Consider the following 144179-nt stretch of genomic DNA (forward strand, 5'->3'; position numbering starts at 1 on the left):
GATCTGCCCCCTTTTGGAGCTCAAGCCCTACAAGGTTCCTTTAAAATAGATGGGCAATGGGGAGATTAAAAAAAAAAAAGATTACATCACGTGGGCCACTGAGCCGATGCAAGGACAGCCAGACTCTAGCCAGCTCCTGGCTAGAGCAGTACCCAATCTGCGTCTTATGAAATTCTAGGGGAAGTGGATTAATGTGTCCGACCCCCGGTCAGATCTGGCTAATGTCCTACTAGATTTGTGGGAGGTTTACTGCGCTGTATCTGTTTATCTTGGCACTGTACATCCCTTCTCTCAGACCGTGACAACATATAGTCCCAAAAATGAGGTAGATCCAATGCTCAAGTAAATCACACCAGATATTAAAATAATAATAATAATAATAATAATAATAATAATAAAATCACACCAGATAGTAAATGCAAGTTGCACTAAATGTAAGAGTCATGTCTGGCATAATCTACTTGTACGGTGGATGTTTTTCGTCTTTGGGCCCATATCTTAATATTATATGAGAAAAGGGCTGGGCCGCATGGATAAACAGATACATCAACGTGAGAGCCGCCACACAGATCTGGTCAGACCTTGCTTGGTACGACAAGGGTCGGACTCAATCCGTTACGAGCACCACCTTCACTGTGCATAGGAAGGCAAGTGAGGTAACACTTACAAAAGTTAATGTGATAACGGGGTTACGAAAAGGGGCGGATTATGTGTTACCATGTGTTACCGGATAACCGCGTAATGGATGTTACCCTTTTTTTCCTTTTTTTTTTTTTTTTAAAAAAAAAAAAAATTTGCCCAAGCAAGCTATTCCCCAGAACAATAGTTACTGTGACTGTAACCGCCAAAGCGCTCTCTCTCTCTTTTTATTATTGTTATTATTTATTTATTTTTCGTAGAGGATTCAATTATATTCCAGATGAAAAAGATTTTACGGGAATTACATTTCGAGCAGGCCCTCAACAATAAAAAGGAGAGGAGAAGCCTGCCTGTCGTATAATTAGAACCTACCGGAAGCAACAGATGGGTGTTGTTGCTGGTATCTGATATGTCCCAGACCAGCTCGGTCCAGCACGAATTCCCTCTTATCTGAAACGAAGCTTTGAAATTTGCACGAAGATTTTATCTTCTCGGTTGATGCTTTCCAGCTGTGCTAGGCCGTTCGCCACCCTATTCGCCTCCCGAGGAATGTGCAGGATATAGACCGATATCTGAATGTCCACGACTGATTGAGAGTCACTCTCCACTTCAATCCGATTGAGACCACGAGCCAGACATAAGTTCGGCCCATCTACCACCTCCTTAGTTTCTGCCTGAAAATTGGATCCTTCCCCATAACCTTTGCAGAAAGCGAATATAAGATCACTTTTATCATTGCAACAGACACCTCCACTTCCGGAAGGCCCCGAATCCCCACAGGAGGATCCATCAATATTCAGCATTAAAATAAAAAAATAAAAATAAAAATAAAAATAAAAAAAAAAACTCTATCATATATAAGAGATACTTTACATCACCTTGTACACTTCGGGCAACCACTCGAACCGAGAGGAGGCCTATCATAAGGAGATATGAAACAAAACTAACTACCGATGACAATCTGGATAGCCGGAACCTACCTCCCATAAGGGGACTGCCTAATAGAGCCCAGCCCCACTCTATCCAGTAGAGTCAGCCCTCGAATCTGGGGAGGGAGCTTTGAAGCCTTCCGGAGAAGGGAATAGGCTTGCATCAATGTTCAGCTTCACCCACCCTACGGACGACCTTCTCCATTTTATAATTCCCATGTGCAGTCTACCGACTTGGGGCTGTGGAATGCCCAGGTCCCGCAACACCTTAATAGTGCAAACAGTGTATTCGGAGGGAGGGGGAAGGCAAAGATAATGTGGGAAAACCATTTACAAACTCTAGCAATGGATTGGTCTAGTCCAATTGGGGACCCGTCGAAGCGGTTTGCATTTCTGGAAAGCTAGATTTCCCAGAAAATTAGCGTTGGAGCCAGCCCACGGAGAATTCCAATGCTGGATTTATCATTAGCCATGTTCCACCATTAAAGCGCTCGGGCCAGCACGGATTGGCCATGAAGAACTGAGACGGAGAGAATGATTGAGAAGTGGTTCCATATCCTGCTAGCCAGCTCTCCACTGACGAAGAGGTGGTCAATCGATTCCTCTTTGCAGGAGACATCTTCCGAACAATAGTTGCAGCACGAGACAATGGTGACTCCTTTAGCTTTGATGTTGACGTCGATTGGGACAACTATATTTATCAGTTTCCAAGCGAAGATAGAAATTTTAGGAGATAGCTGGGCGTGCCATACTCACTTGGCCCATCTGCTTCTTGTCCATGTTCTATGGACCGTCTCCCAAGCAGATTTGATTGTGAAATCCCCGGAGGATTCTCTGGTCCATATGCTGGTATTTACTCCAGAATGAGTGGCTATTCCTTCTCCGAGGACGTGCTCAAGGACGCTAGGCGGGAGGAAAGGGGATACTGTGGTTGGATGTAGGAGGCCAGTGATCAAGGACGTCTTTCACTCTCAACTGTTGTATCTGAGGAGGATAATGCGTAGGTAGCTAGATTCGGAGGGGACCGAGACCAGACCAGTTTGTGGACCAGAAGTTGCATGATCCTTCTCCAAGCATCACTCGAGTGTTGTCTTCGATAATGTCTGCTAGTTTGCAGATCTGTTTCCAAAGCAGGGACGCTGATGTGAGAACTTGGGTAGGGAACTGGTGGGTGCACTTTTGTAACCTGTATTTGCTGTCATGAATGTGGCCCATAGGCTAGATTTGTAGCAAATAATGGTGGCAGTCCAGGCCATTTTTAGTGTGAGTGCTTTCATTACATCCTTGAGAGACTTGATCAAGCCCACCTTTGACTTTTGGGGCTATTATTTTATTCCAGGTAACTATAACACCCCATACTCTTCAGTACTCAGGGTGATACCATTGAGATCTAAATTAGTCTCCACACACATAATTTACCTTACAGAGCATCATAAAGTGATTCTCAATCTATCCATCTCAACCGTCTAGTACATCCTTGATTCATATATTGGGTCATCTGGCCATTGAGTCCCAAGGACAAAAATCATCTCATAACAAAATTGACTTTTATCTTCAAGAACATTGTGTTGCTAGGATCTCAAGGGCGATGAAGGCCTAAACCCTACCCTATTAGACAAATTGAACCATAAATTATCAATATTAGGTCTCGGATCATCAAGATCCACCATTTAACCAATTCATGTTCATTCTAGCCTAAATCCAACTGTTGAAAACAATCCCCATTCGTATGTGAAGCTATCCATCTGTCGATTTCCAAGATGGATCATCATACGACCAGAGAGTCTTATTTTTAAGTTCTAAATTTCATTGATGGACAAATCTAACCGACCATCTTAGATTTAGAACCTCGAATTACGTTATCCATCGTTCATCGTATCCATCACACCCTATTTATCGAATTATCACCTGATCATGCAACTTGACCACCTGATTATGAGAATAACCCCTAAGAATCCATTTAGATTATACTAGAAGCCCTAATAACCATTGATGGACAGATTTGAATGCAATCTGGTCATTTGATCGACGAGAATCCACGATCAAATACCTAGATAAAAAAAGTATGGCCCATCTGAACCTTTTGATTGGCCACACATCCGATCCCCTGCCCTAACTAACCTTTCTAAACAAGTGGGGGATTGGATTTACTGAAATGCCTCTATGAGTCCCACAAACCACTTATCGAACAAGAAATCAGCAAGTTGTAGAGCCCACCTAAATGTTAGATCAGCCTCGTTCTTGGAATCATGGCCTTACAGGGTCCAATGGATCGAATATTTGGTGTGGATCAGATTTGAAACCCATCAAACCACCAGATTGCATGAAAATGTCAACTAGATGCACGAATCCCAAAGTATGGCCCATCTAGACTTTGGATATATCTCATCTCTGGTAAAAGGCCCTAAGTGGACTTCTAGAAATGAATGGATGGAGTAGATCTGGCAAAGAGCCGGTGGACCCCACCTCTAGACCGTGAGTGTGCACAATAGGGCGTGCACTCATGGTGCACTGGACCGCACGACCCTGGTCAGGCGGGTTTGACCCGATGTTTCCTTCTTCCCTTTTCGGTTTCCCGCTGCAACAGTTCGAACGGGTGACGTTCATTTGCAACGTGTGTGGCCCATCATGATCACCCAACCAGGGGATCCAAACCGTCCATCTGGTGCGGACGTGAAGTCCCGAGTAAAACCCACCTAATCTTCAGCATAGTATCAATGTTTTTCTAGAAAAAATAAAAATGAAAAGAAAAGAAAAGTCAACTTGGAGAAACTTGAAAAGCGAAAAGTCAACTTGGAGAAACTTGAAAAGCAAAAATTCTATGAAAAATAAGAAGGACTCACTGGGATTGGACAATATTTACACAATATTACATTTTAAACATTATTATTATTATTATTAAAATTAATTTGAAAAAAAAAATGGTCCTCTTAATTTTGTCCAGGGTTTTAAGACTTGGACGAGTCTTGTGCGGATACTCATCCAAATCAACTCAGACTCCATCTAGCCTCATTGTGAATTGCCACCAGCTGCCCCCCACCTCAGATCAGTGCATCGTCGAGGTCGTCAGAGATTTAGGCCTATCCAAAAGATGCGGCCCTATATCGTCTCTATCCATCGTCAAATGGAACAGGAATAAGGTGGGTTGGGTTTAACTTACCATGAATGGATCTTCTAAGGGTAACCCGGGCCCATCGGGCAGTGGGGGTGTCGTTAGAGACGATAAAGGCGAGCTGATTTTCATCTTCTCTAAAGCTTATGGAATAGGATCCAACTTCCTTGCAAAAACCAAAGCAGTGATTGACGACCTTAAACTTTACTCGGAGAAAGGCTTCAATAGGGTTGAAGTGGAAAGCAACTCACGCACGGTGGTGGAGTTACTCTCCTCGGAGGGGCGAGTCCCTTGGAAAATCCATTACTAGAAGTTAAGGTTTGATCGGATCAGGACAAATGTCATCACCACATTGCAGCATATCTCAAGAGAGGCAAATAAAGTGGCGGATGATCTAGCTCGTATAGACAATGTCACTCAATCGAAAAGGATCTTCACAACTGCCTCAGATCTTCCAGAGGGGAGTTGGTTATGGATCGGGCGGGCCTTGGCTCAGTTAGGGAATCCTAAGCGACCCTTCCTTTTCCTCGTTTGTCCTTTCTTGTTTTCTATCGTAAGGAGGTCGTTACAATAGGCTGACCCCTCCCCTTTTTGTTAAGGTGGTCCAGCCTGAATGTGTAATATGTTGTTCAATTTTTCCCCATTGAAGAAATACAATACCACTTTTACTATATATATATATATATCTATATATATATATATATATATATATATATATATATATATATATATATATAGCAAAGGTACTATGCGCCGACCTCACGAGTCCATCCCATGAGGTTGAGCCGTGTGGGCCCCACCGTGTTGCGTTTTGAACACCTACCCCATTAGTCGATGCACCATTCCATCGTGGGCCTAGGTCTCAAAAATCAAGTGAATCGTGACTTGTGTGGGCCACACCACATACGAAGTTGAGAGGGTCCATGCACCATTAAAATATTCATAATCATTTTTTGGGACCACCGAGATGTGGTTTGCAAATCAAGCCCATCCATTATGTGTGTCCCACTTGGATGAGGGTTCAAACCAAGTTTCAGCAGCATTAAAAACTCATGTGGGCCCCACCAAGTGCTTTTATATGTTTTTGGCATGTCCTGACATGATTTTAGATGGTATGGCCCACCTAAGTTCCTTATACGGCTGATTTTTGGGATGTCCCATAATTTAAAGGGGACCCATCAAATGCACGGTGTTGATGGTCGACATGCATCACGATGGGGCTCACATAGCTCGACCTCATGGGACGTTATCACGAGCTCGAGCGCACAGTACCTTTTCCCCATATATATATATATATATATATATATATATATATATATATATATATATATATATATATATATATATATATATAAAAAAAAAAAAAAACTCAGACTCCATCTGGCTCAAAGCCCTAAGTCACTCCTGCTTGTGCAAGTCACCTTGATTCACCCTCAATTTGTGAGTCTAAATGTGGTTAACACCATCTAATTTAGATGCTTTGGCGATTCCAAAACTCGGGTGGGCTACACCACACGAAATCACGCCAAAAAAGGTATGGCCCACCTGACTTTTTGTCCAATAGATTCACATGATCATTATTATCATAATCTTTATATATATATATATATATATATATATATATATATATATATATATATATATATATATATATATATATATATATATATATATATATATATATATAGCCCTGAGTCACCCTGCTTGTGCAAGTTACCTTGATTCACCCTCAATTTGTGAGCCTAAATGTGGTCAACACCATCTAATTTAGATGCTTTGGCGATTCCAAAACTCGACTGGGCTACACCACACGAAATCACGCCAAAAAAGGTATGACCCACCTGACTTTTTGATCAACTTAATTATACCCAATTGGCAAACATATTTCAATACTACTCTTTTATTGCGCCATTCTATAACAATTCTTTCATGATTTTGATACACACTCTTTCATCCCAGTCAAGGCTCTATCAAATCGGACGGGAATTGAGTACTACCCCATGAGGGTCCTAATAGGGGTTCAGTGGGGCCCTCCATGATGTATGTGTTTTATTTGTACCATCTATCTATTTTGAGATATCATTTTAGGGCTTTAGCCTGGAAAAGGAGGCAGATCGAAGGCTCAAGTGGACCACTGTCATGCCCCAAACTCGGAAAACGGGCTCACAAAATTTTCGATCGCTGAATCCAGCGCCAACAGCTTCCATAGTGCCCTATTCTCGGATCCCGGTACTCATATGCCAGATTCGGATCCTGGGATCCTACAAGGAGGATTTTCAGTATGAATTTTTTTTTTTGTAATGAAGCATAACTACAAGCATAATCAAGTCACAAAACAACATCACCAAATATCCACTATATCAAAAACTTTAAGTACAATGCGGGAAGGAAAAATACGAGGTGATCAAAAAGCTCCAAAATAATCCGATATGTACTCCTACCTCAGTGCTGTTGCGATCCAACGACACCTGCACGCAACGGTCGTGCATAAGCTTACAAAAGCTTAGAGGCTGGTGTAAGTGTGTGCGCAAGGCAAGTGTTAAGTATACAATATCAGAGTATTGTGAAAATATGCGGTAAGTCCATGAATACAATCAGCCATACCAAGGCTATGTGATGCAAGGCATGAATGCTATCGGCCATAACAAGACCATGCGATGCAAAGCCTATGTAGCCAAATGTCATATGCGAGATGCAAAACAAGCATGTCAGTCCTCATCAAGTACATATATCAGTACAGTTCCTCTGTAAGATATCACCAAGGTCTAGTACACTCCACACTGATTACCGCACAGCCCAGCAAGTAGAATAGACATCACTATCCGCCTAACCAGTAGTCTGTCAATACCTACTCGGCTCGTCGATAGCGGACTCATTTGCGAGCTGGTCAAACTCAGCTTAGCTTACAGCCCCCTCACTTGGGCGGATAAAGCCACACCCCCTTCCAACCGACCACGACACAGTGAGAGACGCAGCCTACTGGTATTCGGCACTCGGGTGCTCGTGTATCTATTCGATCTAGACGTTGGAACATCTCCTGGTACCAAAAAGGTTCTAGGACTTTCACCCAGGGACATCCTAAGTGTCCACAGTGCTAGAACCAAATATTTTCGGTATCCAATACGACCATCCACGATGTGCCTGTGGAGCCATGGCCCTGATGTCACTAGGGCGTATAATGATCATGACACATAAATGCGATATGCATGAATCACACTGTCCAGTCATGCAACAATCCTGCGCATACCACACGCTCATGTGGGTAACTCTTATCAGTGAGCCCCATAAATAATCTATCCAATGACATATGCTATAATTAGTCACTACCCATATCAAGCATACATATGATGCGTATGGCATGAGTCATGGAATTATACTAAGCATGTTATAAAATGATGAATTATCCTTACAACGAAGATGGGCCTAGATGGCCTATACACAACAAGTATGGGCCTATCAATGGGCCTTAAGGAGAGTTACAATGCGGACATTTAACCAATATTGTACTTACAATGTGGACGTCAAACCATCATTGCTCCCAAGGCATAGCCCGCTATAAAGGTCAACACATAAACCACGGTGGAATCACATTACAATGGGCCTTGTGTACATCCCATTAGGCCTCGACCCATGGGCCTCCAATGCATCAAATGGGCCGTATCACATGGGCCTTATATTCATCAAGTGGGCCGCATCAATGGGCCTCATACATATACCAAGGTGGGTTTCAATGGACGGCCACAAATAAATCAAGATGGGCCGCATACATATACCAAGGTGGGCTTCAATGGACGGCCACAAATAAATCAAGATGGGCCTCATACATATACCAAGGTGGGGTCCACTTGAACTGTAGATCTGTCTTATTTTTAGTCTCAAGCCTTAAGACGAGCTTTCAAAATGGTTGGACGGCTTGGATGCAACACATGCATCATGGTGGGTCCCATAGATGGAGGGCGTGGATGATATAGGGGGGACCCACAGAACTTGGTGACGCAACTCCAGCAGCTATAGCTAGAGTGAGGTACACCAGCCGTCCCACTCCCAGTGGTGGAGATGGTGTGGTTGAAACACATCATCAGTGGGTCCCACGTGGGGCCACCATAATGTTTATTTATCATCCAACTGTTGATAAGGTCACATGGACCTGGATGAAAAGGAAAAACAAATTTCATATCTGATCCAAAACTTTTAGAATCCAAAAAGGATTTCAATAGCAGCCGTTCAATCCCACTATTTCCTGCCGTGTGGGCCATCTGAGCTCCTTATATGGCTGATTTTTGGAGGGGCCAACCAAATGCACAGTGTGGATGTTTCCACTCATCACGGTGGGGCCCACGGTTGGGACCCCCTGCCCGTCCAGCGTCAGACACAGTAGCGCAGGACGCTGTTGCAACGTCCTCAGCAGCAGCGCCTGCTGCTGCATGTGTCATGTATATTTTTTTTGTTTCTAGGGGTTTTTCATAGGTGGGGCCCGCATCAGAAGAATCCACCCCGCCCACTGGTTCCCATAGCTCAAGATAAGCCAAACAAGCCCAATATTCAGCAGGTTGCAGCGTGTAGAAAATTTAAAGTGAATTTAAACGGTGAAAATCACTGTTTTCAAGGTATGGCCCTCTCGATAATCGGATTGGCTTCATTTTTTGGCTCAATGCTTAAAATGAGCTGGGGAATGGGATGGATGGCGTAGATTAAATCCATACATTAAGGTGAGGCATGCATGAGCGGCCCACCCAAAAAGTTTAAAGTCAAACTGATATTTGTTTTTTTTTGTCAGAACACCTCACTGTCTGTTCACGCTTCAGTGAATACGTTGTCATAGTGGACGGACGACGTGGATATTTTCATCAAAGTGGGTCCCACGTGGATGTGGCCTACTTGATTTGGATCAGTCTGATGCTTATGTTTTCCATCACCAAAGGGGTAGGGCCCACATGGCTTAGACGGTTTGGATAAGCCATACATCAAGGTGGGGTCCATCTGAGTGGGCCACACATCACACAAAATGAAAAAGAGAGAGAGAGAGAGACATGTGATGGAGGGACCCTGACACTATGGGCCCTCCCTTCCATGCATTCAATCATACATCAAGTGGATCCCAATACATGTGGGCCCACCGATCAAAATCAACGGTGAAGATCCTTTCTCCACCAAAGTGCAATGGTCTAGATGACCCTATTCATGTAAGGAAAATAAACATCATGATAGGGTCCATGGAGAATGGCCCCATTATGGAATGATTGTGAGGATCAAGGTGGGCCATCGGCCACATCCAGGGTCCAAAATGAGATCCATACCATCAATCGGTAGGCCTCACTTGGCCCATCATAAAAATATAAAAATCTACCCTATAAAACACCCATCTTTCGATCTTCTTGGTCCGAAGGAACGCCGAGATCCTTGTGCTTCTCTTTGATGGAAGATGATAAGAAAGGAATGGCTAGGATGGTAGATCTTGGGGTGGGAAGTGAGCCACACACATGCACTATTCTCTCACATGGAAGAGCTTGGACGTCCACTCTTTTGCTTGAGATTTTTGTTGCTTGGAATTTGTGTTGAGAAAAAGAGAGAGAATGGTGGTTTTAAGCGAGAGGTGATGGATGTGAGGTGATAGTGTACTTGACATGTATGGGTGTGTAAGAGAGAAGATGAGAGAGAGTTGACTTAGTGGTTGCTTGACTTAGGGAGAAAGAAAGCATTGATTGATTGATTGATTGATTGATGGGATGGGTTGTAGAGATTCTCTTGGGATTGCAAACGCGCGATATTTTTTCTCGAACTGAACGCGGGCCTACATCTCCTGACCAGGGTATCGGATCGGTATGCAAGACGCGGCGTCGAAACTGCGACGACGGTGCGGATGCAATGGTACAAGTCTCAAATTAAACCGACTCAAATCTACAAGATACGACTTAGAGTCGCGCACAAACGTCGATTATAAGTCGCAGGTTGCAGAAATTCGTCGAGAAGGATCGCGGGAGTTGATGGAACAATACGGACTAGGATACGGGTCTTACAACCATACCACGGAAAGCAGTTGTGACATTGATGCCCATGGTGAAAACCTTCCTAAGGCTCACTTTGATATTTATTTGTCAACCAACATGTTAATAAGATCACATAGACCTGAATGAATGGAAGACATATAGTTGGATCCAAAACTTTTGTGGCCCCTAAAAAAATTTCACCCTTCAATCTCCACTGCTTCTTATAGTATGGTCCACTTAAGCCTTTGATCCGCCTCTTTCCTAGGCTCAAGCCCTAAAATGTTCTTTCAAAATAGATGGGGGGTAGGTGTAGATAAAAGAGTACATCACATGAAGCATCATAGATATGCAAGGACCGTCTCCACCCAGCTCTTGGTCGGGGTAGAACTCAATCCGAATCTTATATGAAATTCCAGCGGAAGTGGATTGTGTCCAACCCCCTCAGACCTAGTAATGACTGACTAGATTTGTGTGGGACACACTGTAATGTATCTGTTTATCTAGCTCATCCATTCATTTTCTTAGATCATGTTAACGTTGGAACAAAAAAATAAGACAGATTCAATATGCAAGTGGACCACCCAAAATATTAACCTTGGATTGTATTAAATGCACAAAATATTAAAGGAAGTTGCATTAAATGTAAAAGTCATCTCTACCATAGTTCACTTGAGCCCGTATCTTAATATGATACGAGGAAAGGGTTGGACAGGATAGATATATAGACGTGGGCCCACTTAAACTTTGCAGGAGATTGCTGGGTATAACCCTCCCTGGTCACGTGTATCTGGAAAGGAGGCAAGTGGGTAACATTAATAAAAGTATACATGGTAAGCCTGTCAGGGGCGGCTCAACAGTTTTTGGAGGCCTTAGGCAAGTTATAAAAATGAGGTTTTTTAATTCTGAAAATAAATTCAAACTGTTATAAATATGAAATTAGAATTTCATTTAGAAAAATGACGTTAGAATTTAATTTTTTAAGAACTTAATTAGCAATAAAGTAGGTAGTTGTGGTCTTGGGTTATAGGAGAAGAATTTATTGGGAATGATGCTATTATTTTGAAAAGTAACAATAGAGTTGGACCTTATTATTAAATTAATAGTGCTAGTTTTTAGGATTTATTTTTTATTTCCAATTTCAAATTTGTAAACTAATTTTTAAATGTTCCTATTTTGTTGGCCTTTCAATAAATTTTATTTTAAAATTTTTATGATTTTTTTCTTTTTCTTAATTTTAATTTTACTATAATATAGGACATTCGGTAATTAAAAAATTTTATTTTTGCTATAATATAAGGCCTTCATAATTAGGGGCTTAGGCAATTGCCTCACCTGCAAACCCGTTTGACCCCTGAAGCCTGCTACAGTCTTACAGACAAAGGGAGCGGATCAGGTGTTACCGGAATAACCGCATAACGGGTTTTACCCTTATTGTAGGGACGACATTGATATTTTATACAATCCAAACCGTTGATAATGTGAAAAAGGTACGGATGAAGGGTAAGTTCAAAGATTAGCTTTATCCAAAACTTTCTTGGCCAACAAAAAGATTTTAATGGTCATTCATCATATTTTCTAGTGGCATAGTCAAACTGAGATTTTTTATTATATTAAGATTTGGGATCATGTCCTTAAAATGAGATGGAAAAATAAATGAACGGTATGGATATATATAAATAAATAAAATATGAACGTAGGCCCCATACAGTTAGGGTAACACCCACTAAGCCGTTCTAGGTAACAGCCGTTCTAGGTAACTCCTTACTAGGAACGCCCCACGTATTAACATTTCTCATTACCCGTCACCTTTTATTGCGAACGCTGGCATCATCGAGCGTAAGACAGTCTTTCCATCTGGGCCGTCAGTCTCAAAATGAGTTTTTTTAATCCCTTTTCATCACGCGGCTTAGGTGTAATCCTTATCCAAAAAGGAGGTGGATTGCGTCATCCCCATCCAGCCGCGTTCAGCAGATGTGTAGGAGACCCCACCATGATGTATTTGTTCATCCTCACCGTCCATCCCTTTTCTTACATCATTCCAAAGTAGTATCCCAAAAATGAAGCAAATCAAACACTCAAGTGAGCAACATAGTAAGCATAGGTCCCATTAAATACAAGATTCATCTGTGGTGTGGTCCACTTGAAAGTTGGGTCCATCTCATTTTTGGGAACTTACGTTAAAATGATATGAGAAAAATGATGGAAGGCGTGGATAAATAGATACATCACGGTGGGTCCCTCACAGATCTGCCAGTCCGTAGCTAGAGAAGCAATCCGCGTAGATGGTGTCAATGGTTCCTCTCAGAATAAAGGCCGCGTTTACATTATCTCTATTCCATTCCCTCCTTTCCCGCGTCTTGGAGGAAGAAGATGGTTCTCAACCTCAACGTTATAAAGTTCGGCGATGCCGCCGGAGTATTGGAGGTGATTAATTACGACAATCGCAGTGGAGATTTCATGGCTGTGGTCGATGGGAGGAATTATTCAACGAATAAGGGGAACTGGCTAGGCAAAAACTCTGCTCCTCTTCAAGTTAGGTTTACCGGAAGATTGACTGCAGATGGGAAGTTACACAACCATGTTGTCTTGGTTACTGCCTGGGATTCAGGAAATTACCAGTTGAGGTTGCAGGTAGGAAGCAGTGGAGATTTCATGGATATCAGTGTTGGTGGAAGTAGAGATGTTCATCTGTTATTCCATTCGGATGGAAAACTTACCATCAGTAGTCCTGGAGGATTCACCGAAGAAGGAGATGATGTTGTCGTCAGAAACGCATCAAGACTTATATGAGATTGGTAATCTTTCAGTTTGGGGTTCAAGGATGTCGAATAAAGTATATTTGTGTTGGATTCAAAGTCGAATATTATTAGGATTATGGGGTTTTCCCCTTTAGCTTTAGCTTTAATTGTTCTTGATTTTTGTTATTTTTATTTTGCTACAGTTGTGTTGCTATATTTCTACTCCCTACTATATAACTGATCATCCAATTGAGTTTTATGAAATAAAGCCTTGTTTCCAATTCACTTCACACCGGGTTGTCTGTGTTTGTGGCCTTTGAGAGAGAGAGGGGGAGAGCCGTGAGGCTATTCTAGGATTACCTGGAAAAGGATTGGCCACTGACCCTCCACTTCCATCCATGCTGTCCATCCATTTTTTATCATAAAATCATTTTATGGTCGAGCCCAAAAAATGAAGTACATCAAAATACTACCAGAAAACGGGGCAACGGCTACGGATGAACCACATCTAAATAATTATAGCTACGGTTGTAACCGTAGCCTAATCGCAGCTATAGTACGTTAACTTAATTCGTAGCTAAAGATAAGTAGCTACGAATTAAATCCGTAGCTATACTTTGTATTGCCCAAAAGCACATCCAGCTACGGATTATATTTGTAGCTAAAACCAGCACGAGAGCCGCAGCAATAGCCTGAAAGTTAGTTACAGCTACGGATTTCAAAAAAGGGCTACGGCTAATGGCCGTACCTATTACCTAAAAAAACCAAATTTATTACAATGGTGTCTTTTACCATTGGTGAGTCAAAAGTTTACCATACTTAAGTGAGTATAATCATTATGTCTATTACAAGACATTGAGTAATAGGAAGTTTATTATCTCAGTATTGCATATTAATAGCATGCTAGCTTATTATCAGTCACAGTATGTTTATGATCGACATACTAAAGACGAAGTTATCAAGGACATTCGAGATGAAAGATCTAGGGTTGTAAAGAGGGTTCTCGGCATTGACATACACATAAATAAGAAAAGGGCATGTCATGGTTATCTCAGGTGGAATACCTTGAAAAGGTATTAATAAAGTATGGGATGGATAAGACAAAGTGGGTCAGCGTTTCCTACACGATTCATTTTAAGCTATCTTCTGAACAGTGTCTTCAAAACAAATGAAAAAAAGTAAGATATGTGATCTCGTGTGTCTTATTTGAGCATAATTGATAGCTTGATGTATGTCATGTTCTGTACAAGACAGTATATTTCACATGCATGCGGTAGGTGTTGTTAACAAATACATGTCTAACCCTAGCAAACAACACTGGGAGGAAATGAAATAGCTAATTCGATATATGCGAGGTACGTACGCGGGACTACATCTTATCATTTGAAAATCAGGAGACAAGTTAGTATACTATGTGGATTCAAATTATGTAAGCAGTGTAGATAATAAAAGGTTGACTTCCGATTACTCGTTTGTGCTAGCAGGTGTAGCGATCAGTTGGATGTCGAAGCCTCAGTATATGATGGTTCTTTCCACGATTGAAGTTGAGTATATGGCAATGACATAATGATGCATGGATGAACATGTTGAGGTCGATCATTGTCTTCCTCAAGGACAACTATTCTAAATCCACGGAGCTTCTCTGGACTCCTCACAAAGATTCCTCGAATTCACGAGAAAAAAAATGAAAAAGAATAGAAATAAATTCTTTAAAAAAATCATAATTTGATTGCTCAATAAAATAAACTAGTTTACAACCCTTTAAATGGGGATACTAAACCTTGGAAGAAGTTTCAGAATTAAACTACAACTAAAACTCCTAGATATCATGACTTACAATAAATACTAAACTTACTATTTATAGACTAAAATGATTCCTACTAGACATCACGGTTTTTTGCTAAAAATAGTGTCCTATTTGGCTCAACCATTCTATTCTCCTAATTATCCTAAGCACTTTTCATGTTGGACGCAACTCCTAAAGCCCAACAAATGAAGCGTTATAATCAAACTAAAACTTACTATAATTAGTAAAAATGAAAATAAAATGGGAATTCGACCGTCGACCTGATGGTATTTCACAAATTTGGCATGTGCAACCCAACGTATCGGGTTGGGTGACTAAAGTAGCTCATCCAACCCCAAAATTATTTATGGCACATCGGATAACTCATTCCAGTTTACGAGATACGCTCATTTTAAGGTCCTGACGATCCGAATCACTTCCGCCTCCAATTAGGCCTTTTCTGGTCCATATTTGCCATAAAACTGTCCACGACCTACTCTACATTATATAAGTATTCAAAGAAAGTGTTTGGTTGAGAGGAATGATAAACCAGTTAGGGCTTCAGTAAGAGATCGTGCAAGTCAATTGTGACAACGAAAGCGCGATCACTTTGGCTAAGAATTTTGTTTGTCCCTTGCATATTAAACATATTGATATGAGTCATCATTTTATCCGACAAGTGCTCAAGGAATGAGGCGTGAATCTAGAGAAAATTTACACAATTGTGAATCCGGCCGACGTGCCTACGAAAGTGGTTCGCACAAAGAAATTTAAGTTTTGTGCAACTTTTTTGAGCTTGACGATAGCGTAAATAGAAGACGGAGTATGCACAAGAAGCGATGGTGGAACTACGATGGAAGGCAGAATTAGATATAGTAATTGATGAAAAGCTATGAAGATTGAAGATTGAAGACATTATGGAGATTGTTATTGATGTCTTAAATCTCTTAATAACAGAGTCTGTCAATGTCATTGACAAACCACTTGAAACCATTGAGCAGATGTCGATGCCATCAACAGATGCTCGATCCCATTGAAAAAATCTAAAAAATTCATGTTGGTTGTTGGAACGTTTTGGTGTTGTTATTCGATTATATCGAAGTAAGTTCGATGCCATCAACAGATTCTCAATGAGTTGTCGATGCCATCGAAGATACCATCAAAGATGTGCGCGAAAGAACGTAATTATAGAATTTGTTTCCTATTCCGATTGTGATGATAATATCGGGTATAATCGGGATTAAGGAATGAAAGAGGTGTATTAGGGTTTTTTAAATCCGTTCCTAACGGTTTAAGGGCATAGTTAAGGCTTGTGAAGTAGATTTAAGGCTTGTTTAAATCGGTAAGACTATCTCTTGTAATTCGTGCTTTCATAGTGCATTACTCGTCGCTTTGTAGTGTGATTTTTTCTAGTAAGGGTTTTTTCACATAAAATTCATATTGTTCTTGTTTGGACTTGGTTGTGCGATTGTGTGTACTTTACTTGATTCGTCTATAAGTGCTTCCACAGTTCCCTGACAAATTTGTGCAGCTCGAAGAGAATGGATATGAGTTTACTATATTTTAATCAGAATAAAATATATTTTTCTCATTTTTATTAGTGATTTTAGTTGCAAGACTAGACTAATTTTTAGAAGAAAAATTGAAGGATTTTAAGTATTCAAGGCCATCGTTGAAAAGCAACGTGGGAGGCAAATGAAAATCTTTGGAATAGATGGAGGGGGATTCGTATTTAATGAGCTTGGATATCATCCACACATCATGTGGGGCCACAACTGCCAAATTTGACTATTGCCCTATAATGATATGGGTGCTGCTGGAGGATTCCCATTGCTACCCGACCCGATCACCCAATTCTCAATCGGGTCCAAATTCGTACACTCAAACAAACCCATTATTAATCAGACCCTAAATCCAAATCCGGATCTGATTAATTCGGTTCGGATGTTTATCCGGGTACCCGTTGACTGCACCACATCCCCGGTTTATGCATTTATTTCTCAAGAGTGGATAGATTTTGATACTTTTTCGGTCCACTTACATCGACTCATTGGATAAATGGCCCATCCACGTTGGCCCAACAATCAACGGTCTGAATTGAAATGATTTGTAGAGATGTGGCCCTGTTTTATGTCAGATATATATGGTTATTAGGAGAATGGATTACCACCTCCCCTTTCTGTTTTTTGTCTTTTTATAGGCAGATTTTAGGTGGGCCAGCCAGAAAGTTGACACGTGGCAATCTGCAGACGCCTTCTGACAAGTGGGGCCCTTGCATTGCACCCGTGGATAGACCACACCTTCTTCATCTCCCAAATTGGATGATCTCAGCCACCCATATTAGAAACTTTTTCAGTTAAACGTGAGGCAACGCTGTACTTCTACTTCAACCGTTCATCAACAGCCGAGATCGCCCTATTGAGCAGAATTTTGAGGCATGGTCCACCCACGGTGGGACACAACCCCATATATCAGAACTGAAAAAACCGTGTACAATGCACATATGCCAGCCACGTGTCATATATTTCATCAAGTTGGAATTGTCTATATGAACAGGGAATTTGGAAAAGTGGGGCCCTGTAATCCAGACCATTAATTTGTTGGGACTGATGTAGAGCGGGTCGCGGACAGTTTCATGGCCAAGATGGATCAGAAAAGGCCCAGTCGACAACAGAAGTGATCCGGACCATCAGACCTTAGATCGAGCGTATCTCGCAATCTGAAATGAGTTATCTGACGTAAAATATATGATTTTGGGATAGAACGAGCTACTTTAGCCAACAACCCAGCTATGCCGGGTTGCGCAGCCCAGAACTGCGAAAAACCCCGTGATTGACGGTCGTTTTCCACTTACTATTTTTGGCTGAAAACCTTGCGCACTAGTAGACATCTCACGGCCGTCTATAAATAGTAAGTTTACTATTTATAGTAAGTCGCGGATTCTAGGAGTTTGAGTTATAGTTTGATTATGATTTCTTTCTCATTGCTTGGTACCCCTATTTAAAGGGTTGTGAACTCGTTTTTATCCATCAATAAATCAATTTCAAATTTATTAGAATTTATTTCTATTTTCTGCTTTCTTTCCTCGTGGATTTGAGAAGTCTCTGTGACGAGTCCAGATAAGCTCCGTGATTTCGGAGTAGTTATCCTCATCACGTTCATCCCTGTGTCAGGGACCCACAATGACAGTCCATCTTCTCAGTCAGACGAGATCTCCCTCTCCTTCTCGAATCATCCATGAGATAAATGCACGACAGCCATCCCACTCTTTAAGTGGGCCCAACACAAAAGGGTGTGTAGGGGAGCGGATTAGGTGAGACCCGGGATCCAGAAAGGTGGGTGAGACCGCTGACTGTGGGGCTCACTGTGATGTATGAGCCTTAAATCCACACCGTCCAACCTTTTTGAAAGCTCACTTTAGGGCATGGCCCCAAAAATGAAGTAGATCCAAATCTTACGTGGGCCATACCACAGAAACAGTAGTGATTGAATCCCCACCATTAAAAACTTCAGGGGGCCACCGGAATGTTTATTTTCCATCCAACCTGTTGATATAAGGTTACAAAGATCTGGATGAAGAGACCACACAAATATCAGCTTGATCCAAAACTTGTGTGGCCCATGAGAAGTTTTTAACGGTGGATTACCACTGTTTCCTGTATTATGGTCCACCTGATATTTGGATCTGCTTCATTTTTTGGATCATGCCCTAAAATGAGCTTTCAATATGAATGGATGGCGTGGATGGGCCCCACTCTAAAAGTTATGTTAGTCCTAGTGGTCTGGGCAATCAAAGGTGGGACCCACATTATTATGCATTGTCAAGATCAATAACGGTCTGTCCATTCCCTAGCATTTTAAGAGGGATGGGCAACCAAAGGTGGGACCCACATTGTGGATGGTCTAGATCAATGACCTAAACCATTTGTTGCAAACCCAGTAGGAGCGACCCATTTCCCTAACCATTGATAGGATGGTTGGGTCATCCTACCACATGTAACTTTTGAAGAGAGATGGAAAATCAAAGGTGGGACCACATGATGAATGGTTCACAGCATCGATGATCAGACCACTTTCAGTGTAATCATATGGACCATCCATTTCTCCAGCCATTGATCAGATGGTTAGGATCATATGATCGACTTGATTGTTGGGAGATTAGAACCATCCGATTTACATGTGGCCAAAACTAGCATGTGTGTGGATGGTATGGCTACACATGCATGTGAGCTACCATCGTTCACAAATTATAATTTTGCGAGCTTGTGATGATGAGGCCAGTTCCTCTACTAATCCTTGCAGAATAAGCTTACTCTACAAGTGCTACCCGTGGGACCCACCTGGGTGTGTGCATGGCATCCAACTTATCCTGAGGGTAGCCCCACCAATCCGACCTTTGGGTGAGCTAGCACGTGAATTTGGAGGCTTTTCAGATGCTCGTGCATTGGTTTTCTACAATATACCCACCGATGTTTTGTACATGTGATCTAATCAATGCCTTCATCAAGTTCCACTATGATAATGGAATGCCCCAAAAAGTGAGCATATATAATCCTTGTTTGGAAAATCACGCCTATACAATCATTATTTGGGCTGAACTATATCATCTGAAGACAACCAAATAACGGGTGTCAACGAGCCCGTTAGCCCGATGGGCATCCGGAGCTGACCCATGTGATGGGTATCAGCCGGGCACGGTGACATAAGGGTTAACTAAATGGGTGTGGTTGTGGGTTTGGGTACTACTCTATTAATAATTGGGCTGGGTGTGGTTACTCCTACAGCTATCAATGGGCCAGGCTCGGGCAGGGCAAAAAAGAAATTTTAAAAACTGGCCTCGCCTGTCCAGCCCAGTTCGAACAGCTCAAAATCTAGGCCGGGTCAACCCCAGGCACAGCCCTTGACAGCCGTAGGCACATCGCTACCCATACCCGTGGCCCACCATGGAATGGTGCATCTGACTGATGGGGTAGATGTTCAACACACATCACGGTGGGGTCCACACAGCTCGACCTCATGGGAAGTTCTCATGAGGTCGACCTCATAGTACCCAATATTTCAATTAATTTTTAATCAATAATTAATCATTAGTAATAAAATTTGAACTTTTTTAATCACAAATTATAATAAAAAGGAAAAAAGAGAGAAAAAGATGATGGAGTTCCTCTATAAAGTGTAAGATAAGCTTATCCTACAATACTTTGCATGTGGGGCCACTATGGTGTGGTATGTGTATCATTCAACCTATCCAATAGGGTACCCCTCCCCCCATATTCCCCCAAAGTTCAGACCAATCCAACCATCATGTGGGCCACATAATGAATTTGGAGTTTTTGGGGTGGTTGTCCATTGTTTTTTTATTGTGTGGTCCACTTGATGATTGTATTGTCCTCATTTTATAGGACATCCTATCATCATGGTGGGGCTCACTTAAGACATTGGGCTGGATGATATGCAGCATTATGGTGGGTCTCATGGATAAAGTGCCTAACAAAGAAAACTTTAGAGGGGAAGAGAAAATGTGATACTCTAACAAAGTGTGACGGACTATCAGTTTATGCTTAGCACTAGTCCATAGAGGCAGTACATGTATGAGAGAGCAGTAACAGATGTGAGGACTACTAGTAGAGAGACGAGTTCAAATTACTATCTTGCATCGGGGTCGGCATTGAGCTTGTACATTTTTTGCATCAGTTATGAATGAGTAAACAAGGCATTTGCAGGAAGAGATTTCGTGGTGTATGTTGTTCGCAGATGACTAGTTTTGATTGACCGGAGAAGGGAGGGCGGTAGACACAAAACAAGATTTATGAAGGGGTATTTTAGAATGTAAAGGATTTAAAATAGTCAGACTATAATAGAGTATATGGAGTGTGATTTTAGTAACAATAGGAATGCGAATAAGGAATTAGTTATGATTGTTGATCAAGAAGTTTCCCAAAATGACCACTTTTGATATCTTGGGTCAATGATTCAGAAGAGTGGAAGGATTGAGAAGGATGTTGCCTATAGAATTTAAGTGGAGTGGAAGAAATGGAGAAGTGTCTTTGGAGTTTTATGTGATAGTCGTGTACCACTCGAACCGAAAGGAAAATTTGATAGGAAAACTATAAGACGAGCTATGCTTTATAAGACTGAATATTGGACAATTAAGGAACAACATGTTCATTGGATAAGTGTGGCTGAAATAAGGATGTTGAGATGGATGAGTGGTAAGACAAGAAAGAGTAAAATTAGAATAAATGCATTCGAGGGAATATAGGAGTAGCTAATAGGTAATAAGATGAGGGAAAGTAGACTTAAGATGGTTTGGTCATGTGCAATAGAGACCAAGAACTACGCCAGTTACAAGGAATGGTAGAAGTTTAAGGCTCTAAAAGAGTAAGAGGAAGGTCCAAAGGACATGGTTGATATAGTAAGAAAAGACTTGATGACCTTTGGGATAACTAAAGTTATGGCCGTTGATGGAGTGGAACGGCAGAAAAGGATTCATGTAACCGACCCTAATTAGTTGGGATTAAGGTTTAGATGATGGTGATGATTTTTTTTTTCTTTAAAAAATTGTGGGGCCCACGTGGTATGTGCATGACATGTAACACATCCAACATATGCAACCCGCCATGATGATCACACAAACCAAAAATCCAGCCTATCAAATCATCAAGTGAGCTAAATGTGAGATTGGATTCTTTTTTGGGCAGGCATAAATTGTTTTTTATGGTGTAGCCCACCTTATAATTGAATTGAAAAAAAAAAAAATTTGTTCAGCTAATTATGATGGTGGGTTGCATTTGTTGGATAGGTTGGATGTCAAATACATACCATGTGGGGCCCACAATTCCCAAACCTCACCACTTTTTAAAGAGAAAAAAAAAAAAAAAAAAAGGGCATTTTTGGTCATTTTATCTATCGGAAACCACCACCCAGAATTTTGATTAGTCGACTAGTCGAGGCACCATTTCATAAAATAGGAATGACTGCCCTAACCCCAAAAATAAAAACAAAAACAAAAACAAACAAAAAAAAAAAAAAAGATTCATCAAAAAACCATGTAATGGATAACCAGATAAAACCAACAAAGATCTGCCATGTGCTCACACGATTCCATGTCTTAAAACAACATGAAGTAGCAGTCATATATATGAAGAAGTTTCAAGACTGACTTATATGCTGAGGCTTTGCTAGCGCCTTTGAGTATATATAAAGGAAGTTAAGAGTAACAGAACCCATGGGATTAGATGCACACACAACATTGAATATTTCTCCGCTCCTAAAAAAGATAACCAAGATATGCTGGTGCTTACCTGACTTGGGTGACCTTCTAGACAGTTGAAAACCAAATCAGAATCTGAAAGAGGGATGAACATCCATCGCCCAAGCGAACTTTGCAAGAAGGGACTTGTTGAATATCTGATAAGGACAGAAAAGATTCAGCAAAGAGAAATAACATCAGACCCCCTTTTTTTAAGTATTGAACCGCATTTTCTACCTTCAATGATTGAACAGTACTAAAAAGTTCTAAATATTCTACCATTAGGAGTAGAAAAGGGGGAGTATTCATTAAAGCGATTTGCTTCAACAAGGGCAGTGAGAACTGCAAGGATTGGAGCACAGCTTATGAGGGAGAAAATGCTCACCTTCTCAATGGGAACTTCATGGCGCTTGCACCATGCAACAGATATCCTAGGGTCGAGATAGTTGATTTTCGACGTGCCCAATGCTACCGTCTTCATATCTTCTTTGATCTTCATATCAAGTTCCATCTTCTCTATTTTTGCATTGGTCTGAGCGATCTTCTTCTCAATCCTGAATAGATGAATGAATTAATAAAGCTGGCACTGCACTAAAAGAACAAGAGAAATGCTAAGGCTACTCCTTTTAAGTATGATTTCACGTCCTCTCCCCAGCACGTCTGCCACCTATCTGCCATTGCCCAAAATCAGGACAGCTGCTTGTGCTGGTGGGTTCATGTGGACCAAAGGAATGGAAGTTTAAGAATGATCGAACAGTCCACGTTCAATATGCACAGGTCATAATCTGACGGCTGCATAGTTCAAAAACTCAAAAACATTATTTGACTCCAGTCAGGTTGGGTCGACTGGAAGACTTGATTTGAGTCAACTCGATATTTAATAATTACATTATAAGTAAGATTTTACTAATAATAGGTGTTAGAATAGTAAGAACATAAAATTAGGCAAATCTGATAAACAACCTAGTGTTGGCCTGCTGGTAGACATTGTTGCCCATATGTTCGGGGTTGTGAGTTTGAACCAAACCAACAGCGAAATATATATATCTTTATTTAAAGATACATCAACTCGGTGAGTGAGTCAGTTAGAGTCATGCCGAGTTGTGTCGAGTTGACCAAGTAGGCGAACCGAGTTGAGATCGCCAATGAGTTTCATAGAGGCTCGGCTCAATTTCTGGCTGAGTCAACAGGTTTCGAGTCAAGTCACCAAGTTTTAGAACCATGGATAACTGCACCAGGTCATTTCAGGCCATGGAAAATACAGTGATGTCAACCTGGTGAACGGCACAGATCTTGTGAGCCCTTGCAATATTAACACGTGGTGGGAAGTAGGACCCGGAATCCTACTCCAGGGAGTTAGCAGGGCTCAAGCAACATCTCAAAAGTTCCGGGAGGCATGAGTTCTATTACACTTCAGGTGACAGCTTCTTTTTCTTCTTCTCATCTGCATCTTTCAATAGGGGCATCCCATTCTCAGCCTGAATCAAATCCACTTTCAGTCCATCCAGCACACTCTACACACCATGAAAATGAGCCTTTAGTACATTCTGCAAAAATCTAATAAATACAGACATTTGTTGAACCCGATAAAGATGTACTGTGATCAGGGAATGTTTGGATGTTTCAGGTTCTCAAGGTTGACACACAATACACTGAGACGAAATCATGGCTGAGAGAAAATGGAACTGTCCTGTCTTTATTTCATCTGTGGTTAGGGGTGGAAAGCAGGAAGACTAGCCAGCTTCATGCGGGTTCCATCTACCATCCCACCCCAAAACCAAATGTACAAAGTACACTACAGAAACCCTGTAGATCCAGATTCAGCAATACGTCCAAACTCTACTTTATAGAATAGAGAAAAACTTCAATACTCTGGTAGTGTGATGGATTATTCATAGGCACTTAGAAATTACTATGTGGCAAACAAGTAATTTAAATTAAACAGTCCAAATTGTGTCCCAGTTAGGATGTGTATTGAACTATAAATTACGCTTATTTGATTAAATGATTATCAGATTGGTGGACATTTATTGGATATTGAAAAGTATCTGATGGTCCTATTTCAACAAACAAGGGTCCAAAAGTCAGAGGTGAGGATTGTTCAATCAATCTGATTTTCTGACAGTAATTTAAAGATAGTAGTTTCCACAATTTTGTATGCATGTAACGTGCATGTTTTCCGAGTGCTTGGGAATTAGGCGCATACGCTATCAGAGTATCAAATAACTCTCCTATAATATTAAGATTTTTTTTTTCCTCTTCTTTCTTTCATTTTTTTCCCTTTTTTTTTCTTTTCCTTTTTTTTTTTAAAAGAAATATAACATCTTGAGTTTTTAATATATATGCCACAATCCATTCTGCCATACACCAAATAACCCACTCCTTTTCCAGCATTGCCAAATAAACCCTCCTTTTTCATATATGGCCATAGAACACCATATGTTTAACTTCTATTTGAATTGACCATTAAAGGAATGGTTGACTATCGAATTTAACCATTAATCACATGAAATGACGCTTTTGCCTTTGACTTTGTAGGCATGAAAGAAACCCCAATTTCAGCCCTATGTAAGTACAAAAAGGTTACCCATGGTGTTTGGATGGTTTTGATCCACCATTTGGATGGTTTAGATCAAATTCCATGGAATGGTCCACCATTTTACAGTCTAGATCATGTGCTCATGTTGTGGTCCACAAAACAGGTGGTTTGGATCTTGCCCAAAATTGCAATTTCTCTCATCTCTACAAAGTCAATCGCAAAAGCATCATTCATGCGGTCAATGGTAAAATTTAACGGTCAATTGTCCTCTTTAACGATCACTTCGACCGAAGTTTGCTACGAGGTGATTTATGACAGTACAAGAAAAAGGAGAGGGTTCATTTAACAATTCTGAAAAGGAATGGGTTTTTTAGCATATAGTAGAAAGGGAGGGTGGTATATGTCCAAAACTCTAACATTAATGAAGTAATAAGGGATGGAAATGGCCGCTACCTTCAGTTCCGCAATCTTCTCACTCAATCTTGACATCTGCGCCCCGTGGGACTTGGAGACACTACGTTGATGATTGCATATGATTGCAACCTGTGATTAAAAACGAACCCAACACCAGAGAACATATATCCCATGACCGGAAAGAGCAGCATTTAACGGCTTAGAAAGCACCCATCATTTACCTTTTTGTTTGCCTGCTGATAAACAGCTATCTTCTCTGCAACACTACCATCCTTTGTCTCTTCGTTCAACTGTCAAATGCCATGATTAAATATAGGGTGCAGAAAACATATAAAAGAAATGCTCCAGTGCTCTCAGATCACTAAGGTATAGTGTTCCTAGTTGTATTGGACACTCGGACAGTCTAAAACAATTGATCCCGACCGAACATTAAGTCCGACACATTTCATGCGTTAACATGTAAATATCACACTGACTTGACAATGGTGACCAGCTGATTACTGGCCTATAGTATGGACGGTCAAGATCCATTACACAAAAATAGGTACAACCAACAATTGGAAACATCTATTCATTGGGGACTATCATGGATTGCTTATGATTATGAGGAACCACTTTTTGGTTAGGCAACCTTAACCATCCATCTATGGCTTGAAAAAAGAATGTCTACAAAAAGTAAGACCGAATCAAGGATGGAAAAGATCATTCAATTAGTGTGATTTTAGCATGATATAGCATAAAATGCATCCTGGGCTTAATGGACAGTTCAGATAGATCAATTGGTCTGCAAGTTAACTGATGCAACTACGAGCATTATTACTTATAGTGCTCTAAGAGCACTGTAGCATTTCTCAACATCTAAAACTCCAACACTCATGATGTTATTAGCAAATCACACGACACGAAAAAGGAAGGAATCCTAGCAATTATGGGTTTATTTAGAACTGAAGATTTCTTTCTTCTTTTCTTTTTTTTATCAGTAATTTAAAACTTTTATTGGTAATTTAAAACCAAACACTTATTACTTCCACATCGAAGGAATTGAAAGGCCTTCCCGAAAAAACTAATTTAAGATATTCTCCTTCAAGGCATATTCCCACAGAATTTTACCATGCAATCCAAGGTGATAGATGCATTGTATGTACGGAAGACTTTGGCTGTGAGGCCAGGCATCAGTTCCTTGAGATGAGCATTGAGTTTGCTTGAATCCAGCTTATCAAAAAGACAGGCCCCCTCCTTTTTTCCTGATGAATTTAAATTTTAAAAATAATAATAATAATTAATTAAAAAAAAAAAGAAGAAGAAGAAGAAGAAGAAGAAGATACTCATCAGTCCATCATTTTTTACAAGATAACAGACAAAACACACAAAGTAGGCCATGCAATCACCTATTTGAAATTGTGCAATAGCATTGTACACAGGGCGTTCCACTTCAACTGTGTTGAAATATCTGATGGAATCTTTACCAAGGAAGTCGAACTGGATGACAGGAAGACAAAAAAAAAAAAAAACAATGCGTGACATGATTGTTGATGGATGGAAACAAACAGCCTGCACCCAGCCACAGAGAAGAATTGTCTGAAAGAACCAAATTACCTGTAACTTATTTGGTGGAAGTAATGTAACATTTTCGACTTTCATAGTGCAGCAACCAACTGTATCGGCCTCATCATCATCCTGCAAAAGAATGATTAATCGCAAGATACACATGGATGAACTCATCCAACACATGATGTGCATATGAGCACCCTTTGTTTCTATCAAATGGGAATGATACAGTGCTTAAAAACAACAACGACTGTCAGGCTTGAGGCATATAGAAAGCAACAACACTGATATGCCCGAACTTGACATGTATTTAAATTAAAAGGATTATAAATAGAGAAAGCATCAATGAGGCCCTATATTTGGACACACTACTGATTTGGATTGCGATAATTACTAAAAATACACTGAAATGACTAGATTCTAATAATCTTCCTTAATATTCACTCCAAAGCGCAATCTGAGTTGGACATGAAAAGGCTGTGACTTCAATTTGAGGGATGTTATTGTGAACACTAGGAAACAACCTTACAATTTGTTCATGTCCTCTTGAACGATATGAAGACATTTTATTAAAAGGAAGAAGGAAATTACAACAAAGGCATAATATTTCCTACTAAGAACTGTCTAAACATGCCCTCTCAAGGTAATAGATACACCTCTTAGTTCCCCCTCACGATGGAAGAGAACTCCCAAGGATAGTTGTGTGCAAAGCCTCTGGATATCCTCCACACGATTAGCAAGCCTCCAAGGGAAAGACCCCTCAGAGTCCACACACCGCACCACATTTGCCAAGTCACCTTCGATAACCACACAAAGAAACTCTTTAAGCCCAGTCCAAAGGGATCTAAGTCTGCCTCATTCACATCTCAGCACTGAATTTGGGCCAGAGAGCGCCCTCATGACGGTTCCAAAATCATCGCAGATAACTGCACCAACTCACGATGAGCCTCAATTGCTTAAGCAACCACCGTCACTCTTCTCCCCACATTGTCAATCCAGCCAGCTCCTTTTAATGCCAGCATGCCCCTTTTTTAACCACCTTTGATATGCCTTCCCTGTTGTTCCTGTACACCATATTATTCCATTCCTTCCATAAAGACCAAAGGACAGCACCTAAGCATAAAGAATCCACAGGATATTCAAGGAAACAAAACCTAAGCTTCCAAGAGGCCCATTACGGAGCCACACATACAACACTTGACCAAAAACAGAGCTAGGAATCCATGTGACAAACTGCAGAAGCAAACAGGCAATGAACGAAGAGATGACCCACCACCTCCAAATCCCCACAAGCACAAAAAGCAGCAGTTAGGAAATTATCATTTGTCTGATTCCGAGGGGCCAATAGTGAGCACATTTTCAAGGCCCAACACCTGAGAAAAGGTCAACGCCTGGTTTAAAGGATGAGGTGCAACAGTCAACAGAAGGACTCCTAGAGAGATTATACTCACCCAAGCACCTTTAACTACAGAGTTTTGATAAGATCCACTGCACTAGCCATGGTATGACCGCAACCTTGCATTTCTCCCTCTCTTTTTTAAAGGTGATGATTTTATTAGGCAAACACCAAAAGAGACTGCAACGAAAAGTGCAAAAAAGAACAAACGAAAAGAAAGATCATAGAAACAGAACCAAAAAAACAGGGAAAATAGAAATACAACGACAACAGCCCCATGGCTATAAGAAACCCAATGAACCACCCTAGGCATCAAGGAGCTCAAGGGGTGAGTCCCTAAAGAGGACTCTATTGAAGACTCCTGCTGCCGTAATGCTCTTGTTACGAAAACAGCAATTATTCCTCTCACCCCAAATAGCCCAAAGAGCTGCTAGCAGGATCAGTCTCCATATCTTCCTGAACAGACTTCCACCTTCCACTGCATGCCAAGCAACTAGAAGACCACCAAAATGATAATATAAGGTGAAGACTAGCAAAAGCACTAAAGCTTTTGTGCTTCTGATAAAGTAAGGGGATGGCATCTCAAAAGTTATGGTGGCAAATGTCTTGTTGAATATGCTGTCATAACAAGTTCTCAGTATCATGACCCTCCCAAGCCCCAAAAAGATCATCTAAAACCACATAACGAGCAGAGGATAAAGGTCCAAATATCCCTCCAACAATATAAACGAATCACATGCAGGAGCATTTGGCTTTTGGGGGAAAAGGTGGGATATGCTTGGAGAGCTAAGAATGGAAAACATTGGAGATATGGGGGTACACAGTAAGAAAATTCCACAATCAACATATAAGTTCCATATTTTGGCCATGGTTAACTGACTAAACCAACAAGTTGGACACAGATAGAAAATTTTCAATCATCACAAACTCTCTTCCACAGTGATGCTTGCTCATAGGGCTGCAACTTGGTTTGGATCAACCTCTACCGATTGACCTAGCCAGGTGTGGGTCGGGTTGTCAACATATCCTAGGGTCACGTAGGGTTTCAAAATGCCAATCTGATTTGAAATGCGGTTGGGTTCGGGTTGAGAATATTCTAGTCGGGTTGGGTCAGGTTGAGTCGGGTTGTACTGGGTCAAGTAAAGAGGAATTTGAGTTGGGTTCAGGTTGCAATTTGGGTTGAGTCGGGTTGCGGGTTTGGTCCTCTTGAGGTCAGGTTGGGCTCAATTTGACCCTCAACAAACCTGCCCAAGTTGCACCCTACTTGCTCACTTGCTCATGAACATTTTCATGGCTGGTTAGTGAAGTTCACCACAGGCAGTGGTGTTGTGATTTTGAGAGAGAGATTTAAGGCAGATCTTGGATTTCTTGGTGCCTTTCTGCAATGTGCCAGCATTTAAGGTTTTAGACATTCCAGTAGTTCGTTTACTTGGAATAATGATGAACCAACAACAACTCAATTTCACCATGCAAACTTCCTGCGCCAGCAGCATTCTAATTCAAGAAACTTCACCATTGGTGCACCTTCAACAGGCAAACAATTTACGAAAATCTTGGAAAGTGAATATTGGCCACCAAAAAACCTATTGTTATACTTTGTTTTCAAAAGAGGCTCCACGGATCTAAAATGCATTATAAATTCAAAGGTAATTAATACTGTGGAATGAAAGGGGAAAAAAAAAGAAAGAAAGAAAGAAAGAAAGAGGAAATGATGGCATGCATGTACGTGGACATTAAGGAAATAAAGTGGAAACATAAGTACATTTAACAAATACATAATCAAAACCGTGGAAGCATGTTCCTCGATTGTAGAATGAGCTTATTCCGCAACATGGCCTGTGGGGCCCACCTGTGATATGTGCATGACACCCAATCTGCCAATCATATGGACCTCCTCAAGTTCTCCTTGGAGAATGAAGCAGATTCATAACACAGGTGGGCCAGACCATGTAAAATCATGCCTAAAACCTCAAAATCGAATGATGTAGCCCACCTGATCTTTGGAATGGACCGAATGGTCAGGTGTCATTTCATCCTGTTAGGCCTAACATTCTAAATGGATTTGAGGTTGGAAGGTCTTAATGGTGGGCATCACCTTATGTACAGATTGGATGTGGCCTTACATCGAGGTGGGTCCCGCACTGCATTGTAGAATAAGCGTATTCTACAGACATTCAAGAGGAATCGTCCTCTCAAACAATGAACAAATAAACTCCAATAGGTGATCTCTGAAATTTATTTATTAAAAATAAAAAAATAAAAAAAAAACAAGGCAGTAAAAAAAGAAGAAATAATTTATTAATTGGCATAAGAACAGTGATCAGGGGTTACCTTGTCATTGCCTGCCCTAAGAGCTAGCTTATCAATAAGGTAGGTAGCAACTGCTATTTGCCGCTTGGTAAGATCTCTACTCACGAAATCCCTTGTGTATGTTTCTCTAATGCCATGGATGTAATTCTGCACCCAAAGTTGTAGGATAAAGTTATTAATGCGAGGAAATTTTCCAATATGTGGCAGAAAATCACAGGCCAAGCACAAAATCATCACACAGATTTTTTTATTTATTTATTTTTTTTTAGAATTTCACCACACAGATGAATCATGGAATCACATAGGAAATTACCTTCAACAGCCTTGCCTTCTCATATTTCTCCTTGTCACTTTGCCCTTTAAGGGAACTGCACGCTGCCAGGAAAACGTACTTGCTTTCTTTTGGATTGATTGGATCATTCCAAAATGCCAACCATGTGACAGTATTGTCATGCTTTATTTCTTTCCACCTGCAAAAGGACCAAAAAGGTAATGCAAAGGTCAACAACCCCAAGCTATTACATATATGAGGAGGTATAGCACACACAAGGCACATAGAGAGTGGGGGGTTGCAACTAATGCCCACTTTTTCCAATCCTGTGACCCACTTAAGCTTTGCATCTGCCTCTTTTTTTTCGGGCCAACATCCTAACATGAGCCAAAAAAGGATAGGAAGGCATTGTGGAGGTTGACCTTGTTAGCTGGTTTTTGGGCCTTTTGGGGCGAGCATAGGGTCCTACAATGATTGAGAGGGTTAAGGCGGATGTACTTGATTGGGCATCTAACCTTGGCTTTGATGTAGACAAATTCTCTTAGCATCCTTTGGGATGCTCTATGTAGCCTTTTCACGCTTATGGCTCATTTATAATAAAATTCCCCTTATCTTTCAAAAAAGAGAAAGAAATAATGTCAAAAAAACAGGTGTCCGGTGTGGATGTTACATATTCGTTATAATGGGGACCACAAAGCATTTGTCTCACAGGCTCCCTAATGACTACGACTTCCGTGAGGGCTACATGCAAAGAAGAGAAGGGTGCAGGCTACTTCTCAAAAAGGAGTTGAAAGGACAAAACTGCCCTCGGGTTGGAGGCTACATGATGGAAAAAACAAAGGTTTCTTCTCTTCCTATGCCTAATTATAGAGGTAAGTGGCTAAACGTTGTTCACGTTATATATAGAATAGAATTGTTGGCAAATTTTTAAAGGAAATAGGAGTTACAGAACCTTTCACCAGGAATTGGACATTCTGGAATTGGAGCATCCTTTCCAATGTTTATTGTAATATCACTTGGCTGGATTCGCCTTTTCAATTTCCCCATCTGGCACCATGGACATCCATGCAAATCAATAAAAAAATCCAAAGACAATCAAAAAGAAAAGGCTAGAAGTTAATGGAAACCTAATCCTAGCAATGCAATTCATAATGTCACAGAATTCTAGACAACAAAGTCACAGAACCTTGGGATGCTCCCCACGGCCACGGAAGAGTCCAGGTGGTTCAACTCTAAAATTTCCAACCTGAGATGGAAATATCATAGCAAAAGATCTGAGAAAGATGAAGAAATATTATATACATAAACAAGAAATTAAGAGAAAACATAACATACACATCAGTTACAATAAGCTAGATATCATGGATGGCCCTCAATGATGACCTCAATAACAAGCACAATTGACATTACAGAGCAAAAAATCAGTATGTGGTTTCTGAATTATTTAAAATTGAAAGAATTGGAAAGTTTTAAGAAGACTATATTCCCAGGGGGGGCAGTCAATGAGGAAGTTTCTATAGTCTGCTTGTTCTACTGGTGTTTGTGTAGGCAAGTGGGACTAGAGCCTTGTGTAGAAGGGTATAAAGAGTCCCCCATATGGTGTAGGCTCCTCACTCTATGCATCCTCATGTACAATCATCATCAATATAAGAGGATTTCAGGTCCCAAATATCTACCTTATGTGCTAGTTGGCTATAAGGAACTGGAAGCAGGTACTTGCTTTATGAATGAGGGAGTGGTGAAGCTGCATACCACCTCATCCAAGTCTCCTTCATAAATGAGGAGATGCAGAAGTGACATGCAACATCATTCATGTCTCCTTTTTAGCTTTATTTATTGCTTCATTTTGCAAAAAATGCAATTCTTACTTCATGCATATGGAATGTCAATCACAATTTATTGATATTGATAGACACAATCACTTAGACCAATGATGATTTAAGAGCATTGTGAGTACCATAAAAGAGGGATGCTTACCACAAAATTCCTTAGGAATTTGCTTTTACCAAATAACGCTTGGACAATTAGAAATTTTGGAGAGATGCTTTTCAAGGGAGAAAATTACCAAATACCCTTCCCTATTTTTCCTTTAGAAGGTAGTGAAGTTGAGGATTGTAGGGTCCACAAGGTATGCGCATAGCATCCAACCCGTCCAACACATGCACCCCACCATGGTGATCAAACAAACCAAAAATATGGCAAATCCATCAATGGGCCACACTTGAATTTGGATTTTTTGAGTGGTGTATGTATTTTTTTAATAGTTTAGCCCAACTTATGACTGGATTAGACATAATTTTTGGTCTATCTAATAATCATGGTGGGGTCCATCTATTAGATGGGTTGGATGTCAGACACATATCACGTGGACCCCACAACTCTCGATTCTCCACTTTTAAAAGAAAAAAAATTAATTAGGGCATTTACATACTTTTCTTCCTCCAAAATCATTGCCCGGAAATTTCGGTTCCTCAAGCATTATTTGGAAAAATCCAAATCCCTAAGGCCATGTCTGGAAACCATGGATTCTATGCCAAACAATGGAAAGAGGAAAAGGGTTTTCCCTTGACATGACTATTTGTGTTGTTTGGATAGCCAAGAAAAGGGTGGATTCCACCAAGCAGTCATTACACTTTTCAATAATTTGGATTCTTGGCACAAGAAACTAGGTGAGTATCGTGAGGGGAATGTGAGATTTCCACTTACTACCCAAACACGAACTTAAAATTGAAATCCATGTTCCAATAGTTCTCATGGAAATCACCATTAGGTGATTAGTGTTTTTTCCTTTCTTTTGCCTTGGATCATTTATCCAAACATGCCCTGAGGAATTTTGTAGGAAAAAAAAAATCCCTAAAAGAATTGGTGTTTAAACATCCTTGTCAACTTTATACAACATGATAATCCAAAAACCACAATACAAGATAAATCATGACGAACCAGAAACCATCAATTTCATTAAGTTAGATAGTGAAATCCAAGTTAGATTTAACCTTCTCTTTGATGCCATCAACAATGGCACACATGTACTTCTCTTCTTGCTTCAATTTCTCTTCTTTCAAAGCCCTTTTCTCCTGCATAACCCATGATCATTGGGTCAAAATTCAATATCATCTACTAAAAACTTGTCTCCATCTCTCTGGTCATGAGAAGGGATGCGCGAATGACAAATCAATTTCAATTTAAACACATTCTGAATAAATTATTATATGAAAATTATCCTATCACAAAATTTAAACCAAGGTAAACAAAAGTGAACTATATTTTCTTGCAAGGTAAAATATGACAACCCAAAAGCCATCATGGAGTGGCAACTGTGAGTGAATCCAAACTTGATATGCTATTTGAAAGGTAAACAGAGATAGATAAGAGCATAAAGAAGAGGAAAAAACAAGCAACAGGTTTAAAATCCAATTTCCGATGACTGCATATATTTGTGTTGCTATAAAGAAGGACAAAGTAATCAAGATATGCACAAATGGACAATAAATCAGTAAAAGCAACCATTGAAGTTCATCCAGTGTTTTAAATATTGATGATATCAGCCGATATATCCCACGATATATCTTGTATCCCACATGTGCGATACGAAACACACAAGTAGTGCCAATAAATCCCACCTATTCGATCCAGTGAGCATTTTTTATTTCCGATCCATGTTTTTGTTGTATATCATATTAAACTAGTGTCAAATGGTTACAAAACTATGATTCTTCATATTTTCCATGAAAAATCATAGATTTGGAACTTCGATTTTGGAGATTTAAGGGAGATGGGTCAAGTGCAAAAAATTGAGAAAAATCAAAATCTCTCAATTTCTCGCAAATCAATTGCAATCTTTGTATCCAAACACAAAATTAAACGAGTATGTAACCTGATCTAGTGGTTCTTCTTTTGCCTTTGAATGTAGTGCTTGTGTTTCCATACATGTCTTCTTATATTTATAAATTATATGAATAGACTTTGAATATACTTGCATCAGTTCAATTGGAAAGCACATATATTAGGACCCCATATGGTGCAGAGACATGTGATGACCTAATCCTAGATGTATGTATAATCAAGTTAAAGAATGTTCAAATAAATCCACCAATTAACTAACCATTTCTGGTCAAAGGGATTAGGTAAATTTCAAAACAAAGATGAGGTCATTCCATCAGAATCATGCCCCTTAGCATAAAATCGTGTAAACAGTAAAAGAGGAGGACCTAGGGATATGAGGATATCCTAGATCTAGCATAAGTCAGTCCACAGTCAAGTTTAGATCTGATTCTACTGACTAACCATCCCTCTTTTCCATTCAAACTAAAAAAGGGATATCCGGAGAGGAGCGAAAGGGGTAAAGAATAAAGGGTTCGAGATGAAGAAAGTACAGGTCCTTTTGTCGTCAAAAGTAAGGGAGGATGATTCTTACCTTTTCCTGCACCTCGAAGATCTAGAAAGAAGGAAACCTGAATTTGAGGTGAAATCCTCAACACCCAAGGGTCAATCCTGAAACCCTAGTCTCTTGAATAAAGAGGAAGAAAAGAAACGAATTTCTATTCATTCAATAATAATCAAAATAAAGTTTCTCACAACGTATATATAAGTTATGGAAAAAGTAAAAGTGCACTAAAGTTCCTGAAAACAAGAAAAATAATAAAAAAGATGAACAATAAAAAGAGCGCAATAAAGCCCCTGAAATAAGAAAAAGAACAAAAACGCCTAAAACTAAACCACCTGTGTGGTAGGGTGTGAAATCCGACCCATGAATCTATAGTCAGGGTACGGTCATGCCGCTCCTGCACTCGTAGCACGTCAGAAAATGGGTCTGATGGACCCAACGTCCATCCACATCAACTCCTCCAGTCCGGTACTCTGTCGACGACGCCTCCTCCTCTGGTATACTCTAAAGGGTGCACCATTGATGTCCGCATCACCATACAAAAGAAACCCCTATTATGTGCACTTTTTTTGCAATGTTTTGATTTATAAGTATGTATTAATGTCTTTTGCAACAATCCCTAAAGTTTCATTGAAAATTTTGACCAATTTCCTAATGCTCCCATGTTTTCCAATAACAGCGATACATTACGCAATACAACCGATATATCCCATGCGATAACCGATATGTATTTATATACCAAAGGTGCAATACATTACGCAATAACGATATTTAAAACATTGAGTTCAGCTTCCTCTAAAATTATTATAATAAAAAAACATATTTCAAAAACCAATGCTAGTTAGAAAACATTGTTATGAGTAGGAGTGGAAATGGGCCAGGCTAAGCCAAGCTAGCCCTAGCCTGGCCTTGTTCCCATGAAACCTGGACCAATCATGCTGAAAATGTTTAGACATGGCCATGGTTGGCCATGTAAGGATAAGAGAAAATAAAGAAGTGGATATCATACGGATAGACGATCCTAGCCATCCCACAGGCAGGTCCATAGTGTAGATGCACTGTATGGAAAAAAAAAAATATCATGCCTAATTCACAAATTAGGTGGGCAGCATATTAAAAACAAATGGACAGCCAGGAAGAAATTGACCAAGTTTTTCTTAGTTGTCCATTTGTTTCTAACACTGTGACTCACCTTTTTGAGTGGAAAAACCTAACTTTTAGTCCAAAGAATTTACATGGCAGGACCCTTAAGATGGACAAGTTGGATCCACTATTTTAAATATCGACGATATCGGCCGATATATCCCACGATATATCTTATATCCCACCAATGCGATATGAAACACACAAGTAGTGCGACATATCCCACATGTTCGATCTAGTGAGCATTTTCGATTTTTTATGCTCTTATTTTCTGTAAATCATGTTAAATTAGTGTTAGATTGTTACAAATTCATGATTTTTCATGTTCTGTATGAAAAATCAAGGATTGGGAGCTTCGATTTCGAGATTTGGAGATGGGTTGAGTTGCGAAAAATTGAAAAAAAAAAATCAAAATTTCCCAATTTCTCGCAAATCATTTTCAATCTTGGTGTTCAAACATTACATCAAACATGTCTGCAACCTAATCTAGTAATTCTTCTTTTGCTTTTGAATGTATTGTTTGTGTTTCCACTCGTCTTCTTACATTTATAAATTATATGAATAGGCATTGAATATACTTGCATCAATTCAGTTAGACAACACATAGATTAGGATCCCATACAAAGAAAACCTATTATGTGTACTTGTTTTTTGCAATATTTTGATTTATAAGTGTGTATTGATGTCTTTTTTAATAATCACCGAAGTTTCATGGAAAAATTCAACCAATTTTCCAATGTTTCCAACAACAACGATACATTACACGATACAACCAATATATCCCATGCGATAACCGATACGTATCCGTATCCCAAGAATGTGATAGGTAACTCTATACCGATATTTCGAACACTGGTTGGATCTCACACTTGAGTGCACCACTAACTAGACCTCAAGCTTGTATGCAATATGGTGCGAATCTCGGTGGGCCTAGACCAAGCAATGGGCCTATATTTCAAGTCTGGGCCCAGTTGTGGGGCCAAGTTAGAGGCCCTAGCCCTACAGGCTTACTACCCAATCCATTGCCACCCTTGGTTATGAGTGACATAAATTTTTTGCGCTCGCTAGCGTCTAGGTTCTGCAAACGATATTTAACACTCACAAACATCTATTTATTCAAGACTCGGTGTTGTTATCATACATGTCAACCAGACTCCAAATCAACATAAAATCATGTGATTATTGTAGCCCCAATCTGATATATGCCACCTGGACTAAACATGAAAAAATCCCATCTCTCTCTCTCTCTCTCTCTCTCTCTCTCTCTCTCTCTCTCTCTCTCTCTCCCCTTTTTTGATGAAGTTCCTAGTTCTCCCAAATTCTTTATAGGATTTGTACGATATCTAAAATAGAATTTTAGCAATCAATATTTTCAAGTCTTAAAAATCATAAAACAAGTCTTAGAAAACCATAAAGCTCTTGAAAATTGCAGAAAATTCAATATCCAAGCATTGTCCTTGGAATACAGTTGATGCAGGACAATTAACCACTTGTTCTAAAAGCTCAAATTGTTAGAGCATGGCGAATCAATCTCTTTATCTCATAGCCCAGGCCCCACATCTCATGGGTTAGGACCTCAGTCGAACCCCCCTCGTGGGCCCCAAATCACATGGGTACCGCCTCACACGGGCCGCCCACCCCAAGTGTGCCCCTGCATCCCAGAAGCAACCCCACTCGAGCCCGGTGTGAAATCACCCCCGCATTAATTACCCCCGGTGAGGAGTCTTGAACCCGAGACCTCCCGCTCTTATACCAATTTGATGCAGGACAATTAACCACTTGCACTAAAAGCTCGAATTGTTAAAGCATGGTGAATCAATCCTTTTATCTCATAGCCCAGGCCCCACATCTCATGGGTTATGACCTCGGTTGAACCTCCCTCGTGGGCCCCAAATCACATGGGTACCGCCTCACACGAGGCGCCCGCCTCACACGGGCCGCCCACCCCGAGTGTGCCCCTGCATCCCACAGGCAACCCCACTCAAGCCCGGTGTGAAATTGCCCCCGCATTGACAGTTTAGCCGTTAATGGAGAAAAACTGAGTATGATGGAACCTGAGCGCATGTGGTCCAAAATCCTTATAGAGTGGTGCAACTTGAATAATAATGCACATTTACCATGTCTTATGCCCAGTCATGTGAGATGTGGCCCCAAAGTCAATGACCCAGGAGAGAGACGAATAGGACACATGGAGAGTAGTATCTAATTGAGCTAAGCTAGCACTGGAAATAGAACTCATGTCTTGATTATGACGTTGCATCAAAGTATCCTATGCCTCTCTAGATATAGTGATAGAATCGTATGAAGCAAACATACCATAAGATAATGTTGAAGGTACCGAACTAGTCTTCTCAAAATCAGATGACATTATACCGGTCATACAAGCACCTGCCCACAAAGGTCAGCCAACAATATCCCAACTTCAATTAATTGTATGATTAGTACCACCATAATGAGAACAAGAATGAGGAGACCCATCATGACCATGGCCACGTCCACCGAAAGCACGGTTACCATGACCGCCTCTACATCACCTTAACACCGACCTTAACCACCATAACCAAGAGGATGAATACTACTCAGGGAACTCCATCTAGAAGCCCTATAACTAGAACCAGGAGAAGGGTGATCTATAGATATGTGTGTGGATCTGTGGGTGGCCACAAGAATAGTAGAAGACAGGACATCAACTCTTTGAACGAGAGCATAGACCATCGGAAGTGAATGGGCTCCATAGCTATGATCTAATAATGTACACTCTGGTATTATGGATTTATTCAGAAGAGGAATTGCATATTTTGAGTCTCTTTACATTATTGCCAAATGAGATGATGGTGAGGGTGGTAGATATCTAGCTCATCCCACATACCACATAAAATAGTGAAATACTCCTTCAAGCTTCTATCATCTTGTTAAAGCTTACATATGTCTGAAATCAGCTTATACACTCTGGATATATTGCGATCTTCTAAATACATGTCCCAAATAGTATCCCATATATTTTTATCTGATGTAAAAAAAAAAACATAACAAGGTTACTAATGGTAGCCTCCATACTATTTAGAAGCCAAGCCATGACTTGGTAATTTTCTTTAGTCTAGGTTTTGAAACGCTCATCTGTAGAGTCGGGTGGGTCATCCAAGATATAAAAAGTCTCTCTCTTCCACCAAGAAATAGCTTGACCAATTGAAACCATTGTAGATAATTGTTCTCATTCAAGTTGACGGTAATGATCAACAAGGTGTGAGACTTGGAGGGCCCCATAACAACTCCAAAAGAGAGCTTATCTTTCGTACCAGAGTAATGGAGAAGGCTGATAATGACCAGATATATAAAAGAAAATCAATCAAGCAATCCACAACAGGATAGCTTTTACACCCAACTTTATGTGTATAGTCGATGGTGCAAACACTCTAAAATTTGAAACCCCCATATAATGACCCTAAATCTCAACAAAGATAGAACAAAACAAGGCCTGATGTATGCTAGACACCTGGAATCCCCCAAAACAATGGAACCCCCAACATTTTCCTGCAAAAAATGGCCCAAAACGGTGGAACCGCACATGAAAAACCCCAAAATCTTGCTAGAATTCCAATGATTGAGTAAAACTCATGTATGGACGGTCAATAACAATGAATCCAACCAACCATGTAGAGAAATTTCTCAAAGAAGTCCCTTCAATTGGGGAAATGATAGAAAAACTCGAAAAAGGGTCATTTCTGAAACATACATTGTAGGGCTTGAAACACACTTCAAACGATTTCAGTAAAACCCACAAAAATCACCATAAAACTTCTAAAATCAAGATCTATCAACACATACCTTTCTTGGATCACAAGTGACACAGGACAATTAACCACTTGCTTTAAAAGCTCGAACTGATAGAGCATGGCGAATTAATCCCTTTATCTCATAGCCCGGGCCCCACATCTCATGGGTTAGGACCTCTACCGAACCCCCCTAGTGGGCCCCAAATCACATGGGTACCGCCTCACATGGGTGGGGCCTGCCTCACTCGAGCCACCCGCCTCACACGGGCCGCCCACCTCGAGTGTACCCCTGCATCCCACAGGCAACCCCACTCAAGCCCGATGTGAAAATGCCCCTACATTAACAAGTCCATACGAATGGTATGGTTGATGGTGACACCCGTACGGACATTGTCATCAGCAGTCTCCAATAGCTCCGATCAAACCCTCAATCAAAAAGGAAGGCTCTGATATCAAGTAGGTGAAGATTGTAGAAGAATTGGATGAATGGAAGAAAATGTGAGGAAGAGGAGAAAAAGAGAGGAAAAGGCTAGGATTTTTGTGTTGCATGTTCTCTCTACAACACCCCTCTTAAAATATATTAATATAAAAATACACATTAGAGTAATATAAAAATATGGTACACATCAGAGTATACAAACTAGACACACACACACACACACACACTTCAATACCTTTTGCGGCTCTACCTAGAATGGTTCTTTCTTTTTCATTTTTTTTTTCAACGTTATAACATGTGGTGCCTACAATTCAACTATCAGATCAAACCCTGCATGTCTTTTAAAGACTTACACAACTTAAAGGAAAAGACCTGCAGCATGTAAGTGCTCCATTTATATTACCAAAAGCTTTCTCAAAATGGGTGAGCTCAAGTGTTACTGGTACCACCATAAGCTTATGGTGGTACTATGCAGATATGAGGCATGCGTTATGTATGAAGGCCATCCGCCCCGTCCATTAGGTGCGTCACCTCATACTACACCATGGTGCCAAAAATGAACGGGATCCAACCCTCAAGGGTGCCACAACGTAGGGAACAATGCAAGATGGGACTCCCACCCTTGATTTACAAAGGTGCCCATATGAATATCGAAACAGCCTAATTTTCATCTTGACCCTGCATCCAGACCAGATGAAGGATCTGAATGGCCTGGATTTCATATATACAACACGGTGAGCCCTCCACACAAATCAAGGGTGTACGTTCCCACCCAACTTGTTCCCTGTTGTGTGGCCCACCTGATTCACGTATCACCCTGATTCTATTGCACTTGGAGTAACATGCTCTGAAGCATATGATGAACGGGTTGGATTGTTCACATGCATCACGTCGGCCCCACATCTGCCTGGTACCACTCTAGTGCACCCCTTCTCAAAATTACAAAGATACAAATAAAGAAACAAATAAGCTCCTAAAAGAAGTGATGGCACATCACATTAAGAAACATTATAACTCGAAAGAAAGTTGTGAATCAATGTGCATTGTAAGTGAACTTCTGAGCATGTGCAAGCGCATAGCACTTTGCTTATTTGCATGGTTTATCATTGCCACAGGTTGAGATAAACTGACAGAAGTTTAACACTGACCTTTTAATCTAAATGATTTACTCAGGAACTAATACTTATTCTCCAAATAAAACAGTGGCATATTCAACTCATCACATAAAGCTGCATGGATCCCTTATTTAGTCTACTTTAAAAAGTGATTGAAGGCAGTTTTACTCACTGTTTTACTCATTTCTTTTTTCTTTTCCTTCTCCTTTTGATGCCACTCATAGATCGGGGTGAAATCACAGAACTCAAATTTCTTAATTACATGGTCTTGGCCAAGTATCATTCTCCAATCGTTCATGAAGTTATCAATGAATTTTTGCTTGGTTGCATATTCTGTGTCTTTCATCACTGCAAACATTGTTGCCACCTGCAAAACGAAAAGCTTCATGAGATGCAAAACAAATAAACAATCCTATTTGACAGGTAAACAATGCAAGGATCTCAGACAACGCGTGAGAGAGAGAGAGAGAGAGAGAGAGAGAGAGAGAGGTTCAGGTCCAACCAGTTGGATGATAAGTTACCACCCAACAAGTGGATAATTTCCAACGTATCATGTTTGGGCAGCACCCAACCAATAATACATTGACCCCACCATAAGGATCACCTTGTACAAAAATTAGCACAATTCACTCAATAAGGTGGGCGCCGTCATAGAAAAAAAATGGATACCCGCTAATTTAATAAAGAAATATATTTGCATGGCTCGTGCCCCACTTGATGAGTGGGATCAGACTGATTATTGCATAGGGTGATCCTCATGGTGGATCCAACCTCTTGGACCCATCAAATATCACAGACATGACATGATGGAATTATCCACTGATTGGATGATGAATTACCATTCCAATTGTTGAATGTGAGCTTGTCTGATATATATATACATACATACAAGATAGAACAAGCATGAATACACCTGCACCCCACCCACATGCATGTATACACGCAAATGTGTGCATCTATTGTATATAACATGAGCAATCATGGGCAGAAATTGCACACAATAGATTCCGAGATGGTAAAAACTTAACATTACTTAAGGATATGGGAAGGGGCTTTAGCCAAAGTAAATTTTTGTAATTTTAAAGTGAGTTCAGCTGTGTGTTTCACATGCGGTAGAGAATTTTCCCTCTCCCCCCTAAGATAAGGGGATGGTGGAGATTTTACCCGCTAACTTAAACCCTCAAAAGCAATTGGGATTTTGGCTGCTCCCCACAGATGAGATTTGCCAGAGATTTTACCAGCTCACTTAAACCCATGAAATGTGGGCCAAGTTCGTGCTCACCCTCATAAATACATCTCACTTCATTGCTATGTTTTTACTTGGGGGGTATTTGATACTCTGGTAGAGCATGATGATTTATCGCATGCACTCGTAAAATGTACACGTGCATGGATTAACTCAAATTAAACTTATTAAATTGTGGAACCTATTGCTGCCAAGTCACAGTCCCAAAATCAGACCGATTGAACAATCCTAGCCTCCAATTTGTGGACACTTCTTTGTTGGAGTAGGACAATTGGATATTTTTCATTTTGAACCATCCAATAAATGCACACAAATCCAATAGTCACATAATCAAATAAGCATAATTTCTGGTTCATGATACATCTAGACTGGGAACCATAGTTTGAACAATTTAATTTGACTTAATTGTATTCCATGCATGCCATCTCTAAGTAATTCTAAGTGCTTGCATATCATCCATCACACTCTACCGAAGTATCAACATGTTTCTCTTTTTACTTTGGTATTTTGGCCCTTGGATCTGGAGCAATTTTGTAATGATCCATACTGTTCAATGGTGGGCCACGCAGTGGATGGTTGATAACCAAAACAACCGTCATGATTGGGAGACCCGATGGATGGCTGACAAAGGAACATTTAAAGGAGGCAGTCCATATTCAAAGGAAAAGAGTTAACCAATGAATGGCTCACAAAAGAACATTTATAGTCAATATTCAAAGGAAAAGAGTTAAATAATCAAGGGCTAAAATATTCAATCTGAAATTTCTTTTCAGAAATACCCACCCACAATGATGCACATCATAGAAAAAGCTTGTCGTTGAAACATGATCTCAGATCAACTACAGTCCGGACATAAAAATAACGATAGAAAATGAGATGGACCAAAATCACACCAATCCAATCATGATGTGGGTCACAAGATAGAAAACAATGGACCACCCAAACTTCCACATTCACATGGTGGTCCACTTCACGGTTGGATCAGCATGATTTTTTGGGCCAACCTTATTAGACCAATTTGGTGCCATACATACAGCACGGTGGGCACCACACCACCAGTTGGATTTACAAAATATCACTCTCCCCTCTTAAGCCTTATCCCAACTAACTCAGGATACACATATATATACATGTGTGTGTGTATGCATGTGTGTGTAGAGAGAGAGGGAGGGAGGGAGGGAGGGAGATCAAGGATCTCATATGTTTGATGCAACAACTCCAACTCAATGTGAAAAGTTTATGGCGAGAAATTCAGGATGAGGAAATGTGAAGGGCCAGATCAGGCTACAGAGCATGAGTCTCACCTCCTCTTGTTCCGGAGTTAAATCAACTGGCTGTCCGTTGTAGAGCATCTTAACCCCATGAGGCTTGTATGGGGGAGGAAAAATGACGCCATTGTGCTCCAAGGTTGTCCACTTTTGACCACCACCAAAGCCAGGTGGCACCTTCATCAACTTGGAGTGTTTACAATTCTCCATCACTTTACTAGATGTTTTCTTGAATGAAGAAGAAACAATCTTCAGTTTCAAGGATGATCGATTATCCGACAGAATGGGCGTTCTCATTCGCTGTGCAATCGGGGTGTAGTCATCATCATCCAATTGTGCTTCTTTGTTCACTTCACATTCTTGCATAACTTCAGAAAATGAAGAGGCGCTATAAATTTTTAGCTTTTTGATGGAAGATGACTGGGGAGAGCTATTGACTTCACCCACCAGCCTCTTGTTCAACCCTATGGTGGATTCAAAAGACTGTTCGGTATCTGAATTCCCCTTGCCAGAACCATCTTGCTGAAACTCATCAGACAGAGTTTTCTCATCATCCGAGTTGTATGAGGTTCTAGCAAATGCACAAATACCAGACTTTGATAGCTTCGAAGATAAAGGTTTCTCATCTTCTGAATCATCCGCAGATTTCTCAATGCTGGTTTTTGTCTTTTCTGGACGGGATGAACTAGGAACAGATGAAATGCAATCCTCTGAAAGGTGGGAGAATTTTCTTTTCTGACCTGCCACAGAAGCTGTAGGTATTCGAGAGTACAATGGTATATTATCATCAGGACCAACAGCTGATTCAACAGGAGACTTGTATAAAAGCTTTTTTTCCTTATCATAAGCTGCGGAGTCTCGTTCTGATGAATGTTTTGACCGACAACTTATTGAAGTTTTTAAGTTAGTAACAGTAGACCTTCTTCTTGATACCTTCTCAGGTAAAGCCACATTATGGTTTGACAAATTTGAGTTTCGGCGATCAGAAGCTGATAGTCTATCATGCCTTTGGGATGGTAGTTTCTTTATTGTGGATTTCAATTGATTTTGCCAGGGTGCCGGACGACGCCTTTTAAAAACTAAAGGTAATTCATCATCTTCATCATCATCATCAAAATGATTTTGATTCATACAACCATGAACAGCCATTATTTCAATCAGCTGTATGTTACACCATCATCTGCAAATGGTAGAGCCCCAGAACAACAAGCATCAAAGCATTAATGAACCACAGAGTTGCACCAAATTTGACACAGCTAAAACACAATAAGTAATTATCACAATTTGTCCTGAACATGAAAGGTGTGTTTGGTTGCACCAAATTTCATGATTAATCAGTCTAATTCGGTGCAACTTTTCATGAAATTTGGTTCAACCAAACACACCCAAAAAAGAAGTTGTAGTATATGGAAGCATGAATTTAAGATAGAAAAGATGGGAAGTAATTCGCACATGATAAGTGCCCCAAAAAAAAAAAAAAAAGAAGAAGAAGGAAGCTGCGATAACAATGTCATCGCTGAATGGTTCTACAATAGTGAAGATGCAATAAAAATACTATCACTAAATGATTCTTCTACAATAATGGTCCAATTCGCATCCCTGCAGACAAAGCAACACAGACAAATTCAGAAAGAATACTGTACTGAAAAGTTAATCCAACATACACAACACCATGAAACATGAATACCTATAGAAAGTAAGAAGCGCTCAAAATTACATAAAGAAAATCACTTTTTTATTTTTTTTTTTACATTTTTTTCTTCTTATTGTTTTCACTTTTGCTTTTAAAACATGTGAAAGGCCCTGCCATATTAAAAATTCTTATTTTTTCTCTTTTGAGATAGAAGATATTTGGGGATTTTAATATTTAAAAACCCAAAATAAAGATATCAGAATATCTTTTTCTTCGGTTAACAGAATCCAATGCCTCTTTTTCCATGATTGTACAATCAAGAAAGGTAAATTTATTAAACGACTATTGTATGTTTTTTTAAGGTAAATTTCTTGAAAGACAAAACTTGAATGAAACACACAACTATTGTATGTAAATTTCTTGGTGCATGTTGACAGGAAATGGATGATTGATGAGTTTTAAATTGTTTCTAATTTATTTTTATTTTTTCAGATTTTTTTATATTTTAAGAAAATCATAACAATCTTAAGATTTACAATACGATTTGCAATTCAATACAATTCAAGTGTTTTGTGATTTGCAATATGATAACAATTTTGACAACATTGATCATCATCATCACCACCATAGCCTTATCCAATGTTTGCAATATCAATAATATCAGCCGATATACTGGCTGAAATTATCGATATCACACATTAGTGATACGAAACCCACGGGAAGTTGCAGAACTTTTGGATATTGACGATATTATTAAAATGTATTGCATTGTATCGCAATGTATCACAATATATCGATGATGTCTCAACGATATTATCAGCGATATTGATGAGCATTGTCGCTACATCGATACCAACAGCAATGCTTAGATTTTCCAAAAAAAAAAAAAAAATTTGCAAAATTCAAAGAAAATTTTACAAAGTCCCATTTTTTGTCAAATATTCCACTTCCAATCCATTTCTCAGATTTATATATGATATGAATTGATTTGAATATAGTTGCATCACTTTTGTCAGACAGTGCATAGTTTAGGACCTCATACAAAGGAAACTTATTACTTGAACTTGTTTTTTCTTTTTTTGCAATCTTCTGATTTCTGAGTGCATAATGATTTCTTTTTTAACATCCCCTGAAGTTTCATTGAAAACCTCGATCAATTTTCCAATATTTCCCAAAAACAGCAAAACATTACGCAATACATTTGATATTTCCATGTGATAACCGATATGTTACCATATCCCAAGGGTGCAATACATTCGTCGATACCAATATTGAAAACAATGGCTTTATCCTAGCTATTGGGGATCAATTTGAATTATTCTCCTCTTGTTTAGTTCAATTTCCCTCTCTATTCTTTATTTTCTTTTTGTGCATTCTTATTTTCTCTTGAGTTTATCAGAGAATTAGGTTTGATTGGCAAAATTAAAATCGAGTTTATACCAAAAAGCTGGGTAATCGAAGAGGAATGTAGTTGTGCCACTAAAATAGGCTAAAGGCATGGTTTCACAAGAAAAGTGGTGGGACCAGTCGTCTTTCATCACCCTAAACCAAGCTTCTTACAATGGATAGATATATCTAAAACCTTTTTGTCAATATACCTGAATATTGGCCAAAATATCATGGTAAAATGTGAGAATAAGTCCATACCCAATTACCAGATTTCCCAAATCCGAACCACACGGTCACCAATAACGTACAATAAAAGGGCCAATGAGCTTCTCTTTGTTGTAATGGTACATGGGGGTCGTCTCAAACTTTGGAGGCATTGTCAATAGCCTCTTTTGTTCCGTTCCATTTATTTTGATAAATTGTTAGATCATTACCAAGCAATACAATGGTATCCAAAAGAGCAAAAAACTAATAATAATAAATAAATAAAATCATTTGCATGGTAAAAATATAAAATCACATCATTCTAAACTGCTTGGAAATTAAAATTCTTTCCAGTGAATTCTGCTTTTGCTTGAAAATCACCCATCTAAACTAAGATTAAAATAAGCATTCTATAACCAAACACATTGAACAGAAAGACGAAATGACCAGCAATAGGAGAATAGAAAACTAATTCGAAAGAGTGTTGTGCATTAATCATGCAGAAGGGCCCATGGTTGGATGACTAGAATGTTTCACCCGGAAGGTAATAGCCACAATACAATAAGCAGGGATGTAGCCCAAAAATCACTCCTGAGGACAATCCTGACCCTTGATGGGATGCATGGCATTCACTGAATGACCAAAAGGAGAAGGTACAATGGTTGTCACAGAGTTGGTTTCGTGGACCTACAGGGTAGTGCATGCCAGATGGATAGTTCTCTCATCCAACCATGGATGCATGTAGGCCCCATCCAGTGATCATGTCAACTTAAACAAAACAAGCTCAATTCAAAAAACAATCAAGACCCAAAAAAATATATATAAAATAAAATAACATACAAACTAGATATGAAGTTCAGCTGATTCGAATGATGATATGAATAGCATGAGCATAGACAAGAACACATTACTTGGAAAATAAAAAATCAAAAAGGTGCCTCAATCAGAGGAAAATCTCAACAAAGAAGAAAAAATTGGAAAAACAAAACCAAAAAAACTCGAATTCAAATCACAATCTACACCAATAAAAAATCAAAAAATGACAAGAAAAAAAAAAAAAAAAAGCTTTTAAAAAAGTACCTAAAACCCCAAAATCAAAACCAAAACCTTAAACCAAGAGAAGCGGCACTCATTTGTGATTTCCAACAATAAAAATCTCCAAACAACACACACACACACACACACACACACACACAAAGAATCAAGTAGGGATCTTATCTCCTTCCATACTAGGGTTTTCAAATGAGAGAGATTAAAAAGGAGATTAGAAAAGCTCTAGTGAGAGATCTCCATGTGCATATGCTAATTACAGTTAGATTTGTAAGCTGTTTTGTGCAGAAATGAGAAATATGAAATGGAAAAGAAATAAATTAATTAATTAATGCAATGGGTAGATTCAGAAAAATACCAATTTTTTAATGTTCTCGTTCTCTCTCTTCCATTTTCTCCTGTTGTAGCTTGTCAGGGACCATACATTTTCAAGAGGCTATTCCAAGGACTAACCAACATCTTGTACACTAGAGACTGTACATAATGTGTAGAGTTGTGTAGAGAATTCTAAAGAATTATAGAAGAAAGCAGAGTAGTGAGGAGATCTCTGGATGTTATAGTGTTCTCTAGTGGGTTTTTGTAGAGTGAGGAGCGTAGAATGGTCTAAGTGGTTTCTAGAGTGCTCCTAGCCATTGGATGACCACTACATGGCCTCATTCTAGCCATCCATGTAAAATAGATAGAAGGTTCTTAGGTTTGTACAAGGAGTTCTCATTTTTAACTCACAACAAAAAGTTATAAGCTCTTGAATTCTAGTTCAATATAAGTTCTCTTGCCCCGAAGTCTCTCTTGTGTGTAATCCCTTCTCTTCCAAGTAGCTTAGCTACACTTGAGTGATTGACTTGTCCACAAAGGGGTTGTAAGTCAAGTGTCCCACGGTTTTTGCTTGGGGAAGCAATTAGGCCATGACAAGTGGTATCAGAATGTGGTTATGAAGGGGCTCGTAACGCTTGTGAGACGAGAGAGATACAATGTCATCTGAGGTGATCAAGGAGCAAGCATGTGGAAATGAGGTGGTTGGTCCAAGCAAACCTGGGGGAGAGAAATCCAAGGTGGTAGAGGCAAGGGTGGCATGACTTGCATTGTTGGATATCGCCGTGGTCAATGGCAGGATCGGTCTAAGTCTATATGGCCAGCAACATAGAGGAACTTGAAAGCAGACTCAAGGAACTCAAGAGGGGAGATGATGGGTTGCTCTAAACACATTAGCTGACACTCAATGTCAAGAGAGGAAAGCCTTCCAGGCTATGATGCTAGAGAACACCATGCTAAATGAGAAGGTTGATGAGATGAGAGGTTATTACGCCAATGGGAGTATGGCCCCTGGGGGAGCATCCAAGGTGTGAAATCAGACCCTTGGACCTTCAATGAATCAGGGATTGCTGGGAAGGTGGACAATTTCCTTTGGCAACTAGAGCAATCTTTGAGGCCATATCGCTAAAAGATGAGAAGGCCAGGGTTTAGAATGCGGTAATGTACCTCACCAATGTGGCGACCTTATGGTGGCGAAGGCATCATGCAGACATGGAGCGAGATACATGTATCATCAGCATTTGGGAGGACAGACTTCAAGAGGATGATCAAGAAGCAATTATATCCCGAGAATGTCGAACACTTGGCATGGTGGAATCTCAAGCAGTTGAAGCACAAGGGTTTGTGACCTACGAGCACATCAAAGAATTTTACTGTTTTTTTAAGGCAAGGAATTTTACCACTTATGCTGGAGATTCTTGACATGCCTAAGAAGGAACTCCTCTTGAACTTCATGGATGAGTTACAACACTGGGCCAGCAAAAACTACAATGAATAGTTGTGTAGGATCTTGCGACGATTATGGCATCAGTGGAATCTTTGATAGAGTTCATAATGGGCAACTCTTCTAGTCCAAGACTTTTGAGAAGAGATGGTTGAGGCAAAGGGGAGGGAGAAGGAGAGGAAGTAATGCAGGGGCATTTTCACACCGGGCTCAAGTGGGGTAGCCTGTGGGATGCGGGGACACACTCAGGGTGGGCGGCCTATGTGAAGCGGAACCCACATGAAGTGGGGCCCACGAGGAGGTTCAGCCAAGGTCCTAACCCATGCGATGTGGGGCCTGGGCTATGATATATAGGGATTGATTCGCCACTCTCTATCAATTCGAGCTTTTAGAGCAAGTGGTTAATTGTCCTGCATCAAAGTGGTATCAAAGCGGGAGGTCTCGTGTCCGAGACTCCTCACTAGGGGTGATTAATGCAGAGGCATTTTCACACCAGGCTCAAATGGGGTAGCCTGTGGGATGTGGGGACATACTCGGGGTGGGTCGCCCGTGTGAAGCGGAACCCATGTGAAGTGGGGCCCATGAGGAGGTTTGGCCGAGGTCCTAACCCATGCAATGTGGAGCCTGGGCTATGAGATTCCATTCTAGATTAAAAAGAAGATGAAGTTAACAAGCAATTACACATTGGATCGATGCAACTCCTCAATGTTATGGACGACAAGCCCAAGTGCTAGAGTTGGATACGGTGAGAATCAAGTTTTTGAATGTGTTGCAAAGTCGAGTGGCAAAGGAGTCAAGCACTTGGATGTGTTTATGTACTTAGATGGACACTTAAACATGAAATCCACTCGAGATATGATAGACAAAGGGCAACCAACAACTCCAACTTGGAGAGGAGGCGAAGTGACAAGTCTAACACTAGTGAAGGACACTGGCAGAATCAAGGCGGTTAACTCAAAACCTAAGCTTATTCAAGGCATGGCCAAGGATGTAGAGTCATGCATTGCCAACGAAGCTAAGCTACACACCTATATGAGTGCTGCTACCCTGGTCTCAAAGAACAAGATTGGAGAATGATTCTGAGGAAAGAAAAAATCCAGGTCTCAGGGTACTTTCGTCGAGCACATAACAGGCAAAAACGAGCACAGCAAAGCCTCGCCTGCTGCACTGATTTGCTCATCTCTTTTCAAATTCGATTCAAATGAGGATTGTTTCTTGGAAGTCTGATCCTTATGCAACTATTGTAAAACAAGCTTCTTCTCGAACCGTGATGTGGGGCCCACATCCAATCCATCAAAAAGGGTACTTGGATTCGGTAACCACTACCAAGGCCGGTACTGGTCGGGGCGCGGATTGCTTACGAGAGCGGATGAGCTGTTACCCGGGTAGTAACAGCTTAGTGGGTGTTACTCTAACCATGTAGGGCCCACCTTGATGTATTTTTTGTATATCCACGCCGTCCATCTGCTTTTAAATTTCATTTTAGGATGAGATCCAAATTCATAAGAAGACAAAAGTCTCACGTTGACCATACCAATACAAACAATGATAAATAACCACTAAAAACTTTTTATGGGCCAAAAAAGTTTTGGATCAATATGATATTTAGATTTTCCATTCATCCAGATAATATTGACATTATCAACGGTTTGGATTCTAAATAAACATTACAAAAAACCTTAATATGTTCCCTTTGTATTTTTTAACGGTGAAGCACTTAATCACCACTGTTTCTTATGGTGTGGTCCATCTGAGATTTATATATACATAATTTTTGTTAATACAACTTAAAATATTCTTTAAAAACGGATGGACAGAGTTGATATACAAAAAATCATCAAGGTGGGCCCTACATAGGGTTAACACCCAATAAGCTGTTACCTGTGTAAGAGCTAATGCACCAGCATTGCCTACTGACAATATCCGTAGCGGCTTCAACTGAATGTTGCTTTGTCACACCAGTCACACCTCCATGATGGAAATCGGACTGCGTACTGAGTAACTCAGTACGCTTTATCATACTGACTAAAGTCTGTTGGGCTCACAGTGACTACATCTGGTTTATCCAAGCCGTCTATCAATTTTTTGAGATCATTTTAGGGGTTAAATCCAAAATTGAAGCATATCCAAGGCTCAAGTGGGCCATACCACTGGAAACAGTAGGAATAATAATTTCAACCATTGAAACCTTCCTAGGACCCACTGATGCTTATTTGTCATCTACCCTGTTGATGATCTCTAACCCTTCATTTGGTGATCTCTAACCTTTTATTGTTGGCATGTAAGCAGAGGGACAGGAAGAAATGCATAGGCAGTATATATTCAAATGAAGAAAATACAAGAAATTTTACGGCTCGGATCTACCAAGAGCCGCATCTTACCCAATAGCATGATCGGGATAAGGTACTCAGTACATAAAGCTACACTGATAAGATATATAATTAGTACCATCCATCCTCAAGCTTTTGAACATAACCCATCAGATGGACGGTCTAGATCACCATGCATGCCATAGGATGAGTGGACTGTACCTGTAGCATGTATGCATGATATGATCTGAATCGTTCATTCATCGAAGATACAAAAGATTAGGCCACAAAATGCAAAATGTATTCGGTCTGTATACAGGTTTGTATCTGAATTGGGATCCACATAAAACTTCCCAATTTGGTACGTAATCTGTATGTGTGGGCCATGCATGGTTTATCCAATCTGTTGATATGATGGTCTCATCATGGATGAACCATGCCCAAAAATAAAAATAAAAAATTCTTCATTTGATAATCTCTAATATTTTATTGTTGGCAAGTAAATAGAGGGTTAGGAAGAAATGCATGGCCAGCATATCTTCAAATGAAGAAAATATAATAGATTTGACGGTTCGGATCTTCCAAGAGCCACATCTTACCTAATTGCATGATCTGGATTATCCCAGTTGGTATTCAGCACATAAAGTTACACTGATCCGATAATTAGTACCATCCATATGGGAAAAGCTTTTGGACATAACCCATCATATGGACGGTATGGAGAACTTCCCAATTTGATACCTAATCTGTATGTGTGGGCCATGCATGGTTTATCCAATCTGTTGATCTGATGGCCCCATCATGGATGAACGATGCCCAAAAAAAAAAAAAATAGAAAACTCTTCATTTGGTGATCTCTAATCTTTTAGTGTTGGCATGTAAATAGAGGGTCAGGAAGAAATGCATGGCCAGTCTATATTCAAATGAAAAAAACATAATAGATTTGACGGTTCAGATCTTCCAAGAGCTGCATCTTACCCAATCGCCTCATCGGGGTTATCCCAATTGGTATTTAGCATATAAAGCTACACTAATAGGATAATTAGTACCATCCAAATGGGGAAAGCTTTTGAGCATAACCCATTAGATGAACTGTCTAGACCACCATGCATGCCATAGGATGAGTGGACTGTACCTGTAGCATGTATGCACGATTATCTAAATGAAGGAATAGGCCACAAATAGCAAAATGTATTCGAGTCTGGATACAGGTCTGGATCTGGACTGGGATCCACGGAGAACTTTCTAATTTGATACCTGATTTGTATATGTGGGCCATGCATGGTTTATCCAATCCGTTGATTTGATGGTCCCATCATGGATGAATCATGCCCAAAAATAAAAAATAAAAAATAAAAAACTCTTCATTTGGGTAAATAGAGGGTTATGAAGAAATGCATAGCCAATCTATATTCAAATGAATAAAATATAATAGATTTGACGGTTCGGATCTTCCAAGAGCTGCATCTTACCCAATTGCATGATAGGGATTATCCCAGTTGGTATTCAGCATATAAAGCTGCGATGATAGGATAATTAGTACCATCCAGATGGGGAAAGCTTTTGAACATAACCCATCGTATGGATGGTCTAGATCACCATGCATGCAATAGGATGCCATCATATGGACGGTCTAGATGACCATGCAAGCGATAGGATGAGTGGACTGTACCTATAGCATGTATGCATGACTATCTAAACGAAGGAATAGGCCACAAATAGCAAAATGCATTCGGGTCCCAATACAGGTTTGGATTTGGACCGGGATCCGGGGAGAACTTCCCAATTTGAGACCTAATATGTATGTGTGGACCATGCATGGTTTATCCAATCTGTTGATTCGATGGTCCCATCATGGATGAATCATGCCCAAAAATAAAAAACTCTTCATTTGGGTAAATAGAGGGTAGTTAGTACCATCCAGATGGGGAAAGCTTTTGAACATAACCCATCATATGGATGGTCTAGATCACCATGCATGCAATAGGATGCCATCATATGGACAGTCTAGATCACCATGCATGCAATAGGATGAGTGGACTGTACCTGTAGCATGTATGCATGATTATCTAAATGAAGGAATAGGCCACAAATAGCAAAATGCATTCAAGTCTGGATACAGGTTTCGATTTGGATTGGGATCCGCAGAGAACTTCCCAATTTGAGACCTAATATGTATGTGTAGGCCGTGCATGGTTTATCAAAGTTGTTGATCTGATGGTCTCATCATGGATGAACCATGCCTAAAAATAAAAAATAAAAGACTCTTCATTTTGTGACCTCTAATCTTTTATTGTTGGCATGTAAATAGAAGGTTAGGAAGAAATGCATCGCAAATGACGAAAATACAATATATTTGACGGTTCGGATATTTCAAGAGCCACATCTTACCTAATTGCATGATTGGGATTATCCCAGTTGGTATTCAGCACATAAAGCTACACCGATCAGATAATTAGTACCATCTAGATGGGGCAAGCTTTTGAACATAACCCATCAGATGGATGGTCTAGATCACCATGCATGCCATAGGATGAGTAGCCCACCAGTAGCATGTACGCATGATGATCTGAATGAAGGAATAGGCCACAAAATGCAAAATATATTGGATCTGAATGCTGGTTTGGATTTGGACTGGGATCCACAAAGAACTTCCCAATTTGGTACCTAATCTGTATGTGTGGCCATGCATGGTTTATCCAATCTGTTGCTCTGATGGTCCCATCATGGATAAACCATGCCCAAAAATAAAAAATTAAAAACTCTTCATTTGGTGATCTCTAATCTTTTATGGTTGGCATGTAAATAGAGGGTTAAGAAGAAATGCATGGCCAGCCTATATTCAAACAAATAAAATATAATAGATTTGATGGTTTAGATCTTCCAAGAGCCGCATCTTACCCAATTGCATGATCGGAATTATCCCAGTTGGTATTCAGCACATAAAGCTACACTGATCAGATAATTAGTACCATTTAGATGGGGCGAACTTTTGAACATAACCCATCAGATGAATGGTCTAGATCACCATGCATGCCATGGGATGAGTGGACCGTCCCTATAGCATGTATGCTCGACGATCTGAACTGTTAAATTTAAAGAAAAAAAAAAACTACTCAGAAGGCAATTAGAATCTGGCCATTGATCTGTTTGGATTTTTCTTTTACATGGTTAGGATTGTCCGATTATTGTGATTTTGGGTTTAAGGTCCATCTATAGAATCTTAGGAGAAATGAACAGCTCCGATCGCCATTAACACATATATGTTATAAACTTTGGACAACAAAAATTCATCTCCTCGCGTAGAGTTGAATCTCATCTCAAGAGTAATGGCCATTTTTGGCTCTCCAAATAATTTAAAAAGAGGTGAAATGTAATGAAATCTGAAGAAAATACTAAATTTTTTTCATGCCATGAATGAATCCATACATGAGAGCTCATACCTTATTCGCCGTGGAATTGCAAAATTAGGCTAGTTTTCTCTTAAATTGCAATCAAAGTATAGCGAATCACGCAACAAATATAGCAGTGGAAGCGATAGCAAGATAACCATCGCCATAATGAGAAGCTATCTTTTTATCGTCGAAAGTTAGTGAATTTATTGAGAAAACCTGTTGAGATAGCTAAATTTAGAGAATTACAGAGATTTCCTGCCACGCGCTCTGAAAACGAATCTTTAAAGACATGCACACTAACTCATATACCACTCGTCCGCCTTTGCACATGCATAGAGCTTTCAAGGGATAGGAAACCGTTACAAATATAGTTCAAGAACTCAAAAAAAACTCGACTCAACTTGACCGAGTGAACTCAACTTCAATAAATTTCACCATCCCTCCGGTTTTGATAAAATTCAAAAAGAAACATGATGAAATGAGACTTGCCTCGCCATGACTTGATATGCTACTAATTTGGTTGGCGGCAATAAATTAATAGCTTATGTGATAAAAGTTAGTTTGGTAACATGTTATTCAAGAGGTAATTAACACCTTAAGTTGGCTTATACACTCAGGACTCATTTGATAAAACATATTTTCAACACTTATTATTGAAACTTGATATATTTAATGTTTTTCATTGATATATATTGTTTTAAAAAATTAACTTATTAAGTGCTTAAATTAATTTTTACTAAAAATATGGTTTTTTTTTTCAACTCCCTTCCCTTCACTCGATGCTAACAGTTCAAAGCTGAAAATGATGGTGCATTAATTTATTTTTTTTCACTTTTAATTACAATAGTTCTAAATTATTTCAAAATTATAATTTAGCATTTTAAGTTTTCAGCACTTGAATTAATTTGCAAAGCTTATTTTTTAGTTTTTCAAACAACACTTTAAGGAAACATTTTTAAAAAGGGAAAGAGAGAGAGACTATTTTTCAACTACAAAAGAAGACCTCCTCTGTTAGAAAACAAATGAATCTTGTACACAATGGAAGATAGAGGAAAAAGATAATGAGACGATCAAATCTATCAAGATCAAGGCTTGACTTGAATATTCAATATCTCAAGACAGATTTGTTGCCCCTTTTCTGGTAGTTCCAACAAGTACAAACGTAGGAAATCTACAAATTGTCTTCGGAATACAATCAAGAGATCAGATCGAGAGTACTTGCACAGAAGATGATATTATCTTAAAAATTAAGAATATTAACTTCTGGATTATAGTATCTAGAATTTATATCAATTGAATAGTTATGGAGTTATTCCTGAAGATATGCTAAAGTGTCTCTTCAAGAAATTCGTATCCATTCATAGCAAACAATTGTCTTTCAAGAGAGAATATGACTCTGTCCTATAGTGGTTATTTCTGTACCCTTTCAAACAGAAACAGTTATCCAATGGTAAAAACTGTAGCCACGTGTTTTAATCATCTTAATTGTTGTCACATAAGCAACACGTGGCATAGGTGCTAGGTGCGCCTAATAAAGCCCACAAGTAGCCCTATAACCCACATCGCGCGTGCAAGCACAAACCCTTGAGAAGATTTGAACTCTGCTTGCAGAAGCAAAAACTCCTTCTCTTACCATCTAACTTCACACTTTATTTATGGAAAGTTTTAATTATCAATATATTTATTTACTTATTAAAATAAACTTTTATTTTTAAAAATTTATGTTTTATTTTAAAAACACAACATCCTCCGCCATTATGATACATGTGCATCACTCAATAATGTCTCTCCTTTCACTTTCCTCCCTCTGCATCTTTCTCTTTTCTTTCTTTATTTGTTCAATACCTTTGGTCAAACAAATTTTGTAACGATTTGAGCATTTTTAATTGTGGAATAGGCAAAATGATGAGGTTGAATAAGAAACTTTTATTTATTCATTATAGGGTTAGGATTTTGCGTTCGATTTTTTTAACAGTTAATTGAATTTTTCCAAATGAATCTTTTCTACATTTTGGTTAGTATGTTGTTTATCAACTGCACTTACTGCTGAATCAATAGAAGTCAAGATTAACTACTAAAAGCACAAGTAGCTAAACAAAACTACTTACAAGCTAAATATAATCTTATAAAATATATGTAAACATCGAATCCCATTAAACTACAAAATGATATATTGTGAAAATTGTAACTTATTTATTACATTAGTAATAATATGAATATATTATAGAATATGTAAGAAATCTTAATAAATGCACATCTTAACAAAAAGAAAATATACTAATCTAAGAAGATTATCATAATCTATCTTAATAAGTCACATTGCACTTTTAACTCAATCAAATATGCATATTTATTTTTAAACTGGAACTTTTCTCCCTTCATTTCAACTCTAGCATGCGACTATTATATAGCCTCTTTTACAAAACCATGCCACTTGAATGCATGCTAACTTAGAATGCAACTGAAACGCATGCAAACTTAGGATTACTTACATTCATCTTCTCTCTCGATGTTGTCCAATTAATTTAGAATAATCCACAACGAATGCATGCTAACTTAGAATGAAGCCCTTTTATGTCCTACCAACATCAACATGTCACATATATAAAACATTTGACCTATGCTAAAGCGAGGGCCCACCACAGCTTGAAAATCAAGACTATATTCTCATTAAGTGGGCCAAACCTATAAGTTGAGCTTTATGGTGCCTGGTTTTTATTTTTTAATATACATTTTTAGGTTTCTTGTTTTTGTGGTGTTAGGTTTTTGTACTTTTTTATTGAAATTTCTTCCCATTAATAAAATTATAGGTGGTAGTCCCCTTACCTTTCATTAAAGGAATGTTTGGTTTTTTAATTACAATTATAAATGATCATAGATGGATAATGATTATTACTCATGTAATTGTGTAATAACATTACTTACATTTAAGTATAATAATGATTTTATTGTATTATTTGTCTCACCCTGAAATTCTTATAAAATTGATAAGTTTATAAGGTGGAAATGTAATTATTATCATTTGCTTACTTACTTTTGCATCTTAGGAAGGCTAACTCCTAATTGAAGAGAAATGATAATAATGACCCATTTACTATACATTTAATAGAAAGTTGTAAAACAAAAGAAGCTTTTAATTTTAAAGGGAGGTAAATCTATACCATCCATCTAATGCATCTTTGCATTGGATGTAGATTAGCTATTGAGCTCCCACCGTAGTGACATCACCAAGTTCTAATGGCCTCATTATAATGTATGTGTTGTATCCACAGTCTATTAATTTGGTGAGATCACTTTAGGGCATAAGCTAAAAAAATGATGCAATCCAATGTTTAAGTGGACCCTACCATGGAAACTAATGGGAATTAAATGTCTATGACAAAAGATTTTTTTGGGGTTACATAAGTTTTAAATCAAGTTGACATTTGTGCTCTCCCTTCATCCCCGTGAACTAATGAAGGTTTATGGTGAGCTTTAGGAAGGTTTCAACTATCCCCACTGTTTTCCATGATGGTCCACTTGGACTTTGGATCTGCTTATTTTTTAGCCCATTCCTTAAAATGATTTTACTAAATGGATGGACAGTGTGGATACAACACATACATCATGGTGGGGCCCACAAAACTTGTTGACGCTACTGAAGCCGTCAGTAGGTAATCGGCCAGCTACCTTATCACTTATCAGGACCGAAGAAGGTTTTAATAGTGGGTGATCGATTGTGTTTCTTGTGTCGTGGCTTACTTGAGTTTTGGGGTCTCCCTTGTGTTAAGACTACTGTTATAAAATGAGCTGGTGAAACAGATGAACGGACCGGATGTAACACAAACATCACGGTGGGCCCAGGTGAATGGGCCTGATATCTCACACGTGTGCCACTTATCCTCCCTTACCCCTCTCTCATCCCCAACCTCTGAAAACCCTAAACCCTTGCAACCGAAAAAACAAACAAAACCATTTTGGTGTTTTCGTATTCCTTCATTCAAACCAATTCCAAATTTTCATCCAAACACTCCAAATACCATTCCCATTTTCCTCTCTCAAAAACCCATCTCTCTCTCTCTCTCTCGATATAAACCCATTTGCAGAGAGGGTGAGAGAGAGGATGAATTCTCTTCACCTTACAAATCCTAACCATCTGATCCCTTCTCCATCAGCCTCAGTTGGATTCCAACGGAATCTCTCGCGACGCCATCCCGGCATCGGTCTCGGCCCCAAGAATCGAAAAAAGAGGAGTTCGAAGAGCTGTGCCGATGGCGGCATGGTCTGCTGCTCTTCTTCCTTCTCGTCTCCTTTTACGGCCATGGAATCGGCCAGGATCAAAGTGGTCGGAGTCGGAGGAGGCGGTAACAATGCCGTTAATCGGATGATTGGAAGCGGACTCCAGGTAGTATTTCTCAATTTCCTTTCTATTATGTTCTGTACTTTTTTCCGAATTCGAATTCGCGTGTTGGTCATTTCTTTAGTTCAGATTTAGAAAATGTAGGTTCGTTTTCTGTTTGAAACCCAAATCTCTCTCTCTCTCTCTCTCTCTCTCTCTCTCTCTCTCTCTCTCTCTCTCTCTCTCTCTCTCTCTCCCCTCTCGGCTTTTGTTTGAGACCATGTTCTTAGGCCCTGTTTGGTTGGCACTTAAAAATAAGTTCATCTCATTTTAGTCAACAGTACATAATTACTGTTGATTGAAATGAGATGAGCTCATTTTTTAGTGGCAACCAAACAGGCATTTTTGTCTTTTTCTGTCATCTTTTAGGTGGAGATTGCACGGAACTGAGGTGGTTTTTTGTTTTTTTATTTATTATTTGTGGGGGGGGGGGGGGGGGGGGGGGGGGGGTGGAATGTCCAATTTTTATTTTATTTATGGATAATGCAATTCTGTTTTTAAGGTAGAGAAAATTACATTATAGGGATTGGATCTGTACATAGTGCATGCCATTTGATACAATCTTTGGCAAGAGAATTTTGGCTACTAAATTAGCTTTGCTCAAAATGGGGGGAAGAAAAATGTACAAGGCCATGTTTTTTTTTCACAGCCCAAGCGAAATACAGCCTTAAAACTGGCCACTGGATCCTGAATTTCATCCTGTAAAAAAGCAAATCTCCACTGGTTCTCCCTCTTTTATATGGCCAATTACCTATATTCTTCAGCAGCTGACCCCAATTAGTTGGGGTAATGTTTAGACGACGATGACCAATGTTCTCCGGTACCCAGTCCACTACTTCAGGGACTGCAAGGGATCTTCAAGAAGATACGGATGCCTCTCCAGAGCTCCTTAACTTCTGCTCGCGTACGGTCAGTTTCCCTTCAAGAGCGGGAGAAGGAGAAGACTATGATATCTCTGCTGGTTCTAAGAATGCCTCACATCCCGAGTGGGCCCGAAATATTAGTGGAAATGCCATAAGAGTTTAGTTTCCTGAGACACATAGCAGGACACTTCCACATGTGAGGAGAGGTGCTGATGGACCCGCTAGAATATAGAGCTTGTCCCAGTCCCCTCCCCCCGTGGTTATTCCATATTTTTTTTGGTTCAGATCGAGGTTCAAAATGTAGGAATCTAATGTAGTACTATAGATTCATGCAGTGATATGATGCAAACATCATTTATATTCTGATACAAACATAATATCAAATGTTTCATTTGCATAGTTGGAACATTCTGACACAGAAACAGCATTGGAAAGTAATGTTGGTATATTCCTCAGCTAATTTTAGTGGAAGTCACTATCACACCAAGTTGATAATATTGGAATATATCCTATCATTATAAGAATGTAGTGCAATAAATTTATATAGCTGTACGCCAAGTTCAAACGATATTGTGAATCTTGGTTTTAGACTGGGTGACATTGAGGTGGTCATTTTATTTATATTTTTGTTTGACAGAGGAATTGTTTGGATGTGTAGTTTCACTGTCTCAATTTATCACAATACCTTATTGACATTGAGGTGGTCATTTTATTTGTATTTTTGTTTGACAGTGGAGTCGTTTGGATGTGTAGTTACACTATATCAATTTATCACAATACCTTATTTACACGATACGGCACACTCTGATATTATCGACCATGGTTTGAAACCCAGATGTCATTATTTTGTTGTTAGTTAGTTTTGGTTGAGATTTTTGCAAATTTTTGTGGTTGCTCTTGCTCTTGTTTCCCATTATCTTTTTTTGAAACAGAGTATTATTTTGTTTACTCTTTCCTACATGGCCGGCCCCAATAGCTTGGACAAGGCTTTGATGCTGATGATTCCTTCCCCGTGTGGGCCTTTCACAGCCTATTATGACACTGGTTCCTTTTTCCCTGATATTTTTGAGGTTTTGGGTTTGTTTTCTTTGATTTTGCATATTGAAACCTGACTTTTCATCTTATTTCAATGCTTTTGAGTCACAGGACATTCAATTCACATTTTTTGGGTGTTTGGTATTTTGAAAAAGGATATTTACTTAATAGTCATTTTGTAGTAGTAATTTGAGTTGGTTTATGTTTAATTGGGTTTTGTTAGAGAGTCACTTTTTGGTGATTAATTTCAAATTTTTGTCTACTTGCTAATTGTGATAATCGAAGTGTTGTTTTTGCCGGATTACCTTTTCTTTAAAGCCAAATTCCATTTTCATACTCCTCATTTTCTCTTTGTTTGCTTCCCTTATTTCCCTGCTTTGCCCTTGACAAGGTTGTCGGAAATTTGTCATCATTCCTGAAAAAAGAATACGAAGATGCTCCAGCCAACCCTTTTCTCCCCCCTTCCTGAAACAATAGCAAGACAAGCAAGCACTTTGCTCTCTCCAACTTACCATTTCTTCTATATATGTGTCACCTGTGTAGGGTGATTCAGCTGTTGATCTGGTAGGCCACCATGTTGATGGACTTTAACTGGAAAATCAATGTGATTGGAAAATTGAGCTGTTCAATTGGTGCAATTTTCTCTCGTGGAAATTGGACCCCTTTTTTAAATTCTTTTTTGATCAACGATAACTGTTAGGATAGACAGATCACCATGTTTTTTGGGCAGTGGCTCAGCTACATGCTTGCTGACTAGATTAACTGTATCAATTGCTGAAAAATAAGTTTTTGTTTGTGTTTTCTCTTGTAAAAATGTCTTTCTAAACATTGTTGTCAAATTCGTTTTACTTGTATACCTTAATGTTTAGTCTTTACACCTCTTGCACGTCTTTTGAAGAGATTATTAATGCCAATGTTGTCTGTTTTTTATAAGGGTGTCGAGTTCTATGCCATAAACACGGACTCTCAGGCGCTGTTGCATTCCTCAGCAAAGAACCCACTTCAAATTGGAGAGCTTTTGACTCGTGGATTAGGTCGGATACTATTGATGAAAATCATTCCAGAGGATCTGTGATTATGGATTGTTTCAAGAACACTCATTCACATTGGAAAATCTATTCCTTACTGCATCTTATGATGAGATTTGCTAGCCCCAGAACTTGACTTGCCAAACTGGCATGTGTATGACATCTGAGCCATGTATCAGCTGAAAGTGAGACCCATCGTGTAGATGATCTGAGCAGAAGTTCAGGGTGCTCAACTATCATCAGGCCTCACATGTATGAAAGTAATGGACAGCCTAAACAGCTTGAAAGTTCTTTCTGGACCGTCCATTGTTTTCTTACAGGTGTGGCCTACCTGATAATTAAACATTCTGAGCACTTGACCAAACAATCGACACAGTAGATCCCACCTGATACACAATTCTGACGATTCTGATGCCTTACACACATACCAGCTGCATGCAGAGTTGCCTGAGGGGTTAGTATATCTCATCTTATGATGGTTATATTCCTTGAGTAGAATCACTGCATCATTTCTATTCAGAGGTGCAGGAACTGGCGGGAATCCACTTCTTGGAGAACAAGCTGCAGAGGAATCTAAAGATGTGATTGCCTGTGCTCTCAAGGGTTCAGATCTTGTGTTCATAACAGCTGGTATGGGTGGGGGCACGGGTTCTGGTGCTGCTCCTGTTGTTGCTCAGATATCAAAGGAAGCTGGTTATTTGACTGTCGGTGTGGTTACCTATCCTTTCAGCTTTGAAGGTCGTAAAAGATCATTGCAGGCAGGTACCGCAATTTGGTATTTGTTAAATCCATGCCAACCATTCATTGGACTTCAAATTAAAGTAATTAGATGATCCTTAGCATGAGACTAGTATATGTTCCCTGGGCCCTGTCTTCCAACAAGTGGTGCCCACATTTGAGTGATCTAGCTGGTTGATCTAACGAGCATGATTATGGAGAAAATTGAACAGCCTAACCTTTCGATGAGCAGCCGGTAAATAGATTATTAAGAAAATAAACAGTAACTGTTCTAATTCAATTGTGGTACCCATCAGATCAACAGTCTGGATGGCTGAACCATGGGCCCCACTTGTACAGACTCAAGCCTGGGGACACCATACAGATCCTCAGGTCAAGGATCTTCGAAAACTACTCTCCAAGTCGTGTATAACTGTATATGTTGGTTTGGATCATCGTCGTCACTATATAAGCCTTATCCCAACTAATTAGGGTTGGCTACATGAATCCTGTTCTGCCATTCCACTCTATCAAGGGCCATAACTTCAGTCAGACCAAAGGTTGTCGAGTCTTTTCTTACCGCCTCCACCCATATGTCCTTTTGGGCCTCCCCCTTTCCTTGTACAGCCTTCAAATTGTAACTCACTCCTGACAGTCGCAGTTCTATGTTGGTTTCATTTATTTTATTTTTTTAATTATTTAATTAGTGTTTACGGATTGCATCTTCATACTCTGTTCTTTCCAGGCACTGGAGTCTATAGAGAAATTGCAAAGGAATGTTGACACTCTCATAGTGATTCCTAATGATCGGCTTTTGGATATCGTCGATGAACAAACACCCCTTCAGGACGCCTTCCTGCTTGCAGATGATGTTCTACGCCAAGGGGTGCAAGGAATTTCTGACATTATCACGGTGAGTGGTATGCAACATTGTGTAGATGCCATATCCTTGCAGTTCATCAGGTGGGTCCCACTTTGTGTGATCAATATGAGGATCCGATCATCAGGTGGCCAGGTGTATAAATTGAAAGAGGATGAATCCTCTTTTTAACCATGCACAGTTGTGGCCCTCCTGATGACCGGACTAGCCTGATATTCAGGCCATGGCACATATGCAATGGTGCACACCTGATGAATGGGCTGGATTTCACCCTGTGGAACATCGGCAAATGTGGGGCGAGGGGATTCGAACACTGCTGATGTGTAGCTTTGCTAATGTTTGTTCTTTTAAGTATAGCATCGCAAATTGGTATATGATTTCCATGCGTTGCAGATTGGTATCTGATTTCCATGTTTTGTAGATACCCGGACTGGTAAATGTGGACTTTGCGGATGTCAAGGCTGTCATGAAGGACTCCGGAACTGCAATGCTTGGAGTCGGTGTTTCCTCCAGCAAGAACCGTGCAGAGGAAGCAGCTGAGCAAGCAACTTTAGCCCCTCTAATTGGATCATCAATTGAATCAGCTACTGGAGTTGTGTATAACATCACTGGAGGGAAGGACATAACCCTGCAAGAAGTGAATAGAGTCTCCCAGGTGTGCTTTCCGACTCGATCTTGGAATCCTGCCACTTGTTTCTCTTTTGTATTATTAGTATAATGCTCGGCCTGGATTTCCAGCTCGCAATTCCATTTGAGCATTTCCACACCACTTCTACATCCACGTTCTTACCCTTCCCAGTTGAGGGTCATTTTTGGGATATAGGCTATATTTCCTCTTTACGTGTCCATTTGTGGGGAGGTGGCTGGATGGCTAGGATTGCTCAACAGAGTTTTCTGTAGCATCGCCATTCATGGTAGGGTTTGCCAGAGTGGTCTGAATAAGTGACAGGTGGGCACCACCCAATTGGAAATGCTGGTAATTCAGGCCAAGCATTTCACATTCCTCTCTTCCTTGTTTATCATTTCATGTGCATTTATGGGCCCCATCATGGATGTCCCAGGGATCATGACCTTTCTAGATGTGGGTTTACAAAATAAATGGCGCCTCACATGTAAAGAACATGGTCGCTTTTCAATTTGTTTAGGACGTCCAATTTATGAAGAAATACTTCCATTCTGGGATTCAATTCACATCAATGCTTTCAAGGGTCCTTATTCTCCTAATTTGACTGGTTTTTTCATATATTTGCAGGTTGTTACCAGTTTGGCAGACCCTTCTGCTAACATAATATTCGGGGCTGTTGTTGACGACCGCTACACAGGTGAGATCCACGTGACAATCATCGCTACTGGGTTCTCGCAATCATTTCAAAAGACTCTATTGACAGATCCAAAGGCAGCCAAGATGGTAGAAGCCCAACAAGCGAACACCAAGGGACCCATCCCACACAATACTCCCGCTGCCACATCTCGGCCTAGACGTCTCTTCTTTTGATCTTCTCTCATCTCTTATGGTTGTTTCATTTGGGATTTTTTTCTTTTTTCTTTTTTTTCTTTTTTTAATCAGAGGCGCCATTTCTTTTGTTGCAGTATTTGTTTCTTCTTTTTTTAATGCATTCCCATAGGGTTGGTTTGGATTTGTGAAAAGCGCGGTGAAGGGAAGTGTTTGGGCTGGATTTGTGAAAAGCCTGGGTACAGAAGTTTTCTTTCATTGTTTTCTATTTCCATATTTGTTGCTTTTCAAGATAGGATTTTTTTATTTTATTTTTTTTGAATTTTTTAGATTGTTATTGGCATGTGCCTAGTTAGCAAAATTGGCATAGATGGGATGCTAGAAAATGTAAAGCTGCGTATTTGGCATACACAACATATGTGGGATGCCTTGAGCTGAATTGAGGCACATGTGAGGTTCTTGAAGTTGCATGATAGTGCATTGTGGCATGAGAGACATTGGTACACCGTTAACATGTGGGCACTTGAAGTTAAGATGGCAGCACTCATGCACATATGGCATATATGTATGGAGCTGCTAAATGCGGGTGTCTGTACACATCGTGTACAAGACAAGGTGAGAGAGAAGATGGATAGTGGTGCTTGTAACACATTAGCACATGTGGAGCACTAGGGAAGATGGATGATGGCACAAGTATCATGGTGGCATGTGTGGGGGGCATAATTGAAGGTGGACAATGACACATGGCACATATTAGGCCACTATGGTGACTCAAAAAACTTATTTTCCTTCCATCACGAGAAAATGTAGAGTTGTACACAAGCTGTACCCAGGCTTGATACAACTCGGCTTGACTTAACCAGCAGCCAAACCCAGTTCAAATTCGGCTCAGCCAGCTCAGCTTTGTTTGGGCCAGCTCGAGCCTGTACGACATTTTCTTAAATATAAAAAATTCTTTTCAATCTCCCACACTTTGAATGCAGTAACAGTATTTTCCAGGCATTTCATCAAATACTTGAGGAGCAACATCAAGATTAAGATATGATGGCAATCCTATGTAAAGTTTAAGTTTTTTTTTTTTTTTTTTTTGTGATTTGTTTCTTCAATCTTCATTCAAATGTCCATTTCAAGAATACCCTAATATAAGAGCAGTCTAAGAAACAACACTTGAGTCATTTTTATCAAACACTCGAAGAGCAGCACATCAAGATCAAAATAACCGAGTCATCGAGCCAATTCGATCTAGATCGATTCACGTTAGGGTTCGAGCCAAGCTAAGTTAAGCTCAGGCAAGGTCGAACTCAGCTCAAAAAAATTACAAGCTCCAAAAACCAGTTCAACTCAGTCTGAATCCAATTTCTAGCCGAGGCGAGTCAAATTGAGCTGACTGAGCTAACTCAACTTGTGTACAGCTCTAAGAAAATGTGTTCTTTAGTGGAGTAGGTGAGAAAATAAATTTATTGATTTTCCTCCCTCATTTGGCAACACATATTTGAGAAGAATTGCGAATCCTAGCCTCTTAATTTGATTGAAGTGGAGACCTCACCTATAAACTATGGCCACCATTCCTTGCGATCGAAACCATCCGCCTGCCCATCACATGGATTGGCCTGATTTCTTCACGTGGGTAGGCCCAACCACAGGGCCAATCATATAGCATCCAAATTTCATTTTTCCAGATGGACCTGTCTACATTCACATCACGCGATATCCACTTTCAACAGAAAAGAAGCCAAGAAAATCTCTGGCAGGGCCTGTCATATCAATGGTTTGGATAAAGGAACCATGAACCCAACTTGTCCAAACTGAAAACCCAACCTTAGCATGAAAACCCAAGCTGAATATACCATATGATTGGCCATCCAAAGTGGGCTCAATTCACCAAAGGTTTGGATACTGAGGGCTCCACTTGCACTGAAAATCTACCATAACATAGAAACCAAGCGAGCACGCATTATAATGATAACTACACATGCATGCTTTGAACTGCATCTTTCTACATAATTCACATGATTAAAACTTTTTCTGATGATGAATACAAGCTTTCGCATTCTTCTCTCTAGCCTTCCCCTGACCGGAACGAATCTCAATTTAAAGGAAGAAAGACATCTCCGGCGATTGTTTGAAGGAGAATATACCTTCACCAAATAGCTCAAACAGCGACGCCAACAAATGCCCAGCGTCCAAATCTTCCTTCCAAGCTTGAGTCAGAGCTGCTGACATTGTCTTTGGTGCCTGCCCCCCACCACCCTTTTCTCTTCGGTTGCCGCCTCCCAAAGCAATGTCATTTGGTACCTGCCTGGATGACGATGATGGGCCCATGTCAGAGTCACCGGACACAGCAGGAAACGAGTTTGTGGTCCCTTGCATGCCGGCTGGTAAGGAAATGGAACCCAGTGGGCCATCAGCCGCAACTTTCTTGAGAGGGGGCTGTTGCGACAGTTGGTCATTGCTCGCCTTGCGTTTATTATCTACATTGGTTAGATATGAGAATCAGAACAAATAAAATAAAGAAAATAATATATAGATAATAGCTTTGAGCCGATCATGAGTGTTGGAAATCATGTTGCCTACAGGAATGATCAGATGCAACGAGTTGCATTTGGGTATGAGCACAGTTCAATCATCTGATCTGGACCATCGATTCAGTTCAGTCCACTCTTAACAGCCCCCCTTGAAAGGAAAGAAAAAACAACAAATTTATACCAATTGGTTGATCCTAACAATCCAATCAGTAGCTTGCAAAGTGATGAGTCAAGATCATGAAAAGAATAGCTCATGCATCAATCTGAACCATCCATTAAGTGCCAACCTGGATTCTCTATGGTCCTCTCGACACTCGCTTCCTCTGGATGATGTCAAACATTGTATGTTTATGTTTATTTTTTCTTTCTTTTTCTTGGAAAATGGACTGTTATGGCAAAAAACAAAAGGCCATTTGCTTGGTAGTAGAATCAAGGTAGAAAATGATGAGGGAAACAGACGTGCCAGAATAATTATTGAACTTTCCACGTGCAGAAAGGAAACTGGTTGCATTATAGAAATGCAACGAGTTGCATTGGATCCTTGTTTCCTACCATCCAACAAACAAAGCAGATCAGGTAAGTGAAACTGAAGTTCAAATCAGTCTTACTTGGCATAGTGGCAATTCTTCCATTGGTACGCCACACTACACGTGTTGGGGCTGACAGCAAACCTGGGAACAATTTGAGCCGATCATACAAGCACTGACCTGCAGCTCGCTGGAATATGCATAACAAGTGTCAACAATCAGACTGATTGTTAATGCATGGCATGCTGAAAGCATTACAAAGGCAGGTGCCATGTGAAAGGAAACAGACCAGTAGGGCACCATATACGCGCCAAGCTTCATGCCTTTTCACCTCATTCTTTTGCTTTTCCAGTAGCATCTCTGGCTCTAGAAGTTGCAGATATGGCTCGAGATTTGGAAGTATTAGAAGTCGTACCTAACACATTAAGAAACGTAAATCGCTAGGACCACCGTTCGGATGCATATTGCATAGAATTGAATAATTTTAATTGAATGTAAGAGAAACAACCAAATCATAGGTTTAACCCTAAAAACTCCACTAGTCTCGAAAGTTTGGGGAGTCGAGTAACTTCAACAAGTTTGTTCAAGTGTTGAATATCAAGACTCCGTAATATTTAATATTTAAAAAATTATAAATACTGTAGATCTTGGTTTTTTTAATCTCTTGTCAATTCTGGTCATGGAAGCCGAATCAACCAAGGATAGAATATCAGATTTGGTGTACCATCTGTCACCACCATAATTGGGTCATATTGCCCTGTATAGCCCCATATCGGCCCTCAGGCCAATACAACCTTCATGGACAAAACCAGTCTGTATCTGGCAATGCATACTGGTTTTGGACGACTTATCTACCCTTGGAGTCAATCAAGTCTTGAATGAGTCTATTTTGAGTGGTTTTTTTTTTCCTCCAGAAATATGATTGAGTTCACTCTGCCAAGTCAAGTCAAAATTTCAAAAGGATGACCAAACTGTAATAACCTTAGTATTTGTAGTATGCAAGTAGCCCTCAAATTGCACTTGAGTCATTTCTTTCAGGTCCAACACGAGTTACATAATTGCAATTTGGGGCCTAGTCCCTCAATATGAATAGTAAGGATGGTAGTTGAAAATTGACCATTTCTGCTTAGGGGGCTGTTTGATTTTTCAAATCCCCTTGTAAATTCAATAAAGGTACCATATTAAAAAAATAATAATAATAATAATAATAATAATAAATAAAAACCTCTTGTAAATACCAGTAAGTCGATAACGATTATTTACCTTTGTAAATCCAGCAGTATTCCCAATATGACATTGACAGGCACGCTTTTTGAACTCTAAACCCGAGGTGTGGGACATAAAAATGGCGGGGGCCACTGTGATGTATGCGACTTATCCACACCTTATGCAAGCTCATTTTAGGGCATGAGCCGAAAAATGAGGCAAATCCAAAGCTCAAGTGGACCACACCACAGCAAACAGTGGGATTTGAACACCATTCGTTGAAAACTTCCTTTGGGGGGAGGGGGGGATGTTGTAGAAGTTTTGGATGAAGCTGATATTTGTGTTTTCCCTTATCCATGTCTCTATGTCCTTATGAACAGGTTAGATGACAAACAAACATCAATGTGAGCCCTAGGAAGGAAATAGCTTTCAATGGTGGCTGTCTTGAGGACCACTATTTCCTGCGGTGTGGTCCACTTAAGCTTCAAATCTGCCTCATTTTTTGGCTCATGCCCTAAAATGTTCAGGTAAAACGGATGGATGGTGTGAATAAATCACATACATCACGGTGGGGCCCACAAATTTAAGTCAGCCTTTCCAGACTGATTTTCGGGGAGCAAATAATAACTGATCTCCGTATCTTAGCAAACATTCATAAAAAGTAATAATGCTTTATTTCTGTGCATTTACAGAGAGATTTTAAAAAACAAGCACCCCCTTAATGGAGCTAAGTATTGCAATTTGATTAAATAGTGCATCCAAACGCATCCCAAGAAGTTGAGAAAATGCTGATTAGCTTAAAGTATGAGAAAAGAAGATACCACACTAGGTCCCAAAGCAGCAAGCCCCTGAATAGCACCATAATGCTGAGTCATTGCTTTTGTCGGGTCCAAGAATGCATGGAGTAGAGTTCTTGTCACACGAGGCTGGAGATTGTGGTATACATGCCCAAATCTGCAAAAGGATCATCCACAAGAACTTGAGGGCAATTTAAATATATCATCGAAGTAGTGGAGGAATGGTAATACCACATGAATATACCACACCGAAATGTCACTCTCTCTGCACAGACACGTGTAACATCTAAACCTCTCATCTGGCGGCCCCTTCATTGATGGCCAATAGCCCAAAAATCTCACCGATCATATTATCCTAATTGGTAGAAAGGTCATTGGGCTTGGGCTGCATGCCATTCCCATGGGTCTAGACTGAGGTTAGCCGGATCATGAATCACCTTGATACATGGTACGATGATGAGTAAGCTACTTCCTCTAATACCAGGTTCTCTATGGGTGGGGTCATGTGTATCATTCCAGCAAATACTTAGTACATAAAAAGAAAAATTGTAATCATACATGACATAGGAATGATATTGTTATGTAATATGAATGCATGCATAGTATTATATGACAAGAATGCTATTGCATAAATCACAGTATCAACTTATGCATTCCAATATACATTCACATTAAAGGCTAATCAATCCTTTAGTGATTAATAAAGCAAATCAACAACAAGAGCATAGAACTATGATTTCAGGTCAGTATAAACAGGAAGCTGGATCACAAATGACACATAATCTGGATTGTGCAGTTTGGAAGGGAAAACATGGCCGGGTTGGCAATCTAGGTAATTCATCCGGGCATGGCTTAAGTTCAGGGCTGGATAGATCAAATGGGCCAGAGTCAGGCTTAGGTTTTGTGGATGTTCTATGAACCCCCTCTTGAGAGTACGTCAGGCCCATTTATGCATGTGCTATCTTAGGCTTGAAATTTAGGCCCATGGGATGGCCCAAGGCTAATTTCAAACCTGAAAACAAACAAGCCAAGCTGTTTACTTCCTTGCTGGTGTGTATTAAACAATAGCACCTGTTTCAGAGTATCAAATAAAACATAGAAATAAATGAGAAACACAAGTTTGGCCATCAGAGGATCTCACCTTCTGCATATTGAAGCCACCAGGGTTGCAGTGAAGTCTCTAAGCTCCCAGTGGTTGTCAACAAACCTATTCCCCAACCTCTTGGCAACAAGGCAAGTAATTACAGACGGCATCAACTGATGCAACTGCATGTATTGCGATTCTCATCAGATAGGCAAAAAGCATTTCTTACTATTGGCTTTGTTTTGCCATTTCATTCAGCATCAACTCATGATAAATGTATTTTCAAAAATGTCAGCAATAAATCATGTATCACATACATAAAAACAGTCCCGGCCTCCGATGAAACTTAAAACAAAAATGATAGATCGATTAGACGACTAGAGATCTGACAAGCCCATTCACACCTATAAATGCAGCCACCTTGGCATTAGGGCATTCAACGTGTTGGGTTTGGGTCAGGTCTTATAGTTCCTGTACCGAGTTGGGGGTCTTGCCAGGTCTGAGTCTAGCTCTTGAAGACTCGGATCTGATCGGGTTAGGATCAGGTACTAAGTGTACCCATCGGGTCTTTGGATCTAGTTTCAAATTGGGACCAGGACCAATAAAGAGTATTTACAAGGTTGGGCCCACCCGATGGAAGTATTAGATCGCAGACGCGGATTGTACACTGCCTCTGCCTGGACTGAGCTCCCTTACCTTGACATGGCAGGATTTGATTAGACGACAGGCTGTTGTCAGAGATGGGGCCTGATCGAGTATGTACTCAAATGAACAACTTTCAAACATGCTTCATGTAGGCCTCATCTTTGATAGTGGCCCGCCGTCCAATTGAATCACGCCACATTAGGGATCCATTGGTGATGATAAGCCCAGAACTGAAGGAGACAGGCCCGGAACTCTCTGCACTGCTGGGACCCTTAGACTTTTTATTTACAGACTCGATCATTGACAAAAGTCCATTCACCCCCTTCAGCTTAAGGCTTGCCCCTATAGCTGTTGGGCTTATGCACTCCACAACTCAATTAATCATGGGGCTTGAGAAAAAGGCGATAGCTGGAACCATCAAAGGAAGCAAATACAACAGGTACACTAATCGGTAAGATTGATGAAGCAGCAATTAATGCAAAAACAGTCAATTGGAAAGCAATAGTCAAAGCTCAGTCCAGGCAAGGGCAGTACCCAATCTACATCCTTAGATTGCATACATATGTGCCACTTTGACACGTGCATGGTGTGTAATCAGGCTCTCTTACATGTGTGCAACTTAGGAAACCATATTTATTTTGCCAGAATAATCAGTATATATTAAACATATATAATTTACTATTAAAACTAACTAGACCCAACCCAGTCCCGTCTAGACCCGACCCAACCTAACCTGACTTTAACTGGATCCAACACATGGACCCAACTTGAACCCAACCAATCCCTATTTTTAACTGGGTCCGTAAGGTGAGACCCAAACCCGGCCCGATTTCTTAATGGGTCAATAGGACCAGGACCTGATCTAATTGGGTTGGGGTTACCTGTAGGTCCGGGTAACATTGACAGACCTACTTGGTGTGCATTGCAAACACGAACTGGTAATCAGGTGCCCCCCACTGCATGGATGGCCTGGCTCAAAGATAAGGGTGACCAACTCATCAGGTTTATGTTGAATGTGGACCATCCCCAGATAGTTTTAACCATTCATTGTTTCACTATATGCCTGGCACACCTGATGGGTTGACTGGCCTGATCTCCTGGTCAGGTCATTTACACAGTGGAGTCACCTGATGAATGATACCGATGTCTGCAACATGATAGGTTGGCATGTGTGGCTGCATGAAGCTATGCAACTAGGCTCCAAAGCTCCAGAGAATAAATTAGTTATGAGAAATAGTAGAAGAAAATCTTGTTGAAATCAACTGAACTTACATAAGGTTCGATGTGTATGTGTTGGTTCTGGAGAAGGCTCCGGACAACACGCATCAGCGCAAACAGAAGAGGGTAATCATTTAAACTCCGGGTAACCTGAAATTTATAAAAAGCTAGTCAAAATTATTAGGCAGAGAACCAAGAATGATTAAACCAGATTCTCTAAATTCACGCCATGAAGATATTATTTTTACCTCATCTGCAATAAAGTAGGTAAAATAAGGAACCAACGGATGAAGTCCTGAATCTGTAGCTAAACTCACTAATGCTTCTTTAAAGAGAACAGAATCAGACTTGCTAACAGTAAGCTCTGTGATTTTGTCAAAGTATAGCTGCACAATCCATCATTAATACCTTAGTGACAAAAACATTCAAAAGTATAAAAGATAAGCTACACTTGTGTTTGTGTTTTCCTCCATTTGTTAAATGGTGCTGACTGATCCATCATACAAGTGGCATACATGTTAAGTCAAGAGAGACCACCCAAATGGTGAGCCGAATTGGCGGATGGAGCAAATGCTGAAAACCACGCCAATCCAATAATATCAACCATTAACCATTTCTTTTTAAACATCCATTTGATGTCCACCACTTTGATGATAGGACTTTTTTTATCAGGTACAATCCATGCAGAATGTGACCCACATCTGGAAAGTCTGGATGACACGTGAGCATCCCATGTGTCCTGGTGAATGATTCACCAATGCATATAGTAGTCTAGCCATCAAAGACAACAAAATATACAATTTTTACCTGGAGTTCTCTAGATAAAACGTGCTTAACAGGTAGTTTAATATCAACAGGAAGTCCATCCTCTTTGCTGTGATCTGACTTCTTGTTCTCTGAAGGTGCTACAAGTGCTAAAAAAAAAAAAAAAGAAGAAGAAAGAATGGAGGTTAGCTCCACAGGAAGGGTATTGATAATGCCAAAAGCAAAAACTCCAAAACTAAGAAGAATAGCTTCATTTGCATCTGTATGGAAGGAAGGTCCAATGGTGAATCGAATAGTAAAACCCGGTTCTGAATATAACAAGCATCGGAAGAAGTTACAAGAAGAGCAGGAAAAGAACCCTTTGTGTTTTCTTCACACATGCTACCTGCAGTTCTAAAAAATTCCAAAAGACGCCATTTGAATAAAGCAAATGGCTTCAGTTAAGAGTTCTCATGAATTTATTCCTCTTTAACTCTGATGTGCCTTTGTACAAATTCTGAGTTCTTCACAATCAAAGCAATCCTCTTCTAATCTTTGACACCAGGAAGTTTGCCGTGCTAGAGTTTATTAGTTTCAGCTCCACCACGTTTTTATTCTGAACTTCAACTTATTCAGAGTATTAATCTCCAAGGAATCTGCCAGCCCTTGAGGCTTTGGGATGATGTAGAGACAGAATCAGGGGTGCACCTTGGGGAGGTTGGGTTGGGTTGAGGGACAACCTAAGCCAGACCGGACCTCAACAGGAACCAACCTGAAGCCAGACCCAACCTGAATTCCAACCCAATGTGCCCAAACCGACCCGACCCAAATGCATATGACTGTTACCAACCCAACCTAACCCAACCCAATTTCAGATCGGGTTGGCGATTTCCAACTGGAATCTGCCCTGAGGATCTTGGAAACCCAACCCAACCTAGGTTCAGGTCAACCCGAACCCAAATTGCAGCCTTAGAATAACATGCTTCTGTCCACTGTACTCATGGCAGCAAACTGAATCAATCAAATTTTGTAAAAATGGGCCTATATCATAAATGGCTCCTGGTTAAAAAATCAAACTGGTGCATAATCCTACCCATCACTTTTCTGCAGTTCTCCCTGCCGAAAGTCGACACTTGTCTTGTTTCTTGCTGCTGGTTTGAGTGCCAACGAACAGATGATTAAGATTATCTAATCAGTTTGATTTTCGAACCATCCGCCATCCATGATAGGGACCACTAGATGACCCCAACTCATAAATCCCCGTGCCACATGTATGGTGGGGAAGGAGAGAGGGCTATACCATACCCTGGTTCTTACCATCTCTACAATATTATTATGCCAGGTTACTCTCTCTAGTCGATTAAGATTGTTTTGATGGAAGCAATTAGGGAGACTGCGCAGAGAAGCCTGTGGAGGTGTCTTTCACTCAGATAGAGGCACTAAAAGTATACAAGTCAGTACACAAGCCTCTTCTCAGTAGAGATTCTACTGCTGCAAAGGTGGAGATGTTGTCACACGGTCGAGTGATGTCTACCCTGGATTGAGAAAGATTTTCCTAATGCCATTCAATGGTCAATAAAGAATCTTTGCCATGGTAAAAGGCGTCAGACATAGGGCTCCAACTTGGGTTTGGGTCAGCCCAAACCCGACTAACCCACCCAAGTTCGGGTCAGGTTGTCAAGGTCCTTGGATGGGGTCATGGTTGGAAAACTCCAACCCAATTTGAAATCAGTAGGGTTTGGATTGAGAAAATTCAGGTTGGGTTCGGTCAAGTTGAGAATAATCTCATGCATTTGGGTCAAGTTTGGATGGTTTAGGGTTGAGTATAGAGGAATCCGGGTTGGGTTCAGGTCAGGCACCTTCAGTTGGAATCTGGTCAGGTTGGGTTGCAGGTTGGTTCCTCTTGAGGTTGGGTCGGGCTTGGTTTGACCCTCAACCTAACCCAACCCACCTGAGTACCCCTGATCAGATGTATTCGATAAGATTCATGACATCTTTTATGGGATAGAGTCCTCAGGGGCATATGTTCCTTCCTAGGGGGTACATGTTCATAGAGAAGCGATACAAGGATCAGTGTTTGGTTGTAACGGGTAACAATATAGGGCAGCTTTGTGTTAACTACTCTACAGACAATGATTTTGTAAATGCACATTGTTCAGTAATTTCCATATTTATAATTTTAACAAGTTTCCAGATAGAAATACAACAATAATAGCTACAATTGAATTGTGAAGATGAATGCAGACTAGTCCTTCCTTGCAACCATTTCTAGCAATGCCTATACATGCCAAATACCATGACAGAAGGCCAACAATTAATTCATAGCTTCAGAATTCTTATACATATAACAAAAGGCCAACTCGCAATTCTAGATTCTTGCTCATGTTTAGGTGGTCAATGAGTTTTGGCTTCAAAATGCTTATATTTAGATTCCGTGCAACTCAGAATCGGTGAGCTCAGAATTTCCATTTGGGTGGTCTCTAGAATTGGAAACCACACGTGGAAGCCAGTCATTCCCAAGCCCAGGTAAAAGGACAAGGGTTGATGTAAAGTGGGCAGCCACTCCTGCTACATTTTCCAACCAATCATGAGAATTACTGTTTCAAATAAAACTGAGAAAACAGACTTAGCAAAGCCAACCCCAAAAAGCTGGGATAAGGCTATGATGACAATGAAGATGAATGATTTCTCACTTGTAATGGACAAGACAGAATTCTCTTCACAATGATTTAAAGGCAATATTATCTGAGGAATGTTAATCGCACACAGCTCGTCGTTCACATTAATATGCATGAATTCCCATGGGAATGCATGGCAGACTTTAAATGATTGGACAAGTAATTTGACAGGCCCCATCATGAACTGGCCATGGCCCAAAAGTTCATGCCAGTCGGGAATTCCTAATTGGTTAATTTGAAGAAAAAAAATTGACAGCCAATTGGCCTGAGCTTTGGGCTATTTTCAATTCATGGTGCAGCCTGCCATGCTGGAAGCATGGTCAGGTCTTATGCATATTGGCAGCATGCTCTTATGAAAATCATGGGTATCATGGGTGTACAATGAGCCATGTACAGTTAGCATTCCACATGGAATCCCTGAGTGGTTGCAGGAGTAGAAATGACACACTGCAGAAAAACTACAGACTTAAGAAACCAGCTATTTCTACAGACTTAGATCTTATTTTGCAAAGGCAAGTACAAAGACAAACCTTCCACAGGAGCATTTTCTGGAATAGCTGGTTGAACTCCTTCAATAGCTAACCAGTGAGTTAAAACTGCAGTATCCAGTGGTGCTTTCGGTAGAGGTGCTTCAATCACCTGCAAAACCCAGGTAAAAGAAAATGTACCTTAAAAGAACTCATAATAATAGACTGAAGAACATTTTTAGTATCGTGAGTAATCCATACATCTTTAAACTCCACATCTTTGTCATCAATGTAGAACAAACCCTTATGCCCAACCGCTCTTTTAAACCGCAACGGATCTCCAGAGGCAAAGCCATAAATTGGCTGAAGCAAGATAATAGACATACATGAGCAAATGAAAATCCTGGAGAGATTGAAGAACATTATCCTTTTGGAATATTTAATAAAAGATCCTTCAATTGATTTTAAACTAGAGGCAAAACAGGAAATCATGGTAAGGCATGAATGAATATGCATTCTGTTCACAAACAGCCTTGCGAACAAAGAAAATTTTAGCAAATAATGATCGTTGCAGCCATTCACACAATGAAGCATGTTCTCAAATTTGAGGCTATTCACAGTATCTAAGGTAGCATTTGGACATCCACCCGCAATGCTGAATCAGTTGGTGGTTGCAACCTTATTTCAAACAGAACAAGCATTTGTGTAGCACAAAAAAGAAAACCCAAATGTGCAAGCAATCACTTCTCTAACACAAGAAATATTCCATTCATTAATTACAATTTCAATTCTTGAAGTAAAATAAAAGTTATAAGAGTGGAAAAGCATTCTGCCACTTACTGATTCCCAAGAAATTTGAAACGTACCCAAAAATAATATTGTTAAAATAATATAAATTCAGAAGGGAAGTGCCAGTACTTGAAACTTCATAAACTTCCCATCTAAAATAATGTTAAATGAATTCAGAATATATAATTACCAAAATATGAAATTTGACATAGATATTATTTCAAAATAGAAACTTAAAAGAGTATCAAGAATTAGATATGGTACAGAACTACAGATGGTATAAAGCTAATTGAGTTAAAGATAGTCTTCATGAAATCATGGCAACAGTAGTTGATGGTAGGACCACGAGGGTAGGAAACAGGAACAAAGATGGATTCCTGAGTGGAGACCTAGACAAGGTAGTGATTTAGTATTTCAATATTGATTTGGGTAAGTCTAGAAATACCTCCACGTTTCTCAAACTAAGTGCGCTGTCTACATCATCTGCTGTCAAAATAGTTCTCTTTGAGTGGCGCATACACTTGATAGCCTCCTGCAATTCAAGAATAGTGAAGCATTTTTATCAGAGACATGAAAATAAATGAATAGCTTCTCAAACACCAATCTATATGCACCAGCACAAGCAGACACAGGCAAACGTGAAATTCCATCTTTTGTTATCTGTGTATATAATAATTTAAGCACCACAACCAACATGATGATGTTTTGCACCATCCTTTATCTGAAGGACTGCCAGTACATCAGTATTAGCGGAACTACAGTGAAGCAGAAGCACTAAGAGGCAAAGAGAAGGAAGAAGGGTTATGATGCCAACTCGTGGTGCCCTCTCTCATCTTCATCACCTACATTTCAAGGCTAGTTTTCGGGTGTTAAACAATTTATGAATGGCATGAATATGGTTGAAAGCCTATAAATTGGCATTCCACAGGCCCAATAGCAATACAGTGTACTGCAGCTGATTCAAGAAAGACACTGTTACTTGCGTAATGGACACCTGGTATGGGTACCGCGTCAAAGTGTCCTAAGCGTCCAGCATGGTAAACTCCAAAAATCTTGGCATAGGGGCACTTTCGAACTTCCATACTAAAGTAAATAATATTCTAATTAAACCAAAAAAGAAAAAACTAAAATTAAAAAATAAACTTGAAAACATTAGAAACAAAAGGAATTAGATGAGAATATTCACATAGTTTCAATAACAACCAATTACTAGTAATCTGCACTAAGAAATAACCAACCTATGAAACATTGAAAATCCAGAGAAAAAATTGAACAAAAAACAAACAAACAATGAAACTTGTACGTGTTCTGTCATATAGGCCATGTACTTAGCTATGAAAAATGAACTAAAATTCTAAGAGTGAGAGGAAATCTTTATGAGTAGCCTCATAAACAACAAGACAATGGAGGCAAGAATGAGGGCTACGAGTGACTGAGTGAGATACGTTTGGCTTGACTACCATCCAGAATTTGAAGTGTTGTGTCGTGTCTAGGACTGTCAAAGTGTCGGCACAGCAAAAACCCAAAAAGAAGAATTGTCCAGGTAATACTGACGATAGAGCTAACTGGCTGTATGGGATTTAGGGATGTTTTAGTCATTATTAATAATTTATCAAAATAGATGGTTTGGATTGAAGTTGACAAATTATTGGAATTATATTAGGGTTTTTTACTTCTTTTTCTTTGACAAAAATACAAGTAAAAGATCTTTTATGAATAGTTGAATAAAGAATCACACACATAGGTCTCAAGTCCAACTGGTTGGACCCCAAGTTATGGTCCTCCCAGTGGATGAGTTCCAACCTTTGAAGTCAATGCAACATTCAACCCTTCCGGGACTTAAATTGAGGTCCAAGCGTGTGTATGAACTGCACACACGCTCACACGTGTGCGCACAGAGGTTCTCTTGCTTTGGGGAGGGATACGGCGTTCAATGGTGTTCTTTTTATTCGTTGCATTTTCTTTACCTGCATTTTAAGGGGGTAAATGTGGGGCTTGGATACGTTTTCTTTTGACCTACTAGTTTGTTATGGAAATGTAGGCATTTTTTCAATTGACAATTCCAAGAAGGTAATGAACTGATACAGTTGCTAACTGTGCCTGTTACATAAGACAAAATAGTAGGGTAGTCTGGTTAGGAGAGTTGTTTATAGAGACTATCTTTCCTATAGTTAGTAATTATAGGCTTCTAGTTCTGTTTTAAGAAGGATTGAAATTTAGAAAATTAATTAGAGTCATTGCTTGATGTGGAGACAACTTATAAATACAACATAGACAGGGAACCCCCAGCAATTATTTGGGTCATTTTAACTTTTGAGCAATTTCTGATGAGTTCAGTCATCTTTTTTTTTTAATGATGACAGGGTGTCCCCGCCCCTTATTAAGGCGAGACTATTCCCTGCAGATGCATGCAATCACCCGCAAACCACATGCATTGGGTAAAGCACGAATAGGGGAATCGAACTCGCGTCTGTGAGGAGCAAACCCACGATGCTAGCCATTCGCCCAAACCCCGGGAGGGTTGAGTTCAGTAATATTTTCCATACTGTTTTGGGAATCCAAAAAAATAAAATCTATTGGGAGGCATACCAGCTATTTGACTTGTTGTTTAAGGATTCAGGCAACTGACATTCTTGATTATCACAAAATTGCTCAAGAGATTAAATTGAGAAGAGCGAAATAGACACTGTTTTCGGAATTCTGCGGGCTCTTTTGAGGCTTTATTGCAGTCTATCAAAGTGAATGTTCTCAAATGGACCTTTCTTTTGAAAGTTGACCCAGTTTTTGTTAAGTCTGTTCGTGGGCTGTAATCTTTTGGTCATTTTTTCTCTTTGTATTCTTTTCCTTGCTTGTTTGCAAGTGGGCCTTTAATAAATTTCCTATTAATCCTCAAAAAAAAAAAAAAAAAAAAAAATGAAGTGACAAATTTGTAATGACATCTCCAGGCATTAGTAATGAGGAATAGCCCTCAAACTGCAGTTACATTTCTTACAACTCCAGCTTAGACAATAACATGAGTGTAACTTGGAGCTCAATCCCTTGAAATTATTCGGTTGGAGATAATAACAATTTGGTCATTACCTATGCAAGAGACCAGTAATTGTGATTCAATTCAATGGTGCATCCAAACTCACCGTTAGTGTTTGCAGTAATTTGCTGCAGAAATGCAGTATTTTTATCTTTTTTTCTACTATAAAAAAACTTGAAGATATTTTTATTTTTAATATTTTCAGATTTTTGCACAAGAAACGAGTTCTAATCGGAGCCGGCTTGGTTTGGCCCAGGTAGGGCCCGTCTGTTTTGGACAATATGGGCCCAGGCCTAGTTTTTACTTCACAGGCTGAGCCCATTGACAGCCCTACTCTCCAGTCCAGGTGAATGGAAATTCATGTACCCATTGCTTATTACGGAATCAGCTTCACTCATGTCAGGTTATGACAGAAATACCTCTTCTGAGAATGTCCATCAATGCTAAATCATAAAAGACCAGCAATCCTACATTGAATTTTCTAAAGTTCTTTACACAGAGTTATGCATGCTGCCAAATAATTACAGAAAGTGTTACATCTCAACTAACCAAAATGATGAGAGCTATCAATGTCGTCAAGCAGATGAAACCAAATGATATATACAAAAGAAAAAGGAAAAAAAAAAAAAAAAGTAGGTTCACTCTCAAGGATAAAGATTACATTTAAATGGCTACGTTTTGTCAGAATATTCAAGCATCCAAACAGAATACAAAAGTAACATGCATACTGAAGTACCTGCATGATCTCACGCACACGATACTCCACATCGGGAGCAAGAGCAAGTGCGACATCTGGTGATAAGTTGTTAATGCCAATGCTCTGCGCAATGACCTCGATCGTCTCCTTGGGTACAATGCTCATTTTCTTCGGTGAATTTCACGAATTTCACACTATTGATGCCACCCCTGAGTTCCTATATGGTATATACCAAATCATCTTATATATAACATCATTGGAAGGAAAACCAATAACAAGAAATTCATGAATCTCAAAACTCATCAACTTTTTTTTATCCATAATCGGCTTGGGTCGTTTATATCACCATGTTGACATTAAGGGTGTCTTTGGATGCAGTATCAATTGAAATTACAATTATAGATCTAATCAAATAGATGTCGCCAAATTGCAATTATCTTCCTTAGCATTCGCATTGAGGGTTGGGCTCTCCATTGCTGTTATGATACACTCAAGTCAGATTTGAAAGGGATACAACCGCAATTAGAGGACTAATTTCTCATTACGAATGCTAGGACAAGTTATTACAAACTGTTCACAATTCAATTCAATAGTGCATTCAAATGTACCCTAAAAGAACTGAGATTTTATCTGTTCCTTTTTTCTGAAGAGTAGTTTTTATCTTCTATTCCTTTCTCCTTATTTCATATTCTTGTAGCACATAAAGCAATTTCTCAGAAAAGCTTAACAAGCTCGATTCGGAAGAAAATCAAACAGGTTTAGTTACCATCTGCAATTACTAGGGGGGGCATGGACATGACATTGACAAGATAGATTGTGGCGTAAGTGCACTACTTGAATATTGGCTGGTGGCACATTTACACGAGCATGTTCACATTTGACATGTACGCATTGAAACATGTGCCACATTTTTAGTGCTTGAAGATTTTTTTTTTAAGACAATAATTTATTATAACACGCCAAAGCCAAAAAAAAAAAAAAAAAAAAAAATTACGATATATAAGAAAAAAGGAAAAATGAAAAAAGCCAAAGCTGAAACTACCCTACTCCTTTACAAGCATTCGTCCATTCCATTACATTTGCTAAAGCCTTTTGAAGACACAAACTGCCCTTCTACTTCAATTCCGAAAACACCTATTGTTCCTTTCCTCCCACATGGCCCAAATTCTAGCCAATAAGGACAACTTCCATATTGTTTTCTGATGAGGACATTAGACCCTTCAAAGTTTATCAAAGACGAAGACGGCTGATGAATACATCTGTATGGCTCGATGATGGTTCGTGACACAGCCAATGAAGATTTTGAAGACCTTACACGTGTCTCTGGATTAATTGAAGGCCCCACATTAAGAGGACACATGTGTACGATGAGTTAGAAGATCGATCTGTTACGCAGGATTTTTTATTTTTTATTTTTTATTTTTAGAGAGCTTTGTTTTGAGCAATTTTTTTCTTTTCTTATAGGGGTAGTTTAGTCATTTCCTTTTAAATCCAAATTTTATAAATAGGGTGCTTTCTACCCTAAACCTAATGATGTTTTTTTAATGAAAGCTTGGTGCCTCCTTCCCCTCTCTCTGTGGTAAGTTCTTCTCTTCCCATAATCTCTTCCCTTCTTCTAAATTATATTTCTAGCCCTCCAACATTCTTCTTCTCTTTCAATGCTAGTATTCTTTAATTGTTATTGACCCTGAAAATCTGAGAATTGATCCCAACCCTCTCTCAGATTTTCCAGCCGTCCCTATTCCAGAAATCCTTTGATTTCCTGGACTAGAGAAGCTGCATTGATTGTTGGATTGAAACCATGCAAGATCGGGAGGTCCCATCCCTCGCCGAATCCAATCCACATATGATTTGAATACGGTACCGCAGGATTGTGATGATGGTCTGCAATCATTGCATGTTTCCTTTGTTATTATCTTTGCTATGATATGGAATGTTGAATATTTCAATTGATTTGCTTAGTTTATTTCACTGGATAATTTATGTGCTCACACATGCATTCTAGTTTAGACCGTCCTGCATCATTTTCCCTTCCTAACCAATTCCTCCCCCATTTGATGCATGAAAGAAGCTCTCTATAGATTCCGACATAACCCAATATATTCCAAATAAACCAAAGAATTTTTCCCAAACTTCTCTAGCGAAAGGACAATGAAGAAAAAGATGATCCACCGTCTCATCATTGTGCATGCACATTAAACATACATTAGGCAGCACCATCCTTCACCTACGAAGATTATCAACCATTAGCACCATATTCCTTCCCACAAGCCAAGACAAAGCCGCTACTTTGGGAGGAGCCCCATAATACCATACAGGGGCATTATGACTAAAGTCCCTCTCTGATGAAGACACAACCATGAAATTATAGAATGGTTTGATGGAGAATTTACCCAAATTTTCTTTTCTCCACACCATATAATGCCCCTCCCATGTGGCAACAAGGGGGCACAAAAAGGAAAGAGAGGGATGGGCTTTCTCTCGCTTTTAGCATAGTAGGCCTCCCAATAAATTATTTTTTTTTAAAAAAAAGGAACATGTTGATTATATCAAAATTATCTCTATTGCCGATGGCGATTCCTTTTGAAGTGTTCCCAATAGTTTAATCATCACTTCCTCATCTTCCAACAAATTTCTTTTACATAAAGGCGCCCAAATCACCTTATTCCCTTCTACAAAGAACAACTAGCAACCATAATGTTTTGATCCACCGCTATTGTAGCCAAACTTGGAAAATCTTCTTTGAAGAGGCCTATCTCCCATTATCCCATCCAAACATCAACCCAAAAATGGAGGCTTCTTCCATCCCCCAACAAAAAAACTTACCCCCTCCATAAATTTCCCTCTCAACCATGCCATTGCTTTCCACACCCACAATGCTCTATATAAAGAAGAAGTTGTTATCCTTCTGCCAAAACCTTCCTCTAATCCATATTTCTTAGATATAACCTGTTTCCATAGAAAACCTTCCTCTAATCCATATTTCTTGGATATAACCTGTTTCCATAGAAAACCTTCCTCCCCACCTCGTCGCCAAAGCCATTTCCCCAAAAGCACAGAGTTCATCAATACCAAACTTCTTATGCCGACTCCCCCCTCATGAAAAGGCTTGCACACCTCCCATTTCATTAAATGGAATGTTTGCTTCTTTTCTGCTCCTCACCAAAGAATATCTCGCCTAATTTTATCCAGACGATTGATAACCGATTTCAGACATTTGAATAAGGGCATATAGGAAACTGGGAGATTGGACATGGCCACCTTTATTAACATTAATCTTCCCCCTAAGCACAAATATCTTCTTTTCCAAATTGATAGCTTCTTGTCAATTTTTTCTACCACCTTATCCAACAAGTGTTTGAAGATTGATGGTGGCACATATGCACATGTTAGATCCTTGAACTTGGAGGGTCACATGTGGCACATTGGAACATATCATGCATTTGCATGGATAAGTGCGATCCGCATGTGCTCTGAAACCATAAAAGTGTTATTGACAAGTAGTTGCACTTCTCCACCAAAGACACCCAATTCATAGTCTAACGGTCACATGTACATGACTAGTTGTCCAAAAGTGCACTGGTTCTTGTGCACAAGGGGGTGACAAATAATGGACATGTACGGTTGCTCTAACTCCTTGTCACAAGGCATGACACAATGTTGCCCAAATCCAAACAGCCCCAAGAGAAATTACTTGAGACTCTAGCAGAGAATAACAACCCTGGATGCACACATACATTTTGCATATTAAAATGGACAGTTAAAATGGAAAATGAATAATTCTCCAATTTAACAAGAAAATGTCCATTAGCCGGAGGATAGGATCACGAAATCAATCTGCTTTAGGTGACAAGCGATATCAACACCAGGGCATAAATTGGACAGTTTGGATTGAGGTACATGTTTTCCGTGTTTACAAAAGATGTATCGTGCATATGGATCATCAAACACTGGAAGTTACTGATGCCTCAGTGGTAGACTCACAAGAGTTTCAACACGAGGTCACGGGGGTCATGGGTTTGAGTACCCATTGTGTTGAAATCCCACTGTGGTGTGAGCGTGTGGGTTGTGAGTGCATGAGTTATATATATATATATATATATATATATATATATATATAATGTAATCATAAGATGCTCAATCAAAAGAAATGCCATGCTTTGTTTGACCCAGCAATCTAAAACGTTCATTGGGTGAGACCCATCATGGAACGGGCCATGCCCCATATTTCCCATCAGAGGATCCTATGCAACCAATCCGTGCCTTCCGAATGTGCAATTGAAGTCAACTGTCCACATTTAAATGGGACTGAATCGCACAGTTAGGATCGTCCAGTGGAAGACACCTTTGGGTATCTCCCATCTGCGACAGGCCCACCATACAGGCGGCTTGGATCACCAGAAGGCGGTGCGCCCCACATGAAATTTTCTCGAGGCCAAACAAATCGCTCGATCAAACTTGGGTCCACTTTAATTTTATCCATGAGCGCCAGAGCAACGCTAAAAGTTCGAAAGTCCCATCTCTAATTCGCATTTCGTCGAACACCATCAAAGCAGCATCTTGAAGCTTTTAATGACTTCAATTTTGAAGAAAATAAAAAAGGGTTCTATTCCAATTCCAAATAAATATCGATTTCGAGAACGCAACCAAACCACTGTCACCGATAATCCAATTCTTCATGGGTTTTCTACCAATTACGGAAAAATAAAGAAACTCATCCAATTATACCGAGATGAATATATAAGGTATAAAATCTGCAACATAAATTATTATTTTTTTTAAAGGATAGGGAAAAGAAGAATCAAAGAAGTCTCTGCTTACATACAGAAAGAAATGGTGATTTCAACCGAAGGAGCCGTAAGTCTTCCAGAGCATGATATTTGACCGGAGGAGGAGGAAGAAGAAGAGAAAGAGAAGGGGGAGAGGAGAATACCGCTGCTGATACTACTTCAACCGGTATCGCTCCCGCTGCCGCTTCCACGAGACACGGAGAGAGAAAGGGCTGCTGCGGTGAGTCGAGATCGAGAGAGAGAGAGAGAGAGAGTAGAGAGAGAAGGGGGTGTTCGTTTTGCGTGCGGGTTTCCAGACATGTGCGTGCGAGTCCGGTGAGTTCATGACATGGGGCCCACCGTGATGTATGTTTTATATATCTACGCCGTCGATCCAATTTTCCACCGTATTTTAGTATATCGGCCTAAAACTGAAGGAGATCTAAATCTCAGGTGGACCACACCAAAGGAAACATTGGATATTATCGATAGATAATGACCTCCACCGTTGAAACCTTTCTAGGGCCCATATTTGACATACAGCCTCTTGATAAGGTCAATCTGGTTATAGCAAAAGAGGGGTGATTGAACGCCCCGCGGTTGAAAACAACCTACGGCCCACTGTAATTTTTATTTTCCATCCAACTTGTTAATAAGGTCACGAGAACCTGGATGAAGGGGAAAAAATAAATACATTCTTGATCCAAAACTTTTGTGGCCCATTAATGATAGATCTCCCGAGGTAGCTCAACTCGCCTCAGGCTTGAAGTTAGATTGACATAGTTGAGCTAATTTTTAGAGCTCGAAAAAATTTCGGGCCAAGTTTGGGCTCGCTCGAGCTCGAGTTGACTTGAATCGAACCTCAACTCGAATAGACTCAGATTGAATGAGCTTGGTGACTCGATTATTTTGATATTGATATTGCTCGCCGAGTGTTTCGATAAAATGACTCAATGAAGTATTGTTTCGGGTTCAAACATTATCCACAGGATTGGCTAGTGGCGAGGAAGGAATTGATATGAAACAAATCACTACCAAAAAAAATAAACTTCACCTTATAAAATTGCCCTCAAATTATGATTTTGATGCTACACACCAAGTGTTTGATGAAGTACCTGTAAACTATTGTTATTGTGTTTGCATTTTGTGAAAAATTGAAGATGCACTTTACGTGTTTTAGAAAATGTTGCACATGCTCGAACTCGGCTCCAATTGGCCCGAGCTGCTGACCGAACGAAGCCGAGCTGGCCTATAGGGCTCACGGACCAAGTCAAGCTGACTTCGAATTGGGGTTAGCTACTGGCCGAGCAGAGCTAAGTTGTGCCAAGCTCGACTTGTGTACATTTCACCATTGCTTCCCATGGTATGGTCCACCTGAGAATTGGATCTGCTTCATTTTAGGGCGCATGCCCTAAAATTATCTTATAAAACAGATGGACAGCGTGAACATAGAATACATATATAAAGGTGGACCCCATAGTAAGGACCACACCTAATCCACTCCCATTCGGAAGACTGCGCTGGTCTCTTCTTTGCAATTCTATAATGGGCATTTTGTGTTCTCCACTACACTTGAGGCCCATTTAGGAAGTCATCTATACTGGAGAGGGTTAAGGCCATGAAGATAAAAGCCTTGGGATCCTCTTCCATGATTTCTGTTGACTTAGCTCCACTACAATTTTAGTCATGGCCATTGTGTTTTTATATGGCCGTCCTTGATTCTAATTCATCTTGTTGATGCAAAAATCTGGATCACCCTCTGCTGAGTTATGTGTGCTCGGAGTTGACCCTGGTCTTGCACAGAATAGCAAATAAAGGAGACTCTAGCTCAAGCAGGGGACCCTCGGATGCCTAAATCAGGCTAGGAAAACTAGGTCTAAGTAGTGTAGAGTAGAGTGAGGGTGCGAGAGGTTGCGTACCTGTATTTGTAGAAATGATCCATATTTATACCTGAGGATTGTGATGAACGTGTCCAATAATCTCGACACGGTCATCGCAACCATGCGAGGGCTACGCGTGCGCGGTCGTCGGTAGTTACCCAAATATTATGTTATGAGCATTATTTCAGTCGTGCATTACTGCTTTCGCTGACCAGGTTCCCATCCGAGCCGACCTCATGGTTCAGATCTTACTCGATGACCCGAGCCCATGGATAAGTAGATTATTGATACGCTAAGTAGAGAGGCTCAGCTCAGAGGAACATTGGATGGGTAGGTGATACTCTCCTACATTCTGGGTTGACATAATCGGGTCGAACGTATTGTTGTAGCTCTGAGATCCGGCTCGTAGGATGTGCGATGATTCGTTCCGAGTCTCGGGTCGGTGTCATAACTCTGCAAGAGCCCTTGAGTCAAACACTCACCTCAGGTCGGAGGCTTATCAATCCGAAACTTTGCTCATTGGTGTTAAAGTTAACCTTGATGCGGCTCGTTTCGGATTTACACATAACACATCTCCCTATGTTATGGGACTTTGACTCCATTTTCTTCATGGTAGAATCTTACAATTACATATCAATGGCCATTATTTCTAAAGTCATAGTCATAGCTCTCTTAGCTCATTCATCAAATTCTTGTCTTTGTTGGAGCCAAACTAGCTATATTATCATGTTTCTTTCTTTGTCTAGCCTAGGGTGCGGGCTTGGGGGTGGGCCCCACTATGATACATGTGTTTTATCTCCATTGTCTATATATTTTTCCAATCATTTTAGGTCATGATCCCAAAATGAGAAATGTCTAAATTTCAGGTGGACTACACCCACCATCCATCATCAAAAACTTCTTAGGGCCCATTATAATGTTTGTTTGCCATCTAACCTATCAATTAGGTCATGAATACTTGAATGAAGGGAAAACACAAATATTAGCTTCATTCAAAACTTTAGTGGCTCTTGAGAAGTTTTTAATGGTTAGTGTTCAATCACCATTGTTTTATATGGTGAGGTCTATATGTGTAATATTTTGGATTTTTCATGCTCAAGTATGGAAAGGTATGGATTATTAAGTAGAAAATTTTCGTTTAAATGAAATATAGGATGTTTTCACTTCATTTATGAAAGTGGACCTTTATAATTTTCATTGTTAGGAATTGATAGGGTTTTCTTCCTCAGGTCAGAGGAGATGTGGTGCGGTTTGGATGTCACAAATAGTGGAATCACCGCATTGCTCGACCAATCAAGAGCACTGCTCGACCAGTCGAGAGTCACTCGACTCAAAGTCCAGCGAGCTTAGTGAACAGTGCTCGACCAGTCGAGGACTTTGCTTAACTAGTCGAGCTTACACAAATTTGAGTCCGGATCTCATGCGGACTGCGAAAATTGGAGGCGGTTTCGCAAGATGTGTGAAAGGGGGTTTCCAAATCTATAAATATGGGTGTCTAGGACCCTTTTAGGTAATATAAAAGGGTTTCCTAAAGCTTTGTAAGGGTTTGCTAAAGGATTTGGGGATATCAAAGGTAAGAGAGAGAGAGAAAGAGAAAGAGAGAGAGAGGAAGCTTGTAGAAGAGAGGTTATGCTCGTAGAGGTGATCTACTGTGTAATCAACATCTCAGCACTTCTGTGTCCTCATGATCGGTGAGATCTCTCCGTTTTTCTTTTATTCTCTTATTGTTTATCCACTCCTGCGTGAGTGAAGAAGGTCATAACGTTCTATTTCATAGTGGATTGTTGATTTGCACGAGGTCTCGTAGTTTTTTACCTCTCCGAAGGTTTTCCACGTAAAAATCTCTTGTGTGGTGTGGTTTATGCTTTGATTTATTTCATTGCTTTATCATCTCATAATTCTAATTTGTTTTAAGAAGTTAAATCCTAAGGTTTTGTGCAAAGCCCTTAACAAGAACCTTTACAAAGTTGCTAGGAAAATATATTCAATCAATATAAGATATCTTTTGAATATGAGCATAAATTGTAAAAATTATAAAAATGATTTTATGAACCCATCACATTTTCTAACCAAACAATGATAATCTATTTCAAAATAAATTGTGTTATTAGTGTAGAATAGTTAAAGGAATAATTCTATAAAACTAAAATTTCAAATGGGCCACTAGATTATGGCTCCATTCATCATAGCCGTCAATTGAAAATTATGATCCAAAAGATAAACTAACCATTATCTTCGGCATGTTGACAAACCATAAACCCACCATTGGAATTAAGAATGGAAAGATATACATGTGATTTCCAAAATGACCCAAGAGTTATAATAGTTCACATTAACATAAACCTACAATGATTAAACGGACCACTTTCATTGATCCGATCAAATCTAAATTTTAAACCCAAGCTATTAGGCACGATTTAATCATACAAACCAACACATCTAATCTTAGATCATCGTGAAAATATCAAAACCAATAAATCAACTTCTAAACCCTTCATTTAGTGTCATATGATGGTAAAATTATTTTTCCCAGACTCGCAGCAATGGACTTGATTTAATAAAGGTTTTGGATTGCACCCTTCACGGGTCAATTATGAATATTTGGATGAATACTTTGATTTAATTCAATAAATAAAAGTTTCCTAATCCTTTTAAAATTAACTAAGCTTAAACTCTAAGTAACTTGAAATAGGACAACAAGTTGGACCATTTACCATCGTCGGTTCGCGATGAAAATCTCGTAACCGTAAGAATCACCTAACTACGAGTTTGTAAAAAATTTGGAACCAGATCTTTGAGGATGGACGATACATCTCATGAATGATTAACAACACATCATGGGTATCCATCCATCACGAAAATTACATCCTTGGTTGCCATTCGCTGAAACTATGCGAGACAACGGATCATATGTAGAAATACCACATGAATGAGACCAAAAACAATAGAGGGTACCACATCCAAATCTAAAGTAGCCCTGCAACAATAAAAAGTGGGTAGGCAAATGGTTTCCACTTAAACCTTCATTGAGTTCCACTGTGATGTTTATATGCCATCCAAACCGTTCATAAGTTCATCCATACGAGGACTAATGAGAAAAAGAAAAAAAAAAGACAAAGATATTAACTTAATGATTTTTTCAACGGTGGACATTTATTCCTAATTTTTTCCTATTGTGTGGCCCACTTGAGTTAGGGATCTGCCTCATTTTTGGGTTTATGCCCCAATGTGATGCGAAAAAACGGATGGCCAGGGTGGATACATAATACATATATCAAAGTGGGCCCCATGGTAAGGGCCGCACCGTCTTGGGTGAGGCGGGGTCTCACCCAATCCGCTCTCCATCGATCCATCTTGGTAATTGAACGCCCACCGTTAAAAACTTTTCGAGGGCTACCGAAGGTGGTTTGGATCAAGCTGATATTTGTGTTTTCAACGTTAGATTAGGCGTGGGAAGTTTTGAACGATGACCATTAATCAACACTTTTCCTGTGGCACGGTCCACCTGAGATTTGAATATGGCTCATTTTTCAACTCATATTCTAAAATAATGATCCAAAATGAATGGACGGCGGGGATAAAACAAATGCACGTGGCCTACACTTTTGGCCCACAGAGCACGATAGTACGCAACAGGCGTCTGGCTCCTCATATTCCCTACAGGCTACATACATGCCTACACTTTTGGCCCCGTCACATTGATACCCTGGCAGAGTGTGGGGGTTGATATAGCAGGCACTCAGAAATTATACACGTGGCATTCATTAATTCAAACGTTACTTTTTGAATTTGGGGCCACCGGAGCATACTGAGTAAACTCTGTGGGACACACCACAATGTCTGTGTCTCATCCACACCATCCATCCGTTTTATCAGCTCATTTGACGGTGTTAGACAAAAATTGAAGCATATAAAAAGCTTAAGTAGACCACGCAACAGGAAAAAATGTTAATTAAACACCTACCATTGAAAACTTCTTATGGACCATAGAAGTTTTGGGTTAAGCTGATATTTGTGTTTTCCCTTCGTCCATGTCTGTGTGACCTTATCAACGGCTTGGATGACAAATAAACATACTCTGGGCCTTGGCCTCATGAAGGTTTCAACGGTGGATGTCGTATTATCCCCACTTTTTCCTATGGTGTGGTCCACTTGAGCTTTGGATATACTTCAATTTTTATGCTGTGTCCTACAATGAGCTGATAAAGCGAATGGATGGTGTGGATAAGATACAGTGGACTTCAAAGAGCATGCAATCGGTTTTCAATTGTTACAACCCCATGTCTGTTGACTCGGTCTAGGGCTCTTTGAGGCCCACCATGATGCATGTGTTTTATCTGTGCCGTTCATTCATTTTACTGGATCATTTGAAGCGACGGACCCATGAATAAAGGATATCTAAGTCTCAAGTGGACTATACAGTGTGATGCCCACCATTAAAAACTTTTTCAAGGCGGCAGAAGTTTTGATCAAAATAATGTGTTTTCCCTTCATGCAAGAATTGTGTGACCTGATCAAAAGGTTAGATTGCAAATAAACATTAGGTTGGCCTTATGAAGATTTTAATGGTGGGCCTTCAATCACCACTGCTTCTAGTGATATGATCCACTTGATCCTACTATGTGCCCTTTTTTTTTCTTTCTTTCTTTCTTTTTTTTTTTTTTCCATTTTTTTGTGGGCTAATACTCTAAATTGATACGTCCGAAGGATGAATTGTATGGATAAAACAAATGCATCATGGTGGGCCCCACTGATCTAGGCAGGACACAATTGGCACATGTTCTAGATAGAATCTGAGCTTGGCCTATCTCGGCTCGGCTCAGCCAGTAGTTAACCTCAGCTTGAACTTAGCTTGGCTTGGTCCTCAAGGTTGAATGGCCACCTCGGCTCAGCTCGGTTCAATCAGCGGTTCAGCCAGTTCAATCTTATGCTACATTTTCTCAAACAAGTAGAGGGCTTCTTCAAATTTTCAAATGATGCAAAACAATAACAGTAAACTCAAGGTATTTCATCAAACATTGGGCAGCAACATCAAAATCTTGGTTTGAGCGTAGTTTTATAATATGATTTTTAAAAAATTTATTATTATTATTATTTTTTTGTGTAATGATTTGTTTCGTATCCCTTCCTTCTTCACCACTGGCCAAGCTCATGGATAATGTATGCACCCAAAACAATACTTCGTTGAGCCATTTCATCAAATATTTAGCGAGCAATGTCAATATCAACGTAACCGAGTCACCAAGCTGATTCAATTCGAGCTGAGGTTCGAGCTTGAAAGCAAGCAACATCAATATCAACGTAACAAAGTCACCAAGCTGATTCAATTCGAGTTGAGGTTCGAGCTTGAAAATTTTTTCGAGCTAAAAAAATCAGCTCAACTCGGCTCTAAGTTTCCAACGAAGTCGTAATGAGCTTAACCGAGCTAAGTCAATTCGTGTACAGCTCTACTTCTAGCCATCTTCACCTCTTATCAATGAGCAACTGGATATTGAATCCGAAGCATCTCGTTTTTGTTCCAACCGTTCAATAAAAATGCCAACCAATCAATCAAATGGGTGCAATTTTCGGTAAATGATCAATGGAAAATGAAGGCCATCGTTTATGGGAGTAGATATTGCAGTAACAACTCAGTGGGTGAGTTCCCAATTGTGGGGCCCACCTCCATGTATGTGCAATATATCCATGCTATCTATCCGTTTTGCCTGATCATTTCAGGACATAGTCATAAAAGGGAAGTAGATACAAATCTTAGAATCACGTTACAAGAAACAGTGGTCAATGAAAAAAGAAAAAAGAAAACAATTGTCATTTGACTTATAAGTAGGTTGATGGCAAAGAAACACCTTATTAGCCCTTGGCCCTTATGAAAGTCTTAAAAGTAGTTATCAGTTAAAAAAAGTTTGACCAAGCTAATATGTGTGTTTTTCCTTTATATTGATTTGTGTGACCTTACTAATTGGTTGGATGGCAATTAAACATTGAGTTGGAATTAAGAAGTTTTTATTTTAAGGTGGTGTTTAGTGACCAATGTTTTCTATTGCGTGGTCTACTTGAGATTTATATATGCTTCGTCTTTTAGAACATGGCTTAAAATGTATTGGCAAAATAGATGGATGGCATGGATATACAACACATTTATGTAAGTGGGCTCCACAATTAGGGACTCACCTACCAAGTTATTACCTTTGCATCACTCACCATTTAGATTATTAAATTTTAGTCACACGTGTTCCATGCATGATATTTCTTTATATTGTTGGGAAAAGTTTGTGTTTTTTCACTTAATCAATTTGTTTTTCTAGATATTAATTGCCTGCCATTGAAAGCCTCTAGAGGGTATAAGGTCAATCTAAATTGTAAATTTAACAAGTAGCATCATGAAAATGCCAAACACTTTAACATTGAGACTTAAAAAAAAATGCCTGAATGACCTTGAGGGGGTATTTGGGCCATAGTATTTTAGGGGATTAAAAAAATACAATTATTAAATGTGATGGGATTGTCCGCTATTACCATATGATACCATGGGACAGAGATAATTCCATGTCATGTTTGGGTCATGATAGCATTTGGTTGTATATTTATTGGTCATTAAATAGATATACCAACCAACAATTAAAGCCATTGAGAATAACATTTATACGTTATATTTGTACCGTCCATTCATTTGCAACCTCATTTTATGCAATGGGCCTAAAAATGGAGCAAATTTAAAGCTTACGTGGACCATAACATAGAAAGTATTGGGGACAATGACGCCCACCGTTGAAATCTTTCTTGAGTCCATGTAATGTTTATTTGCCATCCAATGTGTTCATAGGGCCGAACAGACGTGTTCACGAGGCCAAACAGACCTAGATGAGGGGAATACACAAATATCAGCTTGAACCAAAACCGCACGGGCCCTAAGAAGTTTTCAATGGTAGGCATTCAATCCCCATTGCTTTGTGAGGTCTACTTAAACTTTGGATTTGCCTATTTTTTAAACCATGGCTTAAAATGATCTCGAAAAATATATAGACAGTGTGGATATAACTCATACATCGTGATGAGACCTACGCAACTCACTAACAACAATAAACTTCTTAAAAAACCTACAAATAGCTGGGAATCAATACTACAGTGATCATAATCCAAAAACTACAATTCCATCTAAACTAATATTAGCTTTTCCCATTCTCCCTAGAATTTGCAAGATATCACGGTTTAAATAAAAGGTTCACTTGATTGTTAGATCTACCCTATTATTTTGCACATACCTTAAAATGATAGAGGGAAGGGATGGATGGATAAACAGATACATTCAATGTAGAACGGAATCCTCGTCTTCGTTTGTAGCGGCTAATTCATTTTCACTCTTGCAGGGGATCAGTGGACCAGGACCGTTCATTTTAGACCTGCCAAAAATTTAGGCCATTCTTCCCCATCTATTCCATCCGATCAATGGTTTGGATCTCCAGGCCATTGGCGCACCTGCACACGCTTTAGTCTACCTGCAAATGCCGGTACCTCCGTACAATGTCACGCTTCGGGACGCGGATTGCGTCCTACCCTCGCTAGTCTCTAGCCCCGAACGGGCAGTTCGGTGGGCTGGCCCACCTTGATGTATCTCTACATCAAATCTGTCCATACCTTTTCTAAAATCATTTTAAGACATTACTAAAAAATTGAGGCAGATCCAACGGTCAGGTGAAGCACACTAAATAATAAGCTTGGTTGCCTTAAATGCACAAAGCAGAGTCATATCTGGTGTGGTCCATTTGAGCGTTGGATCTGCCTTAGTTTTTAATTCATGGATTAAAATGATCGTAGAAAATGGTTGGACGGCTTGGATGTACAGATACATCACGGTCGGCCAGCCCACAGAACTGCCCATTCGGGGCTAGAGACGGCCGTAGGACGCAATCCGCGTCCCACGCTTCGAGACCTGTAGTTTGTCTCGAACCGTACAAGGCTCCCTCCCTTAGCAATCTGTGGCCACCTTCCTAGCTGAAACCATACGTCAACGTAGCCGATCAACTCCTCATATGGGCTGCATTCATCTCAACCATACAAGTGTGGCCCACCTTACTAGTGGGCCCACATGGATTTTGGTACAAAACATGTTAATATAGGGCCCACTGGATTGGGTACTACCCCCATCGGGTCTAGATAGAGACGGATGGTCCTGTCAGGGGCTCTGTGGGGCCCAAATTGATGTATATGTTATATCCATGCCGTTCATCCATTTTGAAAGATCATTTTAAGTATGAGCCTAAAAATGAGGTAGATTGAAGGATCAAGTGGACCACACCATAGGAAGCAGTGGATATTGAAAGCCTACCGTTGAAAACTTCTTAGTGGCCAAAGAAATTTTGAATCAAGCTGATGTTTATATTTTCCCTTCATCCAGGTCTATGTGACCGTATGAACAGTTTGGATGGCAATTAAACATCACGATGGGCCCTAGGAAGCTTTCAACGGTGGGAGTTCAGTCTCCACTACTTTATCTGGTGTGGTCCTTGAGCCATCAATCTGCCTCATTTTTGGGCTCATGCCCTAAAATGATCTTTCAAAATAGATAGACGGCGTTGATAAGACATATATCTCATGGTGGGTCCCACAGGGCCCCTGACAGGACCGTCCGTTTCTAGCTAGGTACAGGTGGGGGTAGTACCCAATCCGCGTCCGGCCTAGAGTTTTCTCAAATTGGCCCACATCATAGCACGTGCCAAACATCCCCCACGTTGAATTCGTTGTGGGGGTTCGATCCTTGATGGACGGTGGGAGATGTGTGCTAATTCTCACACGTGCTAAAAATTTCAGAATCCAGTGCAGTCAAAGTAATTGAAAAAACCAGCGGTCCAAAATCTCGGCGCTGATTGTGGGCCTGCGATCATCCAGAAAGCATTTCTCTGTTTCCTTTCAAAAGATGTCATTGTGTCAGGAACGGTCAGCAGCGAGCCTTGCTTGATATGGTCGCTCGCCCATGTCCAGCACCTCCATTCCACATCTGTCAATCATTTAGAGTGATCATGACCGTTGATCCTGTGGGCTACCCATACTAATCAGCCATTGGTGCAAAGTAGAGCTGATTGGGTAGTCCTATCAGCCCATCGAATGCAGATCCATGCACATCTTTTTTCCCCTTGAGTTTTTTAGACCGTCCATTTGCATGCTACTGATCCAACGGCTGAGATTGCCCAAAATCGGGCAATGTCGTTTGCATGAGGTAACACACAGGACGTCATCTCTAGCAAGGCTCGCGAGCCTCTGAAGTAACCTCGGCCCAAAGATACTGGACCCTTCTATTAGCGTCACCTTCTTCTCACCCGCGTGAGATGGACACATAATCTTCGCGATACATGTGCTAACTTTGTATACGTGTGATAGATCAAGACCATTCATCAGTTATATAAAACTGGAAATTTTATTTATGCAAAAATGAAACAAGAATTTCTATTATATAGTCCATATTTTTAAATTAACCATAGTCCATTGAAATTTCCTCAAATAATTACAGCCATTCTAATCTTAGAGCACCATTTTTTTTTTGTTAATTAGAGTTCCCACAGTAGTCTCCACCTGATGAACGGTCCGGATATATCACTAATATGCTAATTCTGCAGGTTCTCCTGTCCATATCACGCGAGCAAGTACAGCCATCCATCTTCTCCCTTGCATAGTAATCACAGCCATCGAGAAAATGGAGGCCCAAATGTACAAAATATCTCCTCCATGTCTGTCATTTCAACATCTCATCAGTTTCTATTCACGTCTGAGACCTGATCACCTACAGACAAGGCACAACATCTGTGGTACAGTACCATCTTTCCAGCTAACATACTACTTCTGCAGGACATCGGCACCATCAAAAAGGTGGGCCCACCATGAAGATTGTTGGGACAAATCGTGACGGTCCGATCATTATGTGGCCCACATAGTTGTAATCAATGGGCAATGAACGGTTTGATCCACATGATAAGCAGACCAGGATGATTTTCCAGAATGGTAATCTTGATGGTGTGGCCCACCCTTTTTATGGTGCTGATGTCCTGAGAACACGACATGTTGGTGTGAAAAATGGTACGGTACCGCAACTTTTGGTACCGTTGCCTGCAGGCGATCATTTCCTTGCACATCTTTAATACTACACGAAAACTACGATGGCTACACGCAGGAGCAAGATTTCGAACCTTAGTCTCCCACACATGCTAGTCTGTCACGTATCTAAAAGATCCATGTCGTTCATCTGGTGGGCCCGTTTGGTACGTTTTCCATGCTGAAAATAATAAGCCAATTAAATGATCAGATTAGCTACAATCCATGCATCTACTTCCCAACGGACTAAATTGACTATGAATGTGACCCCCACCTGACAATTTTTTTCAAACTTAAGAGTGATTCATGGAACATATACCGTATGAAATGCATGATGAACGGTCCGGATCTCGTTTGTGGAGAGTGGAAATTTATATTCAGACTCCCGCGAGTAGCAATATAGCAGGGCCGGTAGTCGTCAGCAAGTAGTACTTTCAAGCCACAACACCCATCTATTTCTAGGGTTTTAGCCTGCATTGTCTCACCAACAATGGGAAGCTCCTTTTCTCCTCTCTTTACTGTATATGGAAAGCAGAGGAAGGGTGTAAACAGTGCAGTGAGTTGGTGCTTTTCCCATACCATTTATGGTTAGGGTTAGGGTTTTGGATCCTGTTCAAGCCATATATGGAGAGATCTGTTTTGTTGGGTGGTGCAACCACTAAGGTAGAAAAGCCCCATGATGTCCTAGCCCCATGATTTCCTTCAACGGGGGTGATGCAACCTACTTCATATGGTCAGTGTTTAGGCTTAGGGTTAGGGTTAGGGTTAGGGTTAGGGTTTCTTGTTCATGCCATGATCCTTTCATGTAGTGGTGCATGCATGGTTTATGATTTCCACAAGGGAATTGATATTTACACCCACCCTTTTTTTATAAGGCAACCCTTTTTCCTACATTTGGTAATAAAAGTAGATTCCATGGAGTGGTGCATGCATGGTTTTGTAATGTATAGGTTTTTCTCAAGGAATTTGATTTATAACCCCCCTTTTTTTTGTACATCCACCTGTTTTTTTTCCTACCCATGATAGGTTTGATGTTCTTCCATGGAGTGGAGAGTGGTGCATGCATGTTTTATTTTCATGGTATTCAAGGAATTGATATTTACACCCACCTCTTTTATACAACCATCCTTTTTTCCTACATTTGGTAGTAGATGTAGTAAAAGCCCATGGTAAGTATGGTGTCCTTCCATTGAGTGGTGCATTGCATGCATGGATAAACGTTTGATGTCCTTCCATGTATTTGTGCATGATGCATGGTTTATGATATCTAGGTACTTTTCATTCTCAAGTAGTTTATGTTTACACCCAACCTGTTTGATACGTACACCCTTTCTTATACTATTTGGTGTACCATTATTTTACAAAATTTAGAAAAAAAGGGTGTATGTATAAAAAAATGGTGGGTGTAAATACTGGCTCCCCTTTTCAAAACCCCATCAGAGAGAGAGAGAGAGAGAGAGAGAGAGAGAGAGAGAGAGAGAGAGATGGTTGTAATAATATTCTAATTAATTACCAAAATTAGGAAAAAAGGGTAAGGGTGTATGTACCAAAAAGGTTGGGTGTAAAATGTAAATAGTGGTTCCCATTCAAAACTCATTTGAGAGAGAGAGAGAGAGAGAGAATTGTATGGTGGTTATTAGAAAGATGGGTCTCTTCATATTGCATTGTGGATATTACAAAGATGGGTCTCTTCATATTTTTCCACAGCTTTCTTGAACTTTAGCAGCAAGGGCAAAAAGGTCATCTACAGGGGAAATCTTCCCTCTAAGCTCAAGAAAGCTGTGGGAAAACATGTATAGATGCAAAATAGATACGGTTTTGCGTTTGGATTCTCCCACTCCCTACTTTTCTTTCTCAAGGTATGCAAATCCATTTCTTTTTTAAATTGAAGTTTTTTATTTTTATTTATTTATTTATTTTTTTAAATAACATTTATTCAGTTTGAGAACATTTGGTGCACGTGTATGAAATCCAGGCCTTTCATCTATTGGTCCATACCCCAGATTGGATGCATGATGAAAGTCACACTTGTAAGGCAATCCTAGCCGCTGGATAAGAGAAGTTTTGAGGATCACAAATGGGTGGTCAGGAATCACTCCAACTGATAATGGATAAGCACCATTGAAAAAAAAAAAAAGAAAACAAAAGAAAAAATCATCCAATCAATGGTTACGATCATCTAACTTTGGAGGTAAGGCCTGTAAAGATTATATAAATATTGTATAGATCTCTCAGAAGAGAAATGCTCCAGTGCTCTCATAGCACTACAAACTCAGTGTTCCTGCATCTGTCCATTTGGACAGTTTAATCGTTCAATCTGAACCGTCTATTAAGTACAGAACGTATTTTAATGGATTACTATGCAAAAATCACATTGATCGAATGATCTAATCAGTCCTTGATTTGGCCTTGTTGTCTATGGCCATCATTTTTCCAAGCTATGGATGGGATGGCTACAATTGTCTAACAACAGCTATTCTTCAGAATCATAAACAATCCGTGATGGCCCGTATCAAATAGATGGATTAGATTTTTGATCGAACCTAGTTTGTGTAAACAATCTTGACCGTCCATATTTAAGGCCGTTGATCAATGGTTACCATTTGATTTGGCCATCCTTTTTTTCCGAGCCATGGATGGGATGGTGACAGCTGCCTCACAAAAGTGATTCTTTAGAATCACAAGCAATCCATCATGGCCCCTAACAAATAGATGTAATTGGACCTTTTAAAAATCTTGACCGTCCGTACTAAAGGCCAATCATCAAACCTCAAATATTTCTCAAATTAGTGTGGTGTTTGCATATGATAGGCACTGAAACGTGTACTGGACATAATGAACGGTCTAGATCAATGGATTGGACTGTCCAAGTATCCCCATGTAACTAGGAGCACTATAAATTAATAGTGCTTCGAGAGCACCGGAGCATTTCTCCGCAATATTTATGCAATCTGTACGGTCCTTATCTACAGTGTCGAATAGATGAATGGCCAGGATCTGTTATGTGTGCCGCATGTATGCATGCAGATTGAACGCCCCACAACTCACATAGGTTGTCCACGTGGAAGGGTTGTCCGTCAATCTGGTTCGTTTAACTAGTGGGCCTCATCATAGATGGATGATCTTGACCATTAACTGTTTTTCTTTCCCACCTTCAACTTGAAGGCCACTGCTAAGATGGCTAGGATCATGCAATCTATGTGTGTATTTTGTATCAATTTTCATCCATGGTGGGTCCCACTAGATGGATAGTACTGATTGAATGACTACCCTTTTGCATGTAATTTAGCAATATGGTTCATGTGGCTTGACGGTTTAGTTGGTGGCCTTATTGGTGGGATGAAGGATCAATCTAGACCGTCCATTTAGTTGGTCTTGGTGTAGATGGAAAATGGTTCAAAATAACACCCTGATCCATGGCTCAAGTGGTAGACTGAGTGAAAGATACCTCGTTTCAACACTGAGGTCTTGGTATCTATCCCCAGTGGAGTGGCTAATAGGGAAGTGTGAACTTACAGTGGGGTGCACTAGCAAGCTAACAAAAAAAATTAGTTTACCACGATACTTTATTGGGGGCTCTCCTATCGGTGACTTGCTTTGTATGGTCATGGCATACGTGTATATAAGATCCGAATCAATTGTCATATATCCCCTACTTGGATGGGCCACGCCCCAAAATTCACACAAATGGAACAATCTTCACCATTGGATTAGAGGATTTATTTTAGGGAAAATGGACGGACAGTTAAGTCACCGAATTGAATGGTCATACCTGTTGGATCTTTGTGAATTTTTGCATGTGGACCGTCCAAGGTATTGGCTACCTGATGATTGGTTCAATCCTATTAGAGCTGTACACGAGCAGAGTTAGCTTGGTAGCTCGCTCGACTCAGAAAAGCGCGATTCAACTCGGTTTGAAACTAAGTTCGAGTTGAGTAGAGCTGATATTTTGAGCTCGAAAATTCGAACCGAGTTTGAGCTTGCCCAAGCTCGACTTGGATGGAACCCGACACGAATGGAACTCGGATTGATTTGGTTTGGTGACTCGGTTACTTTGATATTTTTGTTGCTCACCAAGTATTTGATTAAATGACTCAATGAAGTGTGGCTGATGGCTAGGAAGTGACGTGTATGAAATAAATATTCTTTTTTTCTTGATTTTTATGTTACTTATAAGGTGTTTAATAAAATACCTGTAAAATCATTGTTGTTGTTTTATATACAGTAAGATTTTGAAGGTGCATACAATGTGTTTGTGAAAATGCTGCACAGGCGAACTTAGCTCGATCTTGGCTCGAACTGGCCCAAGCCGAGCTAGCCAATCAGGCTCGGGGATTGAGCCGAGCCGAGTTCGAGCTGGGGTCAGCAAGATGGTTCGACTGGTGTACACCTCTTGATCCTATTCACAAAAGCCACGTGTGAGAAAAGTCAAAGTCGCTGATCAGGTAAGAGAAGAAATAGATTTTAAAAAAAAACCATCATCTAGCCCGTTTGATGCATGGCCCATTTTCGTTTCTTTTTATTTGTCTGGCGCCCCATACATCTATCTCAGTACATCGCATCAATCTATTCTGTCATGTGAACCGTCAGAATTGTGGCCTCATAATGGATGGAGCATATCCCTCCATAATCACACGGATTGGACAATCTTAACGGCTTGATTTGTCCAATTGAATTGGACAGCTGAAAATTTCTCTCCATGATCACCAATTGGATGGTTATGATCATCTGATCAGTGTGTTTTTCCGGCTATGCTCCCTCCTTTTCGGTTCTATGCCATGTGTGCAGTGCATGAAAGTCCTAATGGCTGGATCTCCACGGTCGAAAATTTATGATATGCTCAGATTTTCGTTGTGTACAAGTGGGGCCATGGTTCAATATTTGAACAAAATCTCAGATGAGAAAATCCAAGCCTTGGATTGGCTGTTTAAAATAGAAAGTTCATCAATGGTACTCTCCATTCAATGATAAATTTCTAGATAAGTTACCTTATAAAATTCCAAGGGCTGATCTAAAAATCTAGTGGGCCATAGTAAAGTTAGAGGCAAATCAAGAGAGGAAATTCCATTTTACTTTGTTTCGGACCATCAGATTATCAGGCTAACTTTTGAGCCTTGGGGTTTTTATGAGGTGATTTATTTAGTGGACCGTTTGGATTTTATGCCCACTTCACATGTTCAAAAGTACTCATGAGTGCATGTGAAAACCCATTTCCATGCAAACATTGCACTCTATATAATTATTTATTTAATAATTTAAAATAAATAATTATTTCAAATAGATTTTGCTGATAGCGAAACTTCAAAATTTGAAAATCTTTCAAGAAATTTCCAGGCCAGAATGTAGCTGAGAATGAGGTTTGTCTCTATCCTCATAGTTCTCTCTAATTATAGGTATGTAAGTGCTTCTGTCTTTTAAAATTTGAATATGAAAAGAGTAGAAAGTGAGTTAAGATAGATGATTTAATGATGGACAGTACATTTACATGGAACTTCAACTTTAAAAGAGAGTTAAATGCCTTTAAGTGGCTTTTTCTTGAAGTGGATTGTGTTCAGTAGGATGCCAGACAAGTGGCGATGCGGGACACATTTCATCCAACTCCAATGAAAAAGCACCATGAGAAGAATCATGTAGCTTATAAAAAAATCTTAATTTTTTATTTTTATTTTTTTTTACATAAAATGACCATTTTGCCAATTTTTATTGTGGGTCTCATGATTATAAGGGACCGGTTGGATCATAAGTTGCTTTAAGATAAGTTACTTAAGCAACAAGTAACTTATTTTAGTTTTTACTTATTAAGAAGATAAATATGTTTAGTAAACAATATACTTGTTAGCTTCTTCTCTCTTTAGTATCTTTTTAGCCTTTATTTGGCAACTCATGAAAAGTGGCAAGTTCCAAAAACGAACTGAAGTGCAAGTACTTTTTTAAGTAAAAAAAAATACTTGTAACCGATCATAAACCAAACTTATATGAAATAAGTTACTAATTATCTATTGCTTTAAGTAGGAAAAGTAACTTATTTGGTGGTATCCAAACAGGCACATTACTTTTTTCATTCATGCTAGATGAGGTGATTTTTTAAGAGTTTTAACATAAAAGTAGGGCTAAATGCCTTAGTATGGCTTTATTTAAAATTATAACATATAAAGAAGGTGACATGTTTCAAGGACAGGCGTTTGAACTGTTTTGATCAAGAATTCCAATTCAAAAATAGAGTGAATACATTTAAGGGATGCCGAAAAATGAATTTTATCTCATTTTGGTTAATAATATTATGTATTAGAGATTAAGATCTCTATTAGATGAACACTATTAACTAAAACAGAATTGAGTCTTTATATGTTAAAGATCAAGATCTGTTTTGATCTCTATCATAATTGCTTTTAGCTAAAAAAATATTAAGTGTCTATAAAATAGGGTCCTATGTTAATTTGGTTGAGATTTTTAAAATGAAAAGAAGAGTCCAAGGGACGTTTGAATACCACCCAATAAATAACTTTTTAACTTAAGTTAATAAGTTATTATTATTATTTTTATTTTTAACTTATGTGATGAAAGTTACTTATTCTAGAAAGATTTTTTATCTAGCCTTTTAGCTTCGAACTTTTCAACTTATCTCTCTCTATGTGATGGATGGTCAATATCAAAAGAGGCCCCAATTGATCGGCAATCCACATCAAAGGTGGGCCCCGCATAATGGATTGTCTACATCGAAGGTAAGCCCCAAATGATAAATGGTCCACATCCAAAGAGGCCCTACAGGATGGATGCCCACATTGAATGTGGGCCCTACATAATGGACAATCCACATAAAAGGTTAGGCCCTAATAATGAATGACCCACATCCACGAAAGCAGCCCCACATGATGGATGACCCACATCAAAGGTGGTGCCCACACGATGGGCGGTCCACATCAAAGGTAGGCTCCACATGATGGGCAATGGACATTGAAGATGGGCCCCACATGATGGATAATTTATTTTGATGGTATGGATGACCCACATCAAAGTGGGCCCTATATAATGAACGATCCACATTAAAGGTGCTGATGATGAATGGCCCACATCCAAGATGGGCCATACATGATGGACATCCACATCAAAGGTCGGGTCCACACAATGACAGTCCACATTAAAAGTGGGCTCCATGTGATGGGTGGTGGATATTAAAGATAGGTCCCACATGATGGACAATAACATTGATGGTGAGCCTCCACATAATAGATGACTCATATCAAGGTAGGCTCCATAGGAGGATAATTCACATTGAAGGTCAACCCCTAATAGTGAATGACCCACATCCCAGGCGGGCCTCACTTGATGGACGACCTAGTTCGAAGTTAGGCATTGTATGATGATGGTCCACATAAAAGTCCCACATGATGGATAGCTCACATCGAAAGTCGGTTTCGCAAGGCGGATGGTCTACATTAAGGTAGGCCCCGCATGATGGACGGTTCACATTTAAGAGTGGGCTAAGGTGGGCCCAACATAATGAATGATCCATATCAACAGTTGGGCCCACATGATGGACGGTGGATATTAAGGATGGGCCGAACAAAATTAACGGATAAATATTTATCTTTTGTTGAAACCAAACATAATTATGTGTGTGTGTGTGTGTGTGTGCGAGTAGAAACCAACATGAGTGTTTAAATTTGAAATAGGGTACTACTTTCAGAATAAGCATTACATGCCTTTAGTGATAAGTTTAATATAAGAGGAAGAGTATGGATTCTCTGTTTGCCATGAACAGTAAATGCCTAGCTACCATTGAAAACTTCTGGGGGTATAGAAGTTTTGGATCAAGCCGATAACGTCATTAATGATGTGGACCAATCATAATAAGGAAACATGAATTTCTTGTTTGTGACAAACGAAGGATCCAGACTCCAGTAAAAGAACGGATTGCGAACTACTCAGTACACTCTGAGTTGTTTGTGTCTTATCCACCATGTCCATTCATTTTGCATGAGCTCATAATTGAAGCATATTGAAAGATCAAGTGGACCACACCACAAAAAACAGTAGGAATTGAATGCCTAGCTACAATTGAAAACTTCTGGGGGTATAGAAGTTTTGGATCAAGCTGATATTTGTGTGACCTTATGAACAGGTTGGAAGACAAATAAACATTGCCATGGGCTTAACATTGAAGGAGGAATTGACACCTTTTTGAGACAGTGAAATGTTTAAATAATAGATGTCTAGGTAGGGCTATTAATCAACCAACTTGCCAAAATCAAAATTTTGAATAGACCCAACTCAAACAGTTCAAAATCTTGGTTGAAGTCAACCCCATCCCAGCCTGTTCACAACCTAACATTGAGGTTACATTACTTGGAATTATAAATGAAAAAAATAGCTAGGGCTAAACATCTTCAAGATAAATATTTATTTCATAAAATTATCACAAGCTTTTAAAATTTTTGTATTAGTTATCTCATGACCCATGAATGGTAGGACCAATTTCCAAATTGGCCATATCCCAATTCAGATCATAGCCTCTAGTTGATGAACGGTTATTATTGAATTAGCTTTTCATTTTCAATGTACAGTTGATATCAGACCAATTAAGACAGCCCACTTACAACCTTAATTTATAACCCATCTACTTTGGGTCCCATTAATGGACGGTTCATTTCTTGATACGTGAATCCATCCATCAATAAAAGCTGGACCAGAATCGTACGTGGCATGGAGAAAAACTTTGATACTCTGGCAGAGTATGATGGTTGATACGTGTGCCGAGAAATGTTGTACGCATGGTATAAAACTAACTCAAACTAAACCGTCCAATTCATTGGGCCCAGTTTAGGTGGATCAGAAATGAAAAGTTACTTGACTGCTCAACTATTCAACTAGTGACATTTATTGGACGACCAAGATAAAAAGCAGCCAACGGTCTGGATTCAGTAGGATTACCTAAATAGTAGGTGTGTCTGATCCTCAGTGGGCCTCGAGTCTATGAAGGGAATGGATGATTGAAATAAAAAATAAAAAAAATCACTATTCCATTCTTAATACAAATGTGGGACCCACTAGATGCCAATCTGTATTGATTTTTGAACCGACAATGATCACCTACATGCAAGGTACCATAACTTCTGATACCGTACAATTAGGGCTGTCAATGGGCCGGGTAGTCCCTACGGGCCTTCTGGCTTGGCCCGTATTGGACCCGGTTTGGGGTGCTGTATTAGGCCCGGCGGTCGGGCTAAGCCTTAAATCAGGAGCCTGATTGTAAATCGGGCCAGACTAGGGCTTAGCACCCCAAGAGTTCATAAACCCGGCCTAGCCCGATAGGTCTTTTCTAAACCTAATTTTCCCCTTTTCTTTCATTTTCTCCTCTCTCCCACACATGAGGCACACCAAAATATCATTTATCCACGGAGATATTCAGGGCTCAGGCTCGGGCGGATTTGAGTTGAGCTTTGTGTAAATGTCTAGCGCTGGACTTAGGCTGGACTATTTTAGCCCGTCATGGGTCCGGGCTGGATTTGGGCTTAGGTTTAGAATTATAGGACGGGCTTGAATAGAGCTTGGCCCGGCCCTAACCCGGCCCATTGACAACCCTACATACAATCTTTCCCACCAGTATGGCACTTGTGTAGCATCAGTTCTATGAAAATGGTAGGTCCCATCATCAAGATGTCCTAATCCAAAACTTAGGTCGATTCACTCATCAGGTGTGCCACATCGATTGCATCAATGAACGATCGAGAGTCTGACTCAATATACAAGCATGGCCGATATATTGATCAGATCAATCTTATTTTCGACTATATTGATTTTCTTAGTGGACTGTATTCATGATGCTGATTTACTAAAAATAAGTGATATATTGCCAGAGAAGATGACATGGTATCATAATATATATTTTGATGGATGAAGGCGATTGATTAAATGCAAAACAAATTATTATAAAAGAAAAAAGTCAAACCAAAATTAAAAAGCCAAGGAGAAAAACAAAAGATGACATTTATGGAGATTTATATTGTTAGGCAATATAGCTATATCCACAAGATAGTAATATAGAACTTCCTCTTTAACACGAAGAGGAATTAGAGAATATAAGAAATGTAACTCTCTAATTTTCTTTCTATCTTCTTTCTATCGTAAGTACACAGAGAGAAATTAGGTTTTACATTACATGGAGAATTACTCATCAAGTGTAATAATCTGAACTTTTTAACACCTGGGTATTGAAAGTACTCGGGTGTTATTATGAAAATTTAATTTAGTATATATGTTTGTATATATAAACACAAATAATTTGTACTTGAAATTTTAAAAAGTTGATTACGAAAAGTACATTATGAATTTATTAAGTCACTTATTATGAAGGATACCCTCGATGATGTGTAGGAACAATTTAGGAAAAATCACATTATTGTGACAAAATTACAAAAATGCTCGTATCCCCTACTATGCCCTAAATTGACAATTCTTGCCAAGTAAATATGATGTTTTTGAAATCCTCTGTAGAAACATCATAATAACACTAAAGAAACAGCCTTATATAGTTAGGTCGCTAGTCATGCCTCGGTGGTAGACTCACAAGAGTTTCAACACGAGCTCATTAGTTCAAGTACCCATTATTGTGAAATCCCATTGTAGTGTGAGTGTGTGTATGTAAAGAACTCATTTTTCATAAATTAAAAGCCACGATTGCATGGGTCCACTTATCTGAATCTTAAACCGGTAGAATGAGACAAAATTCTCATGATAAACATGAATCTTACCATGTTGTTCTTAGAAAACATAACCACACATGTCGTGATAGATCCGAGAATTCATTTGCACCAATAGTTTCTGATGATAGTGAAAATCATAATAAATTCATCGCATCTCATTTACAAATTCTTTCCATAATTAAATATTACTTAGTTCAAACAAGCATTCATTTTAATAACTCAACCTAGGGTAAAGCTAGAGTTTTCTAAAAAAAATTAATTTCCATAATCCGGTCGTGACCAAATTTTTACCATAAACCATTGAACATATTTTAGTCTTCCAAACTAAATCTCGACCTTTAGATCATCACCTGAGAGTCAACTTTTTTGCTTTGATATTAATCACTATGGGAAAAATATCATCACACAATCAATGTTAGCTAACCTAAACTACAAAAGAAAATAGTCAAATCAAAATTCAAAAGAACAAAGTATATTGATGAGCGAGATATATATCTCGCTCATCAATATACTTATGTTCATATGATGGTAACATAAAATATATATCTCGCTCATCAATATACTTATGTTCATATGATGGTAACATAAAATAAATAAAAAATTCTTCACTAAAAAAAGAAAAAAAAAGAAAAAAAAGAAAAACAAAATATACAATATAACTATCACTCTACTTCTACCATATAACAATGAATCACTCACTTAAAATACACTCCCTATCCACATGCATTCCTCCTGTGAAGATAAGACACATTTCTCTATCATACATGGATAACATCATTTTCATGGAGTGGTTGCTTGAATCCTAAGAATGCATTTACGAACGCTGGATAGGTGAGAGAGAAGTCGCTCTCTCTTAGGAAAGAGCTGCCAGCTCGACAATAACCACTTACTAACATTTATATGGTAGGACCTGCCGGAGGTGCAGCATGGATTGCCCACACGTTTGATAAGTTGACACATGTTGACTGTGAGCTAGATCCGGGCCGTTCATCAAGTGGATCCCACCTGAATATGCCTCTAAGAAAATTAGATCCGTCCACTCATCAAGTGACCCAACTTGTAAGCGAAATGGATGGCTAGTAAAATAACATGAACGGTCCACATCCAAATAAGCATCCATGGCCCACTTAAAGAGTTGGAAAATTTAGAAAAAAAGGTAGAATTTGGAAAAAAAGGAATATACATAGACCCAATCAGAAGCAAGCTTTTTGGTGGGCCTCAATGTTTCAAGCCATGTGCAAAAGTAAGATAAAAGCATCACAAGCCTGCAATCTCAAACCCCACCTTTTCCCTTCTTCCATACTCCGGAGGACTAGGATAGTTTATACTCTTGCAGTCAGAAAGTGTACATGTAAATCAAATCAAACCGTCCAGATCCTGGGTCCATTTCAGAACTGAGACTAGATGATGGTGGACACCCTATGGATGGTTAATGAAGTTCATTGAACGGTTCAAATTTATCAAATGAATCTCAATTCATCGACGGATAGGATCTTGTAGTTAGTCTGAATTTTGAGTCATGAGCTATCCATAGTGGATCCCACATTATGAATGGTTTAGTTTAGTTAAAAGCGTGACACGTGTGCAATGTTATGGGTGCATGCGTGTGGACTGTCACACCATGCGAGAGCATGGAGTAGCATCATTTAACTCTTTTTCTAGCTTTTTTACTCTTTTGGGTGATTAAACAAGGCCCATGTCCAGCTCTAAAGCTCTTGCCCCATTCAAAATCGTGGGGTTTGCTGATTCCACACGTACCGTACACATCCCGTACACACGCAGGCACAACTGCCAATGTAGACTATATGTGCAAGATCTGAGCCTTTCATATTTTTAAAAATGCCTATTAGATTTCTGATTTGAAAATCAGCTATGGTTACTTGTCAGATGGGCCACAATATACAAAGAAGACTGACAGTTGAAACATTTTTTCTAGCCGTCCACTTTTTTTGCAAACTATGGTGACGATGCAATCTGAATGGTCTTATTTTTTGGTCAGAAGATGTAAAATAGCGAAACCCACCTGATGGACAGTTCGGATCCTACACACGTGTTCAATATTGGCACGTGTGCCTGCGTGTGGATGGATGGGGCTCCAACATGCGCTAGGAATTAGCAAACCTCCTTATAACTAACATGTGGGTTTTTGTTACTTAATCTTGAGGAATAATCACATGATACTCTGGCAAGATTGTGGTGGATCCTGACACATGCACACACCTTACTTACACGTGCCATGCACTTAAGTGAATCCAGACTGTCCACATGGTGGTGGATCAGGCACAGCTCAAAAAAGTTCCACCATTGGAAGATCCAAACCGTTGGATCAGTTATGGACAATAAAACTGAAAAGATCAACAGCCAGAATCCAACGTACAAAATTGGATGGTTAGGATCATCCGATTAATGAGGCTTTTGGGGTATGCCACACACATTCACCGTAAGTGTAGATCTGTGCATGTGAATCACTGCAACGGATGGTGGATAACCCAAATCAGTGGTCACCAAAATGAACCATTAAATGGAGAAAAAATGCCAACCGTCCGAATCCAACAGGAAAAATCAGATGGTTAAGATTGACTTATGGCCAATCCACAGTGGGGCCCACATTATGATCGGCCTAGATCGATACAAAAATACCCCACGTGGACTAAAGATATGGATGCATGTGTTGTCCACCACAATCTACCAGAGTGTAACATAAATCTTTCCAAGAAATCATCAGCTCATATATTGAGTAAGAGTAATTAAGAGAATAATCTCAACCTTTGGTTTGATTCTATTCCTTTTGAAAGTATCAGTAGTTATCCTGGCTCTAATAAGAGAACCCATTTGAGAATTCAGCCCCGTGGTGGTGTTTGATGTGAAACAGATGGGTCTGACTGTAGAGATTGTAAGGAGTGTCTTCTCTAAGAACCGGTCTGTGAGTGCTCAGGACAACAATGTAAGCTACTCTAGTTCTGTATTATGTAGTTCTTTTGAAGCTATTATGATTTGGGTACTTGAGTTAGAATGCTTGTTATAGTAGTAGTTCTTGTTGTTTTTGTTGGGATTCTGGAATTGGAATGTTGGTTTGTTTGGGGGGTTTTGAATTGAATTTTGGAATTGGAATATGATGTAGAATCTTGTCTTTCTGGTGTGTTTTGTCTTTTGGGTTATGAGTCGAAATGCTTGTGTTTTTGTTGTTGTTGTTGTCGTCGTCGTCATCGTCGTTGTTGTCGTTGTTTGGATTCTTGAATTGTAATTGTTTTGCTTTGGGTTTTTTATAGTAGAATTTGTTATTGGAATATCCAGTAGAATTTTGTCTTTCTTAGATGTTTTGTGTTTTAGGTTGTGGAGTTGAAATGCTTGTATTTGTTGTCGTTGCCGTGCTGGTCGTTGTTTGGATTCTTGAATTGTAATGTTGTTTTGGTTTGGGTGTTTTTTGAGTTGAATTTGGAATTGGAATATCAAGTAGAATTATCTTTCAAGAGTGTTTTGTGTTTTGGGTTATGAGTTGAAATTCTTGTATTTCTTGTCTTTGTTGTTGGTGTTGTTGTTCTCACTGTTGTTGTTGTTTGGATTATTGAATTGTGATGCTGTTTTGCTTTGGATTTGAGCTGATTTTGAATCAGAAAATAAATTTGAATTGTCTTTCATGGGTGTGTTGTGTTTTTGGTGAATTGGAAGTTGTTTTTTGTTTTGCGTTTTTGAGTTGGAATTTTGGAATTGGAATATCAAGTAGAATGTTGCCTTTCTTGAGTATTTTGTATTTGGGTTATTGAGTTGAAATGCTTGTGTTAGTTGTCTGTTTTGGAGTGTTTAAGTTGAGATGATGGTTTTTGTGTTTTTTTGGTAAATGGGTTTTGAGTAGAAATGATATTTTTATTCTAGTTGTTCTAATTTTGGGGATTTTTAGTTGGATTTTGTAATATCAAGAGAAATTTTCTCATTATTTGAATAATGTGGAAATCATGATAGAAATCGTTCATTGTTATATTATGAATAATGTTGAATTACGCTCAAATTGAAGTTATGTTTCTTTCAAGTCCAACTTGAAATCAATGTAATTGAAATTTGGAGTCCCAAAAGCCAAGGAAACTACAATTCAGTTATTTCCACTTTACTAGAGCAATAATTGAAATTCAATTTGATAGTGCATCCAAACAAACCATCAAATATGAATTTCGTATTTGAATGAACGCCTTTTTTCAGTGGTTCTGATTATTGGGTTGAGTAGAATTTCTTATTTTTGTATTTTCTTGATGAATTATAAGATCCTCGACCCAAGGTATGCATGACGTGCTGTTTTTACAAGTGGGACCTATGGTTCATGGGCCATAAGATCTAACGGCCCACACCATGGATGGACCATGCCTGAAAAATATCATCAGTTCGTGTAAATGAACCTTAAGAGAAGAAATACAGCAAGAGTCCAAATTCAATAGAGGGAACCAATGATTGGGTACAGGGGATCTTACAATCAGGGAGAATTCGATCTCATATCATCCACAGTGGGGCCCATCAGATCAATGCATTGATAAACTAACTGTGGCTGTGGGCCTGATCTGCATGAAGTAATTGAGGGGAGATGTTTACTCAACTGAGTTTGTTCTAGTTTCGGATTTTTAAAAATTTTTATTTTTGCTAGAGATGCTTGTTGTAAATATCTACTTGGTTCACGTTAGGCAAGGAGCTTTGGATCAGATAAGCGTAGATGGAGTGTCGTTAGATCGTATCTGTGCGGAGATGAATACAATTCGGTTCTTGCCGAGGATGATTCAGCTTCCATAAGGAGTTCCGAGGCAACCGTAACACAGCCCATAACAGGCTCATTGAAGTATGATGAAAATCAAACTGAAATCCAAGCTAAAGATCATGAAGAACAAATAAACGAAGAAAAACAGAATTCACCTACTCACAAATGCATCACTCAAGAGGATGCTGCAATCACCATCCAATCAGCATTTAGAGGCTATCTGGTTTGTTCATACTTCTCTAAATTTGAGAAATTCTAGTGGTAGACATTTATCACGATTGGGAGCGTTGATTTGGTGGCCGCCATATGGATAGGCAACAAGCCAAAAATTGTAGCTGCTAAACAATCAACGCTCATTGTTTAGCCAGATCTCTTCCACGCCATGGATTGGATGGTTGCCGAAGTTCAATCACCTTGATTTACATGGCTCATCCTCATGGTGTCCCATCAAACCAACGGTCTGAATTGTTTCAAATTTCTTGTAGTAATTTCAGTGTTTGAATTCCAGGCTAGGCGTCAATATGGAGAAATCAAACAGTTGGGTAGAAGTGATATCATCAAAGAAACAGAAACCCGAAGTGAAGAGTCTTTGGGTACATCAATTGAAGTTCAAACAGGCGGATCCACCGAAAATCAAATTCAAGAACAATGCATGTCCTTAACACACAAAATGCAGAACAAAGCTCGAACCCAAATCTCCAGGCTCAAGGTAATACACATTGAAACCTTGTCATAACCATGCGCATCTGTTAAATCAACGGTTCGTATTGTTTCTTGCATTTGACTTGTATGAATGAGAATGATTTATTTCTTTGAATAACAACTTCTGGGGTGCTTTCAGATGCTTACTTGAACTGATTTGCAATAATTCAATTAAACAAAAGAAATGATTAGAGCGGAGCTGCGGTCATATCAATTCATACAAACGACCAACCCCTAATTGCAATTCAAGGTTTTTTTGTTTTTTTTTTTTTCAATTTGGATTTGAAATGATCTAAATTTTATTTGGGATTAGTCCCTCATTATGTATGGAGTGGACCCCACTAAAGTGACATAAATAATAGGATCATCTGTATGTATCACTGATACAGAACTAAATCATCCAAATTCCATATCCTTCACTACATATTTGGGAGAAAACTAGTATCATCCATCTGTTATCCATTTCATTTCTTCGTATTTCCTTATTTTAAGTTACCATATCATTGGTCCACATTATCTCAGATTTGATAATGTGGTTCTGTTTTCCACACCACCCCAAATGCCAAACCTGCCTCGTTGAGTTAGAAGCCCTGCCAATCGTGATTTGGTTTTACATAAAAACATAACCTAAACCACCAAGTAGGCTGATTAATTCAAATGTGATTACTCAATCATGAGAATTTCATATGGACTCTGTTTGTAGACATACGTGGATAGTGTTTGTTTCTGAAATTGTTGGCTCTTGTTTGCAGGAAGATTGGGACGACAGCACGGTGAGCAGTAACATATCAAAATTGAGAATCCAGAACAGGCTCGAAGCAACCACCAGGCGTGAGAGAGCTTTGGCCTACGCATTTTCTCAACAGGTAAGGCCTAGCTAAACTTTCATGGGACGCACAACCAGTACATCCCAAAGTGGCACACGTGAAAGAGCCGAGCCGCTCGTCAGGTGGGCCTCACTTTGTAGATGCCCCTCCCCAAAGATCAGACAGTTCATTCATCAGGCTGGCCACAAAAGGAATAGGCAGCTAAAATGAATCAACCCATTGTCCACATTCAAGTGTACATGTGAGGCACACCAATGGTGGGACGTTGACGTGTGAACCACAAGTCCCATGAAAGTGTGCTAAGATGTGTTTTGATTGGCAGATCTTAATCCTGAAATGATACGAGTTTGTATGATTTTTGCCAATAGCTAAGAACTTGCATGAAGAAGAAACCAACCCGTTCCGACTCCACGGAGCCTAACTTGGGATGGAGTTGGCTAGAGAGATGGATGGCAACCCGCCTGCCTGAAAACTCATCAGTTGATGATCGTCTGAGCAAATGCCTCGACCCCATTTCTTGTGATCGAAGATCCATGATTATGAAGAAGATGTTCGATGTTTCAGGTGAAGAAAAGGAGAGCTGTGCCTCCAATGACATTTCAGTCGCGTTTGATAGTCTTAGCATAACTGCCAAAAATTCCGACGATGGCTATCGGCCCGTTAAAAACAGGCTGAAGGCTGCAAGAAGTGTGTCGCGACGAAAGACGGTGCCAAGCTACCAATACTCAGCACATTCAACCAAGGTGAAAGCTCCTCCATGCTATGAATACTATATCTATGTGACAAGGACACTGAAAAAATGCCAAACATTAATGACTAGGATCTCCCAATCTGGGAGAATTTTGGGTCATGGTCCATTCACTGTGGGGCCCATCAGATCATCAACAGACTGGATCACTAAACCATGGTCTCCACTAAGTTTCTACTCTTTTATCTCCTTTTTTTTCAGGAAAGTAAGAGAGAAGCTGAAAACGAGAAGAAACACAAGCAAATGCAGCCGCAAGCCATAGGAGAGATCAAATGCAAAGATGTTTCTTCCCAAGCACCATCTGACCATTGATCGACGGCTCGAAATTGGACATCTGAATATGTGGTAGGAGATGGGGCTCTTCTTGACTATTAGAAGGTTCCCAATTCCATAACTGGTGTATTATCCTAGGATATCATTAGTTTATGCAATGAGGACCGTTTGAATTTATTGGTAATGCTGTGTATATGCATATATTGATGACAATGCAATCAAGGGAAGAAACCCAATTCATCTTCTTTTTTTCTTTTTCTTTTTTCTGTACATAATTTGAATTTGTGTTTGTGTATGATCTTTTCGACATTCTTACATGATTATCTTCTCATATTATTGGTATTTATGGCTCCCTACTGGATGCTGAAATAGGAGGCCACCACCTGTTATTTTTCGAGGATGGGACCCTTTGCTGCCAGTCAACAATGGAGAATTTGAGTTCTTTGCCTTGTTTATCACTAGCACATGGGGTGTTTGAGTCCTTTGGCTTGTTTATCACTAGCACATTGCTTTCTTGTTGCCATGGTTTTAAATTTCTGATGGAAATGAGTTGAATCGTCTGAGTTGAATCGGTTTCTTTTTTTTCTTTTTTTTTTACACACGCACTCATGCCCCACACCCACCCACGAACTCACACCATATTAGCTTTTTCACCACAATGGATACTCGAACCCATGACCTCGTGTCGAAACTCTTGTGAATCTACCACAGGTATAAGGACCCAAGTGTTGAATCAGTTTCAGTCTTGAATAAGCCGTGTCAATTTCATCCTGAATTCACCTATTTCTGCTATTTTCAGGCAATATAGGCCGACTCGTTGTAACAGACTGAGACCAGGTCAACTCGGACAAGTCAACTCAGTTTCCATCCAAAATGGATTGCAGTTTGAAACCGAGATTTAGAATCATGCATACTGCAGAAACATTTTCAGGAAATTATCGCAATATTTCCTTAAATGCTAAGGCGATTTGCGCAAGGAGAGAGTGATTGAGGTGGCGATTCACGAAACACAACCGCAAGATCAGGTCATTCAGCAAGCGGGGCCCACCATGAATATGCCTTGGCCCAATGATCAGGTTGGTCTACCAATCAGGAAGGCACACTAGAGAAGAAAAAAAAAACAGAGGATGGTTAGAAATAAAAAGACATGATCTGTGTTCAATGTGCCCCACCTGATGAATGCCTTGGATCTCACCCACATGTGCTGCACTGATACACGTGCGGCAACTCTCCCAAACTCGACAGTCTCACTATTTCCATTGCACGGCACATTGACTGTTTCCTAAACCATTCATTCAGCCACCAATGAGACATTTAAAATCATCCTACAAAGAAGATTATTTGTATTTTATTATTTTTGTAGAATGGTCCATCTATGATTTAGACCGCATTAAATGGTCTGAATCTCCTAAGGCAGACCCCACCAAAACCTTGCCTGCTTTGAACAGAAAACGCCACTTTGTTTGGCCAAGCAACATATAATACCTCAAAGAAGAAATAGAAATTCGATCGCCGATTCCTCAGAACTAAAGCATTCCTGTTGATTTGCTCTTAAAATTTCCAGTCAACAATAACAATATCTTATAGCTCCAAAACCCAACAACAAAAGGGGGAGAAAACCAATATCTGAATCTCTGAGGAAACCAATATCTAATGTTACACTGCTTTTTTCATGTTTCACAACTACAACATATCTGACAATGTGAAATTCAAAAGCAATTGAAAGAGCAGTTAGTCGGCACTAATCCCGACTAATCACTAAATAATCAAGATTACTTTGTTTTATAGATATACATCAATACATTTTTTTGTTGTTGAATACAATAAACACCAACTAATTTAACTGCACACCAGTGTCTGCTTGCTTTTCCATTTTGTTCTACACTAAGACCCAGTACTACAGATCTTCACCTAACAAGGAAAACCCAATTCTCCTGAATTCTCTTTTCAACCAAGATAACTTGTTATTGAACTTCATCCTTTCTTGCCCACATTTCTCCAGAACAGTCTCCTTGATTCTCGCATTTCTTTCAGTTATCCTTCATGCAAGAAAAGTGGTCATTACAGCTTCATGATCACAGCATAACCCAACTTCTACAAATCCTCTCTCCGGCTGTAGTGATCGGAAGTTTCGGCATACATAAAACCCAAACAAAAAATTCATTGGCAAGTAGTGCTGCTATGGCTACCAGAAAGGGTCGGATCTAGAATTGTCCTCTCCACACTGCGGGAAATCAGCATCTGCGTGTGAGGTTCAGGCTGTTCATCAGGTGGGCCCACCTTGTATGACGTGGAATGAAAATCAAGCCAGTCCGATCATCAGGTGGAGCATGCGGTTACCCCAAATGGGGATGACTAGCAAACTATTTCTAACAGTATTTTTCGCATGTGTGCTGGCCTGATGAATGTACCAGCCCGCTTTCATTCCATGGCACATAATCTGAGGGCCCATCTGATGAACAGGCTGGACCCAGCACATACATGATGAATTGCCACATGAGGGATGAGGAAGGGCTTGATATCCTTCCCTCATGAGTAGTCACTGCACTTCTCTCATTGTCCAGGTATCAACCCAGAACAAGGATCAGAGTGGCTGATTTTTCTACCCATTTCACCACCTTCAAACTCACGTCGCAATCTGCAAGATTGTTCAACTATCAGCTTATATGTGGATGGGTGCTCCCATGCTACCAGAGAAAATTCATCTTCTTTCCCCTCCAATCCTTCAACCATTAGCTGCCAAATCAAGGCTCCTGCACCAGCTTGCTTTTTCTTAGTTGACTGGTATATTTTATCATAGACAGTCTTCAACAAAACATCCCTATCATATAGGCCTTGTTTCTGTCCATGCAAGGAAGACCCAACCTCAGTAAAAAGAACAGGTTTCTTCAAGATGTACTCGCCATCACTCACATGGGAATCCACCCACCGTGAAAGATACTTTACTTTTTCTTCCAGATCAGCATTTGGGATCCTACAAAAGAGATGCTAGAGTTTCAGAAATTATCATTTTGTGGAGATGATGAATATAAACTGTTTTGAGTTTTTGTGAAGCCCCCATGCACTCCTACAAAGCCACACATGTCAATTACACACGTATGTGCAAGTTGTACATCCAAGAAATGCATTAGATGTGTTCCCATTGAGATAATCCACCTCAAAAGACCATAATGGTCATGTTGAGGATCAACCTGAGCCCAACCCAACTTCATGAGGACCCAGCCCACAATCTGATCCAACCTGAACCACCCAACTTGGATTCCTCCATACCCAACCTAAATTGACCAAACCCAACCAGAATACATGTGATTATTCCCAACTGGACCTAATCCGGCCTGAATTTGCTCAACCCAAACCCAACCCAATTTCAAATTGGGTTGGAGTTTTCCAACCATAACCCAACTCGAGGCCAGTGAAAACCCGACCTGAACACAGGTTGGGTTCAACCTGAACCCAAGTTGCAGCCCTCCCATAATCCAGCTCACAAAACAGACCAGTCACATCATCCAGGCAGATATGGAGACAATGGATGTTCAGAAAGTTGCTGAGTATCAGAATGAAGTGTGCTAGTGTGGCCGCATGAACCTACTCACGTGCAAGTACCTGATGCATGACTCAGGTGTTCCCAAATGTGCCAAGTTGACTTATGTGGAGGTGTGTGTGGGCTTAGCAGAACTCAATAAACAGTTATTGGGAGAAGAAATGGAAGAAAATTGTACAGAACAACATTGAGTCAAATGAACTGACCAGCTATCAGGATATGCATGAACTGAGGCAAAATCGATGTGTTCAATTGCTGAGTTCTTTATAAAATCTGACCCAAGTGAGTCTGCCCACACCCCAGGATTCACCCCCGCTCTTTCAGACGTTTTCGGCCCATAGAACCCTTCCAGACCAACGGTCAGAAGATGTTTCTGGTCCAAACTCTTGATAAATGCCGCCATCTCAGCAATCCAAGCCTATCCATCCAACATAAATAAGGTTTCAGGTTAGAACCTTTCTTTTTAAAAAAAAAAAAATTGATGACCTTCCAAAAGCAATGTTTGCGGATTTTGTACATGTGGGGCCTATGTCCAGTGATCTAGATCCTAGACTATTGTCTGATGAGCCCAACCATACATGGGATTCTGTTAAAGTCACCCAGACAGGAAGATCCCAGCCTTTGAACCTCGGTCGGACTATTTTCCGTTGAGTGTTTGAGTTGTGGACTATTGAATGAAGGATTGGATCTTCTAGTCTGGAAGATTTTGAGGCATCCCCCATCCATGGCGTGGTCCATCAGATCAACAGCTCAGATCACTGAACCATGGTCTTAGCATGTACTAATCCTGTTCTTCATGAAACTGTTTGTGGATGCAGGTTATTGCATTACCTGAAGAATTGCAGCAGATGAACTGGATTCACAGCGGGGCTCATTCATAAGCTCCCAGGCAAATATGGCAGGCTCCTCCGAATATTTGACTCTGCTATAGGAGTTCTTTCTCGTCAAAATAGTCTGCAGAATATAAATAAGAAAACAATGAAATGAAAGCACTAACTAGGGCACAGATGGATCCAAGCCCCTCATTCAGTCATAGACAGGCATTTTCCAACATCGAGGTCTTGAGTTCGATTGCAGCTTACCAAAAAAAAAAAGAAAAAACAGGCATTTTCCCACATTGAGGTCTTGGGTTCGGTCCCAGCTTACAAAAAAAACAAGCTGATGTCAAGAACTATATAGAATTTCCAATTACACAGCTTTGCTGAGCACACGTCCAACAAAGCTCATGTTACAGCATGGCATGATAGGTTTGAGATCCAATCCATCCATCAGAATGGCACCATGATGTTGATGCCCTCGCCCATGAATCAGGTTGATCCACTGGTCAAGTGGGCTATAGTTTGCAAAATAAATCTATGGCTCTGACACACTTGGCTGAAGTTTTCTAACCCATCCACCTGTTTCCAATATTGGGTCCCACATGTCGATTGGACCTCATTTTATTTTTGGGAAAGAATGAACAATGGCAGCACAGCCTGATGGGTGAATTAGATCTCTCACGTATGTGCATGCTGGCACATGTGTGGTGTGTACACAAGCGTTATTGCACAAAGCTCCCAATTACATTGTGGAATGTTCCTTGGATCCCAGGTATAAAAATAATAATAATAATAAATAAATAAATAAATAAATAAATAAAGAGAGAGAGTCACTAGCATATTCCTAAGGTTTCGAAGATGAGTAGTATTCCAGTCATATTCCTAAGGTTTCGAAGTACAAAATGAAGTAATGAAAGAAGGGATCTTGAGGACGAACTCCAATCCTCAAGTCAGAGCTTTCCAACAACAGCCATCTACTGAGGGCTATGTTGCCTAAGTACTGTACAGGTTCGCTAGCATCACAAATACTGGGTTTGGCAAATGCCCAAATTCTTGGGATACAGGCATGGCAAGATCATGTTAAAATACTTCTAACCATATAGCTGTAGACACCCCACCCAAGCTAACAACTTGATTAGGCTTGGATGATCCTTAGGAATTGAACCTGAACCCCACCAAACCAAACCTAGGTCACCTTGTTACCCATTTCTGAACCGTTTCCGAACCAATTCCAAGACATCTTTAAGCCCAAAAGCCCAAAAAGCCAAAACGAACTTTGGGCCATACCCAGAGCCCAAAATAGAGCCCACCAGCCAGAATTCAGAGTCAACAGCAGGTGGGCGGTAATCGGCGGTAATCCGATTACCGCCCTGCCTCGACAGATGTGCCTCTCTGAGCTACAGTTGTTCCTTCCTCCCAAAGTCAACTCTTCCATAAACTTACCCCCAAAATTCACCCTATTTACCATCCTACCATGCCCAAGGACTTATAAGAGAGCGCCATGCGGCATTACTCTCTCCTCAACCAATCACAAGCCGCCACATCATCATTCACTCTCCAAGGTCCTTAGAATTACCAAAATACCATCCCAAAAGGCTATAAATAGCCTTCACTTCTCTTCATTTCACATAACAACAACAATAACCAAGATCACCATAGAGAGAGAGAGAGAGAGAGAGAGAGAGAGAGAGTAAGCAAGTGAGAGTGAGGAGTGCTTGAACCTTCAAGCTCCTATCCTTCTAGCCTCTTCACCCATCCCTTAGCTTCTCACACCCACTCGAGCTAAGTTCAGTCATAGTGCACCAAAACATCCAAGTCTTTTCAAGCGTAAGCCAAAGATCATACAATCATCATTAGCATTCATATTCCATCAATCGCATCATTATTTCCCTTCTTAACCCCCCTTCTCCTCTAAATCGTCATTGAATGTATGCTCTGTGACTTGCCAGGACCCTGGATCCTGTCACATCAGAAATTCATGATAGCTTAGTCCATACTCCATCATCATCATCATCAGTTTAAAATTCCTTTAGACATTCCCGGACGTATGCCCTGTAGCTTGTCAGATTTCCGGACCCTGCTATATCAGAAATCCGAGTCTGCCCAGTCCCATCTGATCTTGTCATTCCATCTCTTAAGAATATTTTATCACACGAAGTAGAGACCGTACATCCGTACGAGCAGAGAGGGTGCTTAACACCTTCTCTCTTTGTAACCGGGGTCCTTCACTCAGAATCTCAGACCGCAGATCGGGAGTCAATTTAAAGCAAGAGGATCTTCGGATTCTCTAGCTTTGCATATTCTACAGGTTCTAGCCAACTGCAGGATTTTGAGTTAAGCGGCTAGTGGCGACGCCAAGTCTATTGCATCATCAATCCAAATCAGCCTAATCACCCCCATCATAAAACCACAAATCAGCGCGGGCGCCAATTTCTTAGCATTCACAGAATGGCAACTCCATTGGGGAATTGCTAGCTTGCACTAGCTGAGACCCAACTTGAAAAGGTGTGGTAATCCAATCTTAAGGGACATTCTTCTAAAATTTGCATTTCTTCTTCAAAAATAAAAAATAAAAAATAAATAAAATTAAAAAAATCGATCTTTGGCTCTCATTTGTTTAGGCATCAACTTCCGCTATGACTACCCAATCTCGTGCAGCAATGGCTAGTCAAGAAGAACCGGTAGCCTTACCAACTCCCGAAGCACTAGAGCCAACACCTCCAGCGAATCCCACAAATTTGCCAGTTACTGTAAGCATGAACGAGATGGCTCAAAATCTCAAGGTAATGCATGAACTCCTTCGCCTGGTACCAGGAATCATACCGAGCATGCAGGCACCACAACCTAGTACTTAGAACAGCTCAATCCCACAGCTTTCCCTCCCTCCAGCAGCAAATCCAATTCTATCTTTCCCTACTGAATCAGCACAAGATCCTCAACATCTTCCCACAAACGGGAACAACCTTCCAACACATCTTCCAACACATTTTTCAACACATCTCCTCGGAAACGGGAACCCTAATAAGATCACAGCACAGGCTCCCCCTAACGGAAGCCACGGACAAGAATTGGCGGATGCCCGTGAAGGGGGCCAATTTCGAGTCCAAAATACTCCCCTTGACGGGAGTCACAATCAGGATTTGGTAGATACCCCAGGTGGGAGCCATTTTCGAATCCCACACCCTCTCCCGAAAGGGAGTGGTGTTCAATTCCAACTACCACCCGCAACCGGGAGCCCAGCCTCTTTTTAACAACCCCCCATTCATGAAAATCACAGGGTCCATGAGATGGACCCTTATGATGATGAAGTAGCCCAAGCTATGCAGCAAGGGGCAAGATACCCTCAAACAAACCAGTCAGAGATTGAGAAGCTACGTGAACAGCTCCAGTTGATGCAAAATCAACTGCAAAGGCAGCAAGGAGTGAATCATCCATCCACCAAATTCAGGGACTTATGTCCCTTTCCAAGTGTCAGGGTACCTCAAAACTTTGAGATACCGAAGTTCAAAAGATACGATGGTAGTGGGTGCCCCACAGCACATTTAAAAGCATTTTGTGAGGAACTCAATGCGATTGCAGGGAATGATGGAGCATTGATACAGCTCTTTCAGAAATCCCTAAAGGGTGATGCTTTGGATTGGTATACATCATGATGCAGGACAATTAACCACTTGTTCTAAAAGCTCGAACTGTTAGAGTATAGTGAATTAATCCTTTTATCTCATAGCCCAGGCCCCACATCGCATGGGTTAGAACCTCGGCCGGAACCCCTTCGTGAGTCCCAAATCACATGGGCCGCCCACCCCGAGTGTGTCCCCGCATCCTACAGGCTACCCCACTTGAGCCTGGTGTGAAATGCGCATTAATCACCCGCGGTGAGGAGTCTTAAACACGATACCTCCCCCGTGGGCCCCAAATCACATGGGTCACCCACCTCGAGTTTGTCCCTGCATCCTACACGAGACCCCACTGGAGCCCGGTGTGAAAATGCCCCTGCATTAATCACCCCCGGTGAGGAGTCTCGAACACCGCTCTGATACCAATTTGATGCAGGACAATTAACCACTTGTTCTAAAAGCTCAAACTGGTAGAGTATGGCGAATTAATCCCTTTATCTCAAAGTCCAGGCCCCACATCGCATGGGTTAGGACCTCGGCCGAACCCCTTCGTGGGCCACAAATCACATGGGCCACCCACCCCGAGTGTGTCCCCGCAGCCCACGGGCTACCCCACTCGAGCCCGGTGTGAAATGTGCATTAATCACCCCCGATAAGGAGTCTCGAACACGAGACCTCTCCCGTAGGCCCCAAATCACATGAGTCACCCACCCTGAGTGTGTCCCTGCATCCCACAGGCGACCTCACTCGAGCCCGGTGTGAAAATGCCCCTGCATTACATCACTCGATAGCCATCAGATACGGACTTGGGAACGACTTTCCCAGGCCTTCATTGATCGATTTTCCTACAATCTGAACATGGCTCCAAGAAGAGCCGACTTGGCTACCTTGAGACAAAAAAAATGACAAATCATTGTCTGCGTATGTTGGGCGTTGGCGGGCCATGGCCGCCGGGATGAGAAACCCCATTGACGATAAGGAACAAATTTCCATGATCGTCCATTTGGCAAATCCAAATATCTTCGGATACCTGATCTCATACCCATACGTGAATTTTTCCCAGCTTATCCGTGTTGGAGAACATGTAGAGACCAGGATAAGAGCTAGAACCATCTCCCCGTGGCCACATCAGGCCACTTCAATCAAGAGAAACAAAATTGAGGGGAAACCCATCGGATATGGGAATGGGAACGGCAATACCCCCGTACAACGCACCACAAAAGTAAACAATATTATAGCATTTACTCAAGGCAACCAATATGCCCCTCAATAAGAGCAACACCAAAACCAGCAATACTGTCCACAGCAACCCTAACAGGGATATCCATCACAGCCACCTCAACAGCAGCAACAGTCAAGGGGGAATGCACAGTACTCATACCAAAATAAACAAGCGATGTTGGCCAGGAAGTTCACTCCATTAGCACAAACATACATCCAGATCATGACAATGTTAGTGCAAAAACAACTTCTCACACCACTCCAACCCAGGCCTCCGCCAAACCCCCTACCACCCAGCTACAATGAAAATGAGTATTGTGCCTATCATCAATCTCGAGGCCATCCTACTGACCGTTGCTTCGCTTTGAAGCACGCTGATGGGAACATCACACGCGCACGTGCACCGCCCCCCTACGCACGTACGCGAGAGAATGAGAGCCCCACCGTTGATCTGGATTGATGACGACATCCAAAGAGGGCCTCCTAGTTAGAAGATGAAGTTTTGATTCACAAGAGTGAGCCCGATAGTCATGAAAAGCCCATCATGGGATCTCATGATTGTGGCCCACTAGTTAGATTTAGATCATATTTTAGGTTTTGCTTATTTATGTTATTTAGAACATCATGAATGTTTTAGATTTCTTTGATTAGCTTTTATTTTAGTTTACTTCATCGTCAAGTAATAGGTTGCACACATGGCACGAGTTTTGGGGTATAGGGTTTTCTTATAAATAGGCACCCCTTGTAACTTTTTTCATTTATTGAAGATTAATAAAAATTCTACGTTTTCCTACTCTCTGAGTTGTGAAGCCTAATTGGGTGCGAAGCCCTCCCTTCATCGAAGGGTAAATTACCGTGGTGCGGAGCCACATCTATCCCGATTCGCCCCCATCCATCGCCATATTTACTACCCATCTTCTACCATCCCTTCTTCTCATCTCACCCCATCATCTACACTTTGAATCAATCATCTATTGCAGCAATTCTCTTCCCCACAGCAGAATTTCAGAAGTTGGCCCTACAGGAGGGCTGAAACTTCGGCGGAGCACCACGCACAAACCGTACATCGGATCGAGCTGAGATTTGGAGGTTTTGGAGTCCATCACTGGCCGACCAGGGCCAAGGTGACCTTTTTCTAAATAGTGGGCCCCACACACATGCGGCTGAGATCACACGCACATGTGTCTGGGCCATCATTCTTATCCACGCATGCGGTACTTCTCTGGTTCATCTCTCCCATCTTTCACTCCGCTTTCACCCAAAATCTCTAAACCTAACCCTAAATTACTCAAATCTCCAATTTTATGTCCCTTTTCTTACCCTAGGGTTCCGTGAATTGAGATAGGGGAATCCCTTGGATTAGGGACTGTTGGCTATGCATGTGTGGCTGATTCCTATTTCCTTTTGAGCATCGTTTGGTTTATAATTTTTATTGGTCTAGTCTTAGCCTGTGTAGGCCTAAACCCACATAGATTCCCCTTTACTTGAATGTTTGGACTTTTTATATGGGATATGGAATTTGTGTAATTGTTTCCGAACTAAGGTGATCTTAAGCCTGAAATCTTGCATATCATATTTAATTTTCCATGTCCTGCATCACACGCGGTCCAGGATCTGATTAAAAGCCAAAAGATTATGATCACCCCTCAATCCGATGCTACGGCTCAGGCTAACATTCTCCAGGTGGTTAGAAGCAGCATCCTACACCACCATCGCAGCATCTCATGTGGTGAAATTCATGAAGAACAATATCATTAGCCGATACGGAATCCCTCATGCCATCATTACAGACAATGGGTCGCCTTTCGTCAATCAAAGGATGGACGAGTTCCTCGGAAAATTCAAGATCCAGTGCCATCGATCAAGTCCCTACCGCCATACACCTTGATCCATAGCTCAAGTGGTACACTGAGTGAAGATACCTCGTTACAACGTTGAGATCTTGCTATCGATCCCCTAGTGGGGGTGGCTAACAGTGAAGTGTGTACTGACTGTGGGGTGTGTATTAATAAGCTAACAAAAATAAAAAAAATATAAACAAAAAGTCGCTACCGCCCTTAGATGAATGGCGGAGTCGAAGCCCCCAACAAAACAATCGTTCGAATACTGGAAAAGATGGTCAAAACAAATCGTGACTGGTCTGAAATGCTCTCATACACACTTTGGGCTTATCGAACATTTGTACGATCTGCTACAGGCGCAACTCCTTTCGAACTCACATACGGAATGGAGGCAGTGCTACCAGTCGAAGTCGAAATATCATCTCTGCGAGTATTATCGGAAAGCGAAGTCGAGTGGCAACAAGCAAGATATGATCAACTATACCTGGCAGATGAAAAGCGCATGTGCGGACTAAGCCACTCGCAATGTTATCAAAGGAAAATCGCATGGGCCTACAACAAGAGGGTCTCAAAGAGGAGCTTCAGGGTCGGCGACATGGTTATGAAGCGCGTCTTACCAAACCATAGAGGCAAGTTTAAACCTACCTGACCGCTGAGCATCCGTGAAATGCTTCCAGGCGGCGCCCTTCGGCTCGCCAACATGAGAAGAGAAGATCTTCCTGAGCCCATCAATGCCGACAACGTGAAAATCTATCATGGGTAACTATACCTGACTTCGTCAATAATTACAATCATAAAGCAAGAGATCAAAAAAACAAGAAATAGGCTTATCCTGAGACATATCCATCATTCCCCCCCCCCCCCCCTCTCTGAAAAAGAGAAAAATATAGTCCAAAAAAAGAATACAGTAAAAAAAAGGGGGGGAGGAGAAATAAACCCAAACCCAACATGCAAGCCTTACGAAACCATCCCATTCCCCCACAGGATAGCCTGACCCAGACAACAACTTGTGATTGTAATCAGAGAAAAAGTCAGGAAGGTAGCTGATCGGTCGGCAATGAAGGAAATCCAGTCCCTCTCTCCAGTCATACTCAAAAGAAAAAATAATAATAATAATAATATAGCATGCCTAAGCAAAAGGAGCGATGCGAAAACCCGAAAGGGCGTCTCGAGTAAAAACAGAGGGTATGTAGCGGATTTGACGAAAACATAAAAAGGCGCCAAGGGTAAAAAGAGCACAACTGCCAAGAAGCAGGCAAGAGCAAAAATTCGTGACGTGGTGAAAATCCGAAAGGACGCCACAGGCAAAAACGATGGAAAAGTCAGTCATAGTGAAAACCCGAAAGGGCGCTATAAGCAAAAGTGGTAAAAAAAAAAAACAAACAAACAAACAAACAAAAGTGCAGGTACAGAGAAAAGCCAAGGCAACAAGCAAAGTGAAGAAGCACAAGGAAAAGACAAGTCTTAGATCAAAATTCTATCAGACTCTACCCAAATCTAAGGGACACGATCCTAGCATGCGCTACTCTCAAGGAACCGGGATCCCTACTAAACAATTCAGAATACCGAATTCAACATGGGCTGAGTCCAATGTTTTGTTTCCATCACCCAAGGCACAAATCCAAACACGAGCACACACTGACAAAATAAGGCACAAATAAAAAAATATTTCTTTCCCTTCCTAAAGCTTTTGTATATATCTACAAAATCCACTATATTTTACAAAGCTGCTCAAAGCAAAAAATATAGAATCTTTTTTTTCTTTTGACAAGAAAATGCAACAAAAACAAGGTCAAAGATTGCCCGGTAAGTCTCTCTCCTCCCTCATACATTGATAATCGCTACCTAAGTCTATCAACCTCCATGCTTAAGTAGAAGACCTCATCCCTCCCCAATCTACGGGACGTTATCATGCTCTGATCATATCGCCGCCCTACCACCAGATGAAAAGCCATATCCTCGCATGCATGCCGAAGTACGGAAAGCGCAGACAAGAGATGGTCGTGTGTAGCTGCCATAAAGGAAGGATCAATAAAAGGCCTCTCTTCAAATGCTTTAAAGGAGTCATCAACCCCCCTGAAGAAGATGAAGTAGAATCTCCAAGAATATCTTGGTCATCCTCGCCATCCGTCAAGTGCCAATCGAGAACCTGGCGATAAAGCGACTGCTCTGCCACCCAACGCAGATACGGTACTGTCACCAAAGGAGGAGCCCAAGACTTGAACTCCAAAGCAGTCGTGTCCAAATAATCCTGCAACAAAGACTAAATCCGTTGGCGAAGAGCCGACATACGCAGAGGTATGGGTGCATGACCAAATCCTGAAAAGGAAAAAGAAAGAATATCCTGCCAGTACCCAAACTTCTAAAGGAAGCGGATCGAGTGATAAGAGCGATAGCCTCGGAAGCCCAACAGAAGCAGGGGAGTACGAGCGGCGCTGCAAATCAAAGGCGTCTGGCAAAACCACGAAGCCTCCCAGCTGACCTCCCATCCACAGAGACAGGAGAACATCTGACGATAAAGAGACTCGGTAGCCTCGGTACCAAGAGGGAGCCCATCCAGAAGCAAAGATAAAACATCAGTACGATGGGAATCAGGCCAAGAGAGGCGAGACGTCATAAACAAGTGTTCCCACAACCACACCTAAAAAGAAAAGAGATCATGCATGAGGGACAAGAAAGCAGAAAAGAAAAACAAAAAAGGGAGGAAAGTGCAGTACCTGAAGGAAAGAACAACACCCTCGGATGATGCAAGTCTGCCCAAGCGAACACTCAGACAAACCCAAGCAAAGCTCCGCCAACACTACAGGAATGATACTCAGGCAAGAGAGGACGCGGCGGAAGGCGTTAAAAAGGAACATCAGAGATGATCGCTGCCATCCCGAAAAGAGCAACTCTACCACAACACAGAATATCAGTGCATTCAAGCACTGTAACTGACAAGCAGATCCGTCACCTCCTCGAGCAGACAAACATCGATCGTATAAAAGCTTAAGGGTGAACCCGCCTGTAGCACCATCAACTGTAGGGAGAGCAGCCGAAAATCCAAACCAGGACTCCAAGTCAAAGGACCGTACCTGACGGGATGGAGGAAGATACGACTCTTGGGAGAAAGGAAGGCCTGTCAAACGAGACAATTCCTCCAAAGAAGGACCTAACACTAGGTCGTTGAAGGAGAACAAGTTCAGCGCCGGAACCCAATCATAGGATGCGGCACTCAACATTCGCCAATCTAGGCGAACTCAGTGAAGATGCAGAACCTCTCCGAAACCTAGAAGATGCAGCTCAAGACTCTCGGAAGCAGTCAAACTCCCTATCCAGATGCGTAACCTCTCTGAGCAGGTGCCACGTGGCAGCAGGCGACAGGTACGAACAGGAACACCCTCGACAATCCGAAGGTTGGGGTCAATCGACGAGTCATTAAAAATAGGCATCCCCCCGTCCAAAAAGTCGATCTCATAATGACGCCCCCATAGCCTCACGCAAAGTGTCCTAAAAAGTAGCAACAGGTGGACCCGAGTCGCCTACGGTCATCACATCAGGAGCCGTCGGGAAGGTGTCAACCCCAGGAGTCACAATATCAGAACCACTCCAATACAAAGAATCATCTGGCTCACCGCCCAAATCTCTACCATGCATCACAGTCGCCTCACCACCATCACCCAGATCAACAGCTGCATCCAATCCACCACCGCCACCCATCACAGTCCCATAATCTGAACCGAAGATCATGGCCAAACCATCAACATGGGGCACACCATCCATCAAAACCCCATGATCCAACCCATCCATCATGCCCAAACCATCAACGTGGGACACACCATCCACCAAAACCCCATGATCCATCCCATCCAACAAACCATCCCCATGATCCAACCCATCCATCATGCCCAAATCACCAATGTGGGACACACCACCCAACAAACCATCTCCATAATCCACCCCACCCATCATAGCCAAGCCATCATCCCTACCATCAATACCCATGCCATCGACCATGGTCAAATCTGGACCATCCACCATCACCATGATCCCATCCACACCATCAAATGGCATGTCCACACCTAAACTCCCAAAAATCAGCCCACTAAAATCTCCATCTTCACTATCTAATGGCCCACCAAATCTAGATTCATCAAAGCTATTAAATGTCCATCCATTTCCAAAATCTCCTCCCATTACTTCCCCAAAACCCATCTCACCATTAGTGGTGGTTGGAGCCACACCATAACTGGCATTCACTTCTTCAAGAGGCCCCACCAAACCACCATTAAGAGCTCCATCAATAAAAAGATTCTCTTCAATCATTACCTCCTCATAAAAGTAGTCAAGAGAATGATCATTTACCTCAATGATTGGACCCAAGCTCCCACCATTGTTGGACCCACCAAAGCTCCCTCCATTTCCGACCATTGAAAAAGGGTATGAGGAAGAAAAGATAGAGAAGAAGACAAAAGAGGAGACAAAAGAGAAGAAAAGGGGAGAAAAGAAAGATTCGGAGTGAAAAAACAAAAGGGAGTATCAGGGGCAGCAACTTCAGACGAACAGAGGAACCGCTATCGCTGGAAGAAAAGATGAACAGGGGCGGTAATCGGATTACCGCTCGCTCTCGACATTTGTGCCCGCTGCTGCAACGCCTGCAAATTCGAAAATCCTGTCAGAAGTCAACGGACGGTACTCAGATTACCACCCGCCGTAATCCAATTACCGCCCGGACGTGGAACATGCTCCGGCCATGCATATGGCCCACCATAGAGGCCAAGGGAAGCCAAAAAATCAGGACATTGTGCACTCAGATCATCAAAGGGCTTCAAAAACAATACAAAAGGCAACACTGGATAAATGAATTTTGATGTATATGGAAAGCCGTACACGGAAGATACATGGACAGAAAAGATAAAAAAGTGACTACTCATCAGGTACATATTCATCTGAATCCTTCGAAAGAATTTCGGGGCCCAAGAGATTCCCTCCAACAAAGCGTGCACCACCGCCAGGAGCACAAGAATTCCTCAGAATGGGACCAATGTCGTATTGTTTGCACCAAGAACTATACTCTCTAGCAGGATCCACGAAAGCACTAGCATCGTAGCCCTCTAAAACTAACTGTCAACTCACGCTCAAGAATTGCCCTCCAGTTCGTTGGTTCAGCAGGCAGGCTAAACAGTACAAGGGGACTGCCAGTCAACTGCCAAAAGAGTCTCTCCCCCAAGTACCATTTCGTCACCCGAGGATCCTCCAAGATGCAACAACGACGCGAGGCCTGGAAAGCTTCCTGGGCCTCAGGAGTGAGAGCGGCGGCAGATCGCCTGGAAAGCTTCCTGGGCCTCAGGAGTGAGAGCGGCGGCAGATCGAAAGTAAGGCTTGGTGTGAAACTGATGAAGCAATCAAGGGTCAGCATAAGAGTACAGACTAAAAGAAAAAAGGCATGAAAAAACATTTGCTCACATCATCAGGAACCAGAGCGTCCACATTAGATCTCCAAGCAAGATCTGAAAATTGGTGGGTGCGGTTATCCTTATACCAGAGCATCACGCGAGGAAAAGAAGGGGTATGGTTTATCACAGCGGGCCCCAAGTGTGGAAAATGATCAAAAAAGAAAACCTGCACAAGGATCGATCATTCAAGATGTGTTCATGAGAAAAAAGGCAAGGCAAAAGGGCTCGATGCACACCTCAATAACTAGATAAAAGCCAGTCATCGACCTGCTGCTACAACGACTGGCCTTGTCCAATCCATCGTACAAATGGGCCAAAAGCGCAGCGTTCTAGTTATACGGTGTAAGAAAAGTGATATCCGCCACGAGCGACAGCAGACGAGAGCTCACTAACTCATTCCCATGACAGAAGATCATGGCTCCCAAAGTATACAAAATCAAGGCGCGAGCTTTAACAACAGCTTCGGCCTCAGTTTGCGGAACTCGCCGAGAGAAGTTCGCCGATAACCAGAGTAGCTTGAACCGGGGTCCCGAAAATTCAGAAGAATGGGGAGCCATCCCCAGAAGGTTCATCCAGTCATCCTCAGAACCATAATCCCCCTCTCCAAAAGGAAGGTGAAACGTATGGGTCTCAGCACGCCATCGCTCAGTCAACACTAATAAGAGCGCCATATTCGTCTTACTCAGACGAACTCTGAATAAGCCATAGAGTGGAGTGCGCTCCACCACCTGAAAGAACAATGGCTGGTGATCCACGAACCAATCTGGTCAGTGACTACGGACCGCACGTCCCCTGAAGACAGCCGGAGCCCCTCCCCCTCGAGCCACATCAGAGAGATGTCGACCCTCTCGATGTACATAACAAGGGTCAACCGATTGGCTAAAAGGCCCAGCCTTACTTCAACCACAACGAGGCATGCTGCAAGATCAACATTCACAGGTAAGTATCCACCCTTACCTTCACAAATGGCTCAAATTCCCCCCCCCCCCCCCCCCAAAAAAAAGGCGCATCATGGATGGGGCCCATTGTCCAAGCCAAGGCCCATTCCAAGACCCCTTTGATGATCTGAGTGCACAATGTCTTGATTTTTTAGCTTCCCTTGGCCTCCATGGTGGGCCATATGCATGACCAGAGCATGTTCCATGTCCAGGTGATAATCGGATTACCACGGGCAGTAATCCGAGTACCGTCCGTTGACTTCTGACAAGATTTTCGAATTTGCAGGTGCAGCAGGAACAAATGTCGAGAGCGGTAATCGGATTACCACAGGCGATAATCCGATTACCGCCCCTGTTCGTCTTTTCTTCCAGCGATAGCGGCTCCTCTGTTCGTCCGAGATTGCTGTCCCTGATATTCCCTTCTGTTTTTTCACTCTGAATCTTCCTTTTGTCCCATTTTCTTCTGTCTTCTTCCTCATACCCTTTTTCAATGGCTGGAAATGGCGGGAGCTTTGGTGGGTCCAATCATTGAGGTAAATGATCCTTGACCACTTTTATGAGGTGATGATTGAAGAGAATCTTTTTTATTGATGGAGCTCTTAATGGTGGTTTGGTGGGGCTTTTTGAAGAAGTGAATGCCATTTATGGTGTGGCTCCAACCACCATTAATGGTGAGATGGGTTTTGGGGAAGTAATGGATGGAGATTTTGGAAATGGATGGACATTTAATGGCTTGGATGAATCTAGATTTGGTGGGTCATTGGATAGTGAAGATGGGGATTTTAATGGGCTGATTTTTGGGAGTTTAGGTGTGGACATGCCATTGGATGGTGTGGATGGGACCATGATGATGGTGGATGGTCCGGATTTGACTATGGTTGACGGCATGGGTGATGGTAGGGATGATGGCTTGGCTATGATGGGTTGGGTGGATCATGGAGATGGTTTGTTGGGTGGTGTCCCACATTGGTGATTTGGGCATAATGGATGGGTTGGATCATGGGGATGGTTTGTTGAATGGGATGGATCATGGGGTTTTAGTGGATGGTGTGCCCCACGTTGATGGTTTGGGCATGATGGATGGGTTGGATCATGGGGTTTTGATGGATGGTGTGCCCCATGTTGATGGTTTGGCCATGATCTTCGGTTCAGATTATGGGACTGTGATGGGTGGTGGTAGTGGATTGGATGCAGCTGTTGATCTGGGTGATGGTGGTGAGGTGACTGTGATGCATGGTAGAGATTTGGGCAGTGAGCTAGATGATTCTTTGTATTGGAGTAGTCCTGGTATTGCGACTCCTGGGGTGGGCACCTTCCCGACGGCTCCTGATGTGATGACCGTAGGCGACTCGGGTCCACCTGCTGCTACTTTTCAGGACACTTTGTGTGAGGCTATGTGGGCGTCAGGTTTCTTTTGTCACCATTAGATTGACTTTTTGGACGAGGGGATGTCTATTTTTGATGACTCACCGATTGACCCCAGCCTTCAGATCGTTGAGGGTGTTCCTGTTCGTACCTATCGCCTGCGGCCACGTAACACCTACTCAAAGAGGCTACGCATCTGGATAGGGAGTTTGACTGCTTCCGAGAGTCTTGAGCTACATCTTCTGGGTTTTGGAGAGGTTCTGCATCTTCACCGAGTTCACCTGGATTGGCGAATGTTGAGTGTCACATCCTATGACTAGGTTCCGGCGTTGAACTTGTTCTCCTTCAACAACCTAGAGTTAGGTCCTTTGGAGGAGTTGTCTCGTTTGCAGGCCTTCCTTTCTCCCAGGAGCCGTATCTTCCTCCATCCCGTCAGGTACGGTCCTTTGACTTCGAGTCCTAATTTGGATTTTCGGCAACTCTCCCTATAGTTGATGGTGCTACAGGCGAGTTCACCCTTGAGCTTTTATACGATCAATGTTTGTCTGCTCGAGGAAGTGACGGATCTACTCGTCAGTTACAGTGCTTGAATGCACTGATATTCTGTGTTCTGGCAGAGCTACTCTTTTCGAGATTGTGGCGATCATCTCTGATGTTCCTTTTTGACGCTTTCCGCCGCGTCCTCTCTCGCTAGAGTATCATTCATGTAGTGCTGGCAGAGCTTTGCCTGGGTTTGTCTGAGTGTTCGCTTAGGCAAACTCGCATCCTCCGAGGGTGCTGTTCTTTCCTTCAGGTACTCCACTTTTTGTTTTTTTATCTGTTTTCTTGTCCCTCATGCATGATCTTTTTTCTTTTTAGGTGTGGTTGTGGGAACACCTGTTTATGACACCTCGCCTCTCTTGGCCTGATTCTCATCGTACCGATGTTTTATCTCTGCTTCTGGATGGGCTCCCCCTTGGTGTCGAGGCTACAGAGTCTTTTTATCATCGAATGTTCTCCCGTCTCTGTGGATGGGAGGTCAGCTGGGAGGCTTCGTGGTTCTGCCGGACGCTTTTGATTTGCAGCACCGCTCCTACTCCCCTGCTTCTGTTGGGCTTCCGAGGCTATTGCTCTTATCACCCAATCCGCTTCCTTCGGCAGTTTGGGTATTGGCAGGATATCCCTTCTTTTTCCTTTTCGAGATTTGGTCACACACCCATACCTCTGCGCATTTCGGCTCTTCACCAGCGGATTCAGTCTTCGTGGCGAGATTGTCTAGACGCGACTGCTTTGGAGTTTGAGTCTTGGGCTCCTCCTTTGGCGACAGTACCGTATCAGCGTTGGGTGGCAGAGCAGTTGCTTTATCGCCAGGTTACCGATTGGCACTTGACGGATGACGACGATGGCCGAGATATTCTTGGAGATTCTGCTTCGTCTTCTTCGGGGGGGTCGATGACTCCTTTGAAGCATTCGAAGAGAGGCCTTTTATTTATCCTTCCTTTTTGGCAACTACACACGGCCATCTCTTGTCTGAGCTTTCCGTACTCCGGCATGCATGCGAGATTATGGCTCATCATCTGGCGGTAGGGCGGTGATATGATGAGAGCATGATAGCTTCCCGCAGATTGGAGAGGGATGAGGTCTTCTACCTGCGCGTGAAGGTTGATAGACTTGGGCAGCGATTATCAATGTATGAGGGAGGAGAGAGAGACTTACCTTATCGGGCAGTCTTTGACTCTATTTTTGTTGCATTTTCTTGTCCAAAAAAAAAAAAATGTATATTTTTTGTTTTGAGCATCTTTCTAAAATATAGTGGATTTTGCAGATATGTACAAAAGCTTTAGGAAGGGAAAGAAATATTTTTTTGTTTATGCCTTACTTTGTCAGTGTGTGCTCGTGTTTGGATTTGTGCCTTGGGTGATGGAATCAGAACAATAGACTCAGCCCATGTCGAATTCGGTATTCTATATTGTTTAGTAGGGATCCCGGTTCCTTGAGAGTAGCGCATACTAAGATCGGTCCCTTCGATTTGGGTAGAGTCTGATAGAATTCTGATCCAAGACTTGTCTTTTCCTTACGCTTCTTCACTTTGCTTGTTGCCTTGGCTTTTCTCTGTACCTGCACTTTTGTTTATTTTTTTTTTATTTTTTTTTTTTTGCACTTTTGCTCGTAACGCCCTTTCGGGTTTTCACTGATTAGCTTTTCCATCATTTTTGCCCGTGGCGTCCTTTCGAATTTTCACCACGTCTCGGATTTTTGCTCTTGCCTGCCCCTTGGCAGCTGTGCTCTTTTTACGCTTGGCGCCTTTTCAGGTTTTCACCAAATCCGCTACATACCTGCTGTTTTTACTCAAAACGCCCTTTTATGTTTTCGCCTCGCCCCTTTTGCTTAGGCATGCTATATTATTATTATTTTATTTTTCTTTTGAGTATGACTGGAGAGAGGGACTGGATTTCCTTCATTGTCGGCCGATCGGCTACCTTCCTGAATTTTTATCTGATTACAATCACAAGCTATTGTCTGGGTTAGGCTATCCTGTGGGGGAATGGGATGGTTTCATAAGGCTTGCATGTTAGGTTTCCCCGCTTTTTACTATATTCTTTTTTTTGGACTATATTTTTCTCTTTTTCAGACTATATTTAGGAGAAATGATGGATGTCTCAGGATAGCCTATTTCTTGTTTTTTGATCACTAGCTTTATGATTGTAATTAATGACGAAGTCAGGTATGGTTACCCATGATAGATTTTCACGTTGTCGGCATTGATGGACTCAGGAAGATCTTCTCCTCTCATCTTGGCGAGCCGAAGGGCGCCGCCTGGAAACATTTCACAGATGATCAGGGGTCCATCTCAGGAAGGTTTAAACTTGCCTCTAGGGTCTGGTAAGTGCGACAGTAAGATGCGCTTCATAAACATGTTGCTGACCCTAAAGCTCTTCTTTCGGACCCTCTTGTTGTATGCCCGTGCGATTCTCCTTTGGTAGCATTGCGAGTGGCATAGTGCGCACATGCGCTTTTCATCTGTCAGGTGTAGTTGATCATATCTTGCTTGTTGACACTCTCCTTCCTCAACTTCATTTTCCAATAATACTCGTAGAGATGGTATTTCGACTTCGATTGGTAACACTGCCTCCATTCCATATGTGAGTTTGAAAGGAGTTGCACCTGTAGCAGACCATATAGACGTACGATGAGCCCAAAGTGCGTATGGGAGCATTTCAGACCAGTTACGATATGTTTTGACCATCTTTTCCAGTATTCGAACGATTATTTTGTCGGTGGCTTCGACTCCACCATTCATCTGAGGGCGGTAGGGACTTGATCGATGGCGCTGGATCTTAAATTTTCCGAGGAAGTCGTCCATCCTTTTATTGACAAAAGGCAACCCATTGTTTGTAATGATGGCATGAGGGATTCCATATCGGCTAATGATATTGTTCTTCATGAATTTTACCACATGAGATGCTGCGATGGTGGTGTAGGATGCTGCTTCTAACCACTTTGTGAAATAATCCACTGCCACTAAGATGTATTCGTGCCCATTTGAAGCTTTTGGGTTGACTTTCCCGATGATGTCAAGACCCCATATGGAGAAGGGTCATAGTGTTGTTAGGTTGTAAAGTTCAAAAGCAGGCGCATGGATTTGATTTGCGTGTTCCTGACATTTGAAGCATTTCCTGACATGTTTGCAGCAGTTTGTCTCTATTGTTAGCCAATAATAGCCGAGTCGTAGAATCTTTTTCGCCATCATGTAACCATTCATGTGTGGGCCACATACTCCTTCGTTGATTTCTAACATGATTTCGACTGCCTCTGTTTCATCCACGCAGCGAAGGAGAACTTGATTGAAGGATCGCTTGTAAAGGATACCTCCGCTAATTGTGAATTGAGTTACCAGCCGTTGGATAGTACGACGATCGGTTGATGTAGCTCCTTCGGGATACTTTTAGTGCTTGAGATATCCTTTGATGTCCGTGTACCATGAATGGCTGTTGGCAGAGGTTTCCGCTTCATTGATCTGTAGACAAAAGGTGGGCTCTTCTTGAAGTTCCACGGTAAGTTCCCACTCAGAAATTCCTCTAGGAATCTCTAGCATTGACGCAAGGGTGGCGAGGGCATCTACGAACTAAATCTTGGCTCGGGGCATGTATGAGAATGTGACTTCATCAAACTCCTCGCTTAGATTCTCCAAGTAGACATGATAGGGAATCAGCTTTTCATCCTTTGTCCTCCATTCGTTGTTTGTCTGGTTGATGATGAGTTGCGAATCTCTGAAGACTCGCAATCTTTTCACATTGAGGATGATGGCTTCTTTCAGACTAGCGATACATGCTTCATATTCAGCCACATTGTTTGTGCGATTAAATGCTAAGCGCCTGGAGATGGGAATCGGGACATCATCGGGGGAGTAGAGAATTGCTCCTACTCTGCTTCCTTTTGAATTGGCGGCTTCGTCGAAGAAGAGGGTCCATTCTCCTGCCTTCCTTTCTTCTTCTCCCTCGATAAGGAGGATGTCCTAGTCAAGGAAGAAGGTCTTTAATGGTTGATAATTGGGCAGGGAATGTGCTGCTAGGTGGTCGGCCAGTGCTTACCCCTTGATTGCTTTCTGAGTGACATAGGTGATGTCGAACTCAGAGAGTAGCAATTGCCATTTCGCAATTCTACCTATTAGTGTTGGCTTCTCGAACAGGTATTTTAATGGATCCATGCGAGCGAGTAGAAGGATCAAGTAGGCGATCATGTATTGATGAAGCCGTTGTGTTGCCCAGACCAAAGCAAGACAAGTTTTCTCTAAGCTGGAGTATTTGGATTCACAAGCGGTGAATCTCCGGCTTAAATAATAAATCGCTTGTTCCTTCCTTCCTGAGATGTTGTGTTGGCCAAGGACGCACCCGATTGCTTCCGCTGCGACGGAAATATAGAGCAACAATGGTCTGCCTAGTGTAGGCGGCATTAGCATTGGAGATTTTAGCAGATACCTCTTGATCTTATCGAAGATAGCTTGACAATCGTCGTTCCACTATTTTGGGCTTAGGAGCTTGAATATGGGCTCACAAATGGGCATGAGCTAAGCAGCAATGAATCAGTTGATGTACTGTATTTGCCCAAGGAATTCCCAAATTTCTTTCTCAATCCTTGGAGGCGATATTTCGATGATAGCTTTTGTCTTGGTTTCATCGACCCTGATGCCGTCTTCGCTAACGATGAAGCCTGGCAGCTTGCCCACGGTCGCACCAAAGACACATTTCTGTGGATTGAGGAGGAGCTTGAACTTTTCCAATCGATCAAAGAGTTTCTTGAGATCTTCAAAGTGTCCTTCGATCGTGCAAAACTTGACGATCATGTCGTCCACGTAGACTTCCATTTCCTTGTTTATCATATCGTGGAACAGAGCAGTCATGGTTCGCTGATATGTGGCCCCAACATTCTTCAGTCCAAACGGCATGACCCGATAGCAGAAGGTTCCCCAAGGTGTGATGAAAGATGTCTTGTCACGGTCTTCAATGAACATCTTGATTTGATTGTAGCCAGAGAAACCGTCCATGAATGAGAAAATTTTGTGTCCTGTTGTATTATCCACCAGAGTGTCGATGTGAGGCAGCGGGAAATCATCTTTAGGACTGGCTTTGTTCAAATCCCAGAAGTCGATGCACATCCTGACTTTGCCGTCTTTCTTCGAAACTGGTACGATATTTGCGAGCCATTCCGGGTAGTTGGAGACTACCAAGAACCCCGCGTTGTATTGCTTGATGACTTCATCACGTACTTTCAGGGCCCATTCTGGTTTCATCCTTCGGAGTTTTTGCTTGACCGGCTTCATCTCGGGCTTTGTTGGCAGGTAATGTACTACCAACTCTTCATCAAGTCCAGGCATATCTTTGTAGGAGAACGCAAAGTTGGATAATCTTGGCTTCAAAAATTCTATCATCCTCTGCTTGTTTTCCTGAGGCAAGGATCTGCCTATGCACACTTCTCTAAGGAGTTCCGGGGATCCCAAGTTCACAGTTTCGAAATCATCCGCAATGACATTGGCCTTTGTTTCAAACTTTTTGAAGGAATCCTCTAGTTCGAGAGTCAGGTCATCATTTTCCCCATCTTGGGCTTCATCCAAACCCATGAGTTCGAAGTATAATGATGCCGTGCACGTTTTGTGGCCTTACGGGGAACTCAGTACGCCAACTTGGACTCGATCAGACTTTCCAAGTATCCCGGACTAGGTATGTGCGGGTGGCTTTTTGCAATGCAGTCTTCTGATTTTGATATGTGTAGACACCCCACCCAGGCTAACAACTTGATAAGGCATGGATGATCCTTACGAACTAAACTTGAACCCTACAAAACCAAACCTAGGTCACCCTATTACCAATTTATGAACCATTTCCGAACCAATTCCGAGCCCTAACCAAACCACTTCCGAGACATCTTTAAGCCCAAAAGCCCAAAATGTCAAAAACAGACTTTGGGCCATACTCAGAGCCCAAAATAGAGCCCACCAACCGGAATTCAGAGTCAACGGCAAGCGGGCGGTAATCGGATTACCGCCCTGCCTCGACAAATGTGCCTCTCTAAGCTACAGTTGTTCCTCCCTCCCAAAGTCAACTCTTCCATAAACTTACCCCCAAAATTCACCCTATTTACCATCCTACCAAGCCTAAGGACTTATAAGAGAGCGCCACGTGGCATTACTCTCTCCTCAATCACAAGCCGCCACATCATCATTCACCCTCCAAGGTCCTTAGAATTACCAAAATACCATCCCAAAAGGCTATAAATAGCCTTCACTTCTCTTCATTTCACACAACAACAACAATAACCAAGATCACCACACACACACACACAGAGCAAGCAAGTGAGAGTGAGGAATGCTTGAACCTTCAAGCTCCTATCCTTCTAGCCTCTTCACCCATCCCTTAGCTTCTCACACCCACTCGAGCTAAGCTCTGTCATAGTATACCAAAACATCCAAGTCTTTTCAAGCGCAAGCCAAAGATCATACAATCATCATTAGCATTCATATTCCATCAATCGCATCATTATTTCCCTTCTTAACCACCCTGATCCTCTAGATCGCCATTGAATGTATGCTTTGTGACTTGTCAGGACCTTGGATCCTGTCACATCAAAAATTCATGGTAGCCTAGTCCATACTCCATCATCATCATCATCTGTTTAAAATTCCTTCAGACATTCCCGAACGTATGCTTTGTAGCTTGCCGGATTTCCGGACCCTGCTATATCAGAAATCCGAGTCTACCTAGTCCCATCTAATCTTGTCATTCCATCCCTTAAGAATATTTTACCACACGAAATAGAGACCGTACATCCGTACGGGCAGAGAGGGTGCTTAACACCTTCCCTCTTTGTAACCGAGGTCCCTTACTCAAAATCTCAGACCGCAAATCAAGAGTCAATTTAAAAGCAAGAGGATCTTTGGATTCTCTAGTTTTGCATATTCTGCAGGTTCTAGCCAACTGCAGGATTTTGAGTTAAGCGGCTAGTGGCGACTCCAAGTCTATTGCATCATCAATCCAAATCAGCCTAATCGCCCCCATCATAAAACCACAAATCAGCGTGGGCGCCGATTTCCCAGCGTTCACAATAGCAAGTTAAAACTCTGTTTGCTCGATCTGATTCACTGTAAGTTCTAAACAACCAACCATTCTAAAATCCGATCTTGATCATAGATCTCGGGGAAGGGAAATCCCCTATCCTCAACCAAGTATGCTGATGGGTCTGTTTGGAAGTACCTCGGGAAATGCCATACATAACATTCGCTTGTTTAGAATTAGTACCAAAACCTATAGATATATTATTTTGGGAGTGGAAGTGTCAAAAACTGATAACCTGCCCGTTCATGTTTTGTTTCTGGTGCTGGCTGAAATGGTCGGTAAGCTCAAAATGGGGAAAACCAACTCA

At 40.7% G+C, this 144179-nt stretch overlaps 5 protein-coding genes across 9 annotated transcripts in view; 2 read left to right on the forward strand and 3 right to left on the reverse strand.

Moving 5' to 3' along the window:
• Positions 1-22258: 22258 nt before the first annotated feature.
• On the reverse strand, positions 22259-51771 carry LOC131219567 (DNA topoisomerase 1 alpha-like). 2 transcript variants are annotated; one of them, XM_058214782.1, is made up of 16 exons: positions 48924-51762; positions 44326-45469; positions 41948-42142; positions 33915-33995; positions 32108-32167; positions 31874-31968; positions 30964-31120; positions 30672-30797; positions 26993-27073; positions 26785-26875; positions 26507-26640; positions 25618-25686; positions 25436-25525; positions 23854-23957; positions 22829-22997; positions 22259-22601 (listed from the first exon to the last, which is right to left on the reverse strand). In XM_058214782.1, exons 2-16 carry the CDS (start codon positions 45436-45438, stop codon positions 22533-22535), a joined length of 2634 nt encoding a protein of 877 aa, XP_058070765.1. In that variant the 5' UTR covers positions 45439-45469; positions 48924-51762; the 3' UTR covers positions 22259-22532. The 2 variants fall into 2 exon arrangements, with proteins under 2 accessions (XP_058070765.1, XP_058070767.1); XM_058214784.1 differs by lacking the exons at positions 22259-22601; positions 23854-23957 and having other exon boundaries at positions 22857-22997; positions 48924-51771.
• An 8176-nt stretch (positions 51772-59947) lies between these two features.
• Positions 59948-66563, forward strand: LOC131219568 (cell division protein FtsZ homolog 1, chloroplastic). The gene is made up of 6 exons (XM_058214785.1): positions 59948-60409; positions 63236-63335; positions 63858-64087; positions 64792-64959; positions 65348-65581; positions 66179-66563. The coding sequence occupies exons 1-6, from the start codon at positions 60128-60130 to the stop codon at positions 66419-66421; spliced, it is 1257 nt and encodes a 418-aa protein (XP_058070768.1). The 5' UTR covers positions 59948-60127; the 3' UTR covers positions 66422-66563.
• Positions 66564-68356: 1793 nt separating this feature from the next.
• LOC131219569 (transcription initiation factor TFIID subunit 6) lies at positions 68357-87828 on the reverse strand. 3 transcript variants are annotated; one of them, XM_058214788.1, is made up of 13 exons: positions 87718-87828; positions 82824-83001; positions 79505-79591; positions 78532-78633; positions 78334-78442; positions 75189-75295; positions 74630-74767; positions 74436-74531; positions 72576-72700; positions 71459-71591; positions 69721-69846; positions 69513-69621; positions 68357-68850 (listed from the first exon to the last, which is right to left on the reverse strand). In XM_058214788.1, the coding sequence occupies exons 2-13, from the start codon at positions 82947-82949 to the stop codon at positions 68471-68473; spliced, it is 1638 nt and encodes a 545-aa protein (XP_058070771.1). In that variant the 5' UTR covers positions 82950-83001; positions 87718-87828; the 3' UTR covers positions 68357-68470. The 3 variants fall into 3 exon arrangements, with proteins under 3 accessions (XP_058070771.1, XP_058070769.1, XP_058070770.1); XM_058214786.1 differs by having other exon boundaries at positions 87610-87807; XM_058214787.1 differs by having other exon boundaries at positions 87606-87803.
• A 25177-nt stretch (positions 87829-113005) lies between these two features.
• Positions 113006-117838, forward strand: LOC131219571 (protein IQ-DOMAIN 33). Of its 2 annotated transcripts, XM_058214790.1 has the most exons (6): positions 113006-113163; positions 114887-115180; positions 115466-115666; positions 116412-116525; positions 116855-117229; positions 117436-117838. In XM_058214790.1, exons 1-6 carry the CDS (start codon positions 113092-113094, stop codon positions 117544-117546), a joined length of 1167 nt encoding a protein of 388 aa, XP_058070773.1. In that variant the 5' UTR covers positions 113006-113091; the 3' UTR covers positions 117547-117838. The 2 variants fall into 2 exon arrangements, with proteins under 2 accessions (XP_058070773.1, XP_058070774.1); XM_058214791.1 differs by lacking the exon at positions 114887-115180 and having other exon boundaries at positions 113008-113163.
• Positions 117839-119116: 1278 nt separating this feature from the next.
• LOC131219570 (mannan endo-1,4-beta-mannosidase 6-like) overlaps positions 119117-144179 on the reverse strand; it is a 27372-nt gene continuing 2309 nt past the window's right edge. The window contains exons 3-5 of the mRNA XM_058214789.1: positions 121880-122002; positions 121255-121466; positions 119117-120481 (exon numbers count right to left, since the gene is read on the reverse strand). Coding sequence (XP_058070772.1) covers positions 120061-120481; positions 121255-121466; positions 121880-122002 — 756 coding nt within the window. The 3' untranslated portion in view covers positions 119117-120060. The remainder of the gene's footprint in view (positions 120482-121254; positions 121467-121879; positions 122003-144179) is intronic.

This window comes from Magnolia sinica, chromosome 11, assembly GCF_029962835.1.
Source record: "Magnolia sinica isolate HGM2019 chromosome 11, MsV1, whole genome shotgun sequence".
In the NCBI taxonomy this organism is placed as follows: domain Eukaryota; kingdom Viridiplantae; phylum Streptophyta; class Magnoliopsida; order Magnoliales; family Magnoliaceae; genus Magnolia; species Magnolia sinica.

Coding starts and splice junctions, on each gene's coding strand:
- LOC131219569 (XM_058214788.1), bottom strand. CDS start 82,949: ATGAGCATTGTACCCAAGGAGACGATCGAGGTCATTGCGCAGAGCATT. Junction 79,592..82,823: donor GTGTGCGTGAGATCATGCAG/GTACTTCAGTAT, acceptor CTTGAATTGCAG/GAGGCTATCAAGTGTATGCG. Junction 74,532..74,629: donor CCTACTTTATTGCAGATGAG/GTAAAAATAATA, acceptor TATAAATTTCAG/GTTACCCGGAGTTTAAATGA.
- LOC131219571 (XM_058214790.1), top strand. CDS start 113,092: ATGGGTCTGACTGTAGAGATTGTAAGGAGTGTCTTCTCTAAGAACCGG. Junction 113,164..114,886: donor TGAGTGCTCAGGACAACAAT/GTAAGCTACTCT, acceptor GGTTCACGTTAG/GCAAGGAGCTTTGGATCAGA. Junction 117,230..117,435: donor ACTCAGCACATTCAACCAAG/GTGAAAGCTCCT, acceptor CTTTTTTTTCAG/GAAAGTAAGAGAGAAGCTGA.
- LOC131219567 (XM_058214782.1), bottom strand. CDS start 45,438: ATGGCTGTTCATGGTTGTATGAATCAAAATCATTTTGATGATGATGAT. Junction 33,996..41,947: donor AAAAAGAAATGAGTAAAACA/GTGAGTAAAACT, acceptor TGGGTTATGCAG/GAGAAAAGGGCTTTGAAAGA. Junction 31,969..32,107: donor GCCGTGGGGAGCATCCCAAG/GTTCTGTGACTT, acceptor CCATGGTGCCAG/ATGGGGAAATTGAAAAGGCG.
- LOC131219568 (XM_058214785.1), top strand. CDS start 60,128: ATGAATTCTCTTCACCTTACAAATCCTAACCATCTGATCCCTTCTCCA. Junction 60,410..63,235: donor TGATTGGAAGCGGACTCCAG/GTAGTATTTCTC, acceptor GTTTTTTATAAG/GGTGTCGAGTTCTATGCCAT. Junction 64,088..64,791: donor GTCGTAAAAGATCATTGCAG/GCAGGTACCGCA, acceptor TGTTCTTTCCAG/GCACTGGAGTCTATAGAGAA.